Source organism: Chanos chanos, chromosome 2 (genome assembly GCF_902362185.1).
Source record: "Chanos chanos chromosome 2, fChaCha1.1, whole genome shotgun sequence".
Lineage (NCBI taxonomy): Eukaryota > Metazoa > Chordata > Actinopteri > Gonorynchiformes > Chanidae > Chanos > Chanos chanos.
This window is the reverse complement of record NC_044496.1, coordinates 40272399-40375470: the sequence shown is the minus strand read 5'-3', so window position 1 is coordinate 40375470 and position 103072 is coordinate 40272399. Positions and strand designations below refer to the sequence as shown.

The following is a 103072-nucleotide window of genomic DNA, read 5'->3' as shown; positions in this document are numbered from 1 at the left end:
AAAACGGCTGCCTGGAGATGTAGTCTGAGCTTTGCTACATTTCTGTCAATGAAATATCAGTGAGCTGACTTCTGTCTGCCAGTCACTGGCATTCAGCTTAGATTTATGTTCTGTAAAAAAAAATTGTTGTATTTTCAATGTGTTTTAAAAGATTGCTGCCATCGGCTGGTAGGATAGGGAGAAAAAAACACAAACATATTAATAACACATATTAGTGTTTTTGACTGATCATTTATGAAATTGAAAAGGTTGTATGTATTGTCACAAGAGATAAAAAAGAGAGTCTCTTTCAAAGCCAAGGAAAACAAAAAAAGCTTGATATATTTAGTCTCAGTCCTAACTAAACTTTCAGCAACAACCAACAATAGTGGCATCTGTGATAGTACGACAGAGCAAAAAGAAAAAAAAATATTAGACCTTAACCTTCAGCAAATATATGCTTATGAAAATATAAAGTGGTATGATCATGGTAACATGCAGTATACCAGCAAGGGTTTTGCATGGTTTTATGAGATCAAGTCACAGGTCACTTTGTACTCTCCTGCTTTCCATTACAATCATGTATCCATGCAAAGCAAATTCCCTGAAAGAATCTTATCCCTATGTATGTGTGTATGTGTGCATGTGTGTGTGTGCGAGTGTGTGTGTGTGCATGTGTGTGTGTGTGTGTGTGTGTGTGTATGTGTGTGTGTGTAAATGAATCGTCTTATGTACTTAGCTCACCCTCATGCTACATGTTTGATAATTCTACTATAGTCTGAGAGTGTGCTGAGCAGTATAGGAGTAAGGAGAAGATGTCACAGGATTTAAATGCCACAGAAGCAGGCTTGTCTGAAACTTGATAGCGGATTTGCATGTACTTTCTCTTCTATGTTCTGTGTGAAACTGAATTACAATTCTATATGGGCTTACTCACATCCTCAGAAGTGTGGAGTTCATGAAACATGAAACTCACTCCAGCCATTAGTTTCAGTTACTACAGAAACAGTCCGTCACCAAAATATGTGGCCTACACACCTGTGGCATGCATTTGTGGGTAATGTAAGAATATTTTTCACATTTGGTCCCATCATGTGGTACATGAAAATGCAAGAGCTGTTAGATGTAGCAAAACATTTCTGAGGGAAAAACTCCAATCCAGGGCACCCTTATATCCATATTACATTGATATAAGAATTATTTTCTTTAATTTCTTACTTTTCAGCTGTATGGAGCTTTATCATAGATTGAGATTGAGTGAAGTTGTACATTCTGAAGAGTTACATGTTAAGTGTCTATTCCATTTAAAAAAAAAAAAATCTAAATTATAGTTCTAAGGTGTTTTGTCATGCACTTGAGGCAAAGTTTCAATAAGAAAAGATACCAGAGACATATGCATGTTGAACAATGTGTTTATTTCCTGTTTGTTCATATAGGCCAATTGTTGGGCAGATGAACTTTCGGTTGTGTTTGCGGAAGTGGAAAAGGGTGAAGGAGAGAAGCCATCCTGATGTTGTTTTTAGTGGTGTCATAGATAGTTGCACAAATAGACAAGTACCTTGTCAATGACAACAATCACCCCATTTAACAAAAATACTGGTCTTACAAAATCAAAGAAGATTGTGAGCACCATACATATTTTTCATTAATCCAAGCCGTCGTTCTTATTGTGCACTGAAGATGGGTAACTTTTGTATATGTATGTGTGTGGGAGATATAACGCAGTCTCTTTATAATGATCTATGCCATTAAAGCATTGATGGAGCATGCTGAACATTCATGATGCTGGGGCCACATACCCTTGGAGGTGAACAAGAGGAGGAGCAGAATGACTGCGTGTGGAGGAATCCATAGGGATATGTTTAAAGAGCTGTGGGAGTCTGGGACCTGGTGCTATTTCACATATGTCAAAGTCATTTCACTCATCCTGTTCTATATTTGCTTACCAAAAATATCTCAGCAGATAAGGAAATCATCTGCTGCCAACCCCAGAAGACATCAAATATTTCATTTCTTTTGGGGTTGGGAGGATAGTGAGGGGCTTTCTTAGTAAGGGGGGGGGGGGCTCTTTCAAGTGTTGTTGACCTGTCTTCTTGGAGACCACTGACCTGTGATGCATTTTTGAAAAGGTCAAGGTCAAATACTCATGGTTACATGTCATCTTTGTGTTTCCAGTGATGTTAATCCTCATGATGTAATGCCACCATAGTCATACAAACGCTGATTTACAGTACCAAATTAGCAGTAGAAGCATTACCGGGGAATAGTGATGTAATTTTTTTTCCACATTAATCAAAAGGTACTTTTCAAATATAAATATCCAAAAGTCATTATGAACTAGAGAATATATCTTGGTTTCTGGTCTGTGGCCATAAATGGAAGCCTGTATTATCAGTTAACATTGGTATCCTTCATCAAGAACAACTGATGGGTTGATCTGCTCATTAGACAGCTGCAAAGACAGCACAAAGAAAGAAAGGGAGTGGGGGGGGGGGGGGGGGGGGGGGCATTATTTTGCCATGTCTCTCCGGAAGGAAGCACTTCAGTTGGCGGCTTAAGGACGGCATACTGAGGGAAGAGAGATAGGCTACCAAAGCTTTTCAGATATTCATAAGCTGCTGCCAATAGAGCCAGGATGCAGAATGAAGTAGGAGGAGGCAGTTCAAAGTTACTGTTCCCATATCTACTGCCAGCATATCTCAATCTGCCAGACAAACAAACAAACAAATAAATAAATAAATAAATAAATAAATAAATAAACTGTTGGCACAAGGTTTAAGCTCACGTGATGATTCATATTCATTTTTTTTCCATTGCCATTGAAAGAACAAGACCTTTATTTGAAACTATTATTAGAGACATGCCATTACTTAATTTGGAGAGAGAACGAAGAGCACAATTATCAACAGATCAAAACCATCGGTGGCAAATGATGCAATAGTTTGCAAAGAACAATAATTCTATCACAAAATGAAATTGGTGATCATTTACTATATTTACGTCAATTAGTGTTGATTATTCTATAAATTATTTGCTTTATTGTTAATCAAGGAGGATAAATGGAAACAGGTTCAAATAATGACAGGTGTAAAGGTAAAATTTGTTCCTCTTTTTCCACCTCACAGGCCTGACATGTCCCTTGCCTTTCTGCAATTCATAGTTTTGTTTTGCTTTTTTTTTTTTTTTTACCTGGCCTTTATTTCCCCTTAACAGGCTGGTTTTTATTTGAGAATTTACAGTAGTGGTAGCAGTAGTCATAGTAGCAGTAGTAGTGGTAGAAATTGTAGTAATAGTAGGAGGAGGAGGAGCAGGAAGAAGAAGAAGAAGAAGAAGAAGAAGAAGAAGAAGAAGAAGAAGAGGAAGAAGAAGAAGAAGAGGAAGAAGAAGAAACCTTTTCAGAAAAAAAGAGCTTTGATGGAGAATGGCTTTCTTTTCTTTGACAGTTTAATAGATTGGTAATTGGATAGCGCACCGAAGGCAGTTGGACTGCACTGAATGTCAGTCTGGATGCTGCCTTAAGACATGGAATGAGAGAAGGACAGATCACTCACAAAAGAATTCTGAAAGAATTTGATGTGAAACTCCACACAGAAGAGCTCTTAGCATCTGAGTATCATACCATGGGCTAGGCTTACCTACTGCTTTTAGTTCAGTTACACTCCATGCCAACAACAGTCATGTGGATGCTTGAAGAAAGTGACAAATCAATAATTCATGTTGTAAATATGGTAAGTGCTTCGTAATGGCTCTTAAAAATACCCATGATATTTTTATGTTCAACCATTTCATCATTACGCTCTTTCAGATAAACATGTGATTGAATCACTTAACCATGACCATTTTTTCAATTATGAATTATCTGGACTCATTTTCCTGGGCACCATTTTTTCAAGCGCTGTTATGAAAGGATATGTCACATAGAGATAAATGCATAGGATGCATTTTATGGGGACGGAATGTGTACACAGAGGGAAGAAAATAAGAAATGATAAACAGGTGGCTGTAAAACAGTGGCATTTCCTTCCTCAGCTCACGTGTACGGTGCCGCTGACTGAGTTCATGGTATTTACTTCGGCAGTTCCGTGGGGCACTGAACCTTTTGCAATTTTGACTGTCTGTTTTTAACCTGTCAGAGGATCACTTGGCTCCAGGGTAACCTTTTTACAGTCTGTTATTACATATACTTGGGCTGCATTTGTCTTCCACGGTACATTATTTGTCTTCTGGGTTCTCTGTTTTTATCAGTAGCCTAAGGCATTGAACGCTGTCATTTAACAGCATACTAGATTACACTATTTCTTACACAGAGGGTGAATACATGTGCTATGACTGAGACTTTGGTTGTAAAATGCCTGTAAATAAAACTTACAACGTGAATGAAAACTATTCTTTATAAAAATATGTTTCACATTGGTAAATATCAAGCAAAGGAAAGAGATTCTGGGCTGTCTCCGTGACAGAGGGGGGCTTTGCAATGTTTTGTTTTTTTACAATCTATTCAGCTTAGAAAGGTCCCTTCCTCCTTTAGAAATGTCCAGGATATGAGCCCTTGGGTGTGGACCGCCTGGAATGAAACAACTGAAATATTATGCACGTAAGTTTACATTCCCCAAAACAATGTGCTTTTTTTAAAAAAAAAAAAATACAGTACAGAAGTTTCCTTATTCCACAACATGGAAGACTGGACAATACAACATTGAAATAATTTTCTGAGAAAATGATGCCAAAAAGATAATCCTAAACTAGATCGTCTAATTTCATTTTCATAATTCAAAAAGGGAGATAGTGCTTTCTGTTAAGGCTCACAGAAAGGGAAAGATTTGAAAATACAGTTTTCCATGTTTGTCACCCGCACTGATGATATTAAACTCGGGCATCAGAGCAAATGAAAGATGGGCGGCATAAGGCTGCTTTTCTGACAGGCAATGAATACCCAAGGCTCCCAGCCCACTTTGCCGTGCATTCTCATTTAGTCCCATAATTTCATTCAAATGGCTTTGGGACGGATGAGGAGAAGACAATCCTCTCTGTCTTTCTGCTGCAGAGTCGTCATGTACTCACAGAAAAAGAATACGTGAGCACAGTCAGCAGGTTTTTGTTAAAGCTCTCTTAGAATTCATGGTTGATTTTCTCAAGTGAAAGGCTTTGAATTCCTAAGTATGTTGTTCTCACTCAAGCTCTCCATTCCACAACTGTAGTCATTGCCCTGTGCAGGAAAAATGAATAATGACAAAAAAAAAAAAAAAAAATCAAAAGCAATTCCATCACCTCTTAATAGGCAAAATTGTGCACTTTCCTTTCAAGACTTCAGCTCATGAAAACAAAAGAGTTGTTCTGAGGATAAAAAAAATAAACCGAACATGGACCAGCTGGAATATTAGTGGGTAGTCTGCATTCCTGCTTCACACAATAGGGTGCGGTTTGCTATCTGATCACACCCTTCTTAATGAGAAAAGATGTTATTGTACAAATTCCAACATGCTGAAGGATTCTGCAACGCCAGTCACTGAAATCAGAAAAGAATAAGCTACTGTGTTTACCACAGCATAAAAAAATTTAAGTAGGTTTGAATTTTTTGGATTAAACTAATCTACTATGCAAAGCCCACTTTAGCTAATGTGGTAAATGTTTTCATCTCTGCTAAGCTATAGTTTATCTCCATCACAGATAGTATCACAGATAGGCCATAATGAGTGGCATGCTGATTTTTAACTTAAGACAGCTGTATCTAAGAATAGCTGTAAAGCTAGAGTTGTGGCATGAATTTCCAGTTCTTTTAATGGAGTACTGTGGAGCAAAATTAGGGGGGGGGGGTAACATGTATCTCTTAAACTACATAGTTTCATGAAACATTAAGCAGCACCCTGGTCTGCCAGCAGGGTTATATGTCCCCTGTGGCAGTGTCTTTTTTTAAAAGCTAGCGTCCTCCCAACTGGCTTTTTGGCATTAATAATCATTGCTCTTGTCACCAGAATACAAGGACATCACCGGCAACATGTACTAACACCAAACCATGGAAAGCAGACTAGATCTTTAAAGGGTTTTGTGAATAAGACATTGAAAATGTGCATGCTTACTCTCTTGATACATTAACATCATCTGCAAAAGAGACGAGTAGTAGCAGTAGCTGGGAAGGATTCTGCCGTCCCACCCACTGACTAAATAATCCCAACAGTCTGTGAGAAATCATGAAAGAGCTTTAGATTGTGGTTTCCCAAACGATATGGTCAGATGGTTTAGGGCACATTTGATTTAGAAGACTGTTGCTCTAATTTTGGCAATTCTAACAGAGTCAGGGTGGTGGACTGTCTAATTAAAGCGTTTATTAACGGTAAAACTTGGAATATGTCCAAGATTCATACTATGGAAGTGCTGTAAGAGCTTAAAAGTCCTCTAATCATTTTTCATCCAGCTCTCTGCTCTGATGTTTCATTACCACAACACTTTAATCAATCTGAAAGTGCAGTCAGATTGGAAATTTCCTTAGCGCTTAGTGATCAGAGCTCTCAGAAAGCAGGAGATTATGCCTGTTGCCTCCATATGACAAATCATATTTAATGGCAAAGTGTTATTCCAATGAATGGTAATCCCGAACCACTATAAACATCACCCGATAGTAATTATGCAGGCACGTCTTGTGAATGTTCAAAGGCTTAATACATAACACAGACTATCCAGACAAGATTCAGAAATTACGGTACAGAATCAAATTTTGGAATTACGTTGTGCCTTCCTGCATTTCAGCGCCAATCAGGTAGGCACCAGTGTCATATAAACATGCTTAACTGACTTAAGACCTAGCACTGGCAGACTTAAACCCTCAGAAATGCAAAATGCTAGAAAGGGGATATCTTGTTTCAAAGGTCATTTTACATGGCTGAGACCCATACCAGTTTGACCTTAATATTTGTTGATGTTGCCAACTGCATACTTTTAGTAGAGACCTTAGTGGAGACCCATATAGCAAACTAAAGACTGAAGCCCTCCAGAGATCTTGTATCTTTCTGGAAGTGGTGATCAAGAAAAAGAAGAAGCTCTAGTGACCTGCTGCAACCAAGAATCAAATTAAACATCCAGACTGGTCACTGTAGACCTCTATCCAGGCCTCTGTCAGTTTGAGTTACTGTGGTTTGGCCTGTGCTTTGCCCCATGCTCTCTGTTGACTGGTAAGACTCTTGAGAAGAGTCAATGTACAATCAGTACAAACCAATTTTGCTACAAAGGCTCTTGCCTCACTTCTTCTGATGATGATCTGTGTGTAGTCACGTGTGTTGACTCAGAACAGCTAAGGGTAGCATTCTGTGATGTACTATAGTCTCATCATCTTTTTTTCCTTATTGGGGTGAACTCTGCTCTGATGTGAGTTTACCATTCAGAGCTATAAATGGTATCTCCTTACTCCATAATATCGGTATTACCATATTCTATTACATCAGTAACTGAGCGTTTTGCCAAGTACATTTCCCGCTGGGCAAATAAATGGTGTTAAGTGAACAGTAGCATTATTGCTAGCTTAAGTGGTGAAGCATATCAACACACTGAAATACTCTTAAAATAGAGCGAGACAGAGAGCCTTCGGGGTTTTGAATAGAATGCCTGTTTAAATAATACAATAGAATAATCTCAGAATGACTGAAAGTGTTGTATGCATTTACAGACAGCACCATAACCTGTGACTTTATCTACCCCAGGGAAAGCATCAGGCCTCATAGCTCCACATGTATGGGGCACTATATTTGAAACACTACTCCTGTAGAGCCGCTGATAGAAGTTAAAGAGCACATGCTGGCCTCCCTATTGATACCAGCTTAAAAATAGCTGGCCATGGCTGAGGGGGCAGTGGTTTGAACACGGAGCAGACACTGAGGGCACTATTTTTAGACAGAATGCACAGTCTAAGAAAAGGATGATTCCTCTTATGTTTTGTGAGGTAAGCTTTCATGAGGTTCAACTGTCCCTGTATTATGTTGACTGTTAGAAGCCAGAAGGAAAGTACTGCCATGAGCAGGGAAAATGTTTCTGTAGAATGTGGGGGATAGAAGACAACAGGGCATGCCACAGAGAGACAGATCTCAGCTTGTTGTTGGCACCCCTGTAAATACTGACTTTATAAGGTCTACGGATGTTCAGCAACCTGAGAGAGCTTTGCCTTCTCCCATCGTACCACATCCTTGTCAGGAAATGGGTGTGGATGTGAAAAGAAAGCTTTTAGTCTTTAAGTTTTGTTTTAAGTCAGCTCGAACCCACTGTCTTCTATTACTGTTTTTTTTTCAAAGGGAAACCAAAAAAAAACAAAAAAACTTTTAGCTTGCACCACACATTTCCTTCCAGTAAAGACGTGCAGACAGTCGACCGACAGGAACACATATGCAATCTTCTCTACTGTTACATGACTGACATTCACTAAGATATTATTATGTGTCTTGTGTAACAGTTGACTAAAGAACATGTTGCAGACTGTGAATGAGGTTTAAGTCTATGACAATACTTATTTAGCTTTACTTATTAGCTATTGTTGTTGACTTGCATGATGGTTCAAAGACAGTGAAGTGTGTGTCTGCAGCAGGACTAAGTGAGAGCCTTGTGCTGGCTGTCTGTGGGGGCTGGGAGCTGTTTGAGTGCTGGCATATTGAGAGATCTGTCCTCCCATCCTCTAGGTGAAATTCCAGCTTAGTGTGTAGTTGCTGATTATGTAGTGCCTGAGGCCAGATTCAACCAGCACCTGTCTACTGGAGACAACCCAGAGGCTTAAGGCAGAAAGAAGAGAGAGAGAGAGAGAGAGAGAGAGAGAGAGATGCTGATTGTAGCGCTATTACACTTACATTTACAGATTACACTTATTGCTGCGTATTCAGCATATGCACTCCCATGCAACATTTTACATGCAATATCACACACGTATACCAAGACAAACAGACACTGGATCAGACATTTTCATCATTCTGTATTGCTATTATTATTACATTTGTGTGCATTTTACTATGGTTTTGCATTATTCTTATTCTTATTCTTATTATTCCAGATCATCATCATGTAAGGTCTTGTAAGTATTATTCATTCATTTTTTATATAATTTCTCAGCTCATTATTCATTATTGTACCTGGTCTATCAAAAAAAAAAAAATCATATTACATTTACATTGACAGCAGAATGACTATACAATTAAATGTGTATCGGTTTCAGAAACATTCACCTTATGTTCCCCCCTGCGGAATCTGAGCGTAATACATTACAGCCACTAACATCAGACATACTCTCATTCTGTTTGTGCATATTAGTGTAATGTGCAAGTCTGTGCATTGTGCTGTGAGGAGTCATTAATGTAGACAATGCTTGCTGACTCTCTGTTCTTTCATTAATGTGCCCTGTTTGCCAGTCTATAGGGATGATGGTACCAGCTTTACACTAATGCCTCTTCTGAGTACCCTGAAAAATAGATTATACCACTGTGTGCTTACACGCACTTGTTATTCAGTTTCTTTGAACAGGATTGCAGACTTTCAAGCTTTTGTGTGATGTGTAACATACTCCTGTGGCACCATGAGACTTTGTTTTTGCCATGTATTGTTTGTTATACAAGGAGCTTTCTGATCATTTTATGACTTCTGTTTGTCAGTGACATTTACAGCATGCAAGTGTTCTGACCTCGCTGGAAAACTTGGCCGCCAAAGAAACACAAGCTTTTCTGTTTTACTGCTCTGGTTTGGCTTTTGAAATATTCCATGATTATGTAACAGTCTTAAATTTATTTTGTCTCTGGGTAGGGCCAAGACTGGTTTAAGGACTCGCTTTCACGTTTAATGAGGTGTGGCAGCCGGGTGTAGACTACACCTGTCCGTTTGCCTTTACTCACTTCCTAGATTTTTCTCTACAGGGAATTGGGTGTCAAATAAATTTCTTTGGTTGACAGTGAAGATGACTACCTGTGTTTAGCTTTGTGCTTACTGACTCTTTGCCTTATACACCATCACATCACTTGTTAATTGACCAGACAGTCATATGCACACAAATATATTTGGTCAAATTAAAGTGTACTATGCTGTACACCCATTGAATAAACTACAATAATTTCATGTGAGACTGCTTTATCAAACATGTTTTTTTGGTGTTCATATTATATTATATTTAGATTAATTGATTTAGAAGACAGCACATTTACACTGTGGACTTCACAAAAAGTGTGTACAGTTTCATTTGTAATATAACATTATTGCTGATTTCCTTCTGAAGGAAAGTGATTGTTGCAAAACCTGCAAAATAAATTCAGTGTAAATATTAAGTGTTAAGAGTAAGAGCAAGCTGGATGGACCACATAGGACCCTGTTCATACATAGTAGGTCCTGTCCTGTGGTGCTACATGTCCCACTGGACCACTGAGACTCAGGGGTAGGACTTTTATGGTTTATTTTTAATTTGAATTACACAAAGGTGTTAAAGATGCTTTACAGATCACCAGATCTTTTGCCTTCTCTGTCTCTTCAGACAGCTGCAGAGGCCTCTAACTGCCTCCTGTGCTACCATGGCAACCAAAGGCAAAAACAAAAACATGACTTGGTTTTGTGTGTCTGTGTGTGTGTGTGTGTGAGTGTGAGTGTGAGAGTGAGAGAGAGAGAGTGAGTGTGTGTGACATGCACCTTGCCAGCTCGGACTTAAATAGTCTAGTCTCTCTGCCAGGAGACAAAAAAATAAGACTACACACCTCTACCCATACATGCCTGTCCTCACACAAACAAACACTGAAGAATTCAAAGAGAACTCTTAGGTTGTAAACTCAAACACTGCCATTGCAGACAAAAGATGTACATGATGATTAAACACTGTCTGCACTTAAACAATATTCAAAAAGCATGTTTGGTTCAAGACTATGTTCCCACTGGTATGAAGGAATTTTTTTGGTGAGTCAAAAGATATAATAGAAGAAAAGAGTAAAGAAATTTTCTTAAATGAGACAGTTTCTTATTATATGTTTGGCTTGTTGACAAACCATTGCATGAGGTTAAAGGTTTAAGGTTATCTTTATTGTCCCATTAGAGGAAATTTGTTATGCAGTCCAAGATAGCATTAGCATTGTAGCATTAGCCCTCCTAAGGGCCTGCCTGTTATAAATGACCAAAAGCTAACACATGCCCAAAATATTTTGATTTATCAAACCAAAGCAGAGGTACAGATATATACATTGATTTGTCTCACGGTAAAGTGATCCCTGTGTCTCACAGCAAGTTTAAACAACTGGATGTTACATAAAGAGGTCCATTTGTTTCAGGCCTGTTGGATCAGTGTATTTGTCACTAAGAGATACACATGAAGAATAGCTATCGAACAAAAATTATAGTTTATCACATCATTTGACATGTATCTGACTTTGTCCCTGATAATAAAGAGGAACGTTAATATGCAACCAACCACATCCATATGACCTTGCACATTACACACTGCAGATTGCAAATGAAAAAGGTCCTAAACAAACATAATTATATAGCTTCCTTGCATTTCTGCAAGCCTCGTGAGTTGGATGATACTCTCTGAATGTGGAAGGCATTAAAACATGTTCATGGCAGTCATGGGAAGTGCTACTTGTAGCACTTGCGTTTTTATGGTCTAAAACTGTGGAGCTTGTGTTTATTTGAATAACTCTAATGCACACGTGTCAAAATCCGGCCCTGGAGGGCCAGGGTCCTGCTGGTTTTGTTTTCACCTCTTAGTTACCTGTTGATTTTCACCTTGAAAACAGGTGTGCATACTCCTCAGGCAATCAGAGATTGTATTTAGTTGGTTGACAAGAAAAACAACAGGACCAGGACTGGATTTTGACACCCTTGCTCTAATGCAAACTGTATGATGTCCGAATGTTGCCTTTACAATACTAATCTCATGCTTCACAGGATCTTGAACATCTGTCTGAAAATCTTTAACTGTGCCCAAATCCATAGTAGTTTCTATGGAGACCGTTTCTATGTTTCTAAGGTGGGCAGTGGAGTAGCACAGAGGACCTTTTCTCTGGCGAACTTACTTTCCACAGATCAGTTCCTATACATACTACTATTTTATATTTGCACTTGTCTAGTTATTTTGCAGACATTTTTGTCCAACACGACTAACAAAAGACTATAGTAAATAGACTGAAATCCAAGTACCATTGATAGAGCTTTATTATAGAGTTTTACTAAGTCATTTTTTTAAAAATACACTCTTTGTGACTAAGTGAAGACAAGTTAACAGTTAAGATATCAGAAAGATTTGAATGAGTTTTGAGGCAGTTTTTGAATGTGTCCATTCAATGAACACCTTAAAACTCACTTCTTTTAAATCTTTTAGCCCCTAATTCCTCATCAGTGTATTTCTTTACAAATATAACTTCATGGAACTTCTTCATTTGATTATTTAAAGAGAAATACAGTAAAACACAATGAAATGAATCATCCCCATAATATAAAAGGATGAGAAATCAGATGTGTGAGGAAACAAGGCTGAATTTCTGAAGCCTCAGAGAATTAAAGCAATTTGTCATCCCTTTGACAACAGTTTGTCACATCCACATGAAAAATGCAAGGGGCCATATGGAGCATCATCAAAAGGTTCCTGCCGTCATTGTGAAAGTGACTCTTTTTTCCATGCGGGATTGATGCTTTTGTTTCATCACACACAAAAAAAATTTGTCATTTTCCATTTGTAATAAAAAGTGACTAAAACAGATGTTTAGACAATTGCTATTACCATGAATAGACTCCCAATGGAATTTTTTTTCCAATGGTTGGGCTTGTTTTATTTTATTTCATGCAAGATTTTACTTTATGTCCTGTTATTGTTGTTATTTGTTTTTTTTTCCAGACTTAATGAATATTCTCTAAATTATGCTTAAAAACCCCAGCAAAGTTTTTGCTGCACTCCATGGCTATGATCAGCAACATTTAAGGATCAGACTGTTCTTGAAAAATACAGAGAGAAGACGTTGAACAACTCTGATGTCTCCAAGGTAAAAGGAGAAAACAGACCACCCACCAAAGAACCAGACAGGTAATAGCAGCACTTCAGCTGGGCCTGTGAACAGAGAGTATTATAAGTTGGGTAGTGCAGCACACAGCTATGGCACTGTACAAAATGTCCTCTTCAGAAGAACCAGGCTTTTTTTTTTTTTTTTTTTTTTTGCTCCAGTCCTCTCATCAATCAACCATCCGTATGAGACATCTCTGTGGTATTTCATGGTCTTAATTTTCCCATGATACAATAAGACCCTATCACTAGTGCAGTTACTGTGATACTATAGAGACCAGGCTTGATTTGTCCTGCTCTGACACAGTCCATTAAAGTGAAATTCAATTGCACTGCTCTCTCTCTCCCTATTCACACTACAGCTGAAAAATCATCCTCATGGGATGCATATTCCACAGCCCATAGCACATAAAAGTAGTGATGTCACCTTTACAATCGATGTACTGCAACCTCACCTTTCCTCATGGATTTTGCCCTGTGCTATTCAGATTGAGGCTTTTAACATGCTTGGTCATATGTCATTTGGAGACATGTGCAAATTCCAAGCATCTACTGTGTTTATCTTATGATGCTTTTCTTTTTGTTGTTTGTGTACAGTATGTTCTTATTTTGTATTTAGTGAATCATCACAGTACTTGTGTTTTACAGGGCATTTGAGGGGCATTAATTTAGCCATTGTCCTGTTTCTTCCACAGTGTCTCCCAGCAGGACTTGTCCGCTCATTGGCAGTCTGCCCTTTTCCAAATCCTACAAATAAAAGTCATTCCAGAGAATAGCACAAATTCTCAGATGTCTCCTCCGTTCATTCATTCAATCATTCCTGGCACCATGCTGGTCCACCCACAAACTTCTGTAGCTGTACTCATGACTCATGTTCCAACGAACACTGTGGCAAAAAAATATGATATGTCACCCGCAAACAAAAACACACACGCAAGCGCATACACACACACACACACACACACACACACGCACATGCACACGCACACGCACACACAAATCACATTCACACAAACACCTAGACAGAGGGCAGACTGTAACACTTAAGCTGTACAACTGTCTGTTTGCCAATTATTCCACGCATCCTTCAGTGAAATCTCTGCCTAGCTCCATTTACTGAGTAGAAATCTCTGAATGTGGCTGAAGTGGCTGTATAAAATTTGGTTCAGCATACAGTGCCTGTCATTCTCAAAACTCAACACTACAACCATGTTTGTATTCTTGCCTTTGAAGAAAAAAAATGGTCTTTTTCCACAACTTAATAACCCTAAAGCAGTTATTTGCCATGGTAACAGAATACAGTTATACGCGGTCTAGTGTGCTTTCTGCGTAAGGCTGGAGCAGTGACATCAGCTGTACCCGGGCAGAGGACGGCCTATTACAGCTCACAGCGGGAGCTATCTGAAGATTTCACACCCTAGCCTCTATGTCGAAAACTCGACAGAATAGCAAGATTGAATCAAGCATGACCGGGTACTCTACCGTTCAGCGTGGATATACGGGTCTAGAGAGACAGCCTTCATCGGAGACCCGCTCTCCAAATGGCAAGCGAAAGAAACAAATAGGTTCATTTATTAGATAATCCCACCCGCTTTTCCCACTTAGAATGAATCGGTGAATAAAGCGATATATATTGAGAAGTCGTTCGCACAAAGTAATAGTTTTTACACCTTCGACGTGCCCATGAAGTAATTTTGATTTTCTCATATCACAGACTAATGCACAAGTAAAACACTTTACAGGTAACTGAGTGCATGTGTTCCTTATACTGTTTTTAACCATTTAAACTGCAGTAAAACGCGTTAGTCGCCACACTCCCACTCTTTCGTGAGCTCACTAGTTTGATCGTGGCAGAGTGAACTAATGGCCAAGGAATGACGGAACGTACGCGGCTAACGCTTTAGTACTTCCCGTTGGCTGGCAGTACATTGAGGCATCTGCTCTATTAATACGCACTCAGAATGCTATTGTCGATGTGTCATTGGTGAAGCTGCTCCTTCCTCTTGTCTTTTGAAGTTATATTAGGCTCAACTATGCCATTAGGAATACATTTTATTTCTTCACATCTGCTTTGAAAGCTGTGCTGAAATAAATTGGGTTTCCATCAAACGTCTCACAGAACCCCTGTCATACTTTCAAAACAAATAATCCTGTTGGTTTAAGGAGGTGGTATGGATTTTAAGTGCTTGTTTTAGTCAGTAGGTATATGGGTACTGCCGTTTCATTTATTGTAAAATGAATTCATCATTGCTTTTGGAATAAGAACAATCCAAGGCCACACCTACTTGTTTCTTACATAACAATGAAATATTTTGACCTTTTCTCATTAAATATTTGGGAGCCTACACTATTTTTAATTACCTTTGAGGCTGGTAGCTCAGATTCATTTTTGTTGCATTCTAGCCTATCAGCTTTTTAATTTAGCCTCCAACATACAAATTTACCAGATCATAAGAATATGAATTCAGTTAAATTATGAAGAGTAAAGATTCAAGTGTATGACATTATGTATCATAGCAGCCTAACTACAAAGTTAATATTTAACAATATTGTGACTCCTAAGTATGACCTTTTCTACTACAAAAAAAAGTAGAATATTTTCAGTGCAGTGAAAACAGTGAAGTCTCACATTTGAAAGAGTGGTATGGTTTAACTTCAACTTGTTCAGGAACTCTTCGGTTGTCTCACAAATTCATCCATAATCATTGAGTGACCTGCCCTTGGAGAAGATGATCCTTTAGCAGAATAAAAATCTGTCTATTTAATTCACATAAACTGTAACCAAACTACATTTTTGGCAGCAAACAGATTTTCAAGCCTGCTGAATCTTTTTCATCTCTCTCCCTGCCAGTAGGCACTGGAGAAGGGCAACAGGTGGTCAGACACAGTGGAATTTTTGTTTTGTTTTCTTTGCTTTTTTGGCTGACAGGTCAGTGAACAGGTCAGGTTAATCTGTCTTCTTTTGCACTGCATGTCACTGTTTGACATAACTGAGTACTACATTAAATCATTGTGCTTCATAAATTATTCACTATGGGCAAAAATAAACAGTATTCTGCGTTCCAGTTTATTGAGATGGTAAAACACATGGGGATGCTTATGTCTTTATAATGTTTTTTTCTCACAGGAATTTTCATGGTTATGATTGACAACACCTTTTGCAAACTTGAGTAAAACATGCATCGTTTGCACACAAGACTTAGGTTTAAATGAATTTAAATTGTGTACATTTGAATAACAGTATACAGGTACACAGATACACTACAATTCTCAAGAACACTGCTTTTGAATACAGTGGAGTCTTTCATTACTTACTCACTGACTCATGTTTGCATTTATAGTGTTTTTGTGTTGGCACAGAGAAATCCATCACATTGTGATTTTTTATATACACTTTTTAATGTTTTGATATCTGAAGAAGTTCAACATTTCTGAACACTTTCCAAATGGTTCATGTGATTGATAATCTCAAAACTAGCTTTTCATGTCTTTTTTGTGGTGTAGACATTAGTGTGAAAAGATATATAGCCACATGGGAATATTTTAAGCTCATGTCTGGAGGCTGCTAAAATAAAAGAAAGAAAGAAAGAAAGAAAGAAAGGAGAAGAGAAGAGAAGAGAAGAGAAGAGAAGAGAAGAGAAGAGACGAGACGAGACGAGACGAGACGAGACGAGACAAGACAAGAAGAGAAGAAAAACACTTCTAAGGAACAATAGTTCTTAAACCATCAAATTACAGCAAAATCTTGATTTCACCCCAAACCTTAATTTCTGGTTTTTGGGGGCTTTTTTTAACAGAACTGAATGTCTGTTACATCCAGTAAGTTTCTCTGGGGTACCGCATATCTAAGCAAACAGTAGAGAGGAAATATAGTTTGTCTAGTTTTGCAGGTGTGTTATAAGCTGCAGTAAGGCAAGTGATAAATATGGAGGCGACATCTGGAAATACTCCTGGTGAGGGGCATTCTGTTAAGACTGCTTATGATAAAGATCATTGTTTTGAGTATCTGTGAAAATCCCTGCCATCTTTGTTTTACAGTGAACTTCTGTATGTGTCATTTAAATGGAATTTGCAATCTGATATCTTTGTGGTCACAGCAAAGAAATTTCTTCTGAAATTTATTTGTCTTCGCATCTCTCACAGGTTCATGAAAATTCAGATAGGCCTGCACTATCATATACATAATTCACAGGCAACATTTGCAAAAATGAACTCAAATTCTACCATATACACAAACTTTATTCATAAGTTAACATTTGTAGAGACTGAAATATCCTGCTAGCTATTTGAGTGACTTGACTATAGGCTAGGTTAGGATATAATTAAACTGCTCGTCATTTTATCGTAGTTTGAATTGCTACCGTTTCATCACTGTATTTTAAAATAAACTTCGTATGCATGGATTTCGGCAATGTCTTAAAGGAAAGTGAAAGTGTGAATATCGTGGGGAGAGAGAGAAAGAGAGAGAGAGAGAGAGAGAGAGAGAGAGAGAGAGAGAGAGAGAGAGAGAAACTGCGCCACTACTGGAGACTGTTGGGACGGTGAGAAGCAACAGAGAATGAAGTCCGTTCTGAAGTGAGCTGCATACACACACTCGCACATACATAAGCAAGGGGACATGACATGCGGAGCAGGAACGGCAGCGATGTGGCGACGGATCGTCCGAAGCTGTTCTGGTTAAACAGCATTGTTACGTAGACTACTGGTCGGAGAATCGTAGCAAAAAAGAACAATGTCATTTGAAAGTAAAGCCGGTGTCTGTTCATTCCTTATTTCCTTAAGAATATCGTTTGGGACTTTCACATGTATCTTCATTCATCGTCAGAGTTGCAATGAGAAGGACTTGGCAGAAGACTGAGCTTTGGGGTCTGGCTATGTACCTGCAGTCCTAGTCTCTTGTTGTGTCGAGGGAAATAAGGCAGAAGGTGAGAAGAAGAATCAAACAGAGCCATAGAGAAGCTGCATTAAGAGACACGACAGCAATATTTCTTATGTTTATCTCCGGGCTGCTTTCTCTCCGGTCTTTTTCTTGCTGCAATTCGAAGCTGCCGGATGTTCACAGACTCTCTTAGGATGCAGGTGAAGAAACAGAGGTGCTCAGACAGGAGCCCCGAGGACGTACAACGAGATGAGCAGAAAAAGACTTCGTGTTTCTCAAATATCAAGATTTTCTTGGTGTCGGAATGCGCCCTCATGTTGGCTCAGGGAACGGTTGGAGCATACTTGGTAGGTGTAAAGTGGTCTTTTTTTGCCCCGAATGACATATAGCCAACGTTCAGTTTAGTTCAGTACAGACCCCCTACATGAACATTTGTTTAGTGACGTACTGTCAACTTGAATGGCACTGGGTCTCTTGGATGAAGATGCAACACTGTTGGCATAGCGCACACTGTAGCTACTAAAGTGAAGTGGCTGTCACCAAACGTGCAACGACTATGACATAACAAGATAAGTGGCTTTAAACATATATTTTAAAAAAGCCTTATACAACCACGAGTTGAAGACGCCAGCAACAATGTCCAGATACACACTTCCGTCGGATCAAATTAATCTAATATTTTTGACTGCCTCAGGTATTTTGGGAAATGATGTTCCTCTTATATGAAACCAAACCATGGCTATAAAAAATAGCCCTTATAGTGGACACTGAGTGGAACATGGTGCAAAAAATCTTAGCCAACAATTTGTTTGTTCAGTTTTGTACATTGTTGTAGCACGTCTTCTGATCTAGCTTTCAAGTGGTAATCTGGCGGCAGAGAGGCCTGCAAAAAAGATTTTATTATTTGTCTAAAAAGCACATAAATTGCTTATAATTCCGTGTAGTTTATATCTTATGGTAACCCCCTTGTTATGTCTAGATTAAACGTAAATGGAGCTAAATTGGGCCACATGAAAAGGACACAGTAATTAACAAAGAGTAAACTGTCGTCGTTTGCTATCTGGTGTTCTATATCTCATATTTAATATCGGTCCTAATTACACGAAGAAGCCGTTTTTGTCACCTGAAAACTACGGTCAGTCACCTCTTTGGAAAGGTTAATATGCAGAAGAGTCCAAACAGAGCCAATTGACTTTTTATGAAAGATTGCTAACCTCTGTTCCTCTCTCTAATTGAATTTGAGGTACAGCTGGCGTTTACCGTCATCTTTAATTACTTCTTGTGTTTTGGCAACAGATTGCCGAGGCAAAGCAGGTGTTCTGTCGATAACATGGGCCTGATTGATTGAATGAATGAAAAATGAATGAATGAATTCTTTATATAAGCAGCTCTGATCAAAGGAAGCTGTCTAGGCACCATCTCTGTGAGGAAATTATTGATGTAAACTGAAGTACTCAGACCATATTTGGAGTGAAAATCAAAATCTGCTCTGTGCTGTTTGACCACAAGACTTCATGGGAACAGTCTCTGAGGGGCACACTATTTGGGGTTGGACTTGTTCCCAGTAAATGGAAATTCTTAGATTTAGGAAGTTAGAACACAATCTTGTTTTATTTTCCCTAAGTTTCTAAATGAGGTTGTGGGATTCGGGTCAGTTTGATTTTCACCAGTGCTGTTTGTCCCTCTGTAACCATCATTTTTGGTTTGGTTCTCATATTGTAGACACTGACTGAATAGCAGTCAATGTGTGTATTTCTAGAGGTAAACAGTTATATAATAACACTGATAGGATAGGTCAACATGTCGTTGGACTGGATTGGTTTGCTTAAGGTGCCTATTTGAAGAGCTAAATGAGCAGAAAGACCTCATATTTCAAACCTACATTTTTTGTTTGAACAAACATCCCTAGTTCTGTAGGTGTTTTTAGAGTTTCACAGTTATTGACTCCAACTAAAGAGTTCTGTCTTTGGATGATAGCTTCCTGTAATTTCTTGGGGACAAATGTTCCATAGAGTACCGCCTAACTACTGTATCTAGTCTCCACCCTCTGTCTCTCAATGACTCATGGCCCGTCCCGAGTAGAGCACTTCATTTGCCCGGTCAGGCCTATGTCATTTTCCTATATTTGGGTGTAGTGTGGGTCTAGTGTGGAATAAATGTCTCTCACTAAATCCCTGCCTGTAAAACACACCATAATTAGTTTCATGTTGTTTTGTTGCTTGTTGTAAAACTTATAATGCTTGATTCGTACAAACACTATTTGCCTATGTCTGTAGGTTTTTGTTCATCTTCATATTAAACAGGGAGATAGGACTGTCAATTCACACATTTATGTCTCTTTTGCTCCTGTAAACAGTTCACTTAATGTCCTCAATGAAATCCATTCTCTACTAGCAGTCTGTTTGCGATCTTACAACTTCTCAATATTTATTTTAAAATTAAAATTAAAGTTACAACATCGCATCAGAGGTCAGTCAACAACATTCAGTTCCCGCCCCACTTAAACATGCCATGCAAAAAAGGCTCCTAGCAAAAATTGCAAATGTCTCACATCTCACATGGACCGACTGACATCCCCAAGCAAACAAAACACACCCACACACACCTACTCTATTTGCATACACCTGAGTCTAGGCACCATAAGCAGTAACTAGCAAGCTTAGGCAGATGACACAATGTTGACCCTTCCAGCAAACCTCCTGGGGTGTACCCTACTGATGTGGAGAACGAATTGTATTAGCTGGAGGCTGAAACAAGCTCCTGGCCTCTTGAGAACTGGCAAAGGTGCATTTATTGATTACTGATCACAGATGATTCTAATCACTCCACTCACCTCTGACATTAGTCTGTAGTTCGATGTTGGTTGAAGAGAATTCTCTCTCATATTATTGCTTCAGCTTGTGTTTGCAGTTCAAAAGAAATTTCGAAATGTAAGGTTTTAGGAGCCTCAGAAAAGGCAGTTAATGTACATAAAGCCTCACTCTTTTTGAGAGATTAATGTCTCTGTTTCAGCTGGATGTTACAGCATGCTGTGGAACCTAATGCGTGAAAGATTGGCTGATGACAGCCCTACAGACTAATTGCATGACTGACAGGACTCATGCTTATTCTGGACGTGCGCTGTCTCTAGCTATGATGTTATCCTTATAGACAGAGGCAAGATGATCTGAACAGATCACATTCAGCATCAGTGTAACATCTTTTCTGTCATTTTTTCATATCACACAATGCTAAATGTACACATTTGACATGTGTATTGTTTAATGTGTGGTCATGGGCCTATTATAAATGAGATAAGTGATATGCAGATATGTTATGGGATCCTCAGCATGGAAGTTACAATGTGTGCAGTCTTCCTTTAAAAGTGCAAGTCTTATGTTGTAGGACCAGATAAACAGCTTTTTACTCCTGATAAACTGGTCCTTTTGAAGGGTGGTCTAGACAGTAGAGGAACATAAAACAGAAGAACATTAACTAGTTTAACTGGACTTTTTTCTCACAAAAGGATGTGGCCGGTGTTTACAGGAGCCTCAGCTCTTTGTAATGGAAAGTTTAACCGCTAAAGTATGGTTTGGTGCTTTAAAGTTAAGTCCTTAGGCCTGAGCATGTAAACACTTCCAGAGTGATGAGCCTGACTCATTGTAAATGAAAATAAAGGATGTTCAGGAAGCTGGTCCGAATGAAAACAAACCTAACTGGTTTGTTCAGCACTCTGAAATGTTCTCTGGCACTTCTGTAAATCTTACTAACTGCTGTATTGACGTTTTCTTTTAATAACTGTGTGTGTGTGTTGGTATGCAGTGTGAACAGCCGGTGATGGCTGTTTGACAGAGAGAGGGCAAATGCTGAGAGAGAGGGAGAGAGAAAAAGGAGAAAGGTGACAGTGTGGTGTTCACTCTAGAGCTTAGCTTTCACTCATTTGAACGTGACCTGGCATTTGAATAGCAGCCTGTGTGACTTGTTCCAATTCTGCATTGTGTTTTGGAGGTAGAGGTAGGGAAGCCCAGCTATGCTATCAACAGGTCAGGGCATGGCAGTAGCTCTGAGCACTAGAGCAGAATGAGTGGTGTTTGCTCCACACGCCCATCAGCAGTGGCCAAGGCACTCAACACTGTCCCTGGCAACTGACATGAGGAGAAGAGACATCATGCATAACACATGATGACAGATACACACACACACACACACACACACCCACACACACCTTATCGAAAGCATCACTAATGCTGCATGTCTAAGAGTGCTTCGGTGATGTCATGGGGAAGATTTAGAAGCAGCTGCAGGGAAATTATTTAAAATTCTTTATAAATTATAATGCAAAGTCAATTTTTAGAGAATTTGCTTTTTGGAAAAAAAAAAAAAAGCTTAATTTTCTTCTATATTATGTTTGACTGCTTATTACTGTCCATTTTCCATGTCACTGGTTCCTAGCTGGAAGTGGAAGTGATCTTAAGCTAACGTCAGACAGAGCTCTGGGATTTGATCTTGTACCTACCCTCTCTGGAACATTTTTGGACAAGTCTTAAAATAGTCTGTTATAACTCACATTGCAAATGTGGCCATGGAAAATATGGCTCCCTGACAATGTAAGTCCTTCTAGGTCTATCAGTGCCATAAAGTTGTCATTTAGGCCCAGTGACAGAAATAGCCACACTCAGGCATAGATATGCCCAGAGTAGAACTAATGGAGGTATGCTCAACAGAAATGTTCAGTATGCAAGGGAAGACACTGGTGGAGCTTGAATGAAAAACCACATTGTTTAAATATTTGGCATATCAGAGCTGATAAGCTTAGCACAAAGCAATGGTAATTCTGCCCATAGGTAACAGTTTTTTCCACTGATGCATAATTTTGCATAAAATATCTTCTGGGAAATAATTGTTTTAAAAGCTACTACTGTGCCATTTAGAAAATAAATGTTAGGCTAGTTTGAGTTTCAATAGCAAATAACACAGCCCAGAGAGAGAAAGAGAGATGCACACGCTAACTTTAAAATATGAGCTTAAAGCTAAAATGACTTAGCTTCTCAAAATGTCAAGTGTGACACAAATTCTAACACATTATAGAATCCACATTATTGGATTTGAAAAAAGAATATTTCTTAAAAAGGAACACACATAGAGAAATTAGCAAAACTCTTCAAACAGATTGAAATCACCAGAAGGATTATTTACTCCATAGTAGGGATACTCGAGTCTTATCAGTCTCTTGGAAATATATAAATAAAATAAAATAAAATTTGAAAACCTGTCTCTGCCTAGATTTTTTCTTTCTTTTCAGACTGTGTTAGTTCATGTCTTTCACTGGTATTGTGAGAGAGAGAGAGAGAGAGAGAGAGAGAGAGAGAATGCAGGCCACTTTCGGTAAAGCCATGGAGCCTAGCTAATCAAAATGATGATCTTTGCAGCAGAATGTGTTTTGGCTGACACAGACAGACAGAGAGAGAGAGAGAAAGAGAGAGAGCGAGAGAGAGAGAGAGTCTGTCAGAGGTTTCAGGCCCAATCTGTTTCGAGAGGAAAGGGATTAGAGGAAAAGGGTATAGCCTTGGTAAAGCGCTCCTTTCATGGTCAGGGCACACCCGCTCCAGCCTGACAAGTTCAAAAGGCTGCTTGTGTCACGCCTCAAGATTTCTCAAAACATAACCACATCAAGTTTCTTCAACTGTATTTTAATATTGGTACAGAGAAATGTGATAATCACATTTTTCAAAATGAGTTTGTAGTGGATTTTTTTTTTTTTTATCACTACGAACATGTTACAGTTAGAGCTTTCGATGCACAAAATGATCTCTCAGGTAAAATCCAGTTCTTTTATCTCTTCAATCAGAAATGACCCAATTTTCATATCCTTCCTTTGATGCTCAGCTCTACCTCAGTGTTCTTTTTCTTATGGTTTTGGCTTATCTCTTAGCTACCCCAGAACAGTATACCGCTTAATACCAACCCCTCATTTGGCACTCACTCATCCCTGTCTGCCACATCCTGCACTCCCTTATTTTAACCATAGCCATTTTCAGTGCTAAAAAAGAAAAGGAAAGAAAAAAGAAGAAAAAAAAAACTTTCAGTCAAATATAGGCTCAATTATGTGAACATTACCATGTCAGTCCAATCCGTTTCTGTCAAAATAATTTCAGATGCTTTCATGTGTGTCAAAGGGGGGAAAAAAAGCCACTGCTGTTTTTCTCATCTTCCCGATTTTCAACTTTTAACTTTTATTGTTGAATTTTTTGTGATTTCCTGTTTTGTGGGTTGTGTGTGCATAAATGTTGTGTGTGCGTAAATGTGTTCTGTCCATGTTTTGACTAAAGTTGTGTGCATTTTTTCCGAAAACCACTCTGGATGAGATTGTTTTGTAAATGAATAAAGGTAAACGGATATGTTTTCACGTTTATTATCTTTTGTGCCTTTGTCAGGTGAGTGTCCTAACCACTCTGGAGAGGCGCTTTAACCTGCAGAGTGCCGACGTGGGTGTGATCGCCAGCAGCTTTGAGATCGGCAACCTCGCCCTCATCCTATTCGTCAGTTACTTTGGGGCCAAGGCGCACAGGCCACGGTTGATTGGTTGTGGGGGTATTGTCATGGCACTGGGGGCCTTGCTTTCAGCACTGCCAGAATTTCTCACCAACCAGTATGATTATAAGGGTATGTCGTGGATGGAACTGGGACAGGATGTGTGCCTCAATGTCTCCAGCTCTGAAGTATCCAGGAGGAAATCTGATGAACTGTGTGACAATAGGGCCAACACCAATATGATGTACCTACTGCTGATTGGAGCCCAGGTTTTGCTGGGTATTGGTGCCACACCAGTACAGCCACTCGGCGTATCCTACATAGATGATCATGTGAAAAAGAAAGATTCCTCACTCTACATAGGTGAGTACGATTTTTTTATTTGATGGCAGACTGTGGTTTTTCCTTCTTTTTTTTTTCTTCTTTTAATTGCATGAAACGTTGTACTTTGAATTCCAAACGAAGCCATAAAACGCTGTCTGTTGTAGAACCATAAAATGAGACGCTTTATTGCTCAAAAAAATAAATAATGATCAGTTTCGTTTGCTCCATCAGTCTTTTGAAGCATGATCCTGTGTTAGGTGGAATTATTATCTGACCACTTTGCTCTGGCTGTAGAGGGTTCCTTAGTCAGCCAAAAATGCTGCACTCATACAGTGGAACTAATCTCTGGTACTGTTTGCCCGCTGTGTGATGGAAAGGGCTGTATGCACACACTGACTGAGGTGAAACAGAGAAAGAGAGAGAGAGAGAGAGAGAGATCACAGCCCTGATAGTAAATGCCAGGTGCGCAGAGCAAGATTGGATTCCTTTCATAATGTTATTATCTTATCTTTATGTTGATAATTGTAATGTTTGTTAAAGTAACAGATTTTTTTTTAGAACAGTTAAGAGCACGATGGAGGAGTACAATGAACTCTCTCTACTTCGTATGACTGCTCTTTCCACTGAACATTTTTCACGCTGACTGCTGACTCTGCATTTGGAGATTTAACGGTGCACTGAAAGCACTTTCTGGTCAAACCTTAAATAGCAGATGATTGTATGTGAACATGCTCCAAAGAAGCTGTTTTTTTCCCCGTTCCTCACTCAGCCTTGTGTGTCATTTCTTGGTAAACATCTGTTTTATTTTTTCCAGACCACTGTTTGTCGGGCCGGGTTTTGAAAGCATGGAGCAGCTGGTTGATGGTGCTTGTACAATGCTAGTGTTTTGCTATTGATTGGTTACTCACATACCAAAGTTCTTGGAATAGTTTTGTTGTAATGCAGTCCTAAAACAATGCCAGTGATGGCTGATGTGTTTTATCAGTTCACAAAAGCGTTGTCGTATCATATCATAACGGAGTGACGTCTGTCTCCCCTGCTATATTTTACACCAGTTAATATTGTAATTGACAAATATTTTTGATTTATATATATAAATATATGTGGGATGAAGTTAAAATTTTTACAAGAGAAATTTCCCCTTCTATTGGAAGCCATAGATTCACCCATAACTGATTATCGTCAGAAGGAAATTGAGCAGGTTTGCAGGAGATGATGAGATATGAGCTGTGGGTTAGTTCTTCTTGTGTTAGCTGGTCTTGCACAGTTTTGTGAACCCACTGGTCTGGGGTGAATGGGAGTTCTCAGACAGGAACCAGCCCACATGGTTTATTCCACAAAGAGATTTTAACATACAAAACAAGAATCAGAGCCATTAATCACTTTGAATGTACAACGTTCAATTCTTATAAAGCTTGGGCATAGAGCTCAATAAAGCTTGACTTGACTCATTTCGTATGTGAACAGTTGTCAAGGTGACAAGACATTTGAGGAATAATTGGACAGTTCCCTCAGATGGCAAAGGCTTCTTTCTTTTTAAATTCGTGGTTAATGAGAGAGCTGTTATCTCGGTAGATAAAGGCAGCTCAACCTTATCAAACTACACAGGTTTCCTAGTTTTTTTTTTTTCATGCATAGCTGCCTTTGATGAGAGAGAAAAGCTAGGTGTGTAAATAGAGCTCTTGGTCTCCTGCTTCTGATTGATGCCTGTGAGGCTTTGTAATAAATGGACAGAGAAAATGGGGGTCAGGCTTTTGGTGTAAATCCTGCTTAGGATGTTTGGTCCGGATGTAATCATAATACTGTTAATAAATATTCTTAGCTTTTCACAGATCTTCACTGGGTGATGCTAGTTCTTTGTGGTGAACATCAATACCATTAGGAGGAAAAACACAACTAGGGCATATACCTATGTGGAATTCAGATGAACTTAGTTTTAGTAATTGCCTAAACTTTTCGTGTGTGTGTGCTTTTTTAACTGTGACAAAGCCCTTCCCTAAGGTTAATTCTGGGGCTGAGACTAACATTCTTCCATCCGTCTCAGTTCATTTGTTGTCAAAACCCCTGCTGAATTTCACAGCTCTCTGATTTGTAACAACAGTAGTAGGCCTAAACACGGTCCAAAACGGCTTGGCTTTGTGGGGGAAACTGTGGCTCTGGTTGACGGTCGGAAACTGACACACGTTGATTAAAGTTTGGCAAGCACAGAGGGATATTTGGAGCTGTTCTCTTCAGATAAGCTGCACAGCTAGCTGGTTCTGGAAACAAGCGGTGAGCGTCTGAGAACAATGTTGTATTGAGTCAAGCCTGTGCGCTCAGCTGATGGTCCTAATCCTCCTGCTGCAAGCATGTCATGTGCTGGCGACTGCATGAATGGAGCAGATTGTTCAAACATCACCAAGATTTCTTTTCACATTCTGATAATTTATTCTATATTTGCTTGTGCACAGCATTGCGTAATCACAACTAAACGCTCCTCTCGTCACGGTACATTTACAGACGTTTAAAATGGTTAAACATTGCCTGACTCAACTGAATTTCTAAGTTTGTGAGTTAAAGCACTATTACATCCTTCTCTATTACTACTTCCATATGATTCTAGGAGCTAGAATCCACTGTCAACCACTGTCACAGAGTTGTTACAGATGATGTAATATACTATACTTCTGTTTGGGATAAAGGCTCTATTAGCTTGTTTTGGAATTGTTTTTCTCTAGCCTTTATACTGATGAACTGCACTTGGTAGGCCGAAAAAAACGTAGTCATGTCAACTGTGGTGCTAATGCTAAGTTCTTTAAAAGTGCAGAGCACTCTTCACCTGCATTAGGAGTGGCAAATGATGCTTCTGGGTATAATGAGGCAAGTCCTGCAGGCGTCAGGGTAAATGGATAAACTCTCAGCAGCTTCGCTCTTTCTTTGCTGTTAAATGGCTTCAAAAGATGTTGTCTGTTTATCTGTGATTTCCTCTTGGCTTCATTGAATCTGCTTTCAATGTCAGGCTGTCCTCCCAGCGCAATGTCATCTTATCGCTGCGTTTACCGGCATTATGCAACTGCTCACTAGAGTTTAGCAGAAGCACTTTATGGTGAGAACACTAAGAACCCAAGAAAAGCTCAGACATATTTTTAGATCATAGGTTTACTGATCAGTTGTTTGTTGTTCTCCTGAATCTATACAGGAATATTATTTTCCTGATAGTTGTCAGCCATGTATTTCACATGGTGGACTCCCATTACCAAAAGCATTGTGTTAAAATCCATCTCCAAAACAAGAGCACTAAATGGAGTATTTTGTTCCTGTGTTATATGAAAAAATAGGCCAATAATGACCTGTTATTGAGTGCTTAGACTCTAAGAGCTTTTAGGTGAATATGCTATTAGAGCTTTTAGGTGAATATGCTAATACAAGGTGGGATGATAACCACCTGTTAGCCACAGCAACGGAAACGCTGCTGGAACGGCACTACCAGCAACGAGAAATGAATCTCATTAATTTAACTCCTTCAGCTCCAATTCTTCCTGCAACCATATGAGAATAACCACTTGATAGAGGCATTAGGTATGGCAGAAATGTTCACTAATTGGCTCACAGTAGAAGTTGTACCCTCACAAGCAAAAAGACTGTACAGGGAAATAAACAGTCAGTGATTTGCGTCTTCTCACTGTGTATGTTGTATATGCTTTTGTTCATAACAGTGTGTATGGTAACATGTCTAATAAATGTACCAACACAGGCTACACTGACCGTGGGAGAGCTTTATACATTTACGTGGGCAGAGGAGAGCTATGACGTCACAGGAAGACTAGCCCTTTAAAAGGCAGGCTTCTGGGAAAGTGTTGTAGGAGTGGAGGCCTAATTACAGAGTGAGGTTGGAATGCCAACCAGCCAGCCGTGAGGTGGGTCTCAAACAGCCTGGCTGCACACACATTCCACACAGCCCTGAGAAAAACAACTCCTGCAGGGAGACTGTGGCCTTTCCTCCAGCTGACTGTACACCTCCCAGGACTCCCTGTACTCTTCCCACCATTAAGGAAGGACTAATACACAGATTACAGTTATGACTCTGTCATTTTAATTCAGTGAAAGTATCAGTCAGTACATTGAGTAGAGTTTGTGAGTAATTCTGCACTCCCAATTATCTTGCTTTCATGTAACACGTTCTCATTTGCTGTACCGAATTCTGTGTTTATTTATTTATTCTCTTATTTGAAGAAAAATCAAATCAGTGTGGACACCACGCCTAACGTTTAAAGCAAATGACGATCACAAGATTACTGTACGTTCAATTTAGGGCCAAATCAAACAAATGTGATTGGAGCAGAGGACTAAAGCTAAACTCTGGGGTGGGCACAGGGGCTCTGTTCCCAGCACTGTGTGACCTTTTACAGTCCGTGTCTAATTCTGGCACTTTCTGCAAGGCTTCAGGCTGTAAAAATATACAGCACATACATGAAGGGAGCAGGGCTTAGCTATGACAGTCAATCATGCATCCGCTCTAACCAGCAAGCTCAACGTGCTGTACATGCTTTTAAAACACGGTGTAATATAAAACTGATGAGTTTGCACAGAAGTTTATAATTATACTGGCCACAGTCAGTAGAGAGGTACATACTGTGCATTTCTGAAACATACGGTGAAGCCACGTGAATCTAAACACAGTTTACTGGGGAAGTCAGTGAATGTTTTGAGCAGTAAATAACTGCTCAAATGAGGTGAAAGGAAATAGAATTGTCCTATCTGCTCCATGAATCAGTTTTCTGTTTCAAGCCGACGAATTTCATAGAGCATTTTTTCTTTTCTTTTCTTTTCTTTTCTTTTCTTTTCTTTTCTTTTCTTTTCTTTTCTTTTCAACACAAAGGTAAATGGTGTCTTTATTTAATTCAAGAAACACTTTGTTGTACTGATTTGATAAAGATGAAAAATATGATAATTAGATAAAAACGGGATCATTTTCTAATGACAACGTTTGATTCATGCTTGATAAATCCATACACTTTCTATGAACTTTGAGGTCAGAGATGTCTGTTGTTTTTCTGCCACCGTCTGAAGCAGTGGAAGAAGCGGCAGTGCAGGCTCCATGAAGAATGATCTGTCTGTTCCTATGCACTGCTGGCCTGGCCCTTGCCTTACACGGCCTGCTCTGGGCACCGTCACAGAGGAAAGGCAAAGCAGAAATGACAGATTAGCTGCTGATGGAGGCAGGGGAGACAAAGGTCCCTCTTTTTCTGTCCTGGGCTGGAGGCAGGACAAGTGCTCCTTCTCTCGTTCAGTGAGCGCCACAATTGCTTTATTCAGACCTGTGCTTTCTCACCCTGTTGTGAAACACCACATGGCTGTGTACTCACATTTGGGTGTCTTACACGCAGCACGCCAGCTTTGGAATCTCAAGTTTCTTGTTCCGTAATTTACACAACTTAAAATCTGACCTGTTAAAAAAAGTCAGCCATGGCTTCAGTTGCAGATGGAGGACCTCAAGTCTTATCAAACAGTGCTATTAAAAGGCTAAAAGATTTGAAGTCATGTGGTCAAAATCATTCTCCTCAGATTTTGGATCTAAATGGTCCTTAGTTTTTATTACCATTACTTTGAAGCCTTCTTACCAAAATAGTGGATGAGAATAGCAATTATCAACACTCTTTTGAACATTAGCTGAAATCATCTTCATGCTCATTTTCATGTTTGTGAAATTTTGGAAGTGACTGATGTGGTTGAGGTCCAGTGCACTGTCAGATCCTCGAGAGAGACATGTCAACATCACTGCTAAAATGTTCTGGCTTGGCACCGTGGCATCGTTCGGGGCGTGTTTATATAAGCTACTTAAACTCTGCACATGTAATGTCATCTTGAAGGATTAGATTCTAAATGGGTTTTCCATCTCTGAGATAAGCCCTGTGCCTGGAGTGTGCCTCACCAACTTCAGCTTGTTTCGGCTGAAGAGAACCAAGGACGAAAGGGCCCTCACAGTACATGGGCCAGAAAGACAGACCTTATTCTCCCTCAATCAAATGAATCCAACCCTCTGCTTCACTTAGACCGCTGGCTGTCATCACCTGTATTACCATCTCAGACAGATGGAGTGAAACTTTCCTGAAAGTTTGTCACATGTGCGTCAGTGGCACACTGTATTTTTTATCAGGATGGAGTAATCTAAATAGGCCAGCAATTAGGTGGTCAGCAGATATTCTTAGAAAGGAAAAACTAATCACATTTGTAGGGAGAGTAACTGTGTTAAGATGATTACACAGAGGGGAAAGAACGTCCACCTTGAGAGAAGAGAAGTCACTGACTGGGGATACACATAGACTAGCTATTATTGAAATGGAACAAGCACAGACATTATTAAGATCCAAGCTCTCATCAAATTAGGGTTGTAAAATCACTCCTTTTGTATCAGCTGGCATCAGTCTAATTTAATCCTATCATTTGTCAACCCTGTTCATCAGTCAGTCCAAACAAATCCCAGCTAATTGAAAACAGGGTGCACTTCTACTCTTCTTAGTATAACAGGACCCAAATAAACCACTGGCTTCTTGTGTCCCTTCTAAGAGACTATACCTTCCTTATATCTGTCGAAATGAAAAAAATGATTCGTTTGTTCAGTTTGGAGAGCATGTTTCTTTTGTTTAGTGTAACCCTGATTGAGCACAACAGAGCTGCAAAGGCTGGCTTTCGAATAGCTTGATACATCGAGGTTGGCATTTCCTCTTGTTAAATGTCAAATGGTGTTGCTAAGTTTCGTTATATCTTGTTTGACCACCTGTTCTTGCCGTTGGTGCAGGCCTGTTTTGTTTAACTGGTTTTGTGCACATATATAGAGCATTGATGGTGGCCTGGGCTATGTGGACTGATAATGTCTATCATGCAGCTCTCCCTTTGTGATAGTGCAGTCTGAAGACAAGCTTTGAATGGCTATAAAAGACAAATGGGGTACTGAATGTGTCACTTTTGGCAGAAAGCTTTATGTTATGTGAAAACTTTGGTTTCAGTGAGAGACACCACTGTAGGGAGGCCATTCATCTTTGGCCCTTCAACTTTGAGGACTTGTTGTAGCTTGGTACAATTATATAAATGCTGTCAGACTCTTATGGAACTCAACACATAGTCTGGATCCTTCATGCAGAACTCTGAGAAGTGATGAGGTGATGATCCACAATGCAGTTTTTTCAACAGTGCAGGCCCAAAGGCCGAAAATCAGAGACCGGCAAACTCGTCATATCAGAGGCCATGTTTGAGCTGTATCTCCCCTCACTGGGGGGTAGACCACAGAGGACCTGGATGGCTTACTCTGAATTCTGTTCAATGCATTCCCTCCTGCCAGATGAGCTCTACTCCTCCAGCTGGGTTCACTACACAAGAGATGAGAGAAGCTTGAATTTGGGAAGCCCTTATATAGGTCACGCCTCTGGTTGAAGTGGGTCAACGCAGGATAACAGACGTGGTCCAAAGAACTCCCAGGGCCCTTCTACTTCAGCAGCTCCTACAAGTCTCAGCCTCAGTTCTCCCTCCTTACCTATACTTACAGACCTTGTATTTCTGCTCTGTGAATTTATTCTGTAAGTAGAGAGAGGATACTGACATGTCCTAGCCTGCTAGCTGCCTCCCTGACCCTGATTGTCACTGGCTTACTGGCCTTAAGCCTCAGCTTGGCCGTAGGCTTTGTCTGAGAGCTCCGGCGGAAGGGGGGTGGGGGAGTGGTGGACAGAGGGTGGTCGTCATAACCTCATCATCTCCTTCTCAGTCTCCAATCCCTGCCGCCTCACTAAACCCATTGCCACACGGCCTTCTCTGGGAAATCTGGGTCACAGGCCCTGTTGCTGCTGATTAAAAAGGGGATTTTTTTTTCTTTTTTTGGGTAGCAGTGGTAGTAAAGTGCAGTGGCATCATAAGTGCCACATCAGTGTGTGGTTGTCATGGAAATACATGGTTGTCTCACTTTATTTTGTTGTTGTTGTTTGTTTTGTTTTTTACTATTAGATTAACTGTTCAGTCTCTACCCTATCTTAGCACCAGTGTCATGTTCTCTGGCTTACTGTCAGTCTGTTGGGTAGGATATAGCTGTTATAGGGCATAATTAGACCTTGGATGTGCTACACAGGGAAACAGTTTGCATCTTATGGTGGACCTAGTTAGCATTGTGTCTCACCAACAGGCCAAACAGCCATCCTTTTTCGCTCAGTCTGCAAAAGCGTTGCTCATTTTTATCAGGTTAGACTGTCCTTGTGCGTGGTGCTTTAAAACCTGCAGATTCACTTTTCCTCTCTGGCATTAGCACAAATCCCTGGCCTCATTGATTGAGTGGTCTGTAAGTAGTGGCTTGTGCAGGCTCTCAGGATTACCCTTTAGCATGTTCAGCACTCTACCTCGAGCATCAATGCTGACGTGGAGCGCAGGATAAGATTGCTTAATTAAATTAATGTGGATCAATAGGTTGGGCAGTAATTATTACAAACGATCAGACGCTCAATTTGAATCAACTTTTATTAGGTAACCGGCTATTTCTGCTGCTTTTGGTCTCTATTCATTCCCCCGATGAAAAAGGAGCAGCGCTGTCATTTTAAACGTAACCTAATCACATGCAATGATCAAGGCAAAGCACTTAATGAAACAGGAGAGTTATTGTGTATCAAAATAACGCTCAGATAACGTAACACTTCAGGTTTCCAAACCACAGCACAACTGTTTACCCAACAAAAGTGAATGAAAGTCGATTGACCACATCTACAGTGCCTGTGATCAATACTGACCTAAGATAAATTACTCTAGTGTCATGCTGTTGCACCAGTATATCACCTCAGCATTTTGCCTTAAGCAAAATCTTTGATTTTGCCGTGCAAAGTCTATTATTGGAGTGAATGCAGTGTGAGCTGTCCATCAGCCCAGCTGCCAACATCTCTGTAACATTTGACAGACTTCTTCAGCTTTCCTCCATTCCTCAGGATGCAGCACAATCAGTGGCTAATTGCAATGTATAGCGGACGTGCTTTCGCCCAAATGGCTTGATTAAATAGTCGCCTGGTTCCTCCATTGAATGCGTCCAGGATCTGGAACCATGCTGTTGGCGCCTTTACCCTGGTAATTAGCCCACACCACCTGCTGAAGGAGCTTGTAGCAGCTGCAGGAATTGAGCCCCAACTCCCCTAATCTCCTCCTCTTCCTCAATGGGGCAGCTGGGTGCTCTCCAGTCCAGGACTGAAGAGGACCATAGCCTGCCCAAACAGCATGGTAGAAAGCCTTTTCAGAGACTACCCACAAGGACCCCTTGTTCCTCCTCAATTCTGCCTGATGGAAGCATTTGAAACAGCAGCACCAGTCCAACCACATTCGTAGTATCAGTGCACAAAATTTAGCTGCTGGCTGTCAGACTGTCTGTCGCTGTCGCCCCCTCTCTCACTTTATCTTTATGCCTCCCCTCTCGTTTTTCTGACCTTGTACTGTAGCTAGAACCGACAGGCCAGCGATGGAGGATAGAGCCCATCTAGGCCTCGTCTGTTTGCAAACATGCCAAGTCTGTTTTTGTAGTCTCACTGCATCGAAAGACTATCATTATTACTTTGCATGTGCCGTAGGCTAACATTATTGTAATAATTGCTAAGCCTGAACAACACTGTGGAAAATATTCTTTATTTCTCAGCAGGGGCCTGCTCTGGTGCTGTTTGTCTCTCCAGCACAATGAGAGTAAAGATAATGAACATGGCATGCTGGATGCACTTCCTGCCTTTCCTCCCACTGTTTGAACAATTTTTTTTTCTCTAAAACTTCAGATTAAATGTGCTCTCTGCTCATCTCCTACAAAATGGCTCTCATTAATCATTTCATGCCTAATAGTGTTTTCTTTTTTTTTTTCAACTCAGTTGAACTCCATCATAAAATCCCCATAAGGCCATGTAAATACAGATATTAAGAAGTATATGAAACCAATCAAGGCTGCGGCTAGACATCTGTAATATTGCAACGAACTGCAATTAGTTTCACATATCATTCCTATTCCATTGGATACTGCTTGGTATAACAAGGCAGTAATGCTTATGGTACAGCTAGATTGGATGTAGACTTGTGGAAAATTTCTACTCTCAGTAATTTAACATGAATCATCATTTTTGTTTGCCGAGCCTCAATGTATGTTGTTTAAGTGTTTGCCTTAACTACGCAACACTGTTGACTCCATCATGGTGGTCTGTGCTGCCTCAGCAGTTAACTGCACATTGCTCTGTTTTCTGTATGCACAAGTCCTCCACAAGGAGTCTAAGAAAATGCATGCAAACACAGATCTGTATCACAAGCCTTAGTAGGCAGGCAAGGAGGCATTTCCCTGCATGCTTTTGTCCTTAAATGGTCCATCTCTGAAGTGAAGGCCAGGCCATGTTGTCATTGTCAAGCTCCATCTTCACTGAGTGGAGTTATGTCCTCGTAAATAAGACTGTGCAACCCATACACCATCACTCTGAGGGAGACTGAGAAATATTGATAAAATGACACCTCAGTGTCATAGATTCCTTTTTTTTTATTGTCTAGATCAAATTCTTTATTCACATCCATAAGATAGAGTCCTGTCATTACAAGGGTCAAGGCTTTGTTTTACAGATTTTTTTTCCACGTCCATGTACAATAGCCTGAAAAGAACAGTTTATTTTCAGCCTCTCTGAGCCATTTATCTTCACTTGTTCTAATGACTGTGGCCCACATACTGTTTATCTTTTGCATGGAATAATGGTCCTATAAAGGAGTATAATGTTGCTGTAATGTATGGTATTCAACTTCATATTAGACAGCATGAGCTTTTTATAGATCCAAGAGTTTTATTGCCATGACAACATCCCACTGTTCCATTAGACTTGCGTATCTTACTTGAGAAACTATGTTTTTCTGTACCTTGGATGACCATAGTAAGCTGGGGACTGTGTTTCCTTACTACAGTACACTAGGCAGTAATGGTAGAGCTAGAGACTGAAGGGTCATGGTTTTCAGCTCCAAGCATGTGCATTCACTGCCATTGTGCCTTAAGCAAAGTACTTAAAGGTTGCTCTGAAGGTAGGTGACTTCTGACATGGGGAGGGATTATTGTAAAATGCTAAGCATATGCTCATCAGCCAAATGAAAGCATTGTATACTCAGACACATAAAATATTCTTGTGTCCATTTTGCTGTGCTGATCTTCATATAACATTTTATTATATGTTTTAAGTTATTTCCCAATACAATGCCAAGCATTAGATGATTGAACAGACTCACTGTTGTACGTGTCAGGTGAATCTTTGCAGGTCAAAGTTTGTAATTCAGCGTTTTCAAGTCAACTGCTTGGTTTTATGAGACAGGACTAAATGCAGTGGTACTTTATACTCAAACTGTGGTGCGTCCAAACTGCCTTTGACCAAACCTGACTCTAGAACCCTGTGGGAAGTCATGATGACTTCTGGGAGGCTTAGGTCCACCGTGTACGTGGTTCAATATTATCAGTGTTACCAAGGCCAGCTGGAGGAGAGCAGTCAAGAGGAACAATAGAAATAACCACCTGAAACTGGCCAGACCTCACAGGTGCCTCTGAGACTTCAGGGAAATAGACATACTGGTGCCTCCCATTAGAACTTGTACATGTCGTGTGTGGGTCCAAAGCCTTGATTCATACTTCATAGATGAACGTTTTCTGTTTGATGTTTTTGTAGCTAATAACAGGTTTTTCATAACTGACAGGTTTTATGAAATTTAAACCATCAGGTGCCATTAACACAACAACTGAAACAAAAACACTGCCTAATTATGTGCACTGTAATACGCCTAATCACTCATAGCACACTCACAGAGGGTTTAACACGTGCTCTCAGCTCCTGTCTCCGCGTGACTCTGATTGGCTTAATAAAGCTTTGTTTTTCGCTGATGTTTTCTCAGGCTACCAAGTTTCTTTGAAAGATAGGTGACAGAGGATGATCTTAAAGTAATGCTATTTGATGGTTTGAGTTGAGACCCTGGTTTAGTGTAGCGCTGTATGGTTTGTGTTCGTTATTTAGGTCAGCATGGCTAAGAAGAGCAGCAGTGAGAGTCATACTTAAAGATAATTAACATATGATTCCTGATAATAACTCATACGAGGTTCTAACTAAGATGCTTGCTTAAAACATCTAATACTGCAGCACTATCCTCATGGCGTTTTCAGAGGACAGCTCTGTCCTCAGTACCAAACAAGTTAAGTTTGGTCACATTCATTAGATTTTGGAACATAGTCACACATATTTCAAAGCTTAGTGTAATATGGGCAGAGAGGATCATAGTCCAGACCAGACTGTTTGTTTATGTGCTCTTTATTTAGTTAAGATCTGCCCTGTTCTCATCCGCCTTGTTTATGTGGTTTTCACAAAACCAGACTTACCTCTCAGAAGCTGATCGATGAAACCATTTTGGCTCATAACCTTTAACTTAGTGGAGAATGTGTATCCTTGTCACAGAATAATGAGCCTTGGCCTTTAAAAGAGAAGTAGTAGGTAATATTGTTGCAAAACTCAGAATATGTTCCCATAAAATAACTTATAGCTCCTTTAATGTCTATCTGTCCTATGTCGTTTCCTCATAGCTAGAATATAAGAGGAAGATCTCGAATCTCACCCAAATCCTGTCTGAAAATGCTCAGTGCTCTACAGGCCTGTAGACATTTCAACATGAATTGCGATGTTGTATTCATTGCAGCATTTAGTTGATAAATAGTTGATGTAAACAGCTTTGGTCCACTTCCCTGTTTGTGGCTTTCATGTGACAGTACTGTGTTGGTGATTCAAATTGTGTGTGACCACACTGGGGAGGTTGGTCCCTTTGGCTATTAGCGAGACATGTCTTCACATGTTACATGCTGACTGAGGGGCACGAGACTGTGTAGCTCTTTATACCGTCCTCTCTATCTGTCTGTCCAGCCTTGACAGTCAGGGCAAGGTGACTGTGCTTAGACCGCAGAGGGGACAGTGTTGTGCATGAGAGCATCTTCATTTCAACAGCCTGCAATCAATAATTCATCTCTCTCTCTCCCTCTCTCTCTCTCACACCCACACACACACACACACGCACACAATCATTCTCTATTTTTTTTTTTGCTGGGGAGTACCTTGGCTCTGGTCTTTTGGATTTCTGTGTGCTGAGACATGTCGAATGAGTGAAATGTAGAACCCTCTAGAACATGTTTTGTACAGTGTGTGAGGTCCACTTAATTAAGACTCTTGCCTTGGCACTGGGCAGCGGTGCTGCATAAACATGGCTCCAGCAAATTTGGTCTTTCCGTGATTCTGCTGTGTTTCTGTCTGTCCTGAGTCTGCACGAGCAGTTACAGCTTCGCAGTTAGAGCATTTCCCAGTGTGCTAGCAGTGAGCGCCGTTGGCTAACACAGACTGTGTGTTCTTTGCACGAATATCCTCCCTGGCTGAGAAATCAATGACTGCCAAAACATGCCGCTACTGTTGAATGCTTTGAGGGGAGAGAAGGAATAAGCCTCCTCTTTGGCAGGCTAGCACTAACTTGGCTAATGGAAAGCAAGGCAGTTTGCCTGACCTCAACCTCTGTATGCCACAGCGAACTTTCTTCAGCACTGTCTGGAATTTTGCTGCTTTCATCTTACCATTCAGAAACCCCACGCGTGTTAATTAAAGACTGCATATCAGAAATGAAGTTTCCGTGACCGAGCTATCTCTCAGACTATTTCAGTTCTTGAAAATAGAGATTGTTTCCTTGTGGGCTTGTTTTTTTTTTTTTTTTTTTTTTATGAATGTCAAGGGCTGTCATTTGATAAGCAGAAGTTGCATCATCATCATCCCCATCATCACATCTTTACCATTTTTTTTCATTAATAAATGACCAACTCATATATTATTCAGCACAGTAGTGTTAAGGTAGTCTAAAATAAGATATCCAGTATGTGGCCAGCAACTTGTAAATTATATAATGTGAATGTGTGGAAGATGTGTTCTTCTTTTGCTCTAGTCTGGCCAAAGGGCAAGGAAGTCCCATTTCGAGGCACAGCTCTGGGGTAAATTGTAAGGAAATAGCTTATTTTTTCCCATGCTCTGGGAAAACCAAACAGTTTTTAAATGGCTCAGATGGAAAGTGAAAGCTTCATGACCTCTGTATTAACTCTGAGAGAATGTCTGTGTTCACAGACGCACAGGCCCTCGGGGCAAAACCTTTATTCGCACCATCACTTATTTGCTCAGCTGACACTGCTTAGGGTGACTGAAAACCGCTTGCTCTTCTCAGTATTCTTCTGATCTTTTTTTTTCTGGTCAATCTTCTGAATGTGGAGTAAGGTGTGGGTCATTTCTGGAGCTATATTCCATCCAGGTGTTTCCCTCATTGTTTGTCTTTCCCGGCCTCAATAAAAGGTGCTTTTAATGGCACTGAGCCCTGACGAGGAGCATATGAGTTTAGTTTGATCTTTTATTCATCTGAGAAGCGCAGAATGAGGTGGACTCTCGCAACTGAAAACTGAACTGAAAACTAAAAATGTTGCATATCCTCTACAGGATTCAAGCACCTCATGCCTTAAACATAATTACACTTTTTTGTTTTTTCCTTTTTTTCAGGTTATGGGCGAGCGGTTGTTTACAAAGTCAACAATTTCAGTAATTTCGACAGACTGTCACCCCTTGTCCTATGCACTGAGAATGTATCCTATGTAATAGAGGATGCCTCGTGTCAGTGGGAAAATAACAGATTGTTGTTACTTTAAGTTTCATGACCTGGCTGAAGTTAACAGCCCAGAACTAAGAGCTCTTTGTTGGAGGCACCTCTTGAAAAGTCTAGAAGTTACTCCACCTTGTGCATGGCTATGCTAACAAGTTCCTGACTCATCTCTTATATGCACGCCAACCCCTGCACTATTACAGTGTCCCTGGACTGCCAAAATGTCCCATCTTGTTCATGAAGTGTCAGCTCTGATGTTATTTTCTGTCAGTTAACACCGCAGGGTAAGCAAAGGAGGGCTTGTGTTGTGTGTGCCAGCTCTCTCTCTCTCTCTCTCTCTCTCTCGCTCTCTCTCTCGCCTCCTTCCTCCCTCATTTTAGGACCTCTTTCCTTAGATTCTCCCCAGAAAGGTTCATCATTTATAAGATCAGACACTGTCAGACGAGTGCTATATGATGAGACATCGTTGTGGCAGGGAGAGAGATTGGTGTGTAGAGGTTTGATGTTGTTTGATTGGTGGTTGAATTTATAGTTCCTGCTTTTTTAAACAAGTTGTCAGGTTATGACTGCTGCTTAGTGTCAGACCTGGTTAGTTTACACTCATGCCCTTACTTCCAGTTTCCCACACTACAAATAACTGTATTCATCCATGCATCCATGCACAATTAATATGTGGATAAGCTTATGATGTGTATTGTAGGTTGTGGATTAATAGTTTGAAACTCTGTCAACTGAAGCAGTATCTATACTAACACGTGTTCTTTGCCACAGCTGTAATCTAACAGCCTCTCTTTTTAACACTTCACCTTCTATCCCTGCCAACCAAGAAAAGCTGAAATTCCCAAGAGAACAGAGGCTCCCTCGGACTAGTCTGGGCCATTTTGTGTTGTTCAAGAATGACGTGTGTGTGTGTGTGTGTGTGTGCACGCGTCCGTGTGTGTGTGCGTCCGTGTGCATGTATGTATGGGCGTGTGTGTGTGAACATGCTCAACAAACTCAGGTAGGATTAGTCATCCCAGGACACTTACCAAACTTGTGCAAGATTAATGAAAAGGAACAGGGAATTCCCGTCACATAGCCAGCTGCTGATAAAAAGCAACTGGCAGCATATGCACACACAAAATGGGACTTTTTGCAGAATGTGGTATGTTTATTTAGGCAGGGTTGGATATGTTTGGATTTTATTGATAACAGTACTACAATCAATACTGCTTATTGATACCAATACTTATTAATACTCTTATTGATACTGTTTCAGAGACTGTCTTTCTGTTTTAGTTAGTCCTAACTAATAGATTCAAGAATAACAGTAGTGTAATTTTCCTGAGTAATGCTTGTGAATCCATAGTTATTGCTACCTTTGACAAATTTCCACCACTAGGCTATGTTCTTTTCCACCTCCTGAGTATGTCAATGTGTTCCTTGATCAGTCAATGTCAGTGTGTTCCTTACGAGACTATACTGGCATTTTGAATTTGGGTGTGTTTTGTTTTCTTCTTACACTTGGTATAACTCAGGACACTGACATTTGTATGACTTATAAAAAGGTGTGAACATGTATGTGTGGATGTGAATGTGTATGTGTGAGAGAGAGAGAGAGAGTGTGTGTTTGGTTGTGTACATGTTGTATTGATAATACCTGATATACTTGTTTTTAGCTAATTTTTAGGAATTAGTAAGCTAAGCTCTGAAAAAAAAGCCGAAAACCAAATTCAGAAGGTTTAGTATATTCGTGAACAATTTGGCCAGTAACAAATGGAGCGATTGACCTGTTTCAACTAATGCATGTTAGCTACCTTGAGTCTGACTAGTTCAGTCCGACGGGTTCGAGTTTTCGTTTGGGGGTTTGCAAACCCCTAGGGGTTTGTGGTGGTATTGTAGGGGGAGTTTGTGAAATTTCTTGGTTTGTGAAATGTCAATGTCAAATTAAATTCACCCAGTTAATATCTCAAGTGAGGATTCAAGGAAAATAATTTGGGTTGAAGGGGCTCAGCCAACAACAAAAGATTGGGAACCCCTGGGCTAGTTGATGGGCTAGCCTTATCTGCTTCATTGAGCTTCACAGTTGGCTGGGGGTTAGCAGAGGCAGTCAACAACTCCACATCTTCAGATAAATCCCAGACCATAATTAAAGATATTTCATTGCAAGGACAGGTTTGTGGACTTAAGTAGCACATAAATACTTTTCCCTCTCATTGTTGAATCAATGGAAGTGCATCCACATTTTGTAGCGTTTGACTCTCAGCTACTCCAGCAGTTTATCACACCATGTGTGTATTATAAACCGATAACGTCAAACACAATCATTTTGCAACATCATTGTAAAGTTGGTTGGGTCCACTTGGAAATGGCATACACAGCTATACCAAAATGTTGCTATTACATAGTCAAATTCCTATAATAGTACCATTTCTGTAGAAGCTTATCAGTATACCAGTTTTGACCAATCAGCCGGTTGTAAAATAGTACGACTTCTCGATCCCCAGATTCAGACTTGTCTTTACGTGTTAGTGATATACATACATATTTTTCCATGATGCCACACAGAAAACCAGCCAGACCAGTTTAGCCATGATAGACTTCTGTGAGAATATCATGTTCTTAAAATAATAATGATTTTTCTTCATGCATTGTTCAAAAACAGGACAAACAATTACTGTTTGTATGACAGTTAGGCAGACAGAAAGCAGGCCACTGTGTATTCTAAACGGGCTATTCTAAAGGTTTCGTTAGATGCACCTGTGAGGCATTTTACTGTACACATGGAATGGCACAAGGTCCTTGGCTGCCTTTTACGAGCAGTATTTCATTGAGCCCTCAGGCTGGTCCACAACCTGGAATGGCCTACATTTTCACCTGCATGACCAAAGGAAGATGAATTAGAGAAAAATCTGTTATATGAGGGTCCCTGTAAAAAGGCCCCTGTGCAATTCTTGACTGTCTACACATTACAGGAAGTAAAAAAAAAAGGCTATCTGACGGCGTCAAACCACCCATTCCGTGGTCGTTGTGTGTAGAGAAAAGAGATGAAAATGCTCCTTGCCTCATATTTTTTCCTTGCTCACACCTACATTTTGAAAAAAAGAGTTATAGCTTTTCTTTACTGTAGATTTTACATTGTCATTTTTTTTTTTTTTTACGCAAGATCATGTCAAGTTGAGTATTGAACACATGCAAATTCCTTTGGTTCAATTACTGCAAAGACCCCATTTTGGACCAAGTTTAGAAGGTACCTTAGGGTACATTAATATCACTTATGGTACCGAGTTACAGACAACAATGAGCTGATCCCATTTGGTCTGCCTCTAAACAAATTACAGAGCAGAAGAAGACCACAGAGCAAGCCTTTGTTATGAGATTATGTCCAAGCTACTCTGCAGCAAGCATGATTCACAGGATGCTTAAACACTTTAGAACAGAATGCAAGGAACAAAATGAGTTTGTTTTGTGCTGGTACTATGACAAGGCTGCCAGATGAAAGGCATGTTTCAGGGGCCATTGTGCAAAATATTGTGGACATTTACCACCCCGACTGCTTTTGATCTGTTCCTTTCAGCCTTAATGAAGATTTTGACTGGTCATAAAATGAAGAAAACAAATTCTTGCCATGACACTGCTTAGCATAATAAATTTTACAGATTTACTAGGTTTATGATTATAGTTAATGGGGGGAAAAATGCAGTACTTCTCTCAGGAGCCTAATAGTTTTATGGGCCATTTTCATTTAATGGGGTCAGTGTTTTCTATGGGAAAATGTTTGGTATTCTGTTTTCTGTTATTGGTTTGTTAGATTACCTCCAGCAGGCCATGTCCCTGTTAAGGCTGCAGCTTTTACAGCTTAAACCCTATCTAAGTGTCTAAATATCTGCTAATAACAGAATACTGCATTATATATAGTCAAACACTGAGACTGACAAGTATCTGAGCGGCCTGTCAGTGCTTCACCTGGAGTAAGTGTCTGGAGAGTGCTGTTGGAGCCACTGTGTCTAACTTCCTTTGTCACACATCAGTAGTTTGTATGTGGAGTCATTGCTCTGGAAGGGCAGTCTTGAGGTTTGGAACATTGTGCTGAGCTGTACCCACAGACGTTGGGAGGTGTGGATGAGCAATGAAGGATCAACACAGACCTGTCAGTGGTAGCCTGTGGCGGCTCGAGATGGGGTGGGGGGCTGGGGTGTCTCTTGAACGAACTCAGGTAAATCAGCCTCCCAGTCACCAGAACGTCCATCTGTCATTCCAGAGGATAGAGGAAGGAGAGAGATCGAGAAAGAAAGAGAGAGGAGAACAGTATCCATCACTACTTAAAGCTAGACTTAGCTTGTCTGGGCTATGTCTGTTCCATAACAAATTTGGAGACTTGAAATGAGAGGAGAACTGTACCTTACCCTCCTCAACATCTAATAGAGAGATAGTTGAAGATGAAGGGATAGAAATGGTTGAGGACAAAGTGGCACGTGTACAGGAGGTGGGAGTGCATTGTGCCTATCTGGCTAGTCTCACCATGGGAGAGAGTAGGAGAGGCAGTGTCCTGCTGTTCACACGACTCTATAAATACCCCTGTTTGACTTTAGCGTTGGCCTTTATCTCATCCTCTCCGGTTTAGAGACTCTTAAAGAAAGAGGGAGGACAAATGCTAATTGGACAAATGCTGAGGAGGAAGGAGGAGGGAACAGGAACATAAACACGCTTTTGTTAAAAATGTGAACAATGAGTCAGGATTTTCTTTGTCAGGGTTTTGTTGTCGTTGTTGTTTGTTGTTTTGTTTTTGTTAGTTATGCATGTACCCTGGACTGGCGACCTGTCCAGGGTGTTTCCCCACCTTTTGCCCAATGAACGCCGGGATAGGCTCCAGCAACCCCAGCGACCCTAATTAGGATAAGCGGCTTAGATAAGGAGTGACTGAGTGATGAAGTATGCATCTAGCATGTACTCTCTCACTTCACACCCACAAAATATGCTTCATCTCATTATTTTAAAGTACCCGAAATACAGGGTATACACTGCATCATCTGAGGTGAAATTGGTTTATTTTTAACTAGGTGGATAGTATATAAGAATCATTCACATTCTCTTCACTTATTCTACTCATAATTCTAGGGGGGAAAAAGGCCATGTTTGATTAGGGATCTGCAAATCTGTTTACTTTTTCATGTCACCCTTCGGCCCTTCCTGCTTTCAGTGGTGTTCAAGCTACTGATTATGTGGTCGAAGACTGATGCAGGAAAAAACGGGTTGGGCTGCGCTTTCTTTATCTAAAACCTGACCTGTGCAACAGAACGTTAAAGAGAAACTAGGGCCTGTTCTTAAAAAGATTCAGCTTTTTTCTTAAATTCACAGTTGATTTCAGTTGACGACAGTTGAATGCAGTGAAGCTTACATTACAAATTTAACCTTTTGATTATTTTATATTTTTCTCTACTATCTATCTACTGTAATCATTTTTAAAATACACTTTCACTATTGTAGTGGTATCTTTGCAGAAGGCTGATGGAAACTTTTTCACATTGCTTTGGTGAACCCAACCTAACTGCCATTCCACGAAAAGTTTGTTACCACATCATTGTTTCCTTTTTGAGGTTTCCTGTGGGGACAGCATTAAGGTTGTTGTTGCTATGAGCAGTCAACATGTGCGGTCTCTCAGGAAACGCTTCAAGCACGTGGCCTGTCTTCCCTTGGCCAGCCAGAAAACGTATACTAGATGGAACTGTTGCAGCTGTTTCTCATGAAATCTCTGTCAGACCGAATGAATGAGTTTACTGAAAGCCAGCCGCCAACTTTTTTTTTTTATCCCAACAACTTTTGTCGCCAGGGTAATGGCTAGCATTTTGGGGCCCAAAGCTATTTTTTTTTTCTGAGGTGACCCTGTCTTCCAGCTGTTTTCCACAGAATTGGGACCAAACAAAGCAAACAAAAAAACAAAAAAGTTGTAAATCAAGTTTAAATTGTTTCTTTTCAATCAACTAATTGACAAATGATATCATACCTGTCCATTTGTAAGCCAACACATTTGCAGTATTGGATGTAGGAAAACCAATCCTCTAAAATCACAGAAAGTTTTGCTAGATATACTCGCTAGATATCGTAAAACGTCTGCAAGCATCATGCCTAGCTGCTGCAAACAGATTTGTTTTCAACTGCTGTTAGTGCGGGGTTTTTTTTTCTTTCATATTAACTCAGATGACTTGTGTGTGTGTGTATGCGTGTGAGTAAAAATTTCACTGTTTTTATAAGTTCTTTGTAAAATACGTTTATTGTACCAAAAAAAAAAAAAGCCATCATTTGTTAAGTGGTAGGACCTTTGCAGTCAGGGGAGTTTTAAAAAAAAATACACACTATCTTTTCTCAAATTCATGCTCTTTTTTCATTTCCTCTTTTTGGAGTCTCTATGACTGCACACACTTAAACCAGCCATCAAAGGACCGTTAAATTGAACATGGCAGTATGCTGACCATACCTGTACCTTAATTTAAATTCTTATTATATCTTAGAAAAGTTCTCTTGCTTTAAATCAATGTGAACAAGTCATTTTTGTTTTAAATAGAAAAACCAGTGCCATTGAAGGGTCCCTATGGTGACTTTGGGACCCAAAACGGCCATAGTCCATTTATAGCAGGAAATAGCCTTGTCCTACTCTATTCTAGGCTGATGGATTTTTCCATGGGAGGTTTTTTTTTTTTTTTTTAAGGCAAATTGCTTGGAAACTCCCAAGCATGAACTAATGGTTCTGCTACTATGGATACATATTTGTTTTTTTTTTCTCAGGTTTTGTTTAAAAATAATATCATTTTAGAAAAGGTATAACTGCACACAGTTTTGCCAGCAAACTAAGCCTATGTAGCCAACAATTCAGACTCTACGAATAGAAGCAGTCATACCAGCTACTGAATAAAGTAGACCTTTGTGGAGAGGACTTTCAGAACTCACATCAGTTGGTAGTTTAGATCCAATAGGACATGTCTCTTTTTCCTGGTCCACTTTTGTTAAATGTAATGGCAAAGATATCTGTAGATGGAGAGGTCTCTCTGCTGTCCTGTTCTGGAGTGTAGCGTGACCTTAAATAACCTTCACTGTCTGGGATTAGTGAGTCACAGGCCCTGCTATGGGCAGGAGGAGTCCAGAGAACGTTTCAAAGTATTACTTCTAAATTACTCCTAGACATTTAAGCACGCAGCAAATGTGATTCAGTGGGGCTGAAACTATTGTCATTTTTAAGTTTTGTAGAGAACAGACAAAAGACAAAATTCATTTGAAAGCCCATTGTATGAATGTAAAAAAAAAAAGATCAAATCTTTGGCTGAATGAATGTTACTATGAGGTCTGGTTTTATGTCTATTTGAGTGTGTGAGCACACAAGAGCCTTAGGTGGATGGTGAGGTCAGGAAGCAGACCTCCTCTGTCAAAGCGCACACACACACACATACACGCGCGCACACACACACACAAGCAGTGATGTGTAGCGCCTTTAATCTGAGGCATTGTAATTTACCTAGTGGTGAAACTGACTCATTTTTTCCAGCCGTTCTCTTTAATTGGCTGCTTTAGGCATATGAGTAACATCTGCCAGACTGCCTGCTGCCCCCGCTCTCCTTCCAGGCCATGGCAGAGCAAAAGATGACCCAGAGCCTGTGAGAGACTGATGCAGGGGGGCGCCGTGCCACAGTGGGGACCCCCTGTTTTCCTGCTGCTGAAATGATGTGAGACCTAGATTATTCTGTGCTACCAGTGATGTGTGGATGAGTGTGTAGGTGGATGTACACTTGTATGTGGAGTATAGTATCTAAAGGAGCTGGTGTGTGTTCATGCTCAATGGATCCAGAGACCTCTGCTACTCGTGGATGTCTGTCCAGCAGATCAGCTTTTTTCAGGCCGAATCTTCAGCCATATGAGATCTGTTTTGTTGCTCTGTTTTGGCTCTGCTCCATGTCACTCAGAAACCAAGGAAGTCAGTTTGGTTGCAACTTTTTTGATGTACTTATTTTTATGCGCAAGTGAATGTGTACGTGCGTTTATACACATATTTATGCACAATATCACGCTTGTGAACCACAGGCTTGTGTCACCATTTATTTTGAATCACAAAAAAGTGTCAGTGCCAGGAAGGATAACTGCCTATATGAAAAACAAAACAAACCACAGAAAAAACCCTGAGGGCCCAAAGGACTGATGTGCACTAACCACTTAGATATTCACAAGAATAGAAATTTAAGCTATCTGGATTTTGGCGATTTTGACCAATGTCTGGTTCATTTTGATCACTGAATGCTTTTCAGGCTGTAGTTAAAACAGGCTGTAGTTAAAACAGACTGGAGAGAAGCTATGAATGTGCACTGGTGTTTTCTCTGACCCCTATTTCGCCATGATGTGTGTGTGTGTGTATGTGTGTGTGTATGTGTCTGCGTGTGTGTTTTGCACATTTTAGAAGCTCATAATCCGTCTTGTGGATAGGGAATTATTAGATGGGGGCGTGGTCTAAAGGAAGAACAGACTTTGCGATTCAGCATGTTGCCATTGCATAATGGAAAATCAGACTAATGATGTACACTCGCAAATTTACCTCAGAACATTGGCTTCAAATTGTGTTTAGATTTACTAAACAGACTTAATCAAATGTTAGCTTATTACATACTCTCATTGCTCTTTCCCAGCCCCTTCTCTCTGCTAAACAAAGGGGCCAAGTCATCTCTCATCTCGTACATATTACACCCCGTTTTGGTGTCAGTGAGAATATTGGTTCATAATGATATGTGGCTTAATGAGACATTTGGCAGAAGGAGTAGAGTGGCCAAATAAAGACCGTTTGGATCTGCGCAGGGCTCTGTAATCTCAGTGGGCGCCATCCTGCATGTGACTCACTGGATCACTGTCACACTTTCTGACAGCATATTAATGAGGATTTGTGGCCACATTTTTCTGCCCCAGATGTCCAGTATCGCTCCTGATTTGATGGCAGTACACAGCGTCTGCTCTAATTTTGGTGCTTGATTTCTGTCTCTGGGAAATCCGCTGTTTGGCATAGCATAAACATCATTTGTCTGAACCAGGTGGATTAAGGTGGCTTTGTTGGGTTTTTTTGTGGTGTTATTGTTGTTTTGTGTGTGTTTTTTTTTTTTTAATGCAGGGAAATCCTTTGTTGTTTATTTGCCGGCTTTTGCTGGATCAAGGGTCATACTGAAGACTACCTGAGAGAAACGTGTGAACTGCAAACCATTTAGGCCCAGATGGTCATTTTAGTTTTCTACATCATCGTTTACCCCCTTGTATATTTTTAGCACACATTTTTCTCTCCCCTCAGGTCATCTTGATAGTGAAAGTGCATAAAATTGATGTTTTCCCTGTGTATCACATTCCCTTTTTGCATTTTATGATGGAGGATAAGTGCAAAGTCTGGTGTATGCCAAGGTTTTTGACTGTGGGGATTGCGCCACCATGTGGCTGAGAGACAAGTCATTCAGGTCACTGATGTGAGACACCAAGCTCTTCTCATTTTAAAGAGGCTTTGAACTGACTGACTTCAAATTCATGGTCACCATCTGTTTTAAGCCTTTTAGTGGATAAACATTATTCAGTCTCTCTGATTCTAACTGACACATGCTGTGCAGGTGATGAAGCTGTCTTATGATCTTATGATCTTCAGAAAAGGAATATTCAGAGAGAAACTGAAATTGAAGGAAAGATTTAAATACTTGTTGCATTATTTAAAGGTTTCTCACAGTTCTGAACATTGTATAGGCCACACATTATTATTTTGCCATGTGTTGAATCATAAAGCATTAGGATGTCTTTCTTAGGTCTCTGCTATATCACTTGCCCAGAGGGTGGCAGTATAGGTCCATTTTATCTTGAGATCATCTCATAAGAAGCTCCTGGGGTGCTTGGTGAGGTGTAGAACTAAGGGTGTCATTGTCTGGTGTAGTCTATGATAGGGGAGGTTCACTCTTTGCTGGACACTGATTAGTGTCAGTGGGCTCAATATAGCTCATTTGCTTACCGAGTCAAAAATCAGTAAAAAGACCAGTCTTTTAATAGCATTGTAAGTATACAGGTTTTAAACAGTGTTGCTACTTGATATCATATATAACCAGCTGTCATACCTTAAGAGCAGTGATTTAATTTAGATTTATGTTAAGATTATAGTTTTAAAATTAGTGCTTAAAATCAAGGATATGATTGTCATTAATCCAAATGTCCGAAGAGTCTAATCAGTGTTTTCTGGATTAATGTGCAGTCATTGCTTTGTAGGTTGCACAGATATACTTATTCCACTCCAGGTAGTCGACTGGCTTTCTGAATCCCAAATCTTTGCGTATTTAGGCGCTAACATACCTACAGAATTGAACTACGTTATCGGTTACTTCTAAGCCCTTTTTTCCTCTGTTTTCTGACTGTTTTTCATATTCTGAATAGAGATCCCAAGAATAAAAAAAAGAATAAAAAATATGTAATGTAAGACAGATAGATAGATAGAGAGAGAGAGAGAGAGAGAGAGAGAGAGAGAGAGAGAGAGAGAGAGAGAATCTCTCTTAATACATGTATGTTGGCCCTTATGTATTTTTGTGTGCATGTATCATTTATTAGTGTCATGGTATGTTCATATGTTCATGCTTTCTGTATTGTGTTGCAGGCATCCTTTTCTCCACACTGGTGTTTGGTCCTGCCTGTGGCTTCATCCTGGGTTCCCTGTGCACTAACATCTATGTGGATGCTTTATTTATTGACACCAGTGAGTAAACCTGTCCGTCACCTGCTCATAAATTCACTACATAGTACACAGCCCTTCACAGTCAACAGCGTATCTCAATATGACCAGGCATACCACCGATTTAAACTGAGTTTATCTGCCTGTGAACTGCTCCAAGGCACTTCCTGAGTTTAAATTATTTTTCACACTTTTTTTAAAGCAATTAGATAGTCCAAAGACTCTTTAATGCAGCATTTTTGATGCAGGAATTTAATGAGAATGACTGACTTTTCAAATGTGTCTTTAGACCCTTTCTCAAACTTCCCTTTTAAAAGCTAATGAGTGTAGCACTGGGAAATGAGCTGGATGTTTGCCAAGGAACAAGTGTTTGTGTCTCCAACAATTAGGTTGGATAAACCCAGCTACAATCCAAAATCCTCATAACCATCTTTGAGACTCCAAAAGCTTTTAGAGGCATTTAAACAGCTACCATGTTCCATCTAATAGATATGTTCTTCTAGATAATTGGCAGTGAAGAAAATCATCTCTCGTTTTCTGTTCATTTCAGCATTCAACCTTGTCCAGTCAATTGCATGCTTCTTTTGCAAAACCATTGAAATAACAGCTTAAGAAACTGAGGATTGTGTCTGAATTCAGAAGGCTGCATGTCCCACATTTTTTATAACTACTGATCCATCTGCTTTGATGTGTGTGGGTTGGAGTTTTTTTGTTTTTGATTTTACATGCATGATGGTGCTCACTCTCTCTCTCTCTCTCTGTCTCTCTCTCTCTCTCTCTATCTCTCCTTCTTCCAGGCAAGCTGGGCATTACCTCTGATGACCCACGTTGGATTGGAGCTTGGTGGGGAGGTTTTCTCCTGTGCGGTGCCTTACTCTTCTTCTCAGCACTGCTTATGTTCGGTTTTCCCCAGTCTTTATCCGAAAGGCCTGAGGAGGGAGGGATGGAGAGTGAGCAGGCCATGCTTCCCTCACCTCCAGGAACACGACAGAGCAATGGAGTCCTCCGCAACCACGAACCCAACGGCAGTGCGTCCTGTTGTCAGCAACTCCGAGGTCTCACATCATAATCCCCTCCATTACTTAGATTCTCTTAAATTGCCTCTCTGTCAGTGACTGTATCTCTCTGTCAGTCTATTACTGGTTCAGCTTTAGCAACTAAAGCTACAAACTGTAGCTTTGTAATCTCATGGCTCTGCAAGGTGATAATTTAGACTCGTGCTTTTCACTGTAATTGGGGGAAAAAAATAGTAGATTAGCTTGCTGTTTGAGTTTTTGGCCTCTGATGAGGACATATGTTTGCTGGAGGATCTCAAATGAGGCTTCAGATAATGGTTTGTGTAGCAACCTAGTTAGATATATTTTAGTCCAACAGTGGTGGAGCAATCGCTCAAACTCCCACATGAAAATTGGGAGAAACGGAGAAACCGAGCTGAAACATATATTTATCTTGACCCACAAAAAAGAGGAAGCTTGAGAGAGAGAGCTACAATTACAGGGCAGAACGAAGTCCATTGTTGTGTGCGTGTGTGTGTGTGTGCACTGTAGAATAAAATTGTCACCGTGGACAAACAAAGCACAGAACACAAGCTAACTACATTGCCACAGCCAGGCTGTTTGAAATCTATCTTCTTCTTTTTTTTTTAATCTCGTTTCTTGTGTCTTTGTGTTTTATAAGGTGACAAATTGAACAATGACTTTTGTCACTTTCATTATTTTTTCCTCTGCATCCTCATAGTGAAAAAAATGTTGGTAATAGATTAAATGCTTTGCACAGCCCCATAAGCTTTGCTGTGTTATGAGAACCCTAGCAGCGAGATATATGAACGCCATACAGGGCAATGTATGGAGACTTTTTTCAGCTTTGTGTTTTATGAAGTCTGTAACACACAGCTCCGACAGCTGTCTTGTAAAATGTGGGTGATATTCACTTACGCCATGGAAGCTCGTTAAGATTTCTGCTCCGATATTTCAAGATGTACAACATAAAATTGTTTCCACTGCCGCCTCAGATGTGTGTAGAGTACTTCACAGAGAATGTAAAAATGAAGTAATTATTCTGGCCCAAAATATATCAGATTTCATGCCTTGAGTCCTTGCCTCACTTTAGTGTTTTCCACATAACAGTACAGTTCCTCTCTGTGCTAAATGGAAATAGAGCAGCGCAATGAAAATATGAGGACAGTGGAAAAGAAATGGTCTGCCCAGCACACACCTTTGAACTGGTATTTAGAGTGAAAATGTTGTGATTGGCTGGCAGAAAGCTATGTTCTGAGTGAATGCTCCCTCTAATGCTTGCTTCTTTCTCCTTTCCCCTCTTTAATCAGTGATTCCCAAGGTAACCAAGCACTTGCTGTCAAATCCAGTTTTCACCTGTATCATCCTGGCTGCCTGTATGGAGATAGCGGTGGTGGCCGGCTTTGCTGCCTTCCTAGGCAAGTACCTGGAGCAGCAGTTCAATCTAACTACCACTTCGGCCAATCAGCTTCTCGGTATGTATAAGACCCCCACCCCCCATCTCACACATACTGTACATAAACGTCAATAGACATACATAATGTAATTTTTATTCCACTCTAACATTTCGAGGCGAGACAACTTGATCTTACTTCTAGAGTTAAAACATTGGCACAGCGTTCAAGATTCAGCACATATCAAAAAGAAAAACTAGCAAAAATAAAACTGTTTCGTTCAATCCTCAACCTACCACATATCATGTATTAATTTTTGAGCCAAGTCTCATAACGCTAAAGACTATGAACTGAATGGATGCATACTTTCACTGTAAGGATCTACAAAAATGTTCAAGTATCAAATGTATATAATGTCTTTAATTATGTATGTGACTGTTCTTTTCATCTGTCTAGGTATGACTGCCATTCCGTGTGCTTGTCTGGGCATATTTCTGGGTGGTCTTCTGGTGAAGAAGCTGAATCTCTCGGCCCTGGGGGCTATCCGGATGGCCATGCTGGTTAATTTGATCTCCACTGCCTGCTATGTGTCCTTTCTCTTTCTCGGCTGTGACACTGGCCCTGTCGCCGGGGTGACCGTCCCCTACGGCAACGAGTAAGAATGGCCTTTTGTGTTCTCAAGGCTTTGTTTTCAGTGAGCAAATTCAAGCTATTATCTTTTGGGTTAAATGATTAATTCTGCAGTGCTAACACACTCAAAAGCAACATGTGTTGTAATTTAATAGTTTTGTCAGTATTTTTTATTTAATGGTACGTTTTCAGAATGGGTTTACCTGTGAAGGAATATGAACAGAGAGCTAAGCTTGTCTGTGAATAAACTCTCTCTAGGACCCTGCGAACTGGGGCGGTGCCAGGAGCTTCTTGCATCAGTAACTGTCACTGCTTCACCTCCTCTCTCAGTCCTGTATGTGGTTCCAATGGCGTCACCTACCTGTCCTCCTGCTTTGCTGGCTGCACCAAAACCGTCAAAACTGGGATGCCACCTCCCCACTCTCAGGTCATTACCCTGCTCCTCATTTTTACTCCATCTCTGTCACCCTCCGTCATTTGTTCACTTACTCTCTCTCCCACCCACAGTGTCTCTCCTTTTCTTACCTACTTAGTAGTCTGTTTCTTTCCTTCTCCCCCCCCCTCTCTTATGCTTTCTTTCTCTCCTCTCTCTTAATCTCTCTCCCTCTCTCTCTCTCTGTCTCTCTCTCTCTTTCTCCTTCTGTCTCTGTCTCTCACTTCCTAACCACTGTACATATGCTTGACTGAGGTCATCATATCATCACAGGGAGCCAGTATCATAGACACTGAGTCTGGGGACACAGTGTTCTGTCTAATGAGCATTTAATAGGCTGTTGCAATATGGCAGCCTAAAAAAAAACAGCCTCTGATGGTTTATTACACTAAATTAATCCATGGCAAAGCAAAGACTAACTTAATCTAATGTTTTTATGTCAATAATGGCAAATGTCTGTGACGATACAAGATCTTCTTCACATAGATTCTTTAGATTCTTATAGATGAGAATATATATCAACCCAGGAATACTAAATACCTCTCTTGTATCATCATCATCAGTACATCATATCATACAGTGATATCAACACACTTCCCTCATTGGGCACTGACAAAAACACATTACAGATCCATCTGTTCTGGAGGAAGGCACATTCCCTAGATTATTAGCTGTTATGTGCATATACCAACTGCTCCCCTCAGGAACCACATTCAATATAGAGATTCCTTTCAGGTGCTGTCCTCTGTTTGGTCTATGGCCAGATGTTCATTCACATGGTGCAGCTGCCTCACTGGGGGAGAGGAGTGTCTTTCAGCATTCGTCTCACACCGTCCCTATCTCAGAATGATTCACTGTTATCTTTCTGCTTGGTTATTGTGTGCGGTTGGATAGATGACCTTTTCACAGATGAAACCTCTGATTTTCTTTTATTAATTCCAGAAAGCAAAGCCGGGTGTTATTCAATGAATAATATTAGTATTACTACACAATTCCCCTATGGTAGTTCTTCAAGTGTGCCACCATCCAGATGTTGGATAGGATCATAAAGCAGTTATGGAGGGAGATATTAGTATTTTTATGTGTTAGTGTAGCATTTAAGGTGCTGTTCATTAGCAATCTCTCAGCACGGTTTGCACTTGAAAATGCCTTCTGGATGAAAGTGTTATGCAGTAGAATATATATTTCGTCTGTATCTGGAAAGGCTAAAAAACAGCTGTTGGGTTGTTGCACTTGTGGGATTAATTTATATCTAGGGAAGTGTTCTGCTTTGAGGCCTCTTATACCACAGATTGGTGCTGTCCTTCTGGAGGTAAAGGATGGGATAAGCAGGAATGAAGTAAATTAAGTCAGATTTGCCATGTCTTCAACCCCCCCCCCCCCCCCCCCCCACACCCACACACACACACACACACACACCTCCCAAGCCTAAATTCAAATCCCTATTCTCGTCTTACTAAGATTACTTTATGTTTGACCTTTACATTACAGTGTGAGTTTTGATCAAATGTGTCTCAAGCTGTAATGTTCATGCTATAACATATGCTTGGTCTCCTGACAGAATATGACAGGGTGTGCGTGTTTCAGCACTGATGGTGACTTTGGCACGGCTGTGACAGGGAAGTGTCCACGCCCGGGATGCCAGGAGGCCTTCCTCATCTTCCTATGTGTCATCTGTGCTTGCAGCATGATTGGAGCTATGGCCCAGACTCCCTCTGTAATCATCCTTATCAGGTAAGTCACTTCCACAATGGACCTGAGCCCTGAGTTTTCCATTTAGACCGGTGGGGGACGTCAGCTTTTGTGTAAGGTCTGTCCTAATCTAAAACACTTGGACAAGAACTTTTAGAGCACCTTGATAAACTGCAGCAAAGTCCAGAGGAAAGATAGACTTTGAGGAAGAGGGTCAGTTACCCTGCCTAAGACAAACCCAGTTCATGGGAAGCTGAGATAACAAAGTTGACAAATGTCGGCTTGCCAGTGCTCTGAGGAAACGTTCTCTGGTGTAAACTATCCTCTGAAAACATACCAACAGAGCGCTGACATCTGCGCATACTTCTGTGTCTATTTCTGAATATTCATGCTGTGTTGTCATTCTGTGACAAATGACAGCCAGATTGTTGTGAGAATCTGTTTCTCTGAAAACTCATTCCACTCTGTAGATAATGAGTTTCCACACTGAGGATAGACACCACAGTCTTGATGTGGTGATTTAATATGTTGCAATCTTTTGAAAAACCATCACACATTTGCGTGTGTAGTGGTGTAATTTAATTTGAGTTGTTTAAAGCAGTTTTCCAGGGTTTAATAATGTTTCTATCTCCCTTTCTTCTTCGCAGGACTGTTAGTCCTGAGCTGAAATCATATGCGCTTGGAGTTCTGTTTCTGCTGCTACGACTATTAGGTGAGATGCTGAAAATAGACATGGTTCTGGTGAAGTCACAGCGACTTTTGGGTTCTGAAATAAAATACCAAAGGGCTGACATTCTTCAGACTGTCTTCAAAAGCATATTTAAAAATACCAAAAGGAAAAAAAAATCCGTAGCTTGAAGGCTGCTCGAGGCTTGAGGTTGTAGAATCAAACAGACCTCTCTTGTTGCATACCAGATCGTTCCAAAACATTCACTTTACTGGTGGTTTTTATTTATGACGTTGTTTGACAGATTACTTAATTGACTAAAACCATTATGCTGTGAGTTTTCAATAACTGATTTGGGTTGTAGTCCTAATCCTTTTTTTTTCCCCCCACAGGGTTCATTCCCCCTCCCTTGATCTTTGGTGCTGGGATTGACTCGACATGTCTTTTCTGGAGTACAGAGTGTGGAGACAAGGGTGCCTGCGTGCTGTACGACAATGTTACTTACAGACACCTGTATGTCGGCTTAGCAATTGGCCTCAAGGTCATCGCCTTCCTTCTCTACACGACCACGTGGCAGTGTTTGCGCAGGAACTATAAGAAATACATCAAGAACAATGAGGGCTACCTAACACCTTCTGAAATATTCTCTTCCAACATGACCTTAGACAACCTGGGCAAGGACATGAGCCAGAACCCAGTTAACAGGACAAAATTTATATACAACCTGGAGGACCATGAGTGGTGTGAGAACATGGAATCCGTTTTATAGTGTGGCGTGCTTTCGAGCAAACCATGCACGATGCATCTAATTCTCTTGAAGGATCATCAGTCTGTATTTCTTTTGTTCTTAAAGGATAGAACTTTTTTTCAAATCTCTGTTGTTAAAAGCTCATCCAAGTTATCCTGTTTAGGCCCCAGAAGTCTGTTGCTGCACTTTGCTCTGAATTCATGGTTATTTCTCTATAGGGTCCATATTGTTCTTAGAGGTGAACTAAGTAAGCAAAGATGTTGTCCTAGTGCCAGTGAACTCTGTGGTGATCTGTTTCGTAGAAGATGTCTACTATACTCTCTGGCTGTCCTTTGCCCATAGTCAGCTGGTTGGCCTAATTTTGCCACTTCTTTTTCTCATCTGCAGCTGAAGATAGACATGAATTCAGTCAGTCATTAAATAATCATTTCCTCATTTGTCTTTATGTGAGATTTCACAGAGGGGTGTCAAGCTCAATTACTTTTGTCATCTCTCATCCAAAGCTCTCATTTTCATCTATAAAAATAACTTGAAAGAGTCCAGAGTAAGAAGCTGCTTTGTGTATGTTTATAGTGCAGGGGATGGTCTTTGCTTCACCAGGGCAGTGAACGAACCATGTTTTTAGTGTTTGTACCCAGTGAATGACAGAGAGTTCACTATAGCAGTGGTTTTCTCAGCCCATGCCATGTTACATTTTGGCCAAGGTTTTTTTTTTCTTAATTACTCTTTCTATACAATAATCACATTCTATGGCTCCACCAAACAATTCATCTTTTTTTATCATTACATTGTACTATGCAGATTACCTGTATTTCTAAAGAATTCTTTTCAATTTTTATCAAGCAAAGCATTTTTAAGTATTTTATTTCATTTGTAAAGGTTATCGCCAGCAACTGCTTTTTACTGTCATCACATAGTGTATAAAATCCTAATTATGTCTTAACTGAAAGGGGTTGTCCAGGTGCATATTATTATTATTATTATTATTATTATTATTATTATTATTATTGTCTTTCCACTTTGGTGCAATCATTGGAAAGTGTATTTGAAATGCCAGAGAGGTTGTGTCATGTATTTATTACTATGGAGATGAACATCTGTTTGTTATAGATGTTTTTGGACAGGGACATATGTCCTCAAGAAAATATTAGATTTAAGAAATAGATAATTTTTTATTTATCCATTTTCAAATGTTTCTCTTTGTCCCACTGAATATAAGAACATAGATTGTGAGTGTATAAATTGAGATATATGAAAAAATGAGACGGGATTAGAGTCAGGAAGGAAATCTGGGAAAAGCTAAACAGACAGCATTCATAGGATGCGGATACAGAGACAGTACTGTTGCTGAGGAAAATGAGGCAAAAGGTTTTTCAGTTAAAAGCATGCGACAGATGCATGTGAAGCCCAATTCATTGGCACTGGGTAAATTCCAGCTTCAATAACAATTTAGAGGTACTGTCCTATTTTGGGATGGTTAAATGAATAGATATTATTTGAATACCTCTTTAAGGCCTAATAGCACACTAATCATATTTTACCTGTAAAGGTTTCTCTGCAGTAAAATACTTAGGTTGTCCTTTTTCATATACTTTTTGTATTGGCGAAATATCTTTTATTTTGTTCTGCGAATAAATTATTTTTCAGAAAATAAAAAATAGAGGCATTGTAAGCACAATCTTTTTTTTTTCCTTTCTTTTTTTTTCCTTTTTAAACCAAGAAATCAATTCTGTGGGAGAGCATAAGAGGGATTCTTTTATGAGGTCTTACTGATGTGCTGTCATTGAATGACATGCTGATATTCAAAGTGAAGGTAAGACATGTTTGGAGATACAGGATGATACAGGTGGTAGCCTCTCTCCAAGGTCACACTCAAAAAATTGAGTATTTTCTCTCAGACGAGGTCCAAAGAGTAAGACCCTCCACAAGGGCCTTAAACGCTTTCACATCTTCCTAAGCAAAATACTGAGGTAAAGTGTTTGGGGAGTGGGTGGGTGGTATGTACTCTCAATTTCAAAATAATGTTTTGGACACAAACAAACTTACCTCCCAACAAACACATGTTTATCTAGCTGACTGAACTGGCTTGTTCAAAGCCAAACTAGACATGCATTACAGCATGTCAGTTCTCTTGATGTCTTAACTGTTTGTTATGGCTGATCCAGATTTGTGTGTGTGTGATTGTACGTGTGTGCGTGTCTGTCTGTCTGTTTGTGTGTGTGCATTAGACATAAAAGAAGAGAATTGTCTTGAAAAAGCAAATTGAAAAAAAGGCTCCCACATAGACATCTTTGGACAATTTAACTGTTTCCAAAATGACTGTTGTACCAAAATGTCAGTAATTTTTATAAACTGCCGTGTAAGCATTTGATTTTTAGAACTGCATCAAAACAGAAAGATGGCAAAATCTTATGAGATTGCGCTTCAAAATTTGCCACCAAACACCACACTAAAACACACTGAATTGAATTTACTCTTGGGTTCATTTGCCCATGCTATCATTGTATTCCAGTTTTTGCGCACAGACTACAAATCTGTGCCAGACCATACGTATCTGGATACATCCCAACTGTGATTTATACTTAGAAATGTTTCACACCTTTTTTACTCTCCTTCACTTTTAGTCTCCTTGTTTAGTCTCACCCAGTTTTGTGAAGAACTGAGTAGAAGAATTAATAATTGAAAGCCATTGTCATCAACAGTCATCAAGCGTTTACAAAGAGCTCACAAATTCAGCCTGAACAAGTATATTGTGAGGATAAAAGAGGAGTAAGAATGTTCTGTGAAGAAAGTAAGTAGCGAGTGAATCTGTAGTTCTTCACAAATACCTAAAAAGCCAAAATGACAGAGAAGGGGGGGGGGGGGACACTATACATTTAATGCTAAAAAGCATTTGGAGACTTCAGTGCACAGAGTACCTTGGAGGATACAGCAAAACAGAAAAAAATATTTAAGATATGTTTTGCTTATACTTCATTCTTTGTAAAATCTTCTCTGTGTTGCAATATTCAAATTCACTTCTCTATTCATAGGCTCTATATACTACACCCAACACTGTGTTTAAATAACAACTCAACAGGGGTGGACAGTAACGAAGTACATTTACTTGAGTACTGTACTTAAGTACATTTTTCGAGTATCTGTACTTTACTTGAGTGTTTTGTTTTTTTTTGGAAACTTATGGCTTTTACTCCACTACATTTCTTTGAAGGTTCTCGTTACTATATACTGTATACGTTACTGTATACTTTAACGCATTTGAAGTCAGCGGAATTTTCTTTTCTAAAATGCGATAGGCCATAATGTGTTCATCACAGGGGAAAAACCAATCACAGTAAACTACTCCAATGCTGTCAGTCAAGTGCGTGCTGCATTTTTTTTGACAACTGAACTTGGCGGTTTTACTGATGGCTACTACAATGGAAGATAAAGATGATAAAGATAAAGGTTCCTCACCAGAGCAGCCATGGCCATATCTTAAGTCCATGTCTGAGATTTTTTAAATCAACTGGTTTCCAAACTAACTGCTTCCCGTATGCGTTCGCGCGAATTCGCCTAACACTTACAATCATTTGCCACAGTAAATATGAGCCGTGACTTGAAAATTGCGATTTATATGTTTGTGAATGTGTGACTAATCTGGTGACAGAGGCAGACCACAACTTCTACTGTTAACACAATGTGTGAACACGTACGGAAACCACTTGGCTTGAAAACCATTTGGGGCATAACACCGGGTCCTGTGTGAATCCACTGCTGACACATACTAATAGTTAGCTAGCGAAAATGCCGAGTTAACGTTACTGATAAGTCCTTTCAGAAATATGTTTTAATCTTGTCAGGTAAACACAGTAATATTTGTAAGGTCAGCGGATTCACGTAGGACCCGGTCCCAATAAAACGAGGGGGGCGGGAATCAAGCGGTGAGATGATCATCCAGCTGTTTCACATTTCAGACAATGCTATGTAGTAGAAGTAAAATTAACCTAGCCTACAAAATTATGACGTCTTTATCCTTTTAAGGCCAATCTGAGTTAACCTAGTGCCTGTTTAACTGAAGCTATACACTGTCTTTTATAGAGGAAGCATTTGGTTCAGCTGTGTTTCTATAGGCTTTGTAGCATATTCCACAAGCTTTTTATTCTGCATGTTCTACAAGCAAGTCAGTAGGTTGTTTCAGAGTCATGAGACTCTGTAAATGCATTGTTGCAACAATATAACAATGCGATGACATTAAAAAGAAAATATACTTTTGAATACTTAAGTATTTTTAAAAGCAAGTACTCGAGTACTTTAACTCAAGTAAAAATTGAACTGAACAACTTTTACTTGTATTGGAGTAATATTTGACCAGGAGTATCTATACTTTGACTCAAGTAATGGAGTTGTTTACTTTGTCCACCTCTGCAATTCAAAACCTTTTTATCAAGACTTAGACTGTTTGGATGGATGTCCAATAACTTACATACATTTATAACTTACATACAACAACAGTGATGTCAAATAGTGAGGACTGACACAAGAATAACTGAAATCTGGTTTCAGTGTAAAAAGTTCAGTGCTCAGTCTACATTATGAATAGAAATTTTGTATCAATCAATCAAATAATCAATCAGTCAAGTGCCCTTAGTTCTGAATGTGTTGTTTTCTCTCTGTAGGAATTAACTGAAGATGTTGACTTTGTGTTTTGATATGTATCAGATCCACAATACTAAAGCAAGCCTGCCCTTACATATTAATTAATGCAGTGACTGACTCTTGCAGTGTCTAAACTGGCTGCCCATTAACTTCTACAAGACTCCCTCTTGGAGCAGCAGTGTATGAGAGGACCTACACATTAATGCTCATACCATCATACAATGTGATTTCTCTATACTCTGTATGTACTCCAAGGACTTCAAAGGTCTTTTAAGTCATGTCTGAGATCAGCTATTTTACACATCCCACTAAAACAGTGTCTCTTTAAGCAGAGTGACAAGTACATACCCCCTTAATCTGGACTGGATTGTAAGTAGATTAAAGGCCTTATTGATGGAGCTTAGATTCCCTTTTCAGGCATGACAGATGAACCGAGTAAGCCTGAGTAAGCACTCAAAGAGAGAAAGAGGGAGAGAGAGAGAGAGAGAGAGAGAGAGAGAAAGAGGGAGAGAGCGAGAGAGAGAGAAAGAGAGACAGAAAGAGTTTGAACACAGGCGAAGGGTTTGAAAATGGAGAAGCCCTGAGCTAATCACATTTTGGCTCTTAAAAATCCAAACGCCTCTGCCTCTGTCTCAGATTGCTGCAGCTCTTCCTCTCACAGTCCTCTGTCAGCAGGTGGTGAATGAGGGGGAAAAAAGGTCATGTCACACTTTACTCTGTTGTTCAGCTGCAATTTTCCAAATCCCCAATATTTTAATGTTTCCAACAACAGCAATCTTCCCTCTTATTTTTGTGCTCCTCTCTGTCTAACTGGTTCTGGGGGGAAATTAAGACTCTCCAGAAGTTACTGGTAAATTGCTGTGAAGTTTAATATGTATTCAAAGGAAACACACGAAAATGAATGTTGAAAACCCTTTGTTTGAAGATGCTGCATTACACAGCACATCAGTATTTACCAAGGTGCAGTGAAGCTCAAATCTCAGCAGACTCTTATTGTAATCCTGGCCTATTCATCTATCTCAGAGAGAACACAAAGTACCAATCAAGACAACAAAAAACTAGAGGTCTTTCTATTGATCATCATTACGAGAAACATTGGGAAAAAATCAACAGCAGTGTCTTACAGTATAAATTTGCTGCAGTTCTAGATTTAATTTACTATACAAGTGCCGTGTTCATGTCTACTTCTTTCAGTGCTAAAAGATTCTCTCTTTTGTTAACTGAGATTAGGTCAATGTACTCATAGCTTGTACCGTCCAACGGACATGTTTGCAGTTCAGACTGAGCTGTTTCTCTTTCATTGTTAAATGCTTGGTCTTCCTGTATATTCCTGTTGACCTGTGCAGTGTTCAATCCACTGGTACTCCTGATGGCCTTTGCCTGATGGAGAACTCACTCATGTCCTCTGGGAAAATTATTCAATGTTTGTGGTGCACACTATAACCCGTTGATGGAATTGAGCATACCCAGATTGGTCTCTTTGCCAGTAATGAGTCAGGTTCTCCATGGTGCAGCCTGGAATACAGAAAGGCAGCATGACACTCCTTTCTTTTCCAAGAGGAAGAGAAAATGGAAGAATGCCCACTGCAGCAACACATCGGAACCAAAACATCATTTCACAATATAAACAAGTATTCTCAAATCCTTAGTACATGTAAATATGTGGATGTGTGTATTTGTGTTTGTGTTTGTATTTGTTTCGCTTTGTTTCATGTGGTAATCCATCAGCCACAAGGCTACTATAACAAACCATACATAATTAATTTAGGGTTTCATTGTGGAGGGTAGTTTTTAGGAGGCAGTTATCTCTTGTTCCAGAAAACAGACAGCATACCTTATTGAAATGTAACGCTAGATATTTGGTACTTCTGTAACTGCCCTCAAAATATGGTCTTTGACTGACTACCTGACTATAGTTGTACAACTTTACACAGGTTAAACAAAAAAAAAGCTGTGATTAAAATGACATATATTTTACAATTCCTCTTTCCCATATAGCCATAGAGTCACGTAACTGACATTAACTGGCATTTTATTGACATAAATAGGTTTATGATGTATCATCCATTTTAATTACGCAGCCTTTTAAAGGTCATTTAATGTTGTCCTATCCTCACTATACTTGCTGTGCGTGTTGTTTCTAATACAGGAGAGAACCTACAGCATGAAAGACACACACACACACACACACTGTCAAATCATAAATCAAAGCAAACTGTTATGGAATTATGAGCCTGCTGATACAGATATTGATACTAGTTCTACTCTCATAAGGTTCTTGTATAGTGAACTGTTGTTTTGATGATGTTTTTCTTGGTTGAATTCGGCATTGTTTTGTTGTCCCCTGCACAAAAAAATCATCAGCCAACACAAAAGAGCAGTTCTGTATGGCCTCATTAATGGTAAGTTCTTTATCAGAAAGGTCCATATGTTCATGCATAATAATGGAACTGGTAGGTGTCTCAGGGGCATCTCCATCAGAAAGGCTCACTTTGGCATGCAGAAACCGGCACGCTCAGGATGCTAATCGCTCAAACACAATTATTATTCTTCAAACAGATGCCTGAGACAGCAAACAACAATGGCAAGTTCACTACTTGTCATCTCCAGTAAGCACAAGCTAAATCTTTTGATGTGATAAATCCCTCAAATACTGTGCTGCTACTGTCTGTAACTCAAAGGCACGCTGCAACAAAATGAGACTCCTGCTATTGCTAGGTAGGGAGAAAATGGTATGGCATGATTCTGCTTGATTGGGCAAGTGATGCATGTTACTCTCTCTCTCTCTCTCTCTCTCTCTCTTCTCTCTCTCTCTTTCGCTCTCTATCTCTTTCACTCTCAGTGTTTCAGACAAAGATAAACCTTGATCGGTATATTAATATTCTGCTCAAATATATCTGATCTTTGAGGCATTTAGAACAAGGGAATTTCAAAAGGAGACCACACACAATATTGATATGGGTTTCATCAGCTCAATATATATATAATTTGAAATCATTTTAAATTCAGATTAGCTGTGTCTCGCTGTTTGGGAGTGAGGACCGAAGGGGAGAAGAGCTGTCTAGTGAAGGACAAACAATGATAAATCTCTATTTATAATTTACCTCTATTGCAATATCGCAATCGAATTTCTCTTTAGTAATGAATCATTTTACAAATTGGAGCAAACAATTCATATCTGAGTACATCAGAGGTCTCCTAGCATCATGTTTTGAATAAATCTACAATAATCAATTGGAGCGACTGTTGAGACTCATCAGCTGAGACGGGATAGTCTTTGATTGCTCTAAAGCACTATACTATTTTACACTTTACAATCAAGAGACACTACCATCAGACGGCCCCTTTTCGTACTCCCTATTTTAACAGGCTTGGAATGATTCTCTTGAGAACTGGTTTTCATGGGCACGAACTTCACCAGTAAACTACATGGAATGCTCTGCTCTCTAGATCCTGTAAATGTAATTTTCTTCTGTCTACTGAAGAAAAATGTGTATCTTAATACGTTATCATTTCAAACATCTTCTAAAAGACTTCTCTGAAATTCAACCCAAGGTAATGAATGGAAAAGCAGAAAATAAGCATAGCTTTTTTTTTTTCCAGACCATCAAACGTTAAGCTGCTGGGTTTCAGAACTCTAGATGCACTGTAGATTCATTAATTTCCATCAGAATGTTTTATCAGGTGAATTTCAGTAGTTTGTCGGATTCAAGGACACACACCATTGTGAATCACTGATGAGACAGTGGTCCTATTTTTTCCCATGATATGAGGCAATGAGGCTGAACCTGGCATCTGGCCAGCTAAAGACATTGCAATGACCTAGATGCCAAACAACTACTTAGCTGTTAAAGATTTTTTCCCCTCCTATTTTGACATAACTTTTTCCACCTGTGGGATCTATGTCTTTACAGGGTTTACATTCTAGAAAGACAACCATTTTAACAAAAACACATATACAAATTGAATGCCTCTTGGCAGACTGAAATGAGCTGAAAAGGGCAAAGGAATTTAATCTAATAGCCTCTTGCTTAGGCACTTCAGCATTGAGGAGGACTGAAATATGGGCTACTGTAACCATCGTTTCTGCTATTTTTTGTTCTGTCGCCTCATTGGGAATGTGTGGTTTTTAGGTCAACACTGAAAGAGCAGCTACTCAGCTCAATATCATTCTATTAAGATTCCAATGCTTTGTCTTTCTCTCTCTCTTTTATTTCCTACGTGTCCCAACAATTAATTACACAGTTTCATCCCCATCTTTAAAAAATGTTGTCCTTGGTAAGGTCTTTTGTTCTCTATAACTAGTAAAATAAAATAATTGGTTTTGAGAGGGAGAGAAAACTCAAGCATGATGGATGAATATTATGGGGTTTTTTCCCCCTAATGCTGCCACTGACTATTGATCTGTTCAGTGACTGGGTTGTGATGACAGTGCAAAGAGCCTGAAACATAAGGCTACAACAAGGAAGCGTGTGTGTGTGTGTGTGTGTGTGTGCGTGCGTGCGCACGCTACCGTGCTGACAATACCAGCGTGGAATTTTTTTTCTTTAAGTCGACCATTTGGAGCGTTTTTAATCGTTTGAGTGGTTTGTTGATTTGTGGTGCTGTTGCAGTGAAAGTTTTCTCATGGATCTGAGTGCGACCGAAAAATATCAGTTCCACTCGAAGAGACCGAAGGGGAGAGAGACTCGGGTGTGCGCGAGAAGTGAGAGCACTTGTCTGGCAATTATACCCAACCACTGGTTTCACTGTGTCGAAACACATATGCACAAGGAGTCAGTCAGGAGAACATCAAATTGTGTCATCTACATCAAAACTAACCAACATGGATTAAACCACCAAACCCGACGAGTGCAAGAGGTTTGTCTTGCTGCGTCCATCGTCCATTGTGAAGATCCTCGATGAAAGAATATTAAAGGCTGCTCGTCACCACTCAGTAGTTCAGTGCATCTACAGTCTTCATCAGAGAGAGACAATTATTCAGCGAAGTCATGCCTATTGAATTCCGGACACTGATTTTTGGAATTGTAACTATTCTTGTGCTGTTTTTAATTATTGCCGATATTTCTGAAGTCGAGGAAGAAATCGCGTAAGTATAGTTGAGAATGCTTGGCGTCCGATTGACCTGCATACACGTGGTACCGCAGACAGACACCTTCAATTAAAACGTAGATGAATTTCTTTATGCTGTGGATAATATATTTTGATCCCACTGATATTTTTTTACCACTACTGCAATCGATTCATCCATACTTTGAGGCAGTCGATATACTTCAAAGAGTGAGTGGTTCTGTTGAGCGGGCTTTGTTCTGGCACGTCCACATATCATGCAAATATCGGGCTATTTGAAGGATATGCCTTTTTAATTTATAAGTATCTTCTGCTTTTATGTTTAATTACACTGCTCTCGCTCTCTCTCTCTCTGTGTGTGTGTGTGTGTCCGATCTCTCACAAAATTGTTTAGTTCATATTTGTGGACAACTGTACCTAAAAATGAAGTTGTAACTGTTGCATAATTAACTAACACATCAACACCTTGACAAAAGTCAAGAAGATAGTCCACTGAGAGGAACACAAATACTTTCAACAGCTATCCTTATTTAAACAGTCTTTTATGATTTCCTACAGTTACCAGTGCTTACTCAAATAGATGTCTGAAGGAAATAAATTCATTCATACCCTCAGCAGTTCTATCACTAATAGGTACGCCATTTTTTGTCCTACTATGGTATTGATATTTACCTTTCTTATGATCTGAATGACAAGGATGAGGGTGAGGGTTGATGTCTTAAGATGAGGTATGAGCTTACTTACTTCTTAATACATTTTCTTCAAAAAGAGCTGTGATCCTTTTGTCCTGGGGGATAAAATCTTGAATCAGTGATATTGTTAACAGATGCATGTGATCAACCTCAGGGTTTTCTGACAAATGTTAAAAGCTTTGTATTTCTCTTACACTCTCCAGTGGCTCCGTTTAGCTCTTCAGGTGCTGTATGTGTTAGACTGAGGGAGTGTTTGGTGGGTGGTTGTAAGCCGTGTAGGGATAAATGTTTGATATGTCACTGAGAGAACCAACAGCCTAGAGACAAAAGGAACAATTTACTTTTCACCACACATAATTGAGCCCTGCAGCTGAAATTCTCAATCTCGCACAAATTGAATTCTTGTCGCTTAGAACATATACTGTACTGTAAACCCCTTAATAAAAAAAAGGGGGGGGGGGGGGGGTTGAGGGTTTGAGAGAAAACTGCATGATGAAAATGTAACCCCCTGTGGTTGTATCTGAGTGAAATGTGTGTAGCTAGAAGTGAGGCACAAAGGGTATTGATTACTCATGGGAATACTCTAGCACTGAAATGCCACAGCTGTGTCGAACTGGTTACATTACCATTTTTATACACTGGAATTCTGTGTTACACTTTCTCCCAAAATACTAAGACTTGCTCTCAATATAGCTGTTTTTTTATCCCTTGTTTGCAGGCTTACCAGAGATTTATTTGGTGCAAGATGCAGTTGTACATTCCTAATTGGGATTTTCACACCTCATTTACTGGCTGACAGATATAATAGAAGGCTGAATCTTCTCATCTGTTTTGCTTGGATTCATTCTCGATTTCTTATGGTGCTATGCAGTACTAATTCCTTGTATCAGATAAGATAGATATTTTTAAACAAGAGATTATAATGAAACTAAAAAGAGAGTGTACTAAATACACTCTTTTTTTCTGGAACATGTTTGAGGGTTTTTATTTTAGATCCATCTCTTGCTTGGCTGCATGCAGCCAAGCTGCTGGAAGAAGTTTGAGGGAGTTTTAATTTTTAAACACGCTCGTCGCCTTCAGGGGCCCATTTGCCAAGGAGACGCTGCTGTCAAAACAAATCTTCATGGGTTTAACTTTAATGATCTAGTCTTTGTATCTCTGCATCTTTAAGATTCATCCAACCATATGTTATTCAATTAAAATGAGGACACTAAGGACAAGGATCCACGGCTTTGTACGGGCAAGAAGTTGGTCCTTCATTACTTGTTGCTCTTCAAGATTACTTCCAGTCATTCATCTCACTTTTAAATGTTAACTAAGGTCTGTGATTTGTACAGTGCAGTTCAGTAGGGGTTCTAGCTTGTATGGCACCCTACCTAGCTCACAAACTAGAATCAGGGTGCCCACTCCGACAAGATTAATTGACCCACGCGGTGACGTAGTATTGACGTGACATGTAAATGAACGATAGAAAACCGATTACGCAAATGTCACCGTTCCGAATTTTGCGGGCACGCCGTGCCACACTGGGCAGCTGCCCTGTTGCCCACGGCTAAATCCACCACTGGTTCAGTTTATGGACCTTGATTAGTTTCTTGCTGTGTCTATAGCCAAATCTTTAGTAATTGACTAAACTCAACTGGGAGGCTATATGCAGCACTGATCCCACTTCTTGGGATTTTTTTTGGCGAGTCTCTCACCGCTACACTTTAGATTAAGTGTGATTGTCCCTATCTGAGATTCTGCTTCACTGTGATTTCCTTTTTATCTCAGAAGTGATGAGTAGTCAGTCCTGTATCTTTAATGTGTCTCTGATGGGACCACTGCTCACTTGAATGTACTTTAAGGATCTGTGTACTCAGACTGCTGGAGCTTTCTGTGGCTTTTGAATTCAGGGGAACATCTTTCTCCCAATTGCAGGTTCTTGACTATTCGTTTAGGAGTGGGATTCAAAGACAAAATTCACTGAGATATTCTCTCTAAGACTGTTCTCAATCTCTCTCTTCTTTTCTCTCTCTCTCTCTCTTTCTGGTCAGGAATATCGGAGATTCAAGAAAGTTTTACCTTCACAACTTTGTTCCCAAGTCTAACAGGTTTGCTATTTTCTCCACTTGTGTACTTCTTTGTCTTGCCCCCTGAGGAGAAGCAACTGTTTTCGCAAAGCAGTGCTAAAATAATTAGCAAGATTATGGACACTGTTGCACCACTGCTACGATTTTTTTTTGTGCTCTTGTGGTCTTTCCTCCAAAGTAGAGAAAAAAAAACCCTAATGAAAAATCATTAAATAGCTTGTTTCCATAGAAACATACCAGTGAGAATTAAGAATGTGGATTATCTGATGAGTTTTGTCTGGTTAAATTATTGATCAGTACCGGCAGTAAAATATTTAGGCTTGTCAAATTAGTATTTTCTAATCTTTTTCTAGTTTCCTATTTAACATGAGGCAAAAAGAGAATTGTAATAACAAGGATACCTGAATACTATATATATATATATATATATATATATGTAAATACAAATATATAAAATACTGAATCTTTAAAGCATTTTCCTTCATATCCTTGGAAGAAGCATTTAAACCATTTAAATTTCAGACATTCTATGAGTTCACATCACAGTAACAAACTAAAAGCATTCACACTAAAATGGACTTTCCTGTCACCAACCTTTTCTCTAAACTCAGAAATGCAGCTTTGAGGGCTGATCCCACTTCCGTAGGAAGCTCTATGGAAGGCACAAGTTCTGGCTCCCCACCTCCACCTCCATCTCCTCCAATGGCAAAGAATAAAACCAGTCTCTCCACATCAACCTGGACGTTCAACAAGACCCTTTCAGACCTCATCAGGTACACAGCAGTTTGCAAAAATACACACACACAAACACACACTCTTACACTTTATCTCTCCATACTGGAAAATAAAATTTCTTTAACCTAGGAAGAGCGTCCTGAAGTTCTTGGACCCAGAGAGAGACATCTCCATCCTGAAGGGTACATGGAAACCTGGTGATGTCATCCATTATATCTTCGATCGACAGAGCACAACTAACATCTCTGAGAACCTGTATCGACTCCTGCCCACCTCATCGCCCATGAAGAACCAACACTACAAACTGTGTGCCATCGTAGGGAACTCAGGGATATTACTCAACAGCAGCTGTGGACCAGAGATTGATGCTCATGATTTTGTCATCAGGTGAATGCTCCTGCTGAAAGACGCGGACCAGTATTTTGACCTCCCAGAAAAAGATGAAGTAAAATGAAAGTAAAATGAAAGGTTTTTTTTTTGTTTGTTTTTTGTAGAAGGAGACCGTAAGAAAAAAAATGCTAATGGCAACGTTATTTATTTGAATGCATTGTAAGTGCTCTCTAGTCTCTAGCATTTTTTAAAGTAGGTTTTAAAAAGCAATGATAACAACCATCTGTGTTTTTTTTTATTATTATCAGAATCTGTATGAAAGAAAGAGTGATCTTCACTCTTCTGAAACAGCTGTTACCCTCAGTAACTTTTAAATCTTTGATTTTCATTTTTTTTCTTTTTTTTTTAATCACATTGTGATACTTCAAGTGCTCAAGCAATTAGATACCTTTTGAGAAAATTTGACATTTTGAAACACCTTGGCTACTGGTAGAAAATCTAATGAGGTGTCTGTTGCTCTACTCCTCATGAAAATCACCTGTAGATAGTTCTTCCCTCTCTCCCTCTCTCTCTCTCCCTCTTTTCCTCTCTCTCTCTCTCCTTCTCTGCCCCCCCCCGGCTTTCTGTCTCTCTGTAAGAAAGCAATACTACACACAAAGTAATTCTAGTGACTTGATAACCCTTCACAGTTGGAGTGGCGAGGGCGATTTTTGGAAGTCCCTGTTGACCCTTCTCCCCTCTGTAATGAGAGCTGCTGGCCCTTATGTTCACCACTGGAGCTGTAGTGTTACTGAGCTCCTGTCCCTGACACATGCACGTCCACTTAGATGGGCAGGAATAGTTGTGTTTTTGTGAGTGTGTGTGTGTGCGCGTGCTCCCCTACATGTGCATGTGCAGTTGGGCACATTCACGAGGAACCAGCTCACCCTGAGTAAGATGGTATCGGGCAGACAGTGACTTGACAGATCTGAAGGACTCACTTGACTTGAATGATAACACTCAATTTAGTTCTCAACCCAAATCTTTAATTCCCACTTTCCTGACTTTCATTAACTCATGAGTTTTCAGGACTTGGACAATGTTGATGAGTGAAAGTGACTCTAATAGTGGGCAGATCGCTTAGACATATGCTCAGGGTTAGTCATTGAAGAGTTAAGAGTGTGTCACGCATTTATTCTTAGCTACTGGTTCTTGGCACGCTATAGGAGATTAACACATTCTTTTATTATTACCTGTATGAGTAGGAGCTGGTGAATAAATAAGTGAGTGTTAAGGGACTGTCTAGCTCCTTGCTTCAAGAGCAACATTAATCTAAAAGCCCCCAAAAAGTGTTCCACTCTGATTTTCCCTTATTCTTATGTTTTTTTGAGATGTTTGTATGGGTGTCCTTAGGTGACATGGTGAATGACAGATGATGAACATAACTTTTGAACACAAAATCAGGTGCAGACTGTCTTCCCACCCTCAGGCAGGTAAAAAGCTTTGCCCAAAGGAAAGAGAGAGGGGGGCGGGACCTAAATGTGTATGAATATGTGTATAATATCGATATTTACAAATAAATGGTTTTTATGTGAAGTACTGATTTCCACACAGTGAGTTATTGAGTTGACAGGCTTAATAGACCAAGCCTATGATTTCTTGTATGTGTCTGCACTGTAAATATAATGAAATATGTTTTTAAAACGGCATTTTTAAAATGAGCTTTTTATGATATACGTCCTATTGTCTGTTACGTTATGAGAGGTGGAGATATGTGTAGGTTCAGTTGTGTGTTTTGCATTTGTCTTAGGTGTAACCTGGCCCCAGTCGAGGAGTATTCAGGGGACGTGGGTCGCCGTACCAACCTGGTGACCATGAACCCGTCGGTGGTCCAGCGGGCTTTCCAGGACCTGAAGACGGAGGAGTGGAGAGAGCGTTTCATTCGGCGTCTGCAGAGTCTGAGTGGTAGTGTGCTGTGGATTCCTGCCTTCATGGCTAAGGGAGGAGAGAAGAGAGTGGAGTGGGCAGTCCGCCTTATCCTCACACATACTGTCAATGTACGCACAGCTATACCCTCACTCCGACTGCTCAACGCCGTTAGAGGGTAAGAGGAGTGTAAGAGGAGTGTGTGTTGTGCCTGGTTTCCTCTCTGGTCTGATGGGCATTTTGCTTGAAGAGTACAGCAGGTCTCCGTCTATTTTTATCCAAAACATTAATGCTGCTAACTCCCCTAACCGACCACAGGCGCTTTCCTTAGCATACAAAATAACCTTATTCAGGGCGTAGTCACGTAGCAAGGGCAGTGGTCTTTTAGTGTATTTATCCCTGAATCTTTTCTCTTTTCCTATTCCTGTCTCCTTTTCCTCTTTTATCATTACCCGAGCGAAACAGTGATATGTATTCAGACAATGTCTGATCCCACAGGTTTTCATAAAAGGTCATTCACAGAGTTCACGATGCATCCTTCTCCCCCTCGGGGCACATGTATTTGGAGTCCTATGTGAGGTGTTCTTTAAATAGCATGACCTTTCCCCCTCGGCTGACCTCTCAGTAGTGCAGACACCGCGCTGCTAGATCTCTGACTAGCTCCCCCCTTTAGCAGTCTCTGTCATTGTACAGACCCAGACTCCCAGGCTGTGAGTGAGAGGCCCAGATGGGACATTGTGATGTAGGTCCCAGAACCCCCTGTCATTTGGGGATTCATTTTCTGCTGTCCTGCCCAGTGCCCCTCCTCCTCTCCCTGCATGTGTGCGCTGTGGCTCTCCTCTGAAAGGCAGAGAAAGGACTTCTCATTGTGAGGATTTATTTAAGGATGAGTGGATGGCTAAGATTGGAAAAGCTTCAGAGCTTTTTTAATGGATATTGTTCAACGGTCTCCTCGTCTTTTTGTGAGTGTGGGAGCCGGGTTTCGCTAATGGAATGATATTTCTGCATGCATGCTTAATTTCACCCATGTGTTTTCTTCGAGCAATTCGATTTGACTCAAATGTCACAATGGAAACGAATGCAGGTCTGACTTGACAGGTGGATGTCTGGCTGGGGCGTATGTGTGTATTTATGTACATGACACACAAGCCTTAATTTCACTATGGTAACCACACCACTGTGAAACTATAGAGCACTGTACATTTTATAACAGTTATGGTTAAACATAGTCTGAAGCCAATAAAGCCAACTGAAGTAAATCCTGCCGACAGACATGATCCATGAAGAGTTTATTTAATTATGATTGTCTTTCTCCCTCTCTTTCTCTCTCTCTCTCCCTTCCTCTCTCTCTGCTTCCCCCCCCCCCTCTCTTGAAATCCTACAGATTGTGTTTTTAATGGTCCTCTAGTGATTGTTATGGTGGGTGCGGGGGGGGGTTATGCTTGTCTTAAAAATTCATGACCCATGTTTCTCATTCATTTCAGTATTACTTAATATTCAAATGCAATAAGGTTACTAAATACTGCTATCTTGATGTGACTGAATTCACTCAGGTACTGGCTGACCAACAAGGTGCAGATAAAGAGGCCTACCACAGGTCTTCTAATGTATACCATGGCCACACGTTTCTGTGAGGAGATCCACCTGTATGGTTTCTGGCCTTTCGCTCGTGATGCAGAGGGCAGACCGGTTAAATACCACTACTATGACACACTGACTTATGAGTACACGTCCCATACTGGCCCTCACACCATGCCACTGGAGTTCCGCACTCTGAGAACTCTCCACAGACAGGGGGCCCTTCAGCTACACACAGGGGTCTGTAGACCTCCGACATGAGCCGAGGAACACTGAGACAACTTTTTCAACTGTTCTTGAAGGAATCGGGTCACCCAGAGTGATGACTGACTATGAGTGATGTTCAGCTGTGTGTTTAAATGAAAACCTGGAAGAATGTAGCATTACAAAGATTTCCCACAGAGCTTGCCTCGAGTTCGGAGATGATGCACTATACATTAAAAATGCACTGAACTAAAATACTGAACTTCTGAAATACCTGCACTGCTGTGTCAGGGTCTAAACCTGTCTTGTAACGCACAGAAATCAGAAAGTTTTTGAATGTCTTTGAAACATTGTCTCCTAATTTCTGGAACACGTGTCTTTTTGCTATAAAAGAAACCTGATGGCAAAAAGTCAGATATTTTGGGATTTAGTCAGAGGTTTTGCCCGTGGAAATCCACTTTTTGTGCCTGTTTTGGTTAGAGCCAATTTAAAGACTGTATTTTTCATTGGTAACTGACTGTAACTTAGTAATGGCCCGTTTATTCTTATGTATTCCTCACCTTTGGGCTATATTTGTTTATACTGTTGTGGTTACATAATGACTGAAATGTTTTTTTGTCACCAAGTTCCTCGATGTGTTTGAATTCCTCAAATCCTCTCCCAGTGTTCCAGATTTCTGCCCATTTTCATGTTAACCAAACACAGTGGTTTTTGATTGGTTAAAGAGTCTATTCACCTTTTTCTGAAGGGAAAAATCAATTACTAGCTATGAGGTCTAGAGAAAAACTAGCAAGTCCATAGACCTCCAGAACCAGAGTTAGGGAACCATGTGTTATCTTCTTAGTCCTCTGGCAAAGAATCAGCTCTGCCACCAGATGGCAGCAGTGGTGAGCATAGGACTAAACATACGCATTCTCTTCACAGCAACTTGTTTGTAGAGATGTATTATTTAAACCAAGTTGTGCTTTTGTTGGCAAAAATGGTGTCTTAATGTTGAGAATGTTACCATGGTGAAAATGCTAACCTTTTCTCTGTCCACTTACACAAGAAATGCCCCTTAGGTGGCCTCAGTCACCGCCCACCGTCTGCCTGGAATGTGCTCAAGTGGACAGTCGCTGTTTTAACCCCCCTGTTATTTCACCAGTTTTATTTCATACCATCATCATGTTTCATGTAAAAGGCACATTTTCTTTTAATTAGGCCAAGGGCAAGGTATAAAGTTACTCTGATGTAGAGGTTTACATTGAACTCAAACACTAAATACTGAGTAATTATATGTAAAAGTAACAAAAGAAGTTGCAGAGCAGCGTGTGTTCTCGGTAACATACAATGAATGCAGTGAATGTGGAGTGACAGCAAACATAATACTGAAGACAGTTAGGTGTTGCTTAAGTTACCGTTGGAAAGTATTCAATTTCAAGTTTTATTGGACATCCACAGTGATGTATGCATAGGCAGTGGTAAACACTGAGTGGTATGCAAACTCATGGAGATACTGCACACACACCCAGCTGTTCACACACACTCATATTTACACAAGTACAGGCTGCTGCTAAGTCACCTCTTAGGAAATGTACTCTTCTTTGGAATTTGAATACAGTGACTTTATTTTGGATCACTTTACCGTATTGCTCTTCCCAAAGAGGCCTTTTCATTTTGAAGATGAGTTCAATGTAAAAAATATCCAGATGGCCATTAGTATTAACCATTCTGTCCATAAATTGTATGGAATCTATTTGTTTATGTTGTTTCTGAAAGAGGTCATTTTGTTCTTTGGGAATAAAAGTGTGTGCCGCTGTTGATCTCTCTCCGTTAAAGAATATTCACATTGCAAGATGTTTATCAGCAACCCTGTCCCTGGAGAGCTGTATTAAATATTTGAGTGGATAACATTTCCTGGCAAGGTCTCCCTAGACATTTGGTTGTTTTTTTTTTTTTAATTTTTCTTTGAAAAATGGGTATGTTTGCCTTCAAGGGAGGGAAGGGAGCTTTACTTAATACAAATTAGTTCAAATATTTGAAATATTCTGCATGTATACCAAACTAACAGCCTCTCATGTGCTTTGGGCCATGTGATTTGTCTACAAAAAAAAAAGTGTTGTTTTGACAGGAAGCCTCTAAAGCCTTACATGTTGCTCTTATTATGCCTCCAGTTAAGTTAAAAATAGATAATAGTCTTACTATAGACGTCAGCAAACCATCCGGAGTAATGAATGCGTTTATCCGTAAAAGCATGCTTGTGTTTTGCAAAAATAGAAATGGTCTGTGACCAATACACTCAAACTAAATTAGACCCAAACCAGCTACAGGGTCAGAGCTTGAAGAACATCTTAAAGAGATGCTCACATTTCCTGTTGTCAAGACGTGTTAATAATTATATGAGTCTCCATTCTCCATGAATGGAAAAGGGTTCCTTATGTCTGGATGTTTGTTAAGTTGTCCCAGTGTTTAGTGACAACTTTTTTTTTCTTTTTGGGCAAATTTGCTTTGATGATGCACATTCCTGCAGTGAAGTCTGAAAGCCGCCTTTGTTTTTGTATGAGAGAGAGGGAGACTGAAGAAGTCATGGGTGAAGTTGTTGTGGCCGACTTTAAAAGAGTGAAGGAGGTGGTTTTTTTTTCAATATGTCTTCATGCATAGCCAAGGCCATTAGATTTGAACGGTTAGGAGAGAATGCGTTTTAACACATTTCTTATGAGAGGAATGACGGCATAGGTCTACTCGGAAACTCAAGACAAAATGTCCCAAATCAATCCAGTTGTAGACATTTTCTTGTAAACTAGTTTATTTTTGGTATGACTCTCATACTGCAATTACACGACAGTTATTTTTCTGATGCTCTTGGAAAAAAAAAAGAAACAAAAAAAAAAAACAAAAAAAACAAGAAATCACAGGTCAAGACAAGTCATGTTGTCATGTTGTAGTGAACACCCAGAAAGAACATATTATCATTTGTGGTTTTCAGTGGCCACCCCAAAAAAAAAAAAAAAAAAAAAGAAAAAAAGCCTTGAATAGAAACTAGAGCCAAGGCATGGTTTCAGTACGTTTCCAAAAATGTCATTAAACATCTGGATTCTTCACAGCATTCTCCTGTAATGCTGCACACCATAAGGTTTGACTAGAGGATTTTCACACAAACCCCTTTAAGCCAATTTCAATGTAAGGACCTGAAGGGGGGGGGTATATCTGTATCTTCACTTAATGCAATGAGTTCACAACTATGACATGCATGTACTCCCACAAGACAAACGATGCAGTTAACAGAAATGTAGTTTAACCAAACAAAGTCCAGAGGAAATGTAACTCGAGAGAATTCTGATGTCGTTAAAAAAGACAAAAAAAAAGACACAAAGGCCTCTGTAGAGGCCACCATAAAGAGTCTTAGGTAAAGTGGTTTCAAGGTCACAAGGTCACATATAAAATGATGAATGACTACATCTCTTCTATGAAAACCACAACATATATAAATGATCTCTAAAACAAAACAAAAAAGTACAAATTAAAATAATTAAATAATTAAAATATAATCATAATTGACAATTCCAGTTTGTTAGCTATTAGTGACAAATTCATATATAAAGTATATAGCATTAGTTGGGTGTAATTTTGCTGTTTGGGACCAAATACTTTTTTCATCAGCATCTGATCAACATCAAAATTGTCAGAATGAATAGCACATGAAGTAGCGAGTTTTTCAACATTAACATTAGATACAAACAAAACTCATGAAAAACACACAGGGATATCACAGAACAATGTCACACGCTATATTATGAGAATACATAGGTATGGATGGACCACTCTAGTCAAGATGCAACATGGACATCTACAGCTGATTTAAAATACAGCAGGTTTTTCAAATGTTTATGACCAATTAAATATTTGCTATTTTTCTAACCAGTTGGTTCACAGTTACAAATTTGCTAAATTGCTCTTCATTAAATGAGCAATACAACTTTTTCATTCCAAACCAAAATATTCGATTACTTAGGAACATCATTTTGAGTAGCTGAATAATACCAGGAGGGCAAATACATTTGTTGAGGAGAATATGAGGATATGTTCTGCAAGGTTATTGAGTGTACCTCCTGCCAGCTTAAGAGCTTATGAGGGTAGCCTGGAAACAGGCTCTGTCACTGGTATTACCATTCCCTACTTGCCACACACACACACACACACACCTCAAGGTCACCTGAGCAGCACAGACATATTGTGCTGCCAAACAGAAGTGCCACTTCCACAATGGGCAAAGACATCGGTTTATTCTATTAACTTCTTGAGGATCTCTTAAGTCTTGGCATCTGTGCTAGTTTTCTCATTCTCTAGTTTTTTCAACCAAAATAGTATGGTTAGTGAGATAGTGATTTGAATGCATGACTTTGATGTAATAGGAAAAGCTACTCTACATCTGTTCTAGACTTTCAGTCTGAAAGACTTGACAAGTATAGACCAATAACTGAGTGGTCACTGTAAGCAAACGTCTATTAGACTTATCTTCCTGCTTTCTCTGTAGCCAAGGACTGCTTTGTAAATAATTGTAGGTAGGTAGTCATGCAATATTTATATAAAAGTGATAACATTTCTGATTCAGTGCAAAATTTTTTGTATCCTTCCACATTAAAATTAAAATACTAATATTGTGGGAAAGTCCATTTCCCATGTCTATTATCCTTCTTTTTCTACAGAGCAGCCTTCTTATTCAACAACACAACTGAACATTTCCATGTATAACAGTGTGGTGCAACATTTGCAAAACATTTGCAAAAAAAAAAAAAAAATCAACTGCATGCCTTAAGCGATCTTGTCAGATCAAAGCTTTGACAATAGAATAGATGCAGTACACCATAAACAGACGAGTATTTGATAAACATTTCCTCTTCAGGCCATTACATGTTTGGGAAAGTTGCAAACTGACTCAGTCTTAGGTTATCTGGAGTTTCTCTAAAGCGTGGCTAAGGTCCCTGCAATTGAATGGCTAAATCATGAACAGTCCTAGACTGCATGTTAGTTTCCAAAAGCTCTGGAAATGTTTGTCCTTCGTGTTCACCCACAGCACAGGTGCAACATGATAAGACTGCATTTACAATGAGCAAACATAATGTTGCGTAGTTAAATTTTTGGAGGGAAAAAAAAACAAAAAAACAAAAAAGAAGTTACATATAATAAGTCCTCTATGAAGATTGAAAGATTGAAATTTTGAGAAGCTCACTGAAAACTCTGCAGTAGACTACCCTAATTATGGTCAAAACAAAGTCTTCTCTCTAAATCTTCAGATACTGTTGATTCTATTCAAGTGCTTTAGAAAGGTGTGACTTGAAATGCACTTGAAACTTTTTTTTTCTTTGCCTCTGTTAGCAGCAATATGGGAGATATTCTCCCTCAAAAAAACAAAAGAAGGGCAGTGTTAAGCTGAATGCTGAACCGCCTCATACAGTAAATGCGCACAGTTAGTGGTTTGAGGGCATACATTAATCAATTACAAGGGGTATATATACATTTCAGTCACCAATTTCCATAGTTTTATGACATGTTTCTAAAAATAAACTCTAAGGAATGATTCTCATGCAGTATATACAGATAATGATATATATTATCATATTAAACTGTAAAAACTTTAACTGTTTAATAAATCACATTAAAGTCATGGTCTTTTTTTCTTTTTGAAACTGTATAAGTATCAAAATCGTTTGTATTATTCTCTTTCCTTTCAAGGAACATAATTTACTTGAGTCCAGCCCGCTGTCTTCAACTAGGATGAAAATTAGTAACTAAATAGAGATACACCTTGCTTAGGATATTACTGTCTTGTTTGATTAGATTGTTTTTTAGCTGCGTGTAATCCAGTCATGTAGAGAAAAAAAAGCAGGAGAACTGATTGAAATTTTTGGATGAACTTTGGATTTCGTTCAAGCTATGAAAGAACTTTCTGAGCAAACTACTCACATGATGTAATGTAATAGAACATTAGAACATGGAATATAGTGTTAGAAAGAAATGAGTGCAATACTGAAAACATTCAGCAAAGGAATATTAAGTCAAGGCTTACTTTCATTTCTCATGTCTTTGGAGTCAGAAAACTAAAAAGTCAAGTCTGTACTTCACAAATCCTCATTTCATAAAAAAGATTTCCATTAAAAGGAACATGTCCATGGAGTGAATGTTGAGTACAGCTCATTTGGTGTTGTCTCGGCCACATGAGTGTGCAGGTACTTCCACTAAATTATGTCACTTCATTGTTTTTATGGCAACGACCAAACACAACCAAAACTGTATGCAATGACAAAAATTGACTTGGAACTGGATGTCATGCAGGTGCTAATTCAAAACATCATCATCCATCATGACAAGTCCTTATTCAACCACTGAAAAAAAGAGCACGGGAAAGAAAGGAAACTGCAGATATCCCATTCAGGTTTCTGTTCTCATTAGGCGCTTTGAGTGGGGATACCAAGGAACTTACATGAACAGTGACCAACCTTCACAAATGACAGCATTCACCTAAGGGGAAAATAAAACAGAGAATGAATGTAATTAGTGGGGTACTGAACTATCTGACCAATCACAAAAGCTAAAAAACAACCTAGACATTTGTTCCTCTGGCAGAGCTTAGGGAGGAGGCAGGTTTAATGAATCAGACATGGATAGTAATGTAGGTGGTTTCCTTATATAGTAGAGGACTCTGTCTGATAGGGATTTTTAAGGACTATGTGAAAATTCTCTCAAAACTTCATTCTAAACAATTTCATGGATCGGCTAGCCAAAACATATGACAAAACACACACACACACACACAAAAAAAAACACTGCACACATTAAACAAATTGATAAAAAAAATCAGAGTCGGATTGTGAAGAGCTATTGTGTAGACTGCACATTCTTCTGGAATGGCCAAACTAAGCAGTACTGGGTGGTAGGGCATTGAATATCAGGTAAACAGGAGGCCACATCCTGCTCACAGGAAACTTGGATCTGCGTCAAAGAACAATTGAAAGGGCGGAAGGGAGAAGTCTACATTCTCTCAGCTTTTAACAACACAGTGAAATTGTTTTCTAAGTGTGGCACTTAAACACTGCCATCCCCATTATTTTCAAGCCACAAAACGCTGTATCGGAATGCTTAGTATGAAAGAAAACATCTTCACAGAAAAAAAACAGAGTGACCATAATTTTCTAAACAGTTAAAAAGCAAAATTTTCTCTCAGTCATGACTGGCAGATGTATCATTTTTGGCAGTTTAGTATGTACTATGCGAGCGTACGTGTGAGTGAATTGTGACACAAAATTTTCACAAAAATGGGCCACCCACACACATACTATTTGGTTTGTGGCAGAGTCATATGGTTTGTCATGCCACCAGGCATGCTGTTTTCTTCCCATATCATATTAAACACATGGAGTTAAAACCTCAGTATCCCTGTTTTTCTCATTTCCCATTTATTGAGGGAACACTGTGTAAGGCTGTCTTACACACAAAAACTTTAATGACAAAGCTTCTGAGGCCACAGCCTTCTTGTAAATGTTTCAGTACAACTGTAGTTTAAAAAATGAAAAAGATATTAAACGAAAATGCATATTCATATGCACCAGCTTACGTCAACAAATTAAGATTTAACCTTGAGCATGTCTTAAATCTAATTCTGTTCCACGGCTTCAGTTAATTAAATTATAACTCTACAGTTTGTTCAAATGCAAAATAACACAGCAATAATTAACAGCAGTCACTGTAAATGTTTAAACCAGGCATGTGAAAGTAGAGAGAGCATGATTTCTTTCTGGTGAGAGGGTTCCCTCTTGGTACTCCATAATGCACAATTTTATTGTTAGACTGAATTTTCCATGGATTTACATCATAAGTAAAAAGTATGTCACTCTAAGAAGCTGGATGACCTGTGTTTCACGTTGAGTACTGACTGACTGAGTTGTATGTCTGGCATAACCCCTAATTACAAATTCATGACTGAGCAGATGTGTTTGATCATGTTACCTGTATTTGACATCAAACAGGGTTGAATCATCATCATCTTCATTCTCTTCATTTAAAGGAGCCATTTCCACTCTTTCAGCAGGAGTTGTAATTATATCATACTTTCGTGTTTTTCTGATCTTTTTCCCAGTTCTGTGACAACAGATACAACAAAAACAGATTGGCAAGAAGGGTAAAGTTGCAGGTAAATGGCTTTAAGATAAACGTTTCAGCACAGTACACACGAGCTTCAGACAGAGACTGAAATAGACTGTTAGGTCTTCACATCCCAGTTGCTTGGGGGGATTAAAACAAGTGTATTTGGCTTTAGAATTTGCGCACATGGATAAGCGCACATGTACCATCATGGCCATACGCACAGTCCATTATGCTTTCATATTTGTTAGAGTGTTTTCAGACCAAGCGACAGCATTATCCCTGTCGATGACAACTGCCACGACCATACATGTTTCCGCATCATTTGCAAACCCCCATCTTAAGCTTTTGGGAACAGATGTGACGCAAAAACATAAACGCCAAACAGCTGTTTTAATGGTGATATTCTTATTAAAATTCTAAAAACAAAAAGAAATGCAAGAATAAAGTGACAGACGTTGCTTGAGGGTAATATGGGACCTTAACTAAACTAGGCAAGCGCATTAACACAGAGATAAGCACGAACGTTACCTGTACACTTTAATGACGAGGCATGTGATGAGCAAAGTCGATAATACGCAGATGAAAATGACAATATTTTTGAGGGTTGGAAGATCTCTCAAGATCGTAGAAATTCGTGACCCAAACGTTGTTTTGTCTGTGATATTATGTAATGGTTCATCGTTGTGAACGGTTGATGTTGAATTTAGCTGCGTTGCCGGTGATGGGAGAGTGTGCGGTTTTCCGTGCGCTTCCCATGCTACCACAATAATCAGTGTGATCACGAAACTGTAAGACGACATCCTGTTTTCCCAAATAGTAGTCCGTAATTAATTACTGATTTAATCAAAGGCTCGATTTTGTATAGGTTTGATAATTAAAATCCTAGACTACGAAAAATAACGCATAGATTGCATATTCTTTGAAATGTAAAATCAAATTGCTGGTCAGTTCCACTCTTGCCCGTTGAAGATTTCCGCGTATCCTGGAAAAACGAATCCTAATCCCATCTTCCTCAAATATAATGTGACTTCAAGGAATTTATCGCTGTCCGTTTTCCAGTTTGTGTGCTGTCCCGTACGCTGTTCCTTCCTGCTTTTTATTAGGAATGCGTGGGAGGAAATGTAGATAATCTACACCCGGAAGAGCTACGGGAGGGACGATTCAAGGCAATGCTGACCTGCTACTTTCTAAATACGGGAGAGAACGTTAGAGTTTTGTAATGGTTTCTTGGATCCTGTCAGATCGTTCCATACCGGTACTACGCACCTCTTATATGCCTCACTGTTCCAACGTTCAGGGACTTGTCGAGACAATGAGATAAGATAATCAGTGACTGGGTGTTCAGTTGAACCTTAGGCCCACATTCTGTCACAGTCTAGCGACGCTCATACTCGAAAATGGCAAAATTTGCTTTTTTATTCCAGATTAAATATAGTCAGCTTCTATGTTGCTGACATAATTGATTTGAATGAAACACAGTTGGGCTTGCATGGCAAGCTCTCAGCAAGCTTTCCCCCGCAAAATCGACTGTATTCCGTTGAGGTCGCCTGGCTCTAAAACAATAAAGCAGTTAAACATTAACTCGTAGTCATTTATAATGGCTACGAGCTCTATAAGAATAAAAGACTATTTTGTTTTGTTAAGTTTTAATTGTGAATGGTTGTGATGTGAGCTGAACTCAAAACTGCAGAGCTCTTGTTATAGTGAATAGCCTATAATTTTTGGTGAATAATTCATTTTGACAAATAAGAACCTTGCAGGCTAACATAACGAACTGGTTTCCTGTGAGTTTTGGAACACTGTTTTATCTGAATGGGGAAAGAAAAGGGGAAAAAACATGTTAAAGTACTAAAATCTCACTCATGCTTAGCCTGGTGGTCCACCCATCTGAGGCTTATTCCACCCGTTTGAGTCCCATTGTCTCATTTTCCAAAGACAAAGTTTCAACAGCAGAGATGTTGACTGAATATGCAAGGCCGTTGCTCCCACGGAACTGCTCATTAGTTGAATTGTGGATGTAATGGATACAGATTGGTTAAATCATTGTGTTTAAGAATGACCATGAATGACTTAGAAAATGTTGCTTCTTTGTTAAAATATATATTTATTTATTTGTGTGTGTTTGTTGGGTGGGTAGGGGATATAGCAGGGTTTTCTCGCAGTTTTAGACATGGGTGTGTGTGTCGTTTCTGTATGATAGACCATTCGGACATATAAAAAAAACTATCTGTGGAAGAACTTACTATTATACAACGCCAGAAGTCACAATTACCACCTTCAGGCTCTCAGGGAAAACCCTGAAATATCAAAACGAACATACGGTGTGGTCAGTGATTGTCCCTTGTATGCTCTGGACTATATTAATGTCCCCTCGTGTTTTCCACCAGATTTAATGCACGACTTTTTGGAAAGTTTTGTGCCCCAAGTGCTGTCCCAACCTTTTTTAACCCTGCATGAGGAAAAGATTGTTTCTTTGGAAAACATATCTAATGAGATTGATGCATTTCAATTTGGCCAAAATGATAGGGGAAACAAACCACAATAGATAAACAAAACTGCACTGAGAAATGGTCGCTTGCCAGGCTCTGCAAGTGAAAGGTGGCGCCTTTTTCATCTTTTACCCTTCATTATTGGTCATTACATTCCAGAGGGAAATGCACACTGGGAGCTCTACCTTCTGTGCAGAGACGTAGGGGACATAATTCTTTCTCCCTCTATCAAGAAGAGCATTCTCGATTTCCTTGCCATCCAAATTGGACACTTCCTCTCTTCATTCAATTCACTGTCTCCTGGAAGAGTCACCCCAAAACTTCATTATTTGATCCACTATCCAAGACTCATCTAACAATTTGGACCCTTGAGGCACCTGTGGTGTATGTGATTTGAGGGAAAGCATAAATACTGGCCCGAAATACATGCAACTTTAAAAACATCTGCCTCACACTGGGCAAAGGTCACCAACCAAGGCAGTGCTGGGAGATCACATCAGTGGATGTCCCCAGGCAGGACGAGTACATGGAGAAGGGAAGCTCTTGTCTGGTGAGGTCTCTTTCACATCAGGTACGAATAGGTCTTGGGGCAGAGATTTGGTGCTGGAAACATCGAACAGGAGGAGAATGTTTCAGTTGTCAGCCAGCTTTGCCTTGACAGCATAAAGTACACCATCAATGACATTTTTGTACTAGATGTGATTGAGGAGGACATCCCTATTTTCATCAGACGTTTTGCTTTCACAACTTTTTATCCCCTCCCTGTACAACCACCACCTGCGTGCTTTTGAGATAACAGATGACGAGGGGCAATAACCAAACCTGGTGAAGAAAAGGATTAGCCCCCGCTTGATCTCTATAACCTTGATGATAAGGCTGCCATATGCCTTCACCATGCCATATATATAGGGTACATGATGTAAGAAATGCTGTATCAGTTACAACTAAATAGGCTAACTGGTGGAAAATATGAAATACTGTGTTTTATTTTGATATATGGTGCAGTTGCTGTATTTTGTATTTTATTTTGATGCATTTACACTTTGAGAATCAAAATGCACGTTTATTTATTTTTGCCCATCCCTGTAGACAATATAGTGCATTGAAATTGTTTTGCCAATGATTACTTTTCTTTTAGATGAAGAAACTGATGGAGAGACATTGCTTGGCTTGACAGGAAGTATGGTAGCAAGGCTGTTTCTGCGCATAAAACAAAAAGTTAAATTCCTTTTGGAATTGGGGAAATACAGGAATGGTATTCCTCCGGCGCAGTATGTACTTTTTATATTCTCTGGATGATTTGTTACTATACTTAATGACGTGCGTTACACTTTTACAAATGCTTCAAATTTGTGTATTTAGTCCTGTCTCTTTGTGTGTGTGTGTGTGTTTGTTTGTTTTTCTTAGAAATGAGAAACCCCCAGCATCTCCACCAACCCAAACAACTCATCCTCCATTGGCACCACCAACAGCCTGGCCAGCTGTATACACTCTCCCAGTTTTCAGCCCAGAAGTTAGGGAGGCACTCATGAAGAAAGACAGTGCATTCTACAAAAAGGACAAGTCACATCTTTGAACAGCACTTATTAGTCTCCTTTTTGATGATATGACCCAGTACACCTGGTAAGTGTGTTGTTAGGCTGTATTTGTGTCAGTGTCAGGGTTTTAACTTGTTTAGTGTCACCTGAGACAAGGGTAAAGGCCCTACATTTCAGACTGCCTGCACGCTCCCTGTTACTGCGCCTAAGATTAGTCAGGATGTGCACCCTTTAACTCAATTTAACCCTATCTCTCTAGACACGCTGTCCAAATTGGTGCACTCTGCTAAACCAGCCTCTTGCCTCCTTGATCCCCTACCTGCTAAACTTTATATGGAGCTTTTCTCGGTTCTTGGCCCAACAATCCTAAACACTCTAAATATGTCACTTAAATCTGGTATTGTACCCTCCTCTTTTAAAACAGCTGTGATCAGGCCTTTACTTAAAAAACCAAATTTTGACCCTGAAGCCTTAAATAATTATAGGCCGATCTCTAATCTCCCGTTTCTTTCTAAAATACTTGAAAAAATTGTAGCTGCTCAGCTGATAGCCCATATGTCCTCTAACAGTCTTTTTGAAATATTTCAGTCAGGCTTCAGGTGTTTTCACTCTACTGAAACCGCCCTTACTAGAGTAACTAATGATCTTTTATTAGCCATGGATGCTGGTGCTACCTCTGTTCTTATTCTGCTAGATCTGAGTGCAGCATTTGACACTGTCGATCACACTATATTGTTAAAGTGCTTGGAAAACCAAATTGGCATTCGTGGCCTGGCACTTTCTTGGTTTAAATCTTATCTCTCTGAGAGAAAGCAGTGTGTCCACTATAATAGTGTGACCTCTGAATACCATAAGCTTAACTATGGTGTTCCTCAGGGATCAGTCCTTGGCCCTCTTTTATTCTCAATTTACATGCTCCCTTTGGGTGACATTATTTGTAGTTACAACATTAACTTCCATTTTTATGCTGATGATACTCAGATTTTCTTACCTATCCAGCATAATGACCGCTCTGAATTGGCTAACCTTGAGGCATGTCTTTGTGCTATTAAGGGTTGGATGTCTTCAAATTTCCTGATGCTTAACGCAGGCAAGACTGAAATGCTGGTCATTGGTCCCCCTACGCATAAGCATCTTTTTAGTGATCTAACTCTAAATTTTGACAACTGCATCATCTCTCAAAACTCTTCAGCTAAGAACCTTGGTGTGATTTTTGACTCTAGTCTCTCGCTAGTCACTCATATCAAGAACACAACCAAAACTGCCTTTTATCACCTCCGTAACATTGCTAAAATTAGGCTCTTTCTAAGTATGGCTGATGCAGAAACCATTGTTCACGCATTCGTCACATCTCGCCTCGATTACTGCAATGTTCTTTACTCTGGCCTGCCTGCCTCTAGTACCAATAGTCTTCAGCTGGTCCAGAATGCTGCTGCTAGAATTCTGACCCGAACGAAGAAGTTTGATCACATTAGCCCTGTCCTGGCTTCCCTTCATTGGCTCCCAATTCATGCAAGGGCAGATTTTAAGGTCCTCTTATTAACATATAAAATTTTACATGGGCTTGCGCCTTCCTACCTGTCTGGCTTAATTACACCCTATAACCCATCTTGCACCCTGCGCTCTCAAGATTCTGGATTATTAGTTATTCCAAGAGTTAAAAAGAAGTCCGCTGGCAACCGAAGCCTTTTCCTACCGCTCTCCCTTCCTTTGGAATGGTTTACCTAAAGAAGTTAGAGAAGCAAACTCTCTCAGTACCTTTAAAACAAAACTAAAGACTTTCTCGAACTTTCTCTATTTTCTTGAACTTATGCATGATATAATTTTGATTCGACTTTGTTATAGACATGTAAAGCCCTTTGAGACTATAAATAGTGATATTGGGCTCTAAATAAATATTATTATTATTATTATTATTATTATTATTACATTTCTTCCCAATGTAGGTATCCAAGCCACAAAATGTACAGCGATGTCCTGGGAGCACTGATAACCTGGCATCCATTTCTTATGGACAGAAACCTTTCTGGATTTGTGAGTACAACTATTATTATTTCAACTTTATCTATTCTATTTACTTGTGGTTCAGTGTCCCTTTGCCTGTAAACTGTAATTGTATTGGCAACTCTTGTACTGATTTCTCATTTCTTTACCAAGGAGACCTTATTGGAGTGCCTAAAAAATAAATTCAAAAAGGAGAGGAGGACCTTTGTCCATATGGACAAAGTCATAGAGATGAGGCAAAAATATGGTCAGAAGCATCCATCAACAGCAGGAGACAAACTGACAAGTTCAAAAAGGAGACAACCAGTAAGATTAATGCATTATCCTCTCTGCAATGCTTCATGCAATGCTTTACAATGTACTAATGAAAAATGGCTTTTTTTTTTTGTTTTCCTTATTTATTCCTCTCAGCCAAAGGCGAAGGCTCGCAGCACATGAAGGCCATCAGCGCAGTGTTGGCATTGCCTGACATTGTTGTCATGGTCTGACATTGAAACTATAAAGTGGAGGATGCAGCGGACTCTGCATGCACGATCTCCACTCTACAAGACAGGCACAGCTGCAGAATTATTTCAGCAGTGTCCATTTCTGAAAGTCCCTCGTATGCTAGGCAATACACAAATCCAATCCACGTTATTTCATTTGCTGATGACTCCATAGTGATGGGTCTGATCATTCTTGTGGATGAAACAAGGAAGGTTAAACTGGTAGTGAACAACAGTCTGCCTGTGAATATCAATAAGATTAAGGAGATTATTGTTGACTTGAAAAGGCAGGTTAATCACTTCACACTACACATCAAGAGTTTCTTCTGCTTTTTCTAGCTGCTTTATGAAATGAAGCTGAGATTTGGCCAGGACCTAGACTCGGTGCTCAGCAGTTACCTCCACAGCACTTCTGGGAAGATTGTGGAGAGCTGTAAGGGGCCACTGCAGGCTGCATTTACAGCTGTGATGTCGCAGGCAGATTCTTCAAAATCAAAAGGTAGGTCAATGAAGTTTCCAGACCAATGCTATCATTTGTACAAACTTTGTAATCAAGCTGAGGTGACACAATCTGCATGAAATGTTATGTCGTGTTTTTTTTATTTCTCAGATATGCTGAGCAATGCTGCTGTGTTGCTGCCATTGGCACCAACACCAACAATGATGCTTCGGCGCGAACACACTGCACTGGAAGCAGATATGGTCCCCATTAAGATGGGCAGCAAGTTTATCATTGGCCCCTCCCCAGACATTGATGCTACTTTGGGGCTTGCCTGCATTTTTGCTTTGTATTTCCTTTTCAATGTTGAGTACCCCAGGGGGACTTGGCACACATTGCATTTCTTTGAAAGACGTCGTAATCGTTCTGTGTCCAAGCCCTCCGCTCTAGTGCTACGTGTAGAAACAATGTTGCAACCATAGGTGAAATAGGTTGTGTTTTATAATAATTTGTATTGTATCTTATTGTATCTTGTTTTTAATTGTGATTATGGTGTAGTCTTTTATGTGTATTATGTGTTTACTACTGTATTTTATCTTATTTTACCAATAATCTGTAAATATATGTAAAATGATTAATCCGTAAATATATATTATGAGATGTCTCCATTTGTATTAAACTGACAAAATTGTCACATCATATTTGCCAGCATTTCTTACATAATCTAACAAGACGAATACCACCAACATCATAATCATAATCATAATCATATCTCCGGGTTCCATATAGAACCATTAGTATGCTGAAAAATGGCAGCCTGTATGGTTCTTTATCAAGAACCTTTTAAAAAGGTTCTGTTTAGAACCTTTTGGAGGGTCCTATTCCTGTTTGTATCAAAGGATTGAACCTTTTTAGGTTCCATGTGGAACCTTTTTTTTCTAAGGGTGTACCACACCTTTGTGTGGTCTGTGTGTTTATTTGTACAAAGAGATCTCAGCTAATTCCATCAAAATTGGCATTCTAATCGTCGGGCAGAACAAATGCGAGAGAAATCGCTGTAAGCCAACATGAAAGTTTGCAGTAAATCCTCTTATATTTTTTTAAGGAATGGGAAAGGGGAAAGATAATCATAGAATAGCAATAACTAATGACTATTTATTGAGTGTGTTTAATGAATGTATTACTATACTAATATCATATTATATCTTAAAGGAGATGAAAGACTGATGGTTTGAAGTACATTTAGTCTCCACTTGGTATGAAAAAATTCATAATTGCATTTTGACACACCCCTGTCAAACTTTACTTCCCTCAGAAATTTACAGTCTCAAATATTCATTGCTAGACGAAGTTTATATGTGTTAAGATGAAATGTACAACTACAAGGCTGCATTTACCAGGAGGAATTTAATTATCTCAGATTAACATTTTCACATTGCCACAAGTGAAATGACCCCTCTTCATGTGTAGATTTGATCTGACAAAATGCAAGTGGGAAAAGTCATGAATATTTTTGAATGCTGAATCAGGCCCTACGAACGGTAGTCAACTGCCCCCTTTCTGTGAGATTCAGACTCTAGAGGAGACGCGCTGTACAACAATTTATGTACGTTGTGCCACACGATGGCGCGCTATGCATTTACAAATTTACAACGGCATCTAATATCGCCACTTCGGGTTAGTGTACTGCTTACATATTGGATGGCGTAGTGTCAAAAGTAAGGCAGAGTTACTAAGACGAATGGTCTCCGCGATTATTTTTGTAACCAGACAAAATGGTTACAGCACAAGTAAAGAACAGACGATTAATTTTCAGAGATTCTGTTCAGGCTGTGTTTTTACGAATTAAATGTCATTCTCTTGCACTTCGAGATATTAGATGTTTATTCATGTACTCTGACCATTGGCGCTCATAAACTCACGCAGCAGCTCTGTCCAGACAGCAAAGGTTGCCTACGTGGCACAAAGAAAGGTTGGGGGAGGGAGTAAGTGTAGGTGATCCAGTTACAGTTGCTAGGATACCGAGTAGGGCACGCAGGCTCGTTAAAAAAAAAAAAAAATCAGGCATGGCTGTTAGTCTGTTTTTCCATTATGTGCTTTGTAACTGCCTCTTGCATGCAAAGAGTAAATCTTTATTATGGCAAGATAATGTGCAATGAAAAATGCAGACGTCGAATCCCTAATTAACAGGCTAAATTAGGACCATATGAAAGGCAGTTTTGTAAGCCCTTGAGAACATGTCAGATACTTTCACAAAACAAAAATAGATTGGCTCTATGGGTTAATTTTGTGTGACATAAGAGCACAGTAAACTATTTTTGTTATTAGTTTGCTAAACAGGCACTTTGAATAGAAGTATCCCCAAAAGGTCATTCATCCAAACAGCATTAGCTGCTTTTACATTTTTAGTTACTGAACATCTCAATTATATCAAACATATATTTGATTTGCTAGACAGAGGAGAGTACAATATTCTATGTGTTCATAGGTACAAGCTAGGCTATATGAGCCCTCTTAGTTTCCCAGCTGCATTTGGTGCAATGGTCATGTATTCCTTGTTGCTAGGCTGTATTGCAGTTAGATCCAGCCACTGAGAAATCAGCTCAAATATTATTGGTTATAGGCCCTGGTGGGGAAAGACTGAGCTAACTGCCAAAATAAAGGAAACATTTAAGTAAATGGGGGATACAAAATGAGTTGCAAGCAAGTGTTTCCACACATTTCTTTCCATTGTTAACTTAAAAATTTACATTCCGTTTTGCTTAGGGTCAGATTTGAAGATGCTGAGAAGGTCCAGTAACCCATTTCTGCACTGGATAGAAAGGATCCCAGTGACTTTGAAAAAGTAGTGGTCATTGGGAGGAGCTTCAGTGTTGAAAACTGCACAACTTGCTGTGGCTCCATGAAGGATGGCAGCTAAGGTGATACTGGCATGAAAGTCTAAGATCTTATCAAAAACACAAACAAAGCTGTGGTCAAAAGCACAAACTGGTCAGTCATGTCCATTAACTGGCTTGACAAATCATTTACGGCTTAAACTGGCAGATGCATTAAGGGGGATATTATGGGAGGGATATTATGACTATATTGCAATATCTAAAACCTTATTAAAGTTATCCTGAATGTTTACCATTATAGCATTTCTACTCTGATTGGAGTGGTCTCTTCCAGGATGACCATGCACTGCTTCACTATAAGAATGTTTTCTATTTCTTCTCTAACTGAAACTTTTTTTTTAAACAAACTATCCATCTTAGAAATCTTGCTTTGTTTGATACTTTCCTTAATTATTTCATATTCTTTAGTGTCCTAGGCCTAATGCAGAACACTCACTGAATATTTGTTTATCTATCTATCTATCTATCTATCTATCTATCTATCTATCTATCTATCTATCTATCTACAGTATCTATCTACTAAGATACAGTATATCTGTAGATAGATAGATAGATAGATAGATAGATAGATAGATAGAGAGATTGTTACAGCTCTCCAGCATCACCGTAGGCCTGTGAGGCTCACATTTAAAGCGTGTTATATTCCCTTCACTTTTTATGACGTACGTGTTTCTATGAAAAATGGTCACACTGAAATGGCCTTTTCTCTCCTGATGCCGCTGAAGCTTTACAGGTTGACAAGCTGACATTGGCAGTTGAAAAATAACCAACAACTGTTTTTTTTTTTGTTCTTGTTTTTTTTATTAATAACCTTCCAAGAAAAGCCATATGCAATTCAGGTAGCTAATCTACACTATAGCATACTTTTGAGACGGAGGACATACACTAATCTATCTCTGGTCTCAGTAATGTCTAATGTAGGTTGATGGCACTTGCAGTGTTATACTTTGATTCAGATTTCTGATTCATGTCCTTAAATTGACATTTAACAAGTAGCTGGTTGAATTACCTGTCCATTTATGTTTGCTTTCAGTAGCTAGCCTGTTTAAGGTTTCTTTTTTTTTTAAATCAAGGTAGCAAACCTGAACACAGTAGATAATGTTTTAGATAAAGACTGGGAGCAATTTCTCAGGTTTCCAACAGCTGCACATTTGCCCTAAGTTTAAACCCCAGTGTTCTGACACTGTTAGTCTACGGACAGAGGAGTAATATTATGAATTCATCTGGTTTACAGTGTGGTCTATGAAGACAACCAGTTTGGACTGTGTAACACGTATATCTGTTATTGTGCTTAGTGTGTTAAGAGCAAAACTTTTCAATCCAGTAACAGGAAACAGTGAATTTGTTCTGAACCACACGTGTTAAACAATGTATGTACACAAGCAGGCCTAAATGTCAGTTCAAACATAGATTATTTTGTAGTTTTAACTTATCAAACTTGCAAATAATTATACATACTTAAAACCCCTTAACTCATTAAACTAATCATTAAACACGATTTGTTAAATATATTTGCATAAAAACTTTATTTCATACACTTAAAAAACGGATAAGCAGACATGACATAGAACAATGGTTACAGTGTTTCTACCCAGCATGCTACAGTGTCAGAGGAAGTTGTGCGCGCTTACGCTAAAACCCAGGGGCAGCCCACTGGAGCAGGATAACAACCCAGGCAGAGGCACCAAGAAGAACAGACGGAAGAGACGGCTGAACACTACGGTGGCGGAACATGGCAGAGAGAAGAAGACAAGAAAAGAACAAGACCACACCAAAATTACTCATAGCGACGAATTCATGGCGTCGTTGTGCACAGACGAAAGAAGAAACAGAGTCGCCTGGATCTTGGTAAGAATTCATGGTAAATCGAGGGAAAACATCATCGTTTAGGCGAGGTGAAGCGATGTCCCAATATGGTGGAAAGAGAGAGGGTTCGACGAGTTGTTGTAAAATGGCCATGATGGGTCCACTGCCAAGAACGGAAAAAATGATATTTGCTCTTTAATTAAAATACAAAACGGCTTTTAGACGATGGTATGTGGAGCAAATTATATGCTCTTTTGTTAATTCTAAATAAAGTGCATGTAATACGGCTAATATTGGAATTATAATAAGGTTTAGGTTACTACGCATTTTAAAATGGCTTTGTCCTTGAAAGAACAAATGCCCTTGTCTGAATTTATGACGGAAAATAAAGTACAGTTGAAGATTTTACTCGGGAAAACGTCGTTTTATGCACACCAACATCAATTCCAACATTTGGGACATCATTCTGTCACTTTTTCGTGATTTTTAAATAAATTCTAATTTTATTGAAATTCTTTAAAAATCTCATTACCGTACAGTTTGCTGATTTTACCTAAAATCTGTTCTTTGACCTGCCGAAAATGGTCAATGTTGGAAAACATTGTAAGATTTAGGCTAGATTGAGACCAATTTTAATTATTATTATTTAAAAATTGTTTAAGACTGTCATTATTTAGATTTTAAAAGTTCAATACTTGCATTTCGATGAAAGTTTCGATATATAACCCTTATTGATGTAATATGTAGCTATATTTATTGTGATTTGAAGAACATTTATGGTGTATTTTCCGAAGTTAAATAACAGGGTGTTGGCTTTTAACTCTTTGTGGTACACAATTGAAATTTGTTGTATTCTTTAAATATCCCTAACCTTATTTCTGGTAATACTGTGTTGGGGATGACAGTACTGTTCCCAACTTTTGACTTTCTTTTTTCAAAGTACAAGTAATTAACTATTAGAAAGTTGTTTAATATTGAGAAAAATAATGAAAAATAATGATATTAAATCCTGATCACAGGACACACAATTGACTTCTTTTTCAAGGTCATCGTTTGGTGATCATTTTTTTAAGTATAAGATTTCTGAATGTTAGTCTACATTTTAATACATATTCTTAGTTTGTTCATATGTCTTTAAAATTTCCAAGACTGAATCCTTCCACATGAGGTGTCCCTAGAAGGTTACCACTTGAATCAGCCTATAAAATGGACAAATATCTGTTGGTCTTGTCATTTAAAGAAACATCATAATTAATTGAATTAAGACAAGGTGATGCTTGCATCTTTCCCCTTCATAATTACCCCCAAATTAAACACCTCCCTAGATCACCAAAAATGTTATTTTATCTTTTATACATCAGTGGCTTGATGTAGTTGTGGCAGTCTGCTTAATTTTTGGGAATACAGTTTATATGAACCATAATTCCAGTTTAAGGTAGATGACCTTGGACTTCTTCACCATTTTCCAAAATTGCATTGGCGAAATATTTGATAAATATAAACGATCAGTGGTAGTATGTTCCCCCAAAAGTGCAATTATTTGAAAATGTATATCGTGGAATAGTAAATATACACAAGGAAAATATTAGCTCTCTGGATGATAAAATATTTAGAACTACACACATTTTTCACACAAAAAAACACCCAACAAAACTGCATTAACTTATTGAAACCTTCTCTCTTTCAGATGACAGTATATCAAGATGAGAGGTGAATGAAGAAATATGATGTCATCCTAAAAGGTGAGTCTGTACCTTTTTTGTAATGCTACTTTTTAGAAATGCTTTTTGCTTAAAGAGGGGTAATGTGATAGACCATACGTAGGGGTCCTGAATATGATACCTATTCACTGAACAACCACAGGGGGAGTTCTCTGTATGTTTTTCTGATGTGTATATGTAGCGTAGCCTTGTTTTATTCTCACTAAAAATTCTCTTTTGTCTCCAAAGGCTCAAAATCTGCTGTGTGGTACACACGTGCCTGTATCAAGAGGAAAAAAGAGCAAATCTTTGTAAGTATTATGTATGACTCTCCCTTTGAAGAATATTTTAATAAACGCACTTTTATGAAAATGGGAAATGTAGGTCGTTTCTCTTCTCTTTAGTCAAAGCCATATTCTAGCAATAGTATATAATCATTATATTACACCATGCCCTAAAATATATGATTTTACATATCAGTATGCCTTTTTAATGAAAACTAACGATTTATAGTTGTACAGTCATGAAAACCCACACAGTCCACCAGGGGGCAGTCTGTTAACTGTCACTTTTAAAAATTCATGGTAAGACACAAATTTTACAGTTGCATTTGGTTCAGCGAGATTGTCCTACTTCATCAGCTTTCACTAGTGTAGTCAGTTAGGGTTAGATAATGAATTACATGCTAGCTAGATGCTAGCCTCTTTTCTCTTCTACATACTCAGAGGGGTTTTTTTGTTTTACGCTCACTTGGCTAGGCATGCAACAAGTTAAATGGAGGATACTTCAGAACATTACTATAGCTTTCTTATCTGTAAGGCTTGTAAGATTATAGACTTAAAGACCATTTTCATGTTTTTTTGTATCAGGCAATTACATTTTAATTAGTATAGAAAAGGAATGTGTAGGTGTTAGATTCATTTCTGAAATTGTAGACAACTGTAGGTGGTGAAAAATTAGCAAACAAGATACAGCACGCACAGTTCACAGGATATGACGAACACTTAAATGATATTAAACTGGTTCATGAAATACAGACCGTGACACGTTAGCACAACAATACAGAAGGCCGATGAGACAAATGGGTTTGTTTTGTTTCATGTTTTTTTTTTTTTTTAAATCAAATCTGAAATTGACTCCTTTTCTCCCATTGGACACACAAGAATTTAAATATGTGCAGTTGTATTATTCGAGGTTTTGATGGGGAAAAAACATTGGTAAAATAAATGAACGAAATTTGTGCTTGAGTCATCAAAAACAATGCGGAAGCATAACACAAAACATCACCTTAAAGGTAAAGTTTCTCAGTTTTGACATATTTCTAGCATCAACTAGCCTCTCTTACATATAATATGCAACATTCTTGGATTAATTTTCCCAGCAATGCTTGTGGATAACATCCTTTTCACACTTGCACCCCATTCCCTCAAAACTGCCAGGACAAGGGTGTTTACACATAACATAAATCTGGATCTTTCCCCGAAAAATTGTAAGGTCTTGTTCTGGAAAATTGCTGGAATTTCGGCTCCAGTTCCTGTTCACACACAACCTGGTGGAAAACTGCCAGAACATTTAATGATAAAGATGGATACCTCAGATTTACTGAGCTGCTGTCCTACATCATGCTGAAGCTTTCTTCATCAGCAAATTATGATTGCGGTCATTAGCTTTCCTCCACTTTTCTGAACATGAATACGACTTGACTCCTCTCTGAGAATCTGACACGTTATGCTCCGTTAATCAGCAGTTGAAGATCTATCCAAGCAGATTTGGTGTGTCCAAATGGTTGTAGCAGTTAATGTTTGCAAGGGGACACAACATTTTACTAGACTTGCCGTCAATCCAAACCTGTAGTTGGCTTGTAAGATGCTTTACGTGTGTCTCTGAAATCCAGTGCTCAAAAAGCACAAAATCAGCAAAATGTGCAGTGTTTTCAAAGATCAGTACAATCCATTGATGCACATAAACATGTATGTATGCTGAATTTGCCATTATGTGTACAAACAGGCATATGGCTGTAAAAGTAGAATTGCGTGAATAGTCTGCATTCAGTGACATTTTTCAAGAATACTTGTGCCATCATTTTGTTCTCAGCATGCCCATGTTTATTCTGACTGGCCTGTAGGGGATGTTACACAACAGCATTGTGTGATAAATTGGCTACACTTAAAACAATTCATTAACAACTCTTTCAAGGACAGTATCGCATACAATTCCATGGCTGTGTACAATGCTATGATTTTCACTATAAAACTATGTCTGTCTGAAGTCCAGATTTATAGCAAAGCATTTTACTATGTTTTATACTATACATTCTGAGTTGCCAGAACATTTTATACACCTGACAAATTTATCTGATGAACAAGGCTGTCGGATCCAGTGACAATGAATGAGCCTAACAGCTTGGCTCCAATTGCCAAACATAATGTGTAAATTGTAAGGCTGTGCAGCCATAGCATTAGTAACCAGTGATGTTTTTTAGATGGTTTGAACTCAACCAAAACTAGTTCTATGCCCTAAATGTCTTCATCAGTGTACACCCCTGTTGTTTATTGACAGCACAGGCTTACTTTTACGTTTGTCTCCACATGCAACACACACTGGATTACGTCATACTGAAAATACATTAATACAATTTATAGTATAATTCACCTGTTACTGTCATTCATTAAAACCTCAGTGCAATCAAATGTTTTTTCTACTAATGAGAGAACCACATAACCCGTACCTGCTAACTACACAACATTTCGTAGTGGATGTGTCATGGGACCATTTTTATCAGCAGAAAGAGCTCTGGGCATGTATTTGATAAGTACTAGTTGAGTTTTATATTAGTGATGTTACTGTGTTATGTGCCTTTTGGGGAGAACACTCCAGTAACTACAAAGTCAGCAAAACAAGCGTGAGGACATACGATGAAGTCAGGTTATGTTACCTGCTTGATTAGACACTCGGTGCAAAATTTGTCCATCAAAAAATGTGAATTTGATCATACATGTGATCGTGTGCTGCTGAGACCACTCAACAGTTATGTACCAAAGGATTAAAAGTATTAAATCTACTAAATTGAGTACTCTAAGCATTAAAATTTACCGGACTTGTTTTTTTTCCTCCCAACACGCTGTGGGGTATCTAGTCATCAGCAAGGTATCAACAGTTAAATGTGAAAGTAATGTGTGCTAATACTTAGAGCAGACTGATAAGTATTGTTTTAACAATGACTAGAACATCGTCAATGTCCGCTTGCCTTTTTTTCTCACTGCTTTCATTAGACATAGAACATCCCCCATTCTGAGAGATTAATGGAATTAGCCCAGTATATTGCATCATAATTTGATGTGAGAAGTTGTTTAAAAATTCCATCCCTGATCATTTCTAACTTCACAAATGTATCAGATTACCTTCAAATCCAAGCACAACTAATGTGTCACTGTATGGGATTTTTTATGAATATTATTTAATGCCTCATAAACTTTCAGTTCTTTGCATGAGCAGTATCTGAAAGGCAGGGACGATAGATTCAGCAATACCCAAGATATTTTTTGGTAGTTATAACTGAAACAAATTGTAACGTGAAGGTTGGCTCTGTCCAAATTTTAATTATAAACACATTTTCTTTTGGAGAAGGTATACTGCCTTAAGATTGTTTTGCTATTAATGCCTCTTCTCAACAACTTCCCATTTGTTTTCACCCATCATTGACTCTCATTACAAAATGCAAAACAGGACCTGTACCAACTGTTGTTTCCTGGCGAGGACGTAAACCACAAGTGTGGGAACTTTCTTTCATTTATTGTACCCAAAGAAATTTGGGTTCAGTTCGGCTTACTGCACGACTGCTTTGGTACCTGTTAAAGTTACTGTGAAATTAGTTCATAATTAAGACAGTAAATGGGTCTAGAACAAATGAATAATTGATTGTTTAAGTACATGTATTGAAGCATATCACAGTTAAGGACGGAACTGAATTGTTTTAAGGAGATTAGGGTGAGTTTTGTGTCTTTATTACACTGCTTGATACAGTCTGAAGATGATGTGGCGCACTTTGTCACAGTTTTGTACAGGATGGCTTCTGCGTCGAAATGTTGTCAACAATTTTGTACAGGATGGCTTCTGTGTTGAAATGAACTGAAAAGGCCTGCTACTCCAGAACATTCATATTAGCATGGTTATGACTATGGGGTTACAACATGTAAAATTATTAATTGCAATATACTTTCAGTTCTTTACAGTGGTTGCATGTAGATTGGTAGGATGTCAAATTTTTAAATATTTTTGCGCTACAAGGGGCCTTCAGGTGTCTCTACTGTGATATACCATGTTTTTAAGGTTAGCATTACCACAGCTTGTAAGAGATGGAGCAGAAAAACTCTCCAAGAATTTAAATTTAGCCAATTGAAAATACTAGATTGAATACTAGAAAATACTAAATCGTGTTTAGAGTGACATAACATGTAAGAGCAAAAGCAGGACAGAACACCACCTTGATCTACTTTGGTCTGCCTTTAGGCACTTAAATAAGGCACAGCATTACTATCTGAAGATTATATTCTTCAGTCAAATATAGATATTTGCTTAGTTAAAATGTCTGTGTGGTTTGTGCCCTCTGCTATAACCAGCGTCTATGAACTGACATGCTCATACCCGAGTTAAATATCCATAATCTTTACATTATCAGTCATTGTTTTTGCCTTTAAGTGAATATATCTTATTTTCTCTTAAACAGAACATATACCCAAAGACATCCTCACGTCAGCCCCGATTTGCTGGAAGTCATCCATGGAACATGTCGGAGATAAGAAGACTGCTCTGTAAGTTGTTATTGCATTGTATTTCTTAAGAGTGGAACGTTACTGCAGATGTCTGCCATCTTAGTCCAGTTCTGTCTGTGGTTACTCTGAATTAGGCGGATAGATAAGACTGTAAAATGCAGCAATACATAATACATATCAAAATATCACATGGCGAGTGCTTTGGCATCAGCCAGTGAAATGAAACTTGTGTCTGCAGATAGGAACAAAAATGCTTGGTTTCCTTTCCAGTAAGAAACTGCTTAACTGAAAGGTTTCACACTGTCACCAGTTGAGACAAGGTGTTGAAGATGATCCAATAGACATTTGACATTTTATTGAATATTTCTTTATACGTGCTTTGCACACAGCCTCCACATCCATGTATGTTTTATAACCTTAAGAGGATCAACAACCCCCCTCCTACTTTTTTCCATTCTTGGATACTCTCAGTTCCTCTAAATGCTGTGGACTTTCATAGCTCTGACAACATATTCAGAGGTACGATAGCCTCTTAGGCATTTTTATGAGAATATCCTAGTGTCTTCATATGGAGTTCTCCCCTTCTGCTTCTGTTTGCCTTTTTTCGCAAACTTGAAACCACGTGCGACACTTTTTAATCATCCCTGAAATGTTGCTGCTTCCGCCTTTTTTCTGTGAAACGAAACAATGTTAAATCTTGTCACCTGAGAGATTCTTTGAAGATTGCCAACTTTGTCTCTTTGTTTGATCACCCCCCACCCCCACCCCACCCCACACACACACACACACACACCTGGATCACTTTTTTTTTTTTGCATGCTGTACCTGCTGAAGGGGCATAACTTTTTTGAATCACAGGGCAGAGCGTCAGTCTGTCTCCATGGCATATTGATGAATAGCCTTCCTCTGTTCTGACTTAACCACTATACCAGTTTAATGAGATGGCTTCGACGTTTTCAAACTCTCCTTGTCTTTCTTTCTTTTTTTCACTTTTTAAAAGAAGATATTCTTGGACTCCAGAAAGTTTCCATACCGCATCCTTTTTTCTTGCGAATGAATCCCCCCCTCAAAAAAAAAAAAAAATTCAGCATGTCAATTATGGTCACCTCTCTTTGATGAGAGATACGTCAGTCTTGTATGATAGCACAGACATCACTGTCATTTCTCAAATTGAGTGCTGAAATTTCATGTTTTTCTCAGATTTAAAAGAAACTCCATTAGTGTGCGCAGGCCCTTGCTCTTAATGAACCTTTTATGTGGAGTAAATGAGTTGCCTCTCAAATGTTTTTATATTTTTATGAATTTGATAATGCTGGTGAATGCTCTTCTGCTCAGTGGAGTATACAAGAGCCTACATAAGCATTAGCTCAGTACTAATTGATACCCATTACTTCTATGATGGGTTACTCTAAAACATATCACATGGGATGCAACTTTTTTTGGCGTTTCCTGACATGAACTAAGGTAAACATGCAGACATGCAGTGACACTTCTGCATTGTTATTGCATGAATGTCAATGAGTGACAGTAACAATCCGAACTTTTTTGTTAGTTAGGTATTTGTTACTTCCAGCTTAACACATTCTAGAGAAACCTGAAGGATTAATTGCTGTTACTTTTTTTTTTATAAGCAGCACCATGCTGATGTCACGTGCTTGCTATAGTGACTGTTTCCATGTAGACATTTATACTTTTTTTTTTTTGCCCCCCCCCCCCTTTTTTTTTGTTTTTTTTGAGTAAGGCACGTTGATCTTCAGTTATGAGAAATGGCAGACGTGCAGTAACGTTCCTCAAATGTCTTTGAGTCTGTGGGTGTAGTGTGCTGGTTTCCGTTTTTACAATACGCTTTAGTCAATCGAATCTCGAAATGTATAAGATTGCTTTGTATGATTATAAGAGAGTAGTTCTGATTGTGTTCTCTTGTTACGATTGGTCTCAGTTTGCATCTGCTCTTGCAAGTATTCAGAGAAATTCCTGTCAAACTATTGTGGATATGCCGCTAAAGCAAATAGCTAGCTTATTGTGAATATTATGAAGGTTGCGTGTCCTGAAGTCATGAAATGGAAAAAATTTCACTCTGCTGTGAACTTGCATTTTGAGACTATGTAAACCCATATTTTTACAGGGAGTATTCTGTCTTTGTAAAGAATGTAAATTTTAAAATCTAAATTGATAGTAATGCATCCATATATGTAGTGAATTTTGGCAATTTGACAGCAGGATGATTAGCATTGCTTTCAGCTCAACATACTGAAAGGGAAAGATTTGGTTCCGCTGTACGTGCGGTTACCAAACAGATGTTAACTACGTAACATTAAGTTACTTCAAAGCTAGCTACACAATATTTTGTCAGGAATTTTATCTTCATCTCATTGCTTTCTCCTCAATAAGACAGTCTGTACTTATTAATGCTAGAAATGCGCTAGCATTGGTTCATTTGAATTATGCTGTTTTAGCATCTCTGGAAAAAAAAAATGCAATCGGGGTTTACATGTTTTCCCTTTTCCTTTTTTAATTCCATTAAGACCCCAAACTGGAGAATCAAGTGGAGGCACTGCTTTTTCAACAAGATGGCGGCACAGATTTTGCTTTTGGATTTGTAAAGACAGACTTTTGTATTTGAGTTGCCCAGTTGTGGTCTACCAATTAATTCGCCACTGCTGTTATGTCAAATGTATGCTTTTGAAATGCTTTTACCCATGATACTGTGAACTGTTTTTGACATCTGTGAAACTTTGTTCATGCTTTTCTTTCAGTTTAAAAGTATGCCTGTATAACTATTCAAAGTTTCAAATTTTTATTGATTACAAAATAACAATAATAAAACAATGATTAATGAACAATTTACGCCTTGCTCTCATTGGTTGATCAGATTTGAAAAGCGCTCCAAGTCCAAAAAACTTTTAAGTTGCTTTGAAGAACTTTCGATTGAACTATCTTACATTTTACAGCTTCATAAATGATTTTACCTGCATTTTAATGGAAA

The 103072-nt window shown here is 39.3% G+C and overlaps 3 protein-coding genes and 1 long non-coding RNA gene across 4 annotated transcripts; 3 read left to right on the top strand and 1 right to left on the bottom strand.

Annotated features, from left to right (window-relative positions):
* Nucleotides 1-18043: 18043 nt before the first annotated feature.
* On the top strand, nt 18044-56632 carry slco3a1a (solute carrier organic anion transporter family member 3A1a). The gene is made up of 10 exons (XM_030766298.1): nt 18044-18196; nt 24263-24722; nt 49957-50055; nt 50829-51086; nt 52358-52522; nt 52898-53096; nt 53330-53465; nt 55066-55238; nt 55844-55908; nt 56256-56632. The coding sequence occupies exons 1-10, from the start codon at nt 18044-18046 to the stop codon at nt 56630-56632; spliced, it is 2085 nt and encodes a 694-aa protein (XP_030622158.1).
* Nucleotides 56633-66240: 9608 nt separating this feature from the next.
* st8sia2 (ST8 alpha-N-acetyl-neuraminide alpha-2,8-sialyltransferase 2) lies at nt 66241-73892 on the top strand. The gene is made up of 6 exons (XM_030766427.1): nt 66241-66338; nt 69048-69104; nt 69695-69856; nt 69948-70205; nt 71938-72231; nt 73607-73892. The coding sequence occupies exons 1-6, from the start codon at nt 66241-66243 to the stop codon at nt 73890-73892; spliced, it is 1155 nt and encodes a 384-aa protein (XP_030622287.1).
* Nucleotides 73893-79262: 5370 nt separating this feature from the next.
* fam174b (family with sequence similarity 174 member B) lies at nt 79263-83020 on the bottom strand. The gene is made up of 3 exons (XM_030766145.1): nt 82485-83020; nt 81819-81950; nt 79263-80333 (listed from the first exon to the last, which is right to left on the bottom strand). Exons 1-3 carry the CDS (start codon nt 82754-82756, stop codon nt 80330-80332), a joined length of 408 nt encoding a protein of 135 aa, XP_030622005.1. The 5' UTR covers nt 82757-83020; the 3' UTR covers nt 79263-80329.
* A 96-nt stretch (nt 83021-83116) lies between these two features.
* Nucleotides 83117-86034, top strand: LOC115805531 (uncharacterized). Its single transcript, XR_004025108.1, has 3 exons — nt 83117-83211; nt 85584-85716; nt 85853-86034. It is a non-coding gene; the product is annotated as an uncharacterized LOC115805531 (long non-coding RNA).
* The last annotated feature ends 17038 nt before the right edge of the window (nt 86035-103072 follow it).

Bases quoted from the DNA above. Each gene is read 5' to 3' on its own strand.
- slco3a1a (XM_030766298.1), top strand. From the start codon at position 18,044: ATGCAGGTGAAGAAACAGAGGTGCTCAGACAGGAGCCCCGAGGACGTA. The intron at 51,087-52,357 runs GTCTCACATCAT...CTCTTTAATCAG, and splicing joins CTGTTGTCAGCAACTCCGAG to TGATTCCCAAGGTAACCAAG. The intron at 52,523-52,897 runs GTATGTATAAGA...TCATCTGTCTAG, and splicing joins TTCGGCCAATCAGCTTCTCG to GTATGACTGCCATTCCGTGT.
- st8sia2 (XM_030766427.1), top strand. From the start codon at position 66,241: ATGCCTATTGAATTCCGGACACTGATTTTTGGAATTGTAACTATTCTT. The intron at 70,206-71,937 runs GTGAATGCTCCT...CATTTGTCTTAG, and splicing joins GCTCATGATTTTGTCATCAG to GTGTAACCTGGCCCCAGTCG. The intron at 72,232-73,606 runs GTAAGAGGAGTG...GAATTCACTCAG, and splicing joins CTGCTCAACGCCGTTAGAGG to GTACTGGCTGACCAACAAGG.
- fam174b (XM_030766145.1), bottom strand. From the start codon at position 82,756: ATGTCGTCTTACAGTTTCGTGATCACACTGATTATTGTGGTAGCATGG. The intron at 81,951-82,484 runs GTAACGTTCGTG...CTGTTGTCACAG, and splicing joins CTCGTCATTAAAGTGTACAG to AACTGGGAAAAAGATCAGAA.